The sequence below is a fragment of the Phyllopteryx taeniolatus genome, chromosome 20 (genome assembly GCF_024500385.1).
Source record: "Phyllopteryx taeniolatus isolate TA_2022b chromosome 20, UOR_Ptae_1.2, whole genome shotgun sequence".
Taxonomy (NCBI): Eukaryota; Metazoa; Chordata; class Actinopteri; order Syngnathiformes; family Syngnathidae; genus Phyllopteryx; species Phyllopteryx taeniolatus.
The window spans coordinates 9,760,808-9,878,091 of record NC_084521.1 but is presented as its reverse complement, the minus strand read 5'-3'; the positions used below and the strand labels follow the sequence as shown (position 1 = coordinate 9,878,091).

At 39.7% G+C, this 117,284-nt stretch overlaps 8 protein-coding genes across 27 annotated transcripts; 2 read left to right on the top strand and 6 right to left on the bottom strand.

Annotated features, from left to right (window-relative positions):
- Positions 1-1,336: 1,336 nt before the first annotated feature.
- On the bottom strand, positions 1,337-19,701 carry wdr37 (WD repeat domain 37). 3 transcript variants are annotated; one of them, XM_061757451.1, is made up of 14 exons: positions 19,612-19,701; positions 15,336-15,611; positions 13,425-13,521; positions 13,127-13,222; positions 11,974-12,038; positions 8,411-8,549; positions 8,217-8,288; positions 7,595-7,639; positions 7,385-7,461; positions 7,006-7,240; positions 6,534-6,675; positions 3,768-3,902; positions 2,843-2,957; positions 1,337-2,770 (listed from the first exon to the last, which is right to left on the bottom strand). In XM_061757451.1, exons 2-14 carry the CDS (start codon positions 15,486-15,488, stop codon positions 2,639-2,641), a joined length of 1,503 nt encoding a protein of 500 aa, XP_061613435.1. In that variant the 5' UTR covers positions 15,489-15,611; positions 19,612-19,701; the 3' UTR covers positions 1,337-2,638. The 3 variants fall into 3 exon arrangements, with proteins under 3 accessions (XP_061613435.1, XP_061613436.1, XP_061613434.1); XM_061757452.1 differs by lacking the exon at positions 19,612-19,701 and adding an exon at positions 19,051-19,329 and having other exon boundaries at positions 7,391-7,461; XM_061757450.1 differs by lacking the exon at positions 19,612-19,701 and adding an exon at positions 19,051-19,328.
- On the top strand, positions 19,395-23,261 carry idi1 (isopentenyl-diphosphate delta isomerase 1). 2 transcript variants are annotated; one of them, XM_061757453.1, is made up of 7 exons: positions 19,396-19,551; positions 20,524-20,692; positions 21,299-21,471; positions 21,561-21,653; positions 21,740-21,870; positions 21,948-22,052; positions 22,630-23,261. In XM_061757453.1, exons 2-7 carry the CDS (start codon positions 20,538-20,540, stop codon positions 22,840-22,842), a joined length of 870 nt encoding a protein of 289 aa, XP_061613437.1. In that variant the 5' UTR covers positions 19,396-19,551; positions 20,524-20,537; the 3' UTR covers positions 22,843-23,261. The 2 variants fall into 2 exon arrangements, with proteins under 2 accessions (XP_061613438.1, XP_061613437.1); XM_061757454.1 differs by lacking the exon at positions 21,948-22,052 and having other exon boundaries at positions 19,395-19,551.
- Positions 23,262-23,456: 195 nt separating this feature from the next.
- Positions 23,457-34,001, bottom strand: LOC133469886 (copine-3-like). 2 transcript variants are annotated; one of them, XM_061757449.1, is made up of 17 exons: positions 33,620-34,001; positions 32,974-33,118; positions 31,579-31,758; positions 30,946-31,020; positions 30,780-30,851; positions 30,614-30,694; positions 29,743-29,832; positions 28,868-28,966; positions 28,289-28,375; positions 28,137-28,196; positions 27,906-28,039; positions 27,687-27,741; positions 27,572-27,623; positions 27,353-27,486; positions 26,526-26,762; positions 25,420-25,532; positions 24,221-24,360 (listed from the first exon to the last, which is right to left on the bottom strand). In XM_061757449.1, exons 2-16 carry the CDS (start codon positions 33,103-33,105, stop codon positions 25,422-25,424), a joined length of 1,599 nt encoding a protein of 532 aa, XP_061613433.1. In that variant the 5' UTR covers positions 33,106-33,118; positions 33,620-34,001; the 3' UTR covers positions 24,221-24,360; positions 25,420-25,421. The 2 variants fall into 2 exon arrangements, with proteins under 2 accessions (XP_061613432.1, XP_061613433.1); XM_061757448.1 differs by lacking the exon at positions 25,420-25,532 and having other exon boundaries at positions 23,457-24,360.
- Positions 34,002-34,137: 136 nt separating this feature from the next.
- On the bottom strand, positions 34,138-44,309 carry LOC133469885 (copine-3-like). 2 transcript variants are annotated; one of them, XM_061757445.1, is made up of 16 exons: positions 44,188-44,309; positions 42,563-42,748; positions 41,645-41,827; positions 41,440-41,514; positions 41,287-41,358; positions 40,939-41,019; positions 40,745-40,834; positions 39,070-39,168; positions 38,537-38,623; positions 37,808-37,867; positions 37,577-37,710; positions 37,175-37,229; positions 37,014-37,065; positions 35,974-36,107; positions 35,609-35,845; positions 34,138-35,512 (listed from the first exon to the last, which is right to left on the bottom strand). In XM_061757445.1, the coding sequence occupies exons 2-16, from the start codon at positions 42,719-42,721 to the stop codon at positions 35,387-35,389; spliced, it is 1,644 nt and encodes a 547-aa protein (XP_061613429.1). In that variant the 5' UTR covers positions 42,722-42,748; positions 44,188-44,309; the 3' UTR covers positions 34,138-35,386. The 2 variants fall into 2 exon arrangements, with proteins under 2 accessions (XP_061613429.1, XP_061613428.1); XM_061757444.1 differs by lacking the exon at positions 44,188-44,309 and adding an exon at positions 43,910-44,030.
- Positions 44,310-45,224: 915 nt separating this feature from the next.
- Positions 45,225-54,848, bottom strand: LOC133470568 (copine-3-like). 2 transcript variants are annotated; one of them, XM_061759063.1, is made up of 16 exons: positions 54,727-54,848; positions 53,380-53,552; positions 52,485-52,664; positions 52,329-52,403; positions 51,609-51,680; positions 51,458-51,535; positions 51,280-51,369; positions 49,518-49,616; positions 49,316-49,399; positions 49,145-49,204; positions 47,998-48,131; positions 47,437-47,491; positions 46,918-46,969; positions 46,706-46,839; positions 45,806-46,039; positions 45,225-45,491 (listed from the first exon to the last, which is right to left on the bottom strand). In XM_061759063.1, exons 2-16 carry the CDS (start codon positions 53,533-53,535, stop codon positions 45,384-45,386), a joined length of 1,611 nt encoding a protein of 536 aa, XP_061615047.1. In that variant the 5' UTR covers positions 53,536-53,552; positions 54,727-54,848; the 3' UTR covers positions 45,225-45,383. The 2 variants fall into 2 exon arrangements, with proteins under 2 accessions (XP_061615047.1, XP_061615048.1); XM_061759064.1 differs by having other exon boundaries at positions 54,638-54,774.
- A 2,822-nt stretch (positions 54,849-57,670) lies between these two features.
- Positions 57,671-66,049, bottom strand: LOC133470567 (uncharacterized). 3 transcript variants are annotated; one of them, XM_061759060.1, is made up of 8 exons: positions 64,999-65,520; positions 64,600-64,659; positions 63,683-63,747; positions 63,520-63,594; positions 61,868-62,021; positions 59,955-60,062; positions 59,794-59,842; positions 57,672-59,109 (listed from the first exon to the last, which is right to left on the bottom strand). In XM_061759060.1, the coding sequence occupies exons 1-8, from the start codon at positions 65,164-65,166 to the stop codon at positions 58,052-58,054; spliced, it is 1,737 nt and encodes a 578-aa protein (XP_061615044.1). In that variant the 5' UTR covers positions 65,167-65,520; the 3' UTR covers positions 57,672-58,051. The 3 variants fall into 3 exon arrangements, with proteins under 3 accessions (XP_061615045.1, XP_061615044.1, XP_061615046.1); XM_061759062.1 differs by lacking the exon at positions 64,999-65,520 and adding an exon at positions 65,999-66,049 and having other exon boundaries at positions 57,674-59,109; XM_061759061.1 differs by lacking the exon at positions 63,520-63,594 and having other exon boundaries at positions 57,671-59,109.
- Positions 66,050-77,091: 11,042 nt separating this feature from the next.
- rmdn1 (regulator of microtubule dynamics 1) lies at positions 77,092-85,614 on the top strand. Of its 3 annotated transcripts, none has more exons than XM_061759066.1 (10): positions 77,092-77,282; positions 80,620-80,725; positions 80,832-80,916; positions 81,363-81,522; positions 81,688-81,777; positions 81,849-81,904; positions 84,861-84,948; positions 85,038-85,068; positions 85,231-85,364; positions 85,445-85,614. In XM_061759066.1, the coding sequence occupies exons 1-10, from the start codon at positions 77,238-77,240 to the stop codon at positions 85,484-85,486; spliced, it is 837 nt and encodes a 278-aa protein (XP_061615050.1). In that variant the 5' UTR covers positions 77,092-77,237; the 3' UTR covers positions 85,487-85,614. The 3 variants fall into 3 exon arrangements, with proteins under 3 accessions (XP_061615050.1, XP_061615051.1, XP_061615049.1); XM_061759065.1 differs by lacking the exon at positions 77,092-77,282 and adding an exon at positions 78,899-79,094; XM_061759067.1 differs by lacking the exon at positions 80,832-80,916 and having other exon boundaries at positions 77,096-77,282.
- On the bottom strand, positions 85,615-116,420 carry LOC133470565 (NEDD4-like E3 ubiquitin-protein ligase WWP1). Of its 10 annotated transcripts, none has more exons than XM_061759055.1 (25): positions 116,315-116,420; positions 106,360-106,412; positions 103,516-103,625; positions 101,769-101,907; positions 101,358-101,482; positions 101,040-101,192; positions 99,679-99,745; positions 98,560-98,741; positions 97,770-98,187; positions 97,594-97,689; positions 96,305-96,479; positions 95,639-95,693; positions 95,272-95,356; positions 94,734-94,862; positions 94,377-94,449; positions 94,221-94,292; positions 94,001-94,089; positions 93,702-93,861; positions 91,882-92,015; positions 91,592-91,732; positions 91,382-91,502; positions 90,504-90,608; positions 90,017-90,113; positions 89,828-89,900; positions 85,615-87,547 (listed from the first exon to the last, which is right to left on the bottom strand). In XM_061759055.1, exons 3-25 carry the CDS (start codon positions 103,583-103,585, stop codon positions 87,448-87,450), a joined length of 2,859 nt encoding a protein of 952 aa, XP_061615039.1. In that variant the 5' UTR covers positions 103,586-103,625; positions 106,360-106,412; positions 116,315-116,420; the 3' UTR covers positions 85,615-87,447. The 10 variants fall into 10 exon arrangements, with proteins under 10 accessions (XP_061615039.1, XP_061615033.1, XP_061615040.1 ...); XM_061759049.1 differs by having other exon boundaries at positions 103,516-103,607; XM_061759056.1 differs by having other exon boundaries at positions 97,770-98,136; positions 103,516-103,607.
- Between the last annotated feature and the right edge of the window lie 864 nt (positions 116,421-117,284).

Sequence of the window (117,284 nt, the reverse complement as noted above, 5' to 3'; positions counted from 1 at the left end):
GACCTCTGGATTGAATGATAAGGAATTTTAAAGATGTGAATAAAATGGATTCAGTTAAAAGAGATGACAAAGACCTGAAACTTTTTTATTGGAAAATGTCGAATAGCACGTACCAGCCACAATAAATTATGCAGCGAAGAACACATAATGAAGTTGGAGGTGAATATGACCTGCAACAATGAAGCGAAGCCAATCCGCTTTTTTAGCCCTGCAATCGGGCACACCATAATTTAATGTATCAGTCCAAAATCACATTTCCTCCAAGTTGGAATTCATACGCAAGCCGAAGACCGGACCTGTCTTTTTTTTTCCGTTAGATTAAATTGACATTGATACCATTGGCCGTGGGATTGAGTTCCTGTGTGAAACAGGAATACAAATGCTATCTGCACTGTGCAGCAGACCACAATTAGTTCTTTAACAGGCATTTGGAATGTACACTCTGGTAGCTTTCACTAATGTAATGGGAATACGTTTATGACACCTTTTGTGCATGGGTCTCAAACTTATTTTCACAGTGGGCCACATCGTCGTTTATAATTGTGAAACGGTAGCAACAAATGTATAAATCACTCGGGGTGTAATAGTTTGCCCCCCACCAAAAAATAAAAATAAAAATCAGTTCACTATATGTATCTTGGTGTTATGTTCAAGGTTCGGTACAGTAATGGTAATGTAATGTAACTAAATGCTAAACAAATATTGCACTAGTCTGTTTACAGACTAGTGTGTGGCTAAAGCATGAGGCAGTTATACCTCTTGACTCTTACCTAATATGTTCTGAGTGGCAATCCTACTATTCCATCATTTTCCATATTTGCTCCTATATTTGGTTATTATCATTTTAGGATGGATGACTAGTTTTAACAGAAGTCAAGGAAAAATGTTTGCAAAGGCCCCACATAAAAAACCGTGGCGGGCCGCATCTGGCCCGCAGGCCATGCGTTGGACACCAATGCAGTGTATTATATGTGTGTGCGTGTATATATTATATATATATAAAATATATATATATATATATATATATATAAATATATATATATATATATATATTATATATATATATATATATATATATATATATATATATATATATATTTATTTTTATAATATATATATATATATATATATATATGTGTGTTTATTTGTATTTTTATTTTATTTGTATAAGTGTCACTGATGATAGCTGCACAACAAAACATAAATCGGTTGAACGATTAATATTAAGCATCTAGAGATGGGGGGGGGGGGGGGGCGGGGCGGCTTCCTTTGGGTTTGTCACAGTATTCAGATGAAGATAGTTCTACTTACAAAGGTGCAAGAGGTCACGCAAGGGTGGTTGAAAGCAAATTGTAAACTTCACATTGACATGTAGTGAAACAGGACCAGTAACCAACAAGTTGAGTCTGTAACATTACAGTGAAGAAAGATATTTGAGTTGGCAACAAGCTGGTGATGATACAGTATATTTCACTCCGGAATTACAGGACAATTATTTGAACACAGCAACTCCTGAACCAACAACACCATGTATAATTAAATGAAAAATTATTCTCATGAGTGAGTGGAAAGATGCACTGCCTTGACACATTACTGGTTCAATTACAACACTTTGCATCATTTTACAAAGGCAGAATAAAGAAAATCTTGAGAAGAAATAGTCCCTCTGTAAACATGGAACAAGGCAACTTAAGTTTGAACTGTTGACATTAGTGTCAGGAAAAAGCACTGTGGACAATCATTTTTGGAACCGTGTGGTTGTTAATTTAAAACTTTAAGGAAGCAAAGAGCTCTGATTTACTGTATCATGAGGCACTACTCCACCTAGACTAGAAGGATAAAAATGATCATAATATCTTCTTTAAGGTCCTTCCAAACAAAAGGCATGTAAAACAGTAACTTGCAATAATCTGATGGAGGTCACTTAAGACTACAACACAATACATACACTTCTATATATCACACTATACAAATTGTTTCCAAAATGTAATAGAAACGGCTGGATTTCTCTTCATGCAACCATTCAGCAGTAACTTAACAGCAGTGATGTGAATACACAATAAACATACACTACTCACAAAAAGTTAGGGATATGGGGCTTTGGGGTGAAATTTCATGATCAACCTAAAATGCACTATAACCTTTACAGGTGTGCTTAATTTGTCCTTACCCAAAACTTTAAAGGCACGTCCAACTGGTCAATGTTTCAGTATTTTTTTTTTTTTGCACAACAGGGTGTTTTCAAACACGGAGCTAAACGGCAAAATTGAATGAGGTTGAGTTGAGTTCACCTGAACAGGTTATAGCACAACATAGGTTCATCCTGAAATTTCACCCCAATTTTGTTTTTCTCCAATGTTATTATAATGGGTGTCAATTATCCACAAATCTTCCCCCGTGAATAGCGGGGGTCCACTGTACCCCTACATTTTTGTGTGCCGTGTAAGTGATATCAACAGAGAAAAAGTGCACAATCAGTCCGTGCAAATGGAGCCGACAGGTCAAAACACAGATGTGCCTCCAGCTGCATCCTCATACCTTTAAGACCACTTACTACAAGAGATGGCTTACTTTATTTCTAAGCACGTGTGAGACGGCAGACTACGTGGAGGGATTTGTGTTAGCGTCTCATCAGACTTCATTTCTCCTGCAGCAAGGCAGGGATGTTGATGTTCCAGCCGATGGCTTGCCGGTCGAAGCCGCAGGTGAACAGGTTGCATGTTTGGTTCTCCTCGTTCCACGCCGTGCAACACACCATGCGCCTGTGGCCCTGCATTGACACACATTTGTTGTTTTTATTCTAATGATGCTCACTGATCTAAAGTGTTCTTTCCTTCCTTACCATTCTGTTGCTGCGAGGCAGTCGGGCCAACCTCACTCCGCTCATGTCAAACAGTCGCACTTGTCGATTGTCGTGCGGCAGAGCAATGATCCTCTGGTTGGCAGAGACGCTTATCCTGCAAAATTGTAGTTAACGCTTGGTGAGTGTTCCTTTTTATATATGGGAGCAGAGATACAACTTGTCTGACCAAGCCCTTTTGCACAGAGCAAAATTTTCCCAGTAACTGAGCCCCCCCCCCCCCTCCCCAAGAAAGGTTTGCAATTGCCTGCAGAGGCCACCGGTTGGTGCTAAAGCCTTACTTATGTCTAAATCAAACTCCTCAACTCACTGCATCATACTTTCTTGACACCAACATGCTGCTAAAGCAAGTGTTTGTTGCTTTGACCAAAGTACAAAAACAACAAATGCGATTTGTTCAGAAAATAACAGATGGGTTTAAAAATAAATCAATCAATCAAATTCCGCAAATGAGCAAATTCACAAAAGGCAAATTGAAAAAAACTGGACCTGTATTTCACATCCCCTCAAAAGGTAATTCACAAACTGGTAATGTTTTATGACGAATGTTACAATTAAATTGTACTTCAAGCAATTATTGCATCTTAACATTATTTACCATTTTAAAAATGGAAAGGTGCTTGAAAAACTTTTTCTTCAGCTGTTCTGGTGTTAAACTTCAAGTTGTTTTAGTTCAGCTTTCTATTTTTTTGTACAGATTTGCATTTAGTTAATCCTCCTGTTTACACAGCTTGTCAAGTATGCAAGCAGCGGTCATTTGGATTTACTTCCAAACATCCGAATGGATTATTAATGTGAGCGAATAATAACGTGGCTACAATTCTTAGGGGAAACATTGTTTGGAAAAGCTGCAACAACGAACACCTAGAACAACAAACACTTTGGACTCTAGCCTGAATTCACCGACCTGTTGACAGCAGAGTCCATGCGGATGGTTGCTATTGGTGACCTCATGTTCTTCAGATCCCACACCTTAACTGTGCGATCATCACTCCCTGACACCACGTTGTCACCCACCGTAAACACTGCTGATGTCACTGTGCTACAGAAGAAAAATAATAATAATAATAATAACACAGACACACACACATACATACAAGGAGACAAAAAGACAAACTGCTGTTACATGATTCATTTCGTGTTTTTCAAAACTCAATATTTAAGCGCATCACCATTTTGAAAAGCAATGTACTTTGGCAGAAAGTTTTAGGACTTTTTTTTTTTTTTTTATACTCGTGCACATGAAATATGACATGGATCAGGGTCAACACCAGAACCAAAGAAGGTATTGAGTGATAAAGCGAGCCTTGATTCATCTTATTTTTTCAAGGGGGACATTTCATGGAAAATAGCCTTTTTAAATGTTTGTTCTCATATACACGTAGTTTGTTCTCTGGAGTGCCTGCCCACCCATCAAATGTGAAATTATACAACCAAGTAATTCTTATGTTATCTGCCTTTTTCTGACAGCTTTCATCATACCATGACGACCGCGGTTGGCATTTAAATAGCAGCAGGATATGACATATTTTTGGCATTCAGCATTTTGAGTATGTGCCATACCAAACTACTAAAATGGCAGTGCAATGGTGCGAACACATGGTTCATCACCAAAAGAACATATATGCTTATAATTTTAGATTCCTTGAAAGATTTAGATTAGTGCTGTTTCACGCATGTGATCACACACACACACGCACACACACACACACACACACAAGCACAAACACACACACACAGCTAATTTTTGCTGCATGTTTAATTCAAACTGATGTGAAATTTAGGGCTAATTAGCAGGGACTAAAGTCCTATAAGTGAGGCAGATGCTCACAGGAATGGCTGTATCTTAGTAGGCGCCCTATGACTTTGCGGTGTCTAAACCAACTGGGAACAGGTGAGGTGGGGAGGGAGAAAGTTGTAGGAGGTTTGCTTGGTGGGGGGAGTGAGGGGAGCGTTGTCAGACAAGGTAATTTATTAAAAGGTTGATTAAGGTTAAAGCGTTTTTAGAGAGGGTGTGTGAGGAGGGGGGGAATTGTTCAGTGCTACTTAATGGCTTCTTTGCTGTGTCACTGACAGCTAAGGTCACGAATAATTTTTGATAGGATACTAGGGAGAAGACAAAAGGAAGGGAACACGTGTTGGAGAGCTTGTGAAAACTAAAATGCAAATGTGATGTATGTACAGGAATGTGCAACATTTGTTCAAATATAGTTAAATGTTGACACATAATTTTAATTGACTTCATTAGCTATTCTCTTGCTTTTTTTATTCATTACATCCTTACTTTATGGTCATGATTTTGAGGTTGAGGAATCAAAGCTTGAGCAGGTAGCAACATTAAGCCACTATTTATGGAAGTACACAGCAATGATGAAAAAGCTAACAGACAACACACACACACTTTAATAAGCATTTCAATCATCAGCATGATGTATCCTAAAGCTGTTGGTATCACAAGAGACAAATGTGACACGACATTGCATTTGTGGCGCAAGTCCACCGACTCCTCTCTTTGCTGCTGGCTGTTTTGTTAGCTGACACGCAGTTGTCATTAGGTTGCAATTATGGCCGGGCGGTGGGACGCAGGGTGCACGCTGCACTTTTAGCTGCTGTGGATTGTTGTCAGTAAGCATTAGCGCTAATTGCCAGAGAGGACAGAAGAAATGTGAGCCAGTGTTCCCTAAAGCAGGGAACATTCTCACATTTCTCAGTGTGCCACATTGAAGAAATGGCAGCTTTCTTTTTGTCACAGCAAACTGCTCACTAATTAGTTACATAGTTAAGTTGGTATTGATAAGAAGATTGATGGAAGTAAGGTAATGGACCTGTCTTCTACACAAAGGCGCTCAGTCGTAAGACCACATAACCATGCGCGTCAAAATTAAAACTGACAACGGACAACACGAGAAACTATGTAATAATAGATTGTGACATAATCACTAATGATTATAAAATGGAAACATAATTGTGTGGAATCAGATTAAACAGAATGTTTGTCTATTGCTGTGACTTAGCTGAAGATCAGATCACATTTTATGACCGATTTATTCAGAAAGCAACGCCATTACAAAGGATTCACACACTTTTTCTTACAACTGTAAATTGCTGCTCTGGTCAGTCGTGCTTAATTCAGTGATTTTTGTCCAAGTTTGAGGAATCACTACAATTGTTTAAAAGTCAAGCAACTTTGCAAAGAATACAGCATCTTCAAGTCAGTCTATTAACATTTAAAGGGACTGAGATAAGGAGTGATGTTAAAGACATTATTTTTTTTTTTGCTACCAATGATCAAATGTCCCCAAAGACATCTACAGAGGCACACGCCTTTGAAAGAGCAACAGCTTGCTGCAGAGCTAAAATGAGTGACAGCAATTGAGTGCTCACATTGGAAAAAGTACACAGAGGGGGGGATTAATGGGGAGGCAGACAGATAAATACTGTACTACAAGACACAGCGAGATGCTGCGAGACGCTGAGCGGTGTGGGGTGGAGGGGGCGCGGGGGGTGAACTTAGTAATGAATGAGATGCAAGTGGAGGATTTGGCTTAGCAAATTTGTGTGTGAGGGAGTCCAGACGCCAGGGAGAGAACAGAGCACCACTTTGTGGCCCATCGAAATACTGCAGAGAGTAGTTTTGCAAGAACAAATTTGACTGTGTGGGTGTGAGACTGACTCTGTGTGTCCCTGGAAGACATTGACGGAGTGGATGGATGGATCTCTGAAGTCCCACAATCTGAAGGTGGTGTCCCTGGATGAGGTGACCACCAACCGCTGGGTGGGGTGGGTGCAACAGTGGGTCAACTCCTGGTCGTGGCCTGCACACAGAGAGAACTCTGCCTTTACCTGAGATTATGGGTATCATTAAATAACACTAAGGGTACATACATAATCTATACATTTCGGTTACCCTAATATTACAAAGGCTCCTTAGTATGATGCAGTGCAGTTCTATACCACCACAAAGTAAGACGACACAAATAAACTTCATGTTAGCACCTTTGCAACTGTCATTTAAACAAAGCATATATTTTGAAACAGCTCATGTATTGGTTATCATTAGATTCGTAGCTGTACATAATGAAGTACCCAGAAAAGGTAGGAAATGCTTATATAACATTCAAACCCAGTGTTATTTGTTCACTTACCGGTGAGAGTGTGCACAAGTTCAGATGTCTCCACCTCATAAAGGTTGGCGGCACGGTCCCAAGAAGCTGTCACCACTTGTCGGCCGCCCACAAGCCAATCAGCTGAGATAACGACACCCTGGTGACTTTTCAGGGTGGCCGTAGCAACCCGGACAGTGGGCACCTCGCAAGGGCCTTCACCGTCCACCTCGCCTTCTTCTCTGTCTGAAGAATCCTGGTCATCGTCACACGGCGCCTGAAATTGCACAAAATATTCAGTCACTGTACAGAGTCGCCTGCAGTTGTAAAGATGGCAAAGTCAATCAGGAATGTCAAACTATTTCCAGCGCATTCCAGCGCTATTCAACTCCTTCAAATTGAGCGGAATAAAGTGACTCACACTGACATCTGGTGGTGGCTGGGGGGCCGGTAGTTGCACCATGTAGCGCCAGATGTGAGCCGTCTGGTCCCCGGAGGCTGGGGGTGACACAAGGACACGTGAACAAACACACAGCTCGAGATTAAATGCTCGATAGGAGAGAATCGGGAAAGCACACTCAAAAAGCGATGAGGCAAAATAACATATTGACGCAAATATTCAAGTTCTTACCTGTGAGGGCCATCTGCTCTGTGGGGTGGAACTTGATAGAGTTGACTGTGGGAGAGATCAATACAAATGATTCATAGAAACAAAAATACTTTTTAAATACTTCCAAAGAAAGAATGTCGGTGTGAATTAATGATTTTAAACAATGATCCTTTATTTGGAGGCCAAAAATTGTGCTCAAAAGTATTGTTACTTTGGAATAATATGAATCGAGCAAAAAGGGGTCCTCAAAAAATGACGCGAGTAAAAGTAAATACTAAAACTAAAACACTGAGTATCTGGTGAGCAACTCAATGTAATGAAGTAAAAGTAGATTTTCTTCTCAACAGCACTCAAGTAAAAGTAAAAATTATGTTGCGTTAAAGTACTCTATTCAAAAGTTTCTTGAGTAAATGTAACAGAGTAAATGGCTGGCGTTCCTACCCCTTTGTCCCCTGCAAAGTCGCCATTTTCTTTGGAACCTACAAATGGTGTTTTGCCGCCATCTTGTGGCATCTATAGGCAATTGTAAACCTTCCTGGTGGCGGTGTCAACCCTCACAAGATTTTTACTATTCGTGGGAGGGCTCAGTCTCTATCCTCTCCGCGAATAGTGGGGCAACACTGTAAATAGAAGCTCTGATTACCTGATCCTGCATGGCCGCCATACTTTAGCAGACATTTACCAGTCTCTATACTCCAAAGCAGGGCTGAGTGGTCTGTGAAGAAAGCAGGTATCAGCAGTTGTGAACAATTTTTGTCAAATCAAGCCCAATGATGAGACACAAGGGGGAGATAAGAACAAGTGGTTTGGTGGGCTGCACATTGCAAAGTGATGTACCTGCTGATGCGGTCCCCAGGACCACTGGCTGAGTTCTGGTTACACTGAGGTCCCAAATTCCGTCTCGGTGGCCAACATACTCCTTCTGCAGATGGCATAGAGCTCTGGACCCTGTAGTGACTTTGAAGCTGGACACAATCTAAATGAGAACAATTGAATTAATAGATGTTAAAGAGAAAATAAACTGGGCTAGAACTGGTGCTGAATATTTTCTAGGTCAGTTTAATATGCAAAAACAAAACAAGAAAAAAAATAACATGATGCAATTATGATCAACGCAAGGGCCACGCTGGCCCTGTTTGATCTCTGCCCTTTATCATAAAGTTGAAACAGTGATTTAAAGCAAGCATATTTGACTCATTTCAGATCTCCATCGCTGGTTCTGAGCATTTATTAAAAACAATTCATTTGTTTTAAATGACGATAGCAACTGTTGGTTACCAGTTATAACGTGCTATTTTGGATTTAAAGAAATTCTAACGCCATTTGTTTGTAAAAGAATGTTACCAGTATTCCAGGGTTGTTTATTATATTTGTCAGTGAAGCTAAGTAGCCGAAAGATCTTAAGCTTGCTTTGTTTTTTAATACAAGCCTCTAGCAGTGTTGTTGCATTTTCTATTATATCATGAGCCTATTTCTGCGCAAGTGACGACTCTGCATTAGGAGTCGGCAGGGAAACTGAGCCACAATAGATAGTGCTGTTTTTCTTTCTTTCCGTATATCAAATTTAATACAGAGAGCAGACATTTAATTGCTAAATCTTATCATCCTTTTAGTATTGTTTTATCAGTAACGTTTTTGGTACGTGTCATGAGGCATCAATAATGGGATGCTGACGACTCTACCATACAATACACGGTGTAACTACATTGCTGCGTCTCTTCTATTTCGTGGGCCCATCAATTTGAATCATATAAAAACACAACAGCAAAAGACACATGTCTTGTCACGGGTCACGAGAGGTTTACCTCAACCCTCCAACAAGCAAGTGTGCCACACATACTGCTACAAGACGACGACTGAACGGAGCAAAGAGCATCCATCTTTGGAAGTGATTAGATGCTGCAGCAAAGCATCTGGTTCACTTGTGTCCGACTGCGTTAATGTATGCTCTCATTCTGTCAGGTGTGGTTAGGATCACAATGGAACCTTATTTCTCTCCAGCGATTAGAACACTATCAGTGGCGAGCGATGGGACAAACAGCCCATTTCATTCAAGGTCAACTCCCTTCCATACTGAAGCCACGGTTCAGATATGCTTTAGTCAGCTTGCAATCGTAACAACTACTGTGTTAAACCCGAAATCTTAGCAAGAATATTTGTCAATTACACTTAAAAAAAATGGCAGGGGAGTATTTTTTTTCCTTATCACAATGACAAATTTCTCTACTCATTTCAAGTAAAAGTTGGCCTCAAATAAGTACAAATAGTCGAAAAACAAGTGACGTTTTGGGTGATGAGTCCTATTTTAAGTGTGATGAGTCTTATTTTAAGTGTAATCAGATTAGTGTTGACTAGAAACATGACAAATGCTGTTGGTAAGATTTAGGATTTTTGCAGTGTTTATAGAGCAGCAACAAAGCTGATCTTTCACATATTTTTAAAAAGAGACAGAATGCAGTAATACGTTCTATAGTACAGGGATATTTTTCTCTTTACAACAATATTACCCTTTCCAAATGTTGGGCTCCGACTGAATAAGGTATTGAATAGTCAGACTGTCGATCTTGTGACATTGTAAAGAAAATTTAAGTATTCACACTCTCCATTGCCAGCTGAAAGGAAAGATTATGAAGCAGCTATATCTGTCAAGAGGTTAATGTAGGAGTCTTCCCTTGATCCCCTGTGTTCTCTTTTCTCATTTCAGTGGTGGGTTATGTTCCACTCAGTCTTTGTCTAGCTCAGGCAAGCTCAACATAGTTTCTCTACTTTGAGAAAGTCAACATCTTACAGATCGTGGAGTGGGAAATAAAAGCATGGGTAGAATAAGGTCACGTTGTGCATTTTAGGATGACGTTTTACTAGAAGAGTATAATCGTAATGGCCTACTTCAATAATAGTGAAGCAGAGTAAGTGATGCATGGGAAAGTCAAATAAAATGTAAGAAACTGTCGCCATACTTCCTAAAACAGGTGGCCTCTGCTCTAAAGGATACCGAGCCTGAATTCATCTCCAACTAAATCACCCTCATATTCATATTACCCCACACAAAAAATAAAAGAAAATAGACAGTGGCACTAGGTGCTTGTGATATATGTTTGCTATGACTGAAACTACGCATCTTTAGGGAAACACACACCACCTGCAGAGCCAACAAGGCATCTGTACAGCTTTGTGTGGTGGAGTTTAAAGAAAAAGTGCTGGTATCGCAGTAATGTATTCATGTTCAGATTTTTAGGTACGGAATGGTATGGAGACAGACCAGATGGGATGAGTTCCCACAAGGAACAAATTAATTTAGGGAAAGGACGTGAAACTCACGCTTTGGCAACACACTGCTCTGTAAACAAATACAGCGCACCTCAGCCTCTGTCTTGTGGACATCGTGGCTCGCGATATGCTTTTGGCAGTACATAAAACTCGCTAACACATTTGAAACGACATCAACCAAATATGAATAGCAATGCAGCAGGAACAAATAAACTCGGGCAAATTCCAGCAGAATTTTAACAGCCTCTCCCGGGCTCTTCAGATCAAGCCAAAGCAAAACAATAATGCATTTTTAATGTTTTTATTGCATAATAATACACACTGATCAAACTGTTACTGTTGCACTTTGCCTACATCGTTTATTCCCTAAAAGACTAACTATTGATATTGATTCCATTTTAAGATGTTAGATTATTACTCATATTATTATTATTAACATGTTTATTTTATTTAATTGCGCAGTTTCCAATATTTTGATATTTTTTGAGAATCAGTCATTTATTGGAGCATTTACTGCTAGCAGTTTGCAGTTTTTTTGTTTTGTTTTGTTTCATTTTACCATGTTTTGCATTTTGTTCCCTTAATGCACCAAACCGCAACCTTAAAGGTACATACCAAACTGTCATTTTTCACCCTAATAGATTCCTGGTGCTTGCTACAGTTGAGTAAAATTGTTCCCAGCCACTACATGAGGAAATGTTGCTAAAAATAAGTTGGGAGACGAGATGCAGAGTCAAGGTCAGACTGCAGTTTAAAAAGAGAATCAGAGCATGTGATTAACAGTATACACGGAACATTAGCCATGATTCTCCTTCTCATAACTCTCAAGTGGCCACACTGAAATTGCTTGGGCCACCTATTTTGCCACTGAACGTGTACAATTGTTATATATAGCAGAGAAATTACAAAGGAAGAAGTCAAGGGAGGTGTGACTATCTAAAAGCAGTCAACTCTGTAAATGAATTACACTTAAATACATGACAGCACATTACCTTAGACAATAGGACAAGGTGAGCCTTCTTGTCCTCACTTAGAAACAAAGCCCCATTTGATAGTGACATCATTTTCCAAATATTTACACAGGTACCACATTTATCAACTGTATAAAAAAGGCAAACATAAGAGTCCAATACCTTACTAGTAGAGGCTTTGTAAGTCGTCTTCAGCTTCTGTGACAGTTGGCTGGTGCTGTGGCTGGCTGTGGGACAAAGATAAAGTGAACATTACAAATGGAAACAAACTCACAGCTGTTTGAAAAAGGTAGTTGGTTTCAGTGCTGCAGTAGTGACCCAGATACAGGTCAAGTCACCATTGCAAACGTTTACTTTGTGGTAGCAGTAAGTAGTTGTCAATGACCTTTGAACACTTTTGCGCTGAATTTATGTATCTTACGCACATGGCACCTGAGATCATGAGTTAAGTCAGTGTGTACCGTTTATCAGCATATTTATGGCGCACCCCTGACCAGTGGTCATAAAATGTATGATGCAAATACATATTTTGTTGATATTAGTGGACGATGAGGCGCCGGTATTAAATTTGCCTCATATGAAGGCACCAGCCAACAAGTAGGAAGTCTCGAAACAGAACCTGAACATTATGAAGTGAACAGTGAAAAGTGATGAAGTTGGAAAAACAAAAATGTCGGAATACCATTTATGGACGTTTATGTTTACTGTGACAGTTTACCAGAGGGATGGGCTCAGTTTCACATTTGCACACAGAGACACACTGGTCTGTAGTGGAAATGATTGGTTGACATGCATGTCCAAATATCACATACAATCACTGCCTATTAAAAATTAACATTACACAATGTTTATTATTATGATTGAAGTTTGCAATTGTGTAGAAATGCACTGCACCAGACTTTTCTCACACTTCGTTTACCTCGTGTAGCTACTTGGGGGGGTCAACATAGCTTAATTAATGGCACAGCTCTTGTACTGAATGTCATTCATTTGTGCAGTTGGACCAACTGAAATGTCTGCTGAGTGTAGATAATTCAGTGTTGTTACAGGAACCATAAGGGTTCCTGAATTCTCTACTTGTGCGGTATCTTTGTTGTTTTGTTACTCTTACCTAGTTTGCAGAGTCGCTCGTGACGCGTTTCAAATCTACTGTTCTCACAATAGAACCTTCTGATCGAATTACTGGCAAATGTGTTTTCTGAACCTAAACCTGGCATTTCAAAATCTTTCAGTGAAGCCACATAATCTGCATTAGGGAGACCAGACGAGCATAACAATAACAATACTCCAACAAATCCCACAGGAAATACTAGACCTTTTGTTTTCAGGGCTCCCTTGGAGGAATCTCCTCCCTCAAGATTCTGTCCGTCGCCAGTCAGACGTTCATTCAGGGAATCAATTTCCCGTCGTACTGTAATGTTAGCACAGAGACAAGGCTTTAATAGACAAACATTGTCTACATTCTGCTTTAGTCAATCAATACCTAAAGATCAACAAAGTACTTGTATGCTCCCAAAACATAGGTTGAGAAAAAAGTTTTTGAATTATTGATGTTGTCTTGGTAAACATTTTTAAAAGCACTTTTCATGGTCTGGACAAAACGAGGTACTCACGTTCAAGGTTTTCGATGTAGAGATTTTCAAACTCTCGTTCAATCTGGCCAAATAGGTCGAGAAGATTGTTACGTAGAGTGGGGGGCATCTTGGAGTCCTACAACGATACACAAAATTGTTGTATTTTAATCTTAAACCGATGGAATATTTTTAACACTCACCTTGCTCAACCGCATAAATTACAACAGTAGCTAGTTGACGGCGTCAATCAAAACTGAGCATTATTATTTTGTAAAAAAAAAAAAATGTATACAGTTGATATACTTGATCTCAGTAGACAGCCCTTGCAGATATACTGTACCTAATGTTATGGCAGGTGAGTGTATAACCTCTAAACAAGTAACTCAATACAGAGAAAATAGCCAGTTAACCTACCTCCATCGTAAGTGCTAGGAAGTACCCAGTTACTAGGTCATCACCAAGTCTACACGCGCCCAACACGCAAAGAGAAGTAAAAGCTAGCATGACAGCAAAGGTCTGCATTTGACAGCTCCATTTGAGCTGAGCCTTATTTCCTTTCCGTGACCAACTGTTAAGAGGACCAGGAAAGCAAACAGGCAACTGTCACTCTTTCTTCTGGCACAACTTCAAAAGCAACAGTTTATCACAATGACGTTAGTCTCCTGACCTTTATGTCAGCACCACACGCTGCTGAAAAAAAAAAGATCAATTAGGAAACAACAAGCAGCTATTGTGTATACAAAACTGCTTAGTTGTGCCTCTAAAACCTCCAGCATATTCAGGCTAATGATGGGAAAGTGCATTCTGCATATTTGTTGTCAGTGTTAAAGCTAAGTAGATAGATGAGGTGAGAAGCGGAGTAGGTGCTGGACATTAATTGGCCCAGCAGGTCGAGAGAAGACTAATCAAACGTGGACAAGCGGCCTATATTAAAACTCGATGAGACGACGGGTCGGTGCGAGTTGCGGGCTCTTGTTTGGGTGGCTGATTAAGCCAACCAGAATTAAGTGACGGCTAAAGAACTTGCAACACTGGTCACATCAATTGATAAGAATTACATTATTTAGTTTGAACACTTTGAAGATTAAATATGTTCGGCGATAATGCTGCAAGAATGTTTTGCAAATGTTTATAAGGCTGATATCTTCTTGTTCTCCAGTAACCTACTTGAGGCGGAATAAACAGCAAATATACTGGTTGAAGCGCAATAGTGCATTCCATTTGTCTCAAATAATCCCACACGAGCAACAGAAGTCTTAAAATTGTTCGATTAATAGTCCCATGTTCAATACCAAAAACCATTATAAAAGCTTGTCACTAAACCAAACAACACTGTAGTAGACACATGAGAACACACATGAAAAAAGATTTCACACAACCTTTCCTCACCTACAGATGATGGAAAAACGTCGACACGAGTGGGCGCTAACATTAACAACCAGGATCTACGTGATCAAACACAGAAGGTGTTCTCATCTCAATGAGTAAATACCTAGCCATCTAACATTTATGATCTTCCCTTTCTAGAAACAATAAATGAAGGTTAGGTTCTACTCAAGTAACCATTGGAGATGAATTACTAACCTGAATCGTGGTCTAAAACTGCTTCGGTTTTGAAAAGAAAAACTTCAGGTCATTAGGACTTTAAAGGGTTAAACTCTAGAGGACAACTGTTATGTTAAATGTGAATAGGGTCATTTAACATTCTGGAACAACATGGAAATAGCAGATTTGCAAGAGCAGTAAAAAAATAAGAGCAATGCTGCTCAACCGGGCGGTTATTGTACTTTCTTGACAGGCAAAACGCACATAATGACCAAATGACATGTAGCAGTGCAAGATGTGAATTTCTGGTCAATGTTATAGCACAGACTCCTGTGTATGTTGAGAAAAAGCATTCATGGCTTGAAAAGCTACATGTTTACATGGAGCGCTAGGTATCCCTCTTACCTGTCCCTCCAGCATGTCTCCTCTGTGGATGCCAGGTGGCCTCTCCTCCGTACTGTTCGTGCGCCGAATAGACAGGCTGTGAGCCTTGCGCTTTTGTTTGGGGTGACGAGCAGCTGAGGCAGAGCTGCCGCTGCTCCCACCCTCAACGGGCATCCCGCCTACTTTGCTGGACGGCCCTGCCCACTGCTTACTTCCTACCTGAAGAGCGGACAAATGAAACCTGACAGGGCTGGATGCTTGATGGGTGGGGGGCGCTGGTCAGTTCGCACCATCTGCCTGTGGGTCAAAAGGACGTTCAGGTTCACATCAATTGCAGGGATATGAACTGACAAAGACAAATTAATCAAAATATAACTAAATATGAATTGTGAATATTTTTGTACTATATATTATATATTGTAGCTCTTTTCATATTAGGTCGCCCCGAAAGTCACATACACTTTATTTTTTCTATTTCATTTCAGGTATCATTCAGACAGATGTGAGGCTGTTTACATTCGCAGTTTTTGTAAGCATATCATTCATTCCCGCACCCATGGCTCGCCAACTGACATTGGAGCCGTGTTGCAAAATAAAAAAAATACAAAATTGGCTGTCCTCAACTGCAGAGAAGCTTTATGGCCATCACCCTGCTCCGACGCGTAGTACAATTTCCACTATCCAAGTTTATCAAAACAGGATCTGTTCGTGATAAACCACGCAGGAGAAGGCCTGCTACTACCACGGCTGAGCAAAACTTGGAACTCTTAGAGGAGGCATTCGTGCAAAGTCTATCCAGAGGGATGCACTGACACTGGGCATGAGCAAAAGCTCGATTTAGAAGATGCTTCAGAAAGCAATAAAGCTTTCCCCATAGCAACTTCAGGTTGTTCAAAGGCTTAAAGCTCGGTGAAGTTGTCAATGCGGCGGGGTTGTGGGGGGTGCACCTGTGTTTGGTGATGTGTGTGTGTGAGGCGCACAGTAATGAAGACTTGGTAATGAAGTGCTGCCTCCACATGGGAAAACAGAAGCCATGCTATCTTTGAAAGGGCTTGCATCACAGTTTGCAATTCCTTTTTTAGAGTCTGTGCGCTAAGTGCATCCACGCCTAGTTTCGTCTCTAATCATCACTGTAACTAAATCCGTAGCACGCCATTGTTCCATCATTATATGGGACAGGGGTGAGGGCTGGCTCACTTCCATGCATTGCAAAATGGGCTAACTTCAGCGAGGTAAAAAAATAAGGTGTGTAACGTGCACTTTTATTCTCGAGCCTTGTGGCATTTTGACAAAACACATCACAGACCTATTGTTAAAACACCTGGAAATGGGAACCATTTTAAACTGGGGAAAATTTAACAATATGTCTCCTTTAATTTAAAAAAATTAAAAAGTGTCACTTAAGGAGCCTGTGATGGAAACTAAGGCATATTGGCAACAATATGTTTAATATTGTGGTTCTAGCGTCTTATGTAGCTATCATTAAATAACAATTACCTCCAAGTTTCTATAACAACCACGTAAATGTTGTTAAAGTATTGTAATACCTCTCTGACAGTGACAATCAAAAATGAGCAAAAACATTGTTATATTACACACGTTTTTTTCTTCCACGTAGAACCATGTTAGAAATAAAATACAGTAGGCAGTCGTGTAGTGAAGTAACAAACTAAAAATACTTTGTTACTTACAGTTCAGGAGATTTATTTTTTTAGTTAACTGTCCTAGAGAATTTATTTTTCTGACAAGTTATTAATTTTACTATCTACATTTGAAAACAGATATCTGTATTTTTTTTACTCCTTACTTTGTCCAAATAAGTTTGTTACTTATTTTCAACCTCCATGGATGATGACAGGATGTAATAAGATAACGAGACAGATAACTGCAGTTGAGCTTTTGAGTGATTGAGATATTGGGGTTGGGGTCTTATACTGTAAGGCGGGTAAAAAATAGGGACAGTAGCGACAAGGAGGACAGCAAGAAATTTGGAAAAGCTACAAAAATTATTCATGGCAAATGCACAGTGTCTTGTGCCAGGCTAAAAAAAAAAAAAAAACAGGCTTCTAAAAAAAATCTAAGTTGAATCTCATAAAAACAAATACATGTAAAGTGTGTTTTTTTTTTTTTTTTAATCGATAGTGAATTTAGCTTTTTGTTGTTGCTGTTATTCAGTTTGCGTTAGCAAAGCGATGGGAACACGTTAGAATAAAGTCGAGCCAATGTTAAGTATGTAAATTAATAAAAGAGGGAATCTATTTTGTGTGCAAAGAAGTTTTGTTTTTATTGTGCCGAGTTATCAAAACAGATACTGTATATAACTGACAGTAAAAATAATTCTACTATTGTACTTAAGTCAAAGCCTGTACTTTTTTACTTTTACTTATATACAGGAGTTGAATCAGTACTACTACTACTTAAAAGGTATGAGTACTTCTGCCACTTCTAACAACAGGGACATCCAAAGATTGCAAGACAAGAACAAAATGTTTGAAGGGAGTCAAGGGACATACTGTAAAAGAAAATTAACAAGTTACTAACAGGTGTGTCACTACAGGTAAACAAGCAAGAAGCAATTTAGGAACTAATATGTTTCACATGCATACAGGAAGTTTTATAAATGTAACAAAATCTAAATTTTTTAACTTTGTAAAGGCAGATAGCTGGATTTGGAGTTTATTAGATTACTGTTTTTTTTACACAAAGTACCATTTATCCATCCATTTTCTGTACCGCTTATCCGCAATAGGGTCGCGGGCGTGCTGGAGCCTATCCCAGCTGACTGCAGGCAAGAGGCTGGCTCCACCCTGAACTGGTTGCACATCTAAACAAAAAACCATTCGCACTCAATTTAGAGTTCTCTCAATTAACCTACCATGCATGTTTTTGGAACGTGAGAGGAAACCAAAGTACCGAAACCCACGCAAGTACGGGGAGTGCAAACTCCACACAGGCGAGGCCAGATTTGAATCCCGGTCCTCAGAACTGTGAGGCAGGTGTGCAAACCAGTCATCCACCTACACAAAGTACCACCTAACAAAATACTTAGCTCTCCAAGTACCATCATAGTAACCAACACTTAAAAAGTAGCAGAATAGGCCTGACTAGCCTTATAAATAATAATTTTTAAAAAAGGCGGATGTTTTACTCCTAAAAACTGTATTTAATATGACCATAAGCCGCTATAACATTAAACAGTTTGAACATTATTACTTCACTTAAATATATAAAAATCCTAACGTGTACTTCAATAATGATTAAATTACAATGCAATGTGCATAAAGGTTACATAAAAAAAATTTTACCAAAATAAATGTTTAAAGAAATAAATACTTCCTAAAGATTCTTTTAAATGAATTGGATTGGTTAATTAAATGCAACTGAACTGTACTTAGGCAGTGAGTATTTGGCGCATCACTAGAGGGAACAGTACCACACTTTGAGACCCACTGCATTAGTAATACTCTTGACATTTTACAAAATGACATCCATTTATAAGAATACTAGACAAACAGTATTTAATGTGAGTGGTCGAAAAGAACAACATGTTCAGAAGCGCCATACGCCTACGTCGACAGTGATAAGGTCAATATAATAACAACAATACCTCGCTATAATAACACAAACACCTCATCCAAAAGTAATTTATCACATTGACAAATCAATGAAACAATCGACAGATATGAAAGTTTTGACGTTTTGTTAGCCGAATACACCGCAAAGGACAAAGACTCACCGCTGTCCCGGTCCACCTAAAACAGCGCACACACACTTTTTAATGTCATTGGCTGCATTTCACAAGCTCGCTGGTTCTCATCGTCACTGCGGCGTTTAACGTCATTCAGTACACACTCATCCCGTATGATATTCCGTACATTATCCAAGTACCAAAAAAAACACGTGCTAACCACTGATGTGGCAGTGGTTGTAAGATCCAATGCAAACGGTCAGAAAATTCTTTCCATTTTTTTTTTGACACATCACGTACTTGCGACTGTGCAAAAATACTTCCGTGTTACGCATTTTGTGTTTGGTACTACGCCCACCAATGAGCTGTCACGCTGCTATTTCAGCGGCCAATAGAAAAGCCGTGACGTCGCACGCAAGTCGCGTGGACTTGTAGTCGAGCGATTCATGTACAGTATTGCGCTGCGCTCTAAATGTCGTCGTAAGCGAAGGCGAAAGTCAGAATAACAAACGCAGCGGATTCACTGTCCAACACAACAGATAGGACAAAGTAAGTCTTTTTTTTTTCATTTTTCTTGAACGTTCTATGTAGCGCAGACAATCAACATACTTGAGTTGTCAGCTGCGTGGGTGGAGCGGGCCACGCATGTGCTGTGGTCCGATGGCGTGTGTGACGAACAGTGTTGATGGTAAAACCAGAACAGAGGATCCGGGAACGGAATAACATCTCGCTCATGTCTGCGAGACTTTGAAAATGAAACAACACTTAACCAGAGGTGTCGACAATTTCACACTCTGAAATTTTTGAAACACAAATTCAACTCTTTTTTTAAGTAAAATTAAAAAGGACAGACTTGTTTAACACTGTGAACTGACTACCAAAAATATACTAAATTAGCTGGTGACAACAACAAAACAAAACACACCTTAACTGTATGTGTTTTTTTTTTTTTTTTTTTCAGATTACACAAGGATTTTTTTTAACAACAGAAGATGGTGGTTATTAGGTTGGGACAAGACACAATGCATTCCCCATTAATCATTCTTGGACGCGACAATATTAAACAATTGTCATAAATATGGTCATGGATGGGGAATATCTCGTTTCTCCCAATCTGGGGGTCACCATTGTTCCACTTTATAAATTCTCAAGAAAGTGTCGTTGTTTCAAGAAGTTTTTTGTTTGTTTGTTTGTTTGTTTTTTGCCACTCCCAGTTGAAGTTCACTGTTACAAAAGATAATTAAACGCTGTATATATAAACAAAATGTTCAGCTAAAGCAGATCATTTCCTCTGATAGCCCAATGTTAAATTATAATGTAATACGCGTAGACGGGGTAACGGGAATTAGCATATGTGTTTTGGTAATTGTAACCCATCAAACAAACTGGTACTTTAACGCGAACGATGAACCGCGATATAGTGGGGCGACACTGTAAATGGAATGTTATAATCCGGGTTACAGAACTCCAGTCCATGTTTTCATCGCAGCCGACGTTCAAGTGTATATAATTGGTTTGCAGCTTTCGGTCACACGATGGTGCGGGCGTTGTGGGCGGTGCTACGGGCGGTGACCTCACAAGGAGCAGCCGCGTGGAAAACAAACATACCTGCTGGCGCGGGAGGCTGTAATCTATCTTGGAGCGGAGCGTCTCCCCAACCGGTCGTTACGCGCTTCCGAGCTCTATCCAGGTAAGTTTTTTTGGGCCCTCAAGCCTCTTTTATGTTGCTATAAGTCAGAACAAATCTGCGTTATCTGAGCCTGTACTCCAACCATGAGCTTTGCTACATTCCTATTATGAACGTACACATGTCGCCTTGTATTCGACGTAACTACATAAAACTAGCGTACTTGCTAACATTGTGGGAGCATTAAAGTGGGAAGTTCACTAGTTTATACAGGTTATTTGCCGCCTATGTCAAATTGTTTTTTTTAAATAAAAACAAAGATATAGCATAGGGGATAACAGTACATTTGTTGTTTATTTGAAATGTAAAGCGAACCCCCGTTTATCACCGGGGATATGTTCAATACCTACAAGCCATAGTTGGAAATGCGCGATATACAGGGATATCAGAACGATTTTTAAAAAACAAAAATAATATTTTTTAAAAATAAAACTACGTCATTTAGTGTTACCCCTCCCGCATGCTTTAAACACATCCATCCCTATTAAAACATCCCTTTGAGGAAACAAAAATACTTGCTGGCACAGTTGTCCAAGTAGGAGGCAAACATGCCTTTTTCAAGGTGTTTAGGTTTGTGTAAAGTACAGTAAGTGACTCCGTTTTGTGCAGTGACGTGCGGCTCCAGCAGTGTTCGGCCAGAATGCCCGAGATAACCACAGACCACCTGGATGAGAAGCAGGTGCAGTTGCTGGCAGAGATGTGCATCCTCATCGACGAGAACGACCAACGGATCGGCGCCGACACAAAGAAAAACTGCCACCTAAACGCCAACATCGATAAAGGTGAATTGTTCCCCACCTTTACACCCGTCTTGCAACTTGGATATACTTCTCACCATTTAGTTGGTATCTGACTAACTTTCTACGGCCAGGTTTATTACACAGAGCGTTTAGCGTCTTCATTTTTAACAGTGAAGAGAAGCTGCTCTTACAACAGCGGTCCGATGCCAAAATCACTTTTCCGGGTAAGTAGCACATTTTTAAATAGTGTGACTCTGCACACAAGATTTGTTTCTGTGGTTCGTAGCGTACTATACGGTGTGTTTTGCAGGCTGTTTCACAAACACATGCTGCAGTCACCCTTTACACACGGACGGTGAGCTGGAGGAGAAAGACGCTATCGGAGTAAGGAGAGCTGCTCAGAGGAGACTCAACGCTGAACTGGGTATCCCCGTAGAACAGGTAAAGTGTGGGAGACGAGAGAGAAAAGATTAAGGTGTATATCTGATCCCCCCCTTCACTCTCCTGTTGGTGGGAAGGTAACTCCAGATGAAATGGCATATCTAACAAGAATCCATTACAAAGCCCAGTCTGATGGTGTTTGGGGAGAACATGAGATTGACTACATCCTCTTCGTGCAGAAGGTAGTAGCACTGAAATATGAAGTCCTGTTAGGTTCTCAAACAAAGTACTCAGTGATTTGACCAAAAACTGGACTGGTTGGTGAAATAATGCTGGTAGAAAAATGTATTTGCAACTAATCGCTATTACACAAATGTACAGCGTTCCCTCGCTATATTGCGGTTTACTTATTGCAGATTCAGTGCATTGCGGATTAATTTTTTTTAATGTTCAGATTGCGCATAATTCGATATTAGGTGATTTTGAATGTATGCTGTAATTTGCTTGTGGTAAAATAAACACTTCCTCGCCCAAAACATTGGAAAAAAAAATAAAACACATTACAAGGAATAAAATAGTGACATAACAATGTACAGTACTTCTTTGCATAACTGAATGTTAGAGTTTAAGAGTATGTTAGATGTTAATAGGAGTGTGGGGAAGATTAATAAAGCTTAAAAAAATGTGGTCGCTACTTTGCAGATTTCACCTAATGCGGGGTGGTCCGAAACCTAACGCCTGCAATAAATAAGGGATTACTGTATAGCTATCAGAACTCTGTTCGTAATCATTGACAATATATATTTTTTGTCTCTGAAGGATGTGGAGTTGAGCCCAGACGACAATGAAATCAAAAGCTACTGTTATGTTAGCAAAGAAGAACTACGGCAAATGCTGGAGAAGGCCAAGCGTAAGGAACTGGCGATCACTCCCTGGTTTCAGCTAATCGCAGAGACCTTCCTCTTCAAATGGTGGGACAATTTGCAGAACCTTAAACAGTTCATGGATCACACGAACATCCACCGCATGTAATCACTAACTACAATCGAGTTGTATCTCCCTGCCATTTAAGACTTTTGTTTTGGTCTTGACTGAACCAGCCAGCGGCATTTCTTTAGAGCGCATGTGTTACCACGCAAGGTTCACAGGAAGTTCATAGCTCAAAGATGCTTTGTATGCACAGTGGACGAGAGGTGATTGCATAGAAATTGGAAGGTTGATTAGTCGTTTAACAAGGTAATGAACTCTAAAAAGCTTCACAATGTATTAACGTACAAAGTTGTGGATAACAATCATGAGAATAGCCTATTTTTCTATCGTAAATAAAATCATGGAGATGCTTGATCAAATGTAATTACTGTATTGTCGCCAAGTACTGAACTAGTTACTTTGGACTGCATGCAAGTTTCTCTGTACACTTTCACATTAAAGCGATGTGGCTTCTTGCAAGAGAGATTCGTTTGGGTATTTTTGTTCTCCACATGCTTGTGTGGGTTTTCTCCGGGTTCCTTCCACAATCCAAAAATATGCTTCTTAGGTTAACTGAAGACTCATGAGGATAAGCAGTTTAGAAAATGGATGGACAGATAGAACCTTAATATTTTACCTGTATGCACACACAGATGACCATGAAACACAAAAAGGTGTAGAATTGTCTTATTTTATTTAAACATCTCTACTGTATATTAATACTGATGCCAATTATTTATGTTAGTAGTGTGGCGATAATTATCTAATAAGTTGTTCTAATCGGTGGTGCTTTTCTGTTCTGCAAAAAGTAAACAGCAGGCACAAAAAGAATCCAAAATAAACTGACATTTTTACATCTTAAATTGCTTTGAAAAATATATCATACTATATGGCATGTGCAGGGTTTTGGCATTTCAGTGAAAAAAAATGACTTTGTAAAAGCAAAGCAATGGCTTACCTTTATGCAATGCAATAATCCTTGTGCAAAAATCTGAGTCCACGAACTTGCTTCTACAAACGGCAGGATAATCAATCACTACTAACTCAGTATTACACGTTAAACACATGACTGACTTGTAAAACTTAATGTTGATAAAAAGAACCTCTACTACAGATTAAACAAACAGCAGCAGTTGCAATGAGCCTATATAGACTTGAAGGGAACACGGTAAATTGACTTATTTATACACGAATAGTTGTGTCTGCCCACTCATCAAGTGTGAAACTGGTCAAAAGTCAATCTTTAGTAAGCTGCCTGAAAATGTGTCTGTAATGGATCTCTGAAAATTACAGGGGGAAAAAAAGCATAATTCTTTGCTTTGTAAAGAGTGTGACTGGTCAATAATTTGGAGTGCTTGCTCTTTCTGTGTGGTCACATCTTGTGTTTAAATCACAGGGTCAATTCGGGTAGAAAGATGGTATTGTGTGATCCAGTTGATTTTTGCAGCAACATCAGATGGCTTCTGCAGGCTTTGCAACAGGATTGGTGTTGGGTGGACTCCGCTTCATGGTATTGCAAAACTCCACAAGCTGACCTGGAACTTCAGCCAACACACTCTTTGCCAATGCTTCTTTTGGAGCCTGTGGTAATGAGAGGACAGATTTGCCATGAAGGAAAACACCAAAAGATTGAATAATTACAAAATGAAGGAGATGACAGGATAGGAACTGATGTGGACAAAGACAGAAAAAACTAATTGATCTGACTTTTAACCTCAACACTAAAAAGCAGTAGTGCACATTTAACATGAATCAGAATGTTACAAATAAGTGCGTCTAATTTACTGTGTTGAACATATGCATGACACCACGCAGACAATTTTCACACACATGCAGCAAAGAGATGTCTGAGAAACTTGGCAGTTCAACGATGTTACACCCCAGTGGTTTCACTCGAGGGCACTTCAGCAGTGCTCAGAAAAGAGACTATATCTTGGTGGGGATTTGCGTGTGTGTGTGTGTTGGCAAAGGGATTCAACCCTTTGGTACTCAAACCAAGTGCTTAAGGACTCGGCTACTTCCTGGTGTATTAAAGTAGAATCTTCCTTTAATTGTGGTCTACCACAATAACAATCTTTTTTTTTTTCCACACAGACCAAATGAAACTTATGATGAGTGTAAAAAGGTAAATGAAGAGGCTGTGGAAAGCAGTTTGAGCACCTACTCAAAAGCCTTGCTATCCAGCTTCGGGTCCATGTACTAGTACACTCTTTGTCCTCACTAGTCCGATAATTCAGCACACTATCAGAATGAGTAGTGATGTTTTTTTTTTCCTATTACTTGGGCCACTTCTGGCCTACGAGTATGCAATTAAACCTTACTTGTAAGCTACTGTTATGCAGCAGTAACTACTAGTAACACCAAAATGCTCAAATTCTACCTCACTTTTTGTCCTTCTAGTATGCCAAGGTGTCCTAGTAGTATACAGAAATGTCATACTGTTTTAATGCTTCATTCTACAAGTGCTCTGAATTGTCTTACTAGTGAGGACAATAAGCGTCTTAAGATGAATATCAAGGATATCGACTAAATGCTCAAATGGCTTTCAATAAGATGCATGCTATGGGTCACTTGAGCAATGAGTTATTTAGTAAGGCAGAAAACAACATGGGAGGGCTTAAGACCAAATATGTGGGGTACCCCTATGTAGAACTGGGTTCGTGGGGAGGCTTCAGTTTGAATAACCCAAAGAAGGTTGCCACTTGTTGAGGTAACTCTGCCAGTACGCTTTGTGAAAGAGCCTGGCTGGGTGCCTGCAGAGACATAAGGCACACAGATGGGCGACGTTGAAAGGGCTTTTCCAGTGTGTCATGGAAAAGCTGGAAATGCATACAGTTTTAAAGGGGACACATTATGGAAAATTGACTTCTTACTGTTTGTATAAAAATAGATGGGTGTGCCTGCACACCTATCGAGTATGAAATTAAATAACCTTTAGATATCTGCCTATTTTAAGCGAGCCGTTCTGCATTTCTCCCCCAGTGGACACAGAACTGGACGATCGCAAACAAATTACATTCGGCACCTAACCCTCTCATATATACCAATTCACTGCAACAGAAAAAACCTATCCCTGGCCTTATTGGGAAACATTTTGAAGCGCCACCCATGTTATTTTATTGAACCACAAACAAAATGGCCTGATTGTCAAGGGAAATGCGGCTTGTCCTTGGCACTGGTAGCTAAATTTCTCCATCCATGGATAATACAAAGAGGGCAAAGGGCAAGAAGAAAAGGAGAGTCTAAATAGAGCCCAACATTTTCATGACGAGGGGGCATTTTTCCATCTTGTCACCAGGCAAGATAATGATCACACATCCTTTGCAAATTTCTCCAGGATGCATCTGAAGATATTCTAGCCCCATTGCAATAATTCTTGACCTTTCGGGTATTTTGAGGAAAGCCCGCACAGACATGCTAGTAGGACACTTGGGAACTGTTAAACAGTGGGAAATAATGGATTATATGTCTCTTTTAAAGCAGTGAATTAGTAAATTAACAGCTTGAGCCGGAAAAAAAAATCTAATGAAAGTAACCAATATGTGATTGGCTGGCAACCAGTTCAGGGTGTACCCCGCCTCCCGCCCGATGATAGCTGGGATAGGCTCCAGCATGCCCACGACCCTAGTGAGGAGAAGCGGCTCGGAAAATGGATGGATGGAAGTAACCAATAAAAGGAAAACGTAACCACTCACAAACTGAGTTCATTCAGTATGATGCAGTATTGAAAAGGTGTTTTGACTTACATTCTGAAACTGCCTAAATGGAACGAATTGGACAATGTCTCGCATTGCAGGCTCGCCAGTCAGAGAGCGAAGACACCCGTCGTCTCCGTCCAGGAACTCCATAGCCGTGAAGTCTGCTCCGCCCACTCCCACGATGATGATGGACATGGGCAGACGTGAGGCGTTGACGATGGCATTCCGTGTGTGATCCATGTCAGTGATCACGCCATCGGTGATGATGAGCAGCACAAAGTATTGCTTCAGGGAGGACAAAAGGCAACAGTTATTATGAAAAGCTGTTTCAGCATTTATTCAATATCCTTGATATCCGGCTTAAGGTCCATGTACTAGTTCACTCTTTGTCCTCCCTAGTAAGACAATTCAGTGCACTAGTAAAATGTGTGTCTTTTTAATGTTTTTGTTTTTTTTAATGACTGCAATCCAGCACTGTATGACATTTATGCACACTGGTAGGACAACAACTATGTCTAAGGACAAAGACTCAGCTCATGGACCTTAAACTGGATATCCTGTGGCACTCAAGAGCAAAAAAATTAATAATAATAGTCATAATTGTGGCCTCAAATATGGTGATATTTTGCCCCTCCTGTAGCTAAATAAGATAATCAACATTTTAGCCAAATAAGATAATCAACATTCTAGAAAGGCGTCAGTATGAAGCAGTTCAATTCAACACCATTACAAACTAGAAAAAAAACAACTACATATACAGTATTACAAAAAGTATTAATTGAATGTTTGAAGGGGGCAGAAGAACATTGTGTTTTGACATAATAAAGAAATCACCTTATTGTATGTATAAGAAAAGAAGGGAGACAGGCACTCACAGATGCAGTGTTCTGCTGCAGGGCTTGCTTTGCAAAGCACGCGACATGGTTGATGATTGGTGAGAAGTTTGTTGGACCGTAAAGTTTGACTTGGGGAAGGCAAACCCTGTAGGCCTCCACTATCCCTTCAACACCTTCACACCAAAAACACAATGACAGCGAAAGGATCAACTCATAACCGAACCAAGTCCTGGAATGTCAAAAAGTCTTTTAGCATACCTGCGCAGATTGGATTTGTGGGATTGAAATTGAGTGGAAACTCATGAGAAACCTGTTAAAGAAATGTCATCAGAAAACTAACGTTTACATAGCTCACTCAGAAAAATAGTCATACCTGCCATGTTGGGGGGATCTGGGCACCAAAGCCAAAGGCAGGAAACATCTTGTCACTACAGAGGAGAGACAAACACCAAGACATGTTAATGATGCCACTTGTGTCAAAGATAAATTGTTTCCATATATTCCAAATGGGCCATGGGTAGGAGGAAGGAATCTACATTCTAAGTCTAACAGCTTATCTCATACATCATTGTGTTTTACGTATCACACATACCTGTCATAGTCCTGAATGACGTTGCCCACTGACCAAATAGCAGAGAGGTACTCGTTCACGCCCTGTGGACTGATGTAATGCAGAGACTGAGGAGACCTTGGATCCCCATTGGAACCAGTGAAGTCTATTGCCACCTGTCAGGTTATTAAAGGAATAAGTTGGGCTGTGGAAATAAGTAGTTGAAAATACAGAGGACATATAGTTTTTGTTTGGGTGGGGGGGGAGACTCACAGTAAAGTTGAGTTGACAACCCCCCATAACATAATCCAGGAATGTGTACTCTTTGACCACCTTCAAGGTTACATGAAAATCTGTGTTACAACGATTAATTAACAAATAATTAGCACAGAAAAACTCACAAAATCACAGCAGTGTATATATACCTGACAATGCTTCACGCTCACAACACCAGAGTTCTTGTAGCCTTTCTTCTTTTGTTTCTTTTTACTGTTGATGCATTCAAATTCCGCCTGAGGAGAAAACCAACAGTTATCATTTCACACCACACACTTGAGGAGAAATAATGACATTAGCAGTAGCCCCATTGATAATAGTTTAATTGCTATTGTTTAGCATTATGTACCACAATTATCGCTACACTGGTACTGCTTTTGCGATGGCCATTGACGTCTTATTACAACCCCTACACTGTCTCTCTCTCTCTTAATGTAATTTAATTGGTTCAGAGAAGATGGTGGCCCCACACTCATTCTTGTTTCTACAACGTTAACGTTGGCATGTGTTTATTTTTGTCATTACTAGTAGTTGTATATCCTCAAATGGCTGAAGAGGTAATAGAAATAATACCTGCCAGTGGAAATGCATCAATAGCAAGTAGAGTTGAGATTGATTTTACGGTTTTGTTCCACTATGATTAAAAATGAAGTGCGTTTACTTTAATTGAGCTGTTAGGCTATTTAAACGAGGGCAAGACATATGCATACTGTACTCAGTGCTCATACCGGAGAAGTGCGTGATGCCTCCTGAAGACGCTTCATTGTGGTCTCAAAAGTCCCGATAAGATCATGCGAGCCATCATTGTCATAATCAAAGCAGTCAACCTGGAGAAAAGAGAGAAAAAAAAAAACAATGACATGGCAGACTAGACAAATGTCAACAATTCACAAAGGCTAACAAGTGCAGCAGCACTTTTAAGGATTGCTCCACCCAAAATGCCTAAAAACACAATTGTGTAAATTCCTGCAGTTTTCATTATAATTAGACTCTATAATAGCTAATGATAATAATGGTACAAAAGTATATTTTAGACATTTGAGTGAAACAGTACTTTAAAGGTGCTTAAGCACAAAAGGACACGCACGCATGAGTGACAGCAATACACATGTATTGTTGAAGTTGATATCAAATACACACACACACACACACTCAAAGGTATCAGACAAATCTATGTGTTGGATGAAAGAAATTTAAGAGGACAAAAGTGTATTTTCTATCTAATCTAGTCACACTTCACCCATACACAGTAAGTCATGTTAAGATGACCAAAAACAAACATGACGCTCTGGATAACTCACTTGTCCTGTATGCTTGGAAACAGCTTCCTTCCTTACATGCTCGCTTAGAAGTTAAAAGAATATGTGTGTCATCAGGCCTGCACTAAATACACTAACCAGGTCATCAAGTCTGCCGTGTGACAGATAGGGCCAGCAAAATGTGGAAACAATTTCATGTCTATTCATGGGAAGTTTGTGATTGTACGATGACACCATAAACTGTAACTAAACCAATCCAGAAGATTAACATTCAACTGAGGAGTTCAATAATTTTTTGGTTTTGTTTTTTTGTTGTTGAAAAAATAGCAAATACAAGTAGGTACTTTTATAGGTTTCTCGATGTCTCCTCCACAAAGAGATTGCAGGGGAATTCGGAAGGGTCTCCATGTAGGATTCAAGTTGTTCTTCACCACCTAAGGACAGAACAAATAAAAATTATCATTGCATCATTGCAGCCTACAAGATCAAATATGTACAGTATATTCTCCCAATTTGTATAGAATTTCACCTGGACAATTTTTAAATCTCAACCTTGTCCATTTAGTTTAATGAAATAATTCATTTGAAAGGTTTCGATGATTGCGAGATCCATCAATCCATCCATTTTCTTTACCGCTTGTCCTCGCTAGGGTCGTGGGCTGCTGGAGCCTATCCCAGCTATCTTCGGGCGGGAGGCGGGGTACACCCTGAACCGGTCGCCAGCCAATCGCAGGGCACATAGAAATAAACAACCATTCGCACTCACATTCACACCGACGGGCAATTTTAGAGTCCTCAATCAACCTACAGCGCATGTTTTTGGGATGTGGGAGGAAACCAGAGTGCCTGGAGAAAACCCACCCAGGCACAGGGAGAACATGCAAACACCACACAGGAGGGGCCGGGATTCGAACCCCGGTCCTCAGAACTGTGAGGCAGATGCGCTAACCAGTCGTCCATCATGCCTGATTGTGAGATGTCAGGCTGATTTACCAGCTATGAAACTAATTACACAAATAGCCGAGCCATCACGGCCTTTATTTTTTTTCCTTTTTGTGAGGTCCTTTTGATTAAACAAAGGAAGTTTAAATAAATGTCTTCTTTTTACAGTATATGCATGTTGCTGGAAAAAGAGGAATTGAGTATTGGATTCATTAATGGCATTGATTGCACTACCATCAAAAGACCACAACTATGCGCTTGTAGTTGCTCTACCTCTGTCCTGTGAGCCAGTTGCCATCCAGTTTCTGTCTGCTTGTAGAATTCTAGATATGGGTCAGACTTCCCAAAGAAATCCTGTAAATTAAGTAAAAGATGCAATTTAAAATGATACAATCTAAAATGAGAAAATCTGCATATTAATCTCAGCTCTCCCAAATACCTTGTTATCCAGTTTCCTTGCCTCCACCTCAAAATTTGCCACCCTGTTATCTTTAATTTCTTCAGCACTGATCTACAGGAGGATGTACAAGGAATTGAGCAACAGTGTGGAGCAAATTCAGTCTACAATGAAGCAACACTCATGACACGCTCTCTCTATTACTCACCGTAATGGTCCCTTTTCCTGCAGGTGACTTGTTCTTCAAAACCAGCGGCCTGGTCAGTTTTCTACTGGAGACAACCTGGATGTAATTTAAAGAGAAGTTAACAAACATTAGGGAAGAATTACGAAAATAAGGTCGTTCTGCCAGACTAAAGCAAACAGTCATTTTGTGTATGCAGAGAGAAGCATTCACACTAGAAACAACACTGTAATAATTCATTACATCCCCTTTGAGAAGTAAGCTGCTTTGCAACCATATTTCAGAGAACACAAGAACAGTTTAGCTGGAGATATATGTATTTGCCCATATCACCCACCACTATTTGGTTTACATAAAAAATATTGCTATGAAACATTTCCCCAACAGAAAGAGTAAAATGTTGTAGTTGGTTTTTTTTTTGCAAAAACACTACACTTAAGAAAGCAGCTTGATCCTGGAACGCATATACAAATGTAATTATATTTTAAATATAAATATTTTCTATGGTGAAAAAAAATAAATTCAAACCTACTGGTGATGGATGTGTGACATCAGTAATAACCATGATCATTAACATTTACGAATATATTACTAGAGAAAGAGGATATTCTTAAACTGCATGCACTGAGCAGAAGGCCTGTGTCGCGAAAACCTTACCTGGCCCAAGGTACACTCCAGTTCTCCTAAGAAGTCATCATCGCTCAGATCAATGGTCTTATTGTCAATATCATAAATCCCAAATTTCAATTTCTGCACCATCTCAAAGTAGTAGTCGATGACAAACTTTTTGGCAAACTTTGGGCAGAGGCAATTCTGGACTTTTTCTGTGCGTTCCACCTGTTGAGAAAGTTAAATTGGTATTACGGGCTGATTATATATATATTTTTTGTTTGTTTGTGTTTGCATTTTCACTCAGTTAATTAGTTTTTAACATCTGATGGTGTAAACTGAAAGAAAAAAAAAGTCCTGTTACACAGACAGGAATTTTTATTTATTTATTTTTTTAAAAAGGAAATACATTCTGATTACTGATTAGCAAATCCGGTATTTCCATCTTAATGTTAATGATTACTAGTTTTCTGAAATGCTCAGTTGCAAAAAGAACATTAATAAACTGTGCTCGGCGGAGGACTGGTTAGCACATCTGCCTCACAGTTCTGAGGAACGGGGTTCGAATCCCGGCCCCGCCTGTGTGGAGTTTGCATGTTTTCCCCGTGCCTGCGTGGGTTTTTTACGGGTACTCCGGTTTCCTCCCACATCCCAAAAACATGCCGGGTAGGTTAATTGAAGACTCTTAAATTGCCCATAGGTGTGAATGTGATTCTGAATAGTTGTTTGTTTATGTGTGCCCTTTGAGTGGCTGGCGACCAGTTTAGGGTGTACCCTGCCTCTCGCCCGAAGATAGCTGGGATAGGGCACGCCTGCGACCCTAGTGAGGATAAGCGGAACGGAAGATGAATGAATGAATGAATGAATGAATGAATAAACAGTGCTCAACATAATTTAGTACACCCCCTTTGTCAAGTAAACTGCTTTGTAACCATTTCTCAGTGAACACAAGAACAGTTTAGCTTTGCTATCCTGTACATACTTTCATTGGTGTAAACTCATTTTGCAACATTATGTTGTGAGAAAAAAAAAATTATAAAAAAAATTGTGCACATTGACCTCTCATTTGCAATCAATGGCGTGTATTCTGTATTTTAGTATCCTAAAGAAAAACTGGTTCTCAAGAACATTTTCTAAATGCAGATAGTCCTCGGTTAACTAGTTCCATTCCTATCTATCCATCTTTCAGGGTGTACTCATTTGTGGTTACCATCGTAAATCCCACTTTAACACCTTTATACTTTGCATCTCATCTGCATAGAAGAATAAATGTACACCCAGTCAAATACACATTCCAACTGCCCTTCCTTTTTTGTTTCTTAACATGTGTTGATCCACCTAACTGGTCTAGACTGAGCTTGTTCGGTACACAGATCAAAACTAAACCTCTCAAAATAACTACCTTCACAATTAATTGAATAAATGCAGATTCTTTCTACTAACCTCATACCACTGGGAATTCGAGGTGCTCATTAACAGCATGCACAGAGGGTCTGATTTGGATCCAATGTCTTTGTCCAAAAGATTATCACAGGAAACTGTTAACTCCACTTTTGTCACACACTGTGCTGCCATCTCTGTTAGCAGGCTGGGATCAAAGGGCAGAGAAAAGGGGCCATAACATTTAAAATCGAGCAGCGTAATAAATGCAACACAAAATTACCTATAAGTGTACTCACGTTGACAATGTATATGTACAATTATGTATGTAAGCTATGTGTAATAAACGGATAACACAGACTACTTCAATAACGGTGTTTTTTCAAGGTACTGTACTAGTGAAGAAAAATGTCTGGTGGGCGTTCTGACACTTGAGCGAGAAGTATGTTTATTTGGCGGAAATTCGACTGAGTGGAGTTGAGTGACTCTCGACACTGTAGTCTTCGAATTACATAAAATACCTAAAAAGACACACAATTCGGCCTTAGTGTGCTAAACATATTATTGAACACTGTGAATACTTATGGCAAATGGAACACTACGGCCGCGTCGTTTCGCTAACGATCAGAAGCGACCAGGATGTTAAAACTAAGCTAGCCATTTTAGACGCTAACCAATTACTTTGAATAGGAGTTAACATTCGTCTTACCGTTAGAACAGTGAAACACGTCGCTCAACTCCACTCCAAGTATAATTGGATTTTTTTGTTAGGCGTGGCTAAAAACCGCTTGAAGCTTCTCGGCCGTCGCCCCAGTGTCAACGACCACATCTGCGGCGCATACACACTTTGCCACTGGCAGTGACTCCCGACGTCGAAGTTACGCCCACTAACAATATGACCACGCCTCTGGTGTAAATTAAAATAATAATATGACCACGCCTCTGGTGTACATTAAAATAATAATGTGCATTGTGTTTTTGGGTCAGACTGAAAAAGGCGTGTAAAATATTGTGGAATACATGAAAGTCGCTAGAGGGCGCTACAGGGCGTAATTCAAAATGCTGGTGTACGGTGGTGGTCCTCCCCTTTTTGTAAACCTGGCTGGGACCGGCATTTCCCCATTTATGTTGCTGCACCAGTTGAGAATCCTTGGTGTAGAGTATGTCGACTGACAACCATACTGTCAGTCCCGATAGGCGACAGACAAAATGTAGTGAGGGGCATCATTTGGGTTAATGACACTTTTTATATACTCAGGATACAGGGGGATGTCAGTTGCCAAGTTTGACAGCTCACATTACATGGAAAAATACAAAATTACAAATGATTTATAAATTAACAAATGAATAGAATGTGTTAAATTTTCTTTCTTAACATTCACAAAGAACTCTTACCTTCAGAAGCAGTGGTGTATAAGAAATGCCAACTCTGCAATGTAAAATTACTTCAGTACATTATGGTGCATAAACAATTCTTACAATAAGACTAGAAATAAAGTCAGAATACTGGCTTGTCCCTGCTGGCATTATACATAACATGACAATGTTTAGTGATCCTGCACTTTTGCTGTATAAACAGCATGTCCACATCAGTTGTTGCGAGAGGCAGGGGCAGCAAATCATTCGAAATCACATGGATCTTTTATGGGATTATTGAAATGAAGTACACTTGTATCAGAACTAAAAAATATGTATAGTTGGAATCATCAATTCAGACTAAATTGCTTTCTGTTTGTATCTAAACAGAAACAGAGAGATGATTTGAATAAAACCAACTGTGGTATTAGCGCAAACTGCAGTGTTGTAGTTTTTAGTCATATCCCCAAACATGAAACATCCAGTAACTTGTCTCATGCAAACAGTAGTGAGGTAACCTGGATTTGCAAGAATACCAACCCAACATGTCATATTTGTCTGGGGGAGAGGAAAAAAAGCTATTGTGCTTAGTTATCCAAGCAGAAACACAAAGTTGATAAGACATTTTGTTGCCTTTGATTTATGTGATGAATGATTACATCTATGAAATGGTGTTATCATCATCCTAATAAGTGTTATGTTACTTCTTTAATTGTTGCATATTTAGAATTTGTTACCAGATTAGTTTCGTTATTAGTTATAAAGACTAGGCCATCCATTCTTTTTGAAATATGTCTGTTTGCATTAAAGACCATATTTCCAGTGGATATTTTCAACATGAAAACATGGGGGGGTTCTAATTGATTCTGTATGGAGTGGAAACAGGCAGCTGATAGAGTAGAAGACAATTGCTGACATAATGACCCATACTTTACAAAATATAGGAGGTAGATATTTTGAAGTGGGTAGGCACATGGCTACTACGATATTTTGTTTATCAAGAAAATATCACTCAATTGACACTTAATATCAAAGACAGGATATTTGTTTTGTTAAATACAAGACATAGTGGTTTAACAGAGCAGGGAACCTCATTAGTGGTATAATTCTGCGCCAATAGTTATGTTCGATTACAATTCGAAGGACTGGGGTCACTGGGGGGCTTCAGGTCAAATAAATTGAAGAATGAGGCCACTTGGTCAGGTAACTCAGCCAGTACGCTTTGGGCAAGGGCAGCAGCGCCTGCCTGAAATGAAAAGTAGAACATTCACATATTTGGCAATGTAAAAAGACAGCGAGAACAAAATATGGTGAAGTATTATTGAAGTTATGTAGAACTTACATTTTTGAACTGTCTGAATGGAACAAACTGGACAATATCTCTCATGGCAGTTTCGCCTGCAGCTGAGCGCAAAAGTCCGTCATCTCCATCCAAGAACTCCATGGCGCTGAAGTCTGCCCTGCCCACTCCCACGATAATGATGGACATGGGCAGACGCGAGGCTTTGACGATGGCATCGCGAGTCTGATCCATGTCCGTGATCACGCCGTCAGTGATGATGAGCAGCACAACGTATTGCTGTGAATCATTTCCATAACGGAATGAGTAAAATGTGATTAAAGATTAAAGACAGAGCAAACGCCATGTTGTCTTTCTCAACTGCTTTATGCTAAAATTAAGACCGATTAAATTGATTTGACACTCACAGAGGCAGTTTGCTGCTGTAAAGCCTGGCTGCCAAAACGAGCAACGTGGTTGATGACTGGAGAGAAGTTTGTAGGGCCGTAGAGCTTCACCTGCGGCAAACACTGCTGGTAGGCTTGGACAACACCTTCAATACCTTAAAACACAGAACAGTACATCACAAGTTTGTAGGCCCTAGACTCTACATGAAAGATCACGTTGACGTACCACCGGTTTGCCAACACCATGGTTTGAACGTGTACACACCTGTTTGTATGGGCCTTATTCTTGTGCCCGGTTCTATGCAATATTCTTAAAATACAGGTAACAGTTGTGCTATTTCTCATGATAGTAAAACATCAGATCCCTTTTGATGTACAGTAATAGGAAGCCAACATTGCATTAGATTGTGGTTTGCACACACGTTTCCTCATGTACATCAAGTGTGACAAAATACACAATGTATGTTTGCGCAGGCGTTTTTTTTTTTTTTTTGTATTTTCCAGGTGGGCAACGTTAGCACGACTGCCTCACAGTTCCGAGGACCGGGGTTCAAATCCCGGCCGTCTGTATGGAGTTTGCATGTTCTCCCCGTGCCTGCGTGGGTTTTCTCCGGGTACTCCAGTTTCCTCCCACATCCCAAATACATGCGTGGTAGGTTGATTGAAGACTCTAAATTGGCCGTAGGGGTGAATGTGAGTGCGAAGGTTGTTTGTTTATATGTGCCCTGCGATTGACTGGCGACCAGTTCAGGGTGTACCCGCCTCTTGCCCGAAGTTAGCTGGGACAGGCTGCAGCACGCCCACGACCCTAGTGAGGATAAGAGGTACAGAAAAGGGATGGATGGATTTTCCAGATGGCAGGAATCCAAGAATAAAATAAGACTCCATCAGTCATGCCTGTACTGGTTGTCAAAGGTGTTACGATTCGTACCTGATACAATGTGCCCAACTAATGTTTCTTCTTTCTTGTATGTTTAACAGTCTTGTATTCAAGGCATTGATGATTGTTACGATATTTTCTGTGTTGATGTGTTAATCTATTAGCTTTAGATTTTCATTACCTTCACAAAATGGATTTGAAGGGTTGAAGTTGACGGCAAACTCATGGCTGACCTGGAAAAAAAAAAAAACGACAACAACTGAACAACAATTAATCTGATTCAATCCAATAGAAATGACTCAAATGAGTGTGATGTCTGCTAAAAGCAAGAACCAAAATCACCTGCCATGTAGGAGGGATCTGAGCGCCGAACCCCAAAACAGGGAACATCTTATCGCTTCACAAAAAAAAAAAAATAATAAAATCAAAGGATTAGTTTAGTGATTTACAAAAGATTATAAATGGTTACACAACTAAGATCCCCCATGTCTCAAAATCCAATGAAGTCATCCATAACTGACTTCGGTCAAAAAGCAGACGACAACCTGGACTGTGGTCGCCAGGCAATCAGAGGGAACATATAGAAACAGAAAACCAATTTACACTCCCATTCACACCGTGACTGAGTGGGATTTGAACCAATGCTTCATGCACAGAATTCTACATTAATAACTGTTTTATTCCAAAAGTTGTTCTTCCCAGTGTGTACGTACATTACAAGGACTCTTAGACATCCTCCTTTACCTGTCATAGTCTTGGATGATATTACCCACTGCCGTGATAGCCGAAAGGTAGTCATTATAGCCGTAAGGGTGGATGTAATGGAGGGACTGTGGAGACTTGGGATCCCCATTGGACCCTGTGAAGTCAATGGCGATCTGGCATAAATAGATAGATAGAGGAGATTATAAATATATTACTGGAGATGAATTATGTGTTGAAAAAAATAAAAATAAATTGCAAATCTTTACTCACCGTGAAGTTTATCTGACAGCCACCAAATATGTAATCAAGGAAAGTATACTCCTTCACAATCTGCAAAGAATATTTGTGACAGAAAATAATGAGTTGTGCATCAAAAATTTACAAATACACTACATGCTTGTTCATCAATTATATGAAAATTGGTCCAAACAGAAACTATTTTAATATTTTTTATTTCCTTGGAGAAAAAGTTTAAAAAGGTGGTGTGTAAATAATTTAAATAGCCAGCTAACAGTGTTTCCCAACCTTTATAGTCAAGGCACATATTTCACAATGGAAAAATCCCACAGCAAACCACCAAACAAAAATATCACAAAATGTATATATGATGAAAAAATGATGACCTCTTCTAAAAGTACAAATTTCTTTACGGTTTAGTAAGTCCGTAGTGTGAATGAAATGTGGCTACACAGGTTCCTTATATGCTATGCCTTCTGTCATCTCGTGGAATTTGTCACTTCTGCTGCCGTCGACAGATGAACAAAGATACTTTATTTGTAGTCAGTCATAATTTTCAGATCAGTTAAGTACAATTGGGTAATTTCACGCAGCACACCGAATGATCTCTCACGACACACTATTCTGTACTTTGGTTGGGAACCACTGCTCTAACAGATAAAAAAAAAAAAAAATATATATATATATATATATATATATATATAGCAAATTAAGGAGATAATTATTACACGTAGGTCAGAAAGAACAAACAACATTGAGTACCTTGCATTGCTTAATGACTATAATACCAGAGTTTTTGTAGCCTTTCTTGTTCTGCTTCTTCTTCCTGTCGATGCATTCAAACTCACCCTGAGGACGGAAAATAAATACAAATGTCCAGTTCAAATCCACTTCTAATTTATTTAACACAAAACTGGGTCCTATATCTGTCTAAATTGTCTATATCATGGGTGTACAAATTTTATTTTCTTCTCCAAGGGGCACACATACAGCAAAAGCAGAGGATGCAGCGGCCAATTGGACATTCTTCTAATTTATTTATTAACATGTTCAAACCAGTCAAAACGTTAAAACCAGTCAATCAGTTCAGGTAAAGATATGCTCAGCAATTCTAAAAAAAAAATTTGAAATATGATTTATTAAAATATATGTATTTTTTAATATACCACAGGCTGATAAAGATGGGCGCCAGGCCGCAAATGTCCCCCTGGTTTTAATTTAGACACCCAGGGGCAAACATTCAGGTAAACTACCGGTAATAAGCTAATCATGTAGCAAGTGAGGGAAAAACTTACCGCATATGTTTGCAAAGCCTGCTGTATTTGGCTAAGTGTAGTCTGCAAGGATCCAATGAAGCTATGTGAGCCACTGCTGCTATAGTGGTAACAATCAACCTGGAAAGAGAGTGTGACAATCAGGAAGAGGTCAGTAAAAGACATCAATTTCCACTAGGTCAAAAAAGATTATTATTATTTTTTTTTTTTTAAAGACAGTAGTCAGCATATTACCAATTGAAACAGGTGAGACAAAAAGATTATGACATGCTCTGATCTGTTATAACACAACTAACTCCTAAAATGCTCAAAATTAGCACACAGTAGCCAGATATCCTCTGTATCACCAGAGTTGAAAACATTGGAAAGAGTGGCATGAAGAGTTTCAAGAAACCCTATGCCAGTCATAGAACACACAAATAGTCAACAAAGCAATTTAAAATGAAAACATCTACATTGAGGTTAACTATATTTATAAAAAGAAAAAAAAATAATAATAATACACTAACCCCTGGAAATGGGATGGAATGCCAATGTCCTTAACTACTATTTTGAACGTCGCCTTTAAATCAAAGAACAAATGTGCATAGTTATAAATGCAAGATCGTTCTCAAAACTCGATCCAGATACAAAATACCATATTTGCTAGTGGATATTACTCAACTTCAGACAAGACCAGGGACCTCATTTGTCAAAGAGCGCATAGAGCAGGTTCAAAGTTCGTTCATAGACAAAATTAAGTGTGTCTGTTAAATAAAAAATAAAAAATCTGTAAATATAAAACATGTGGGCACCCGAACCAAGAATATGTCACGACGTGGCACACTCAGTTACTGCTGTAATTACTGTTTTTCATTGTTTTGTATTTATGGATGAGAAGTATTTTTCATACAATATTTTTAGTGTAATTATGACTTTACTGCATTAGCATAGGTTACAGATTACAGCGCTTTCTGACTGTCCCCCTGTACACCACCTAATGAATAACATTGTGTAATAATCAATTTGAGCTCATTTTTATCTCATCACACGAATTTCCTTTGGAAATTTGGAAACAAGCCTGCTTTTCCCCAACATTGTTATTTTAAAACCCAAAATCCTGAGAGCAAAGCAATACCAAGGACACAAGATTGTTGGTCCGGTTCTTTTAGTAGATACTGCAATATATTTTCTTTCAAGATATTTTCTTTAGACAAAGATGTATATGTGATGATTTATGCATATCATACAACAGACAATGGATCCTTCACACAAGACCACACATGAAAGGGTACAGCAAAACTCACTTGCCATGTTGGCTGGAAATAACCTCTTCCTGCCAAGTGTGCTTTAACAGGGTTAGAGAGCGACAGCAAACATAAAACACAAACATAAACTGAAGCTATAGTATTTCTTTTTTATAGTCAAAATTACCAAACCCGAAGAAATGTATCGGGAGCAATTGTCAAATATATATTTACATTTTTTGGGGCCAGTGAATTAGTTTTAAAAGTATTCATAAAACCTGAGGTCAAATACATTTGGTTTACTTGGTATAGTATCTATTTGGATACCTTCTCTGTGTCAAAAATAAAAAACGACTTTACCTACAACAGAAACATACATTATTAATATATCGCTGATGGTGGTAATCAACAATATGCAATTTTATCAATATATAATACATTATAAATATATAATATATAATTATCAATACCTTTATAGATTTCTCCACATCACCGCCACAGAGTGCCTGAATTGGGATTTGGAAAGGTCTCCATGCAGGGTTCAGATTGTATTTTACCACCTGCAAAACCACAAAAAGTAACATCCATCAGTCAAACACTCAAAAAAATCAATGTTCCAAAAACAACACACTCCAACTGCCAATGTCTTTGCCCAATTCTGTACCTCTGTCCTGTGAGCTAACAGCCATCCTGTTTCCGTCTCTTTGTAGAATTCCAAGAACGGGTCCGACTTGCTAAAAAAACTCTGAAACAAAAACATGAAAGGCTTGTTAAACCTCGCAGTTCTGGAAGTTTTAAATCATGATGCACAATTTGCTACACAAATGTTACAAATGATAAACATGGACATTTTGGGTAAGCCTTTTTGCTCAAATGTTTTGAATCCTTGGTAAAAACCCAAACTTATTATACACTCGTCCTTGGGTGCAACATCAATTTAAGGATGCTATACATATTCATATGTAAACATTTGTGAATATTCCTTCAATATCCCTTCAACAAACATTAATACCTTCTTGTCCAGTTGTCTAGCTGCAACTTCAAGTCGCACCACCCTGTTGTCTGTTCTTTCTTCTGCACGTATCTATCAAATATGAAAAGAGCATCGTGTTGACTGAAATTATCTTCAAAATATAACACGAGCTCTCAGAATCTGAATAATCACAGTAATGGTTCCAGCTCCTGCAGGCCTCTTGTCCTTCATGACAAGTGTTTTTTTTAGATTCCTCGAAGACACAACCTGGACAGGAAAAAAACACTCACTACATAAACTCCTAAAAAGTACTGCAGCACTATAGTTTTTTTTTTTTTTTTAATGTATTGCCATAATAGACAGAAAAAGGACTTGTAAAGCAGAAAGCGTTATATACCTGTCCCAATGTACATTCCAGTTCTCCCAAGAAGTCAGCGTTTAGCAGACTGCTGCTGACATTGTCGTCAATGTCGTACACTTCAAACCTCAACTTCTGGACCGTCTCAAAGTGGTAGTCAATGACAAATGTCTTGGAAAAATTGGGATTGAGGCAGTTCATGATTTTCTCTGTGCGACCAACCTACAACAAAAACAGATCTCAAACCTCTTTTTGTATTGTATATAGTTTGAAGCATATCATATACGTTATCAAATCGATAAGAACACAAAGAAGAATGACCTCCTTTCAGATAAGTTCCTAAACAGATACCAAACTGGGAACATTCAGGAGTAAAAACAATAGAGGAATAAATATTAATATATGTTGATTTGAGTCAAAAGAGGGAAGTCAAGTTGTGTTTTTACTTACTTCCATTCCAACTGCAATTTTATGAATAGACAACAAAATGATACATGATTAATGATAGAACTTCATAATTGTTATCAGATTTTATCAATCCATCGTGGCCATGTGTTGCTAGGCAGAGTGCAATCATCCCCACCTCAATATCAAACGACAATTTAGAGTCTTCAGTTAATCTAACATGCATGTTTTTCAAATATGCAAGGAAGTCAGAGCCTGGATTCAAAGCCCCAACCTCAAAACTGTGAGGAGGACCACTCCCCCAAAGTGCTGCTCAGTACACTCAGGGCTCGAAGTTTATCGAGTCCCGATTGCTACTACTTCGAGCCCTGACACTGTTCAAATTAAATCAATTTGACAGTGTATGAGCGTGTATCGAAGTTATGGTAAAAGCAGCTGATTGGATAGAGCAAAACCGCAGGTATGCAAAAATTAAAAATAAAATAAATAAATAAAAAGTTCAGTGAGGGGAAATGGTACAATAACCAGAAAAGAACGAATTCGTGCACTGACCTCCACCCAGGTGGTTCCAGATGTGCTCATGTACATCACACACTGCGGGTCAGACTTTGAAAAGTAGTCCATGTCCATCAGATTCTCACAGGAGACACTCAGGGCCACCCTGGTCACACAGTCAGTCACCCCAGAACGGGGGGTTCCATCTCCCGCCATCCCAGCAAAAAATCACCTACGCAAGACCTGTCAGATATAAACAATGATCAGAACAGCACACTAAAATAATGGAAGACCTTCAACTCTTGAGTGTGAGCTGTTAAGCGGAGGCCTGATGATTGACATCAGCAAAGATGAAAGCGTAAAGTAACATTCAAGCTCGAAGGTGGCTCAAGTTAGTGAGCCTGCGTGTTGAGTGCTTGGGCGTCAGCTGTAGCCGATAGACGCTCCTGAATGTGCATTCTGTTGCCGCTCGTGGTAATAAAGTGACCTAAGTACATCAGCGACTGTGTTGTCATTGTATTTATTTATTTATTTTATTTTTTATGTGCAATTCAAGACTCAGGCTTTTGTTTTTGAACCGTTGAACATATTCCAAGGGCATTAGTATGTTGCAGGTATGTGCTGAGTGATGTAGCATGGGGAGGGGGGGCAGTTTTAGTTGTCGTATCATCTTATTACAATTAGGCCTTATGCCTACTTCATTATTGTATATAAATGTAATACAAATGTGTTTATTTTACTTTTGTGTACGTGGGGGGGGGATACCTTGCCTCTCACCTGGCTACACTGAGATCTCAGTGCCTAAGTTAAGACCTTAAAACTGGTCTAAGCTGTTAAATGTGGTCACATTAAATGTTTTTGTGTGGCCAACTGTATATGCTACTCACGAAATGGCGTTCCATGTCTCCACGCCATAGTAGTAGCAAAGGCAATGCGTGGGATCGTTAAAATAGCAAACGTTATTGTTATTTGTTATGATATTATGTGAATTGAGTCACCGTCTAATTGCCCAAAGCGGTCCCAATGCAAGAAGTCTATTCGATAAAAGCTGAATGCTGTAAAATAAACAACGATGGGTTCTGTAAACGGGCTCCTCCAAAGTTCAACTTCAATTATGTGTATCTGTGTCATACTTTATTGGTAGCAGTATTTAACTCGGGTCCAGTTTAGTTTCAGCACCTTTTGTAACGGAATACGATGCTAGGCAGCCTGACGGAAGAAACAAAAATACAATCAAATAAAATACTGATCAGTTAAGTTCCGCTAATTTGAACACATTCTCGACAGCCACGGTTACGCCGTACACACCGGTAGCAATACGGTACGGTAATACCCAGAGTAGTATTGTTGCAGCGAAAAATATAATTTATCGAACATTCATGTTGTTTTTTGCCTTTAACTCACCGTCGCAGCGCCGCAGCGGAGGGAAGTCTAATATGTCTCGTGGGCGGTGCCCCGTACGCTCGTTTTTACACACAGGGTCACCCGTTTTACTCCACACGAGCAGAATCACTCTCGAATCCACGAGGATTTTATTTTATTTTTTAACGCGAGTACGTAAAAAGTCTATTGAGCTAAAACACAACAGTAACTGTTACTCATCTTTTACTATGAAAGGTGGGAGTAGGTCAAATATGTGCAAATAAGTCACAAGTCTCACATACGTCGCCTTGAAGTCTTACCTTCAGGTTTCAAGCAAGTCCCTGTTACTGTGGGAAGAAATCAAGCAGGTCATTATGGGTTAAGCAAATGAAAAGTCATGCAGCTCTGTTGCAACATAAGTTCGCACATTAGCCACTTTGCGCTCAGTAGCTATTGCTGTACTTGACTCATTGTAATGTCTATTATTACATCCCTGTTCAAATGTCAGGTTTGTGTGACATTAAAAATGAGACCAAGATCATTCCTTTCAAAAACGTTTTCCACCATTAACTTCATTTATAAGCTGTCCAACTTCAAAAAGGAGAAATTTTTTGAATAGATAAAGAACAAATTGATATAATGGGGTTGCACCACTGTGCACACACTCTCATAACTGGGTTTGTGGCTGTGTTCAGAATGAACCATTCAAACTCATGTTAAATCACAGTCAGCACATGAGTTAAAGGGCCTCTGATCAACCCCAAATAAATCTCAGATGTTCTAGTAGGCTTGTCCTGACCATAATAAAATCTCCCAAACACATGCACAAAAAATGTAATCGTCAGATTAAACCAAGCTTGAACTTTTTGACTATAATTCCAAAAGGTATGTTTGGCACAAACAACAGTGCTCATCACAAAAAGAACACCATGACAACAGTGAAGCATTTTAAAGGAAGGAAGGAATTATAAACACTCTGAAATCTTCAGGCTTGTGCCACTAAGCAAAAAATAAAAAATAAAAATTTGCAATTGATGTCCCACCATTGTGGGAGTATTTCGTAGTGTGATATGCCATAGAAAACATTTATTCTGAAATGAAACTCAAGGTTTTCGAACAAATCTGGTGGGGTTTAGTTGTTTATGTTGAGGACTGTATTTTATCTTGATATAATAACAAAAAGCACATTTTTATGTTAGGGTTTTATTTATTTTAATATTGTGATGGTGAAAGTGACTTTTCTTTGTTTTATCGACAACATTATGTCACATAAATATAAATACATTTGGTTAATAATTTAACTTACCTCTACTTCACATGCAACAACACAGCACTAATGTCTAATGAAAAACATATCTCCAGTGAGAAGTTTGTTTTTATTAAAAACAAATGAATTCTTTGAAACAACAAAGTAGCGACAATAGGCTAAAATGGACACAAGGTTGATGGAGATGCAGATGAATAATTTTATACTAGGCATTTGGGCTCATTTTCGGCCAGCATTCTCAGATCACCTTTACTGGCCGTATACATTCGGAGGTTTCAACTTGTAAGAATTAAAGAAGGATGGCACTTGCTCAGGCAGCTCTGCCAGGACACTGTGTGTAAGCCCCACACTGTTTCCCTGCAATGACAAATTACAAAAATAATAGCAACATTGAATGATTATTTAGACCATCAATGGATATGGGTGTCAGTTGGGTTACACTGAACAAACTCAAGCCTCAATTGCAGTGGACCCTCAAAGGTCAATCACAATCCCTTAGGGGACGCTACTTGGAAACAATTTACCTTAAGAAATAATAATCTGTTCCTGGGAACAACTGTTAAATAAACACATTTACATAACTACAACATGTATTAACTGGACAGACGATGTTTTAACAATTTAACATTCATGTATGATGATGCTGGAGTGTTATGCGGGTTGCTACTTACATGGAAATGTCTGAAAGGCACAAATTGGACTATGTCCCGTGCAGCGGCTTCACCGCTGGGCGAAAGCAGCGGTTTGTCATCACTGTCCAGGAACTCCATTTCGCTGAAGTCTGCGCCACCAACACCCACTATGATGATTGACATAGGCAGGCGAGAGGCCTCGACGATAGCCGTGCGTGTCAAGTCCATGTCTGTGATCACGCCATCTGTGATGATGAGCAGCACAAAGTATTGCTGCAAGCAGAGAGTGGAAAACAAAAACATTTCAGACTACCAGTGATAGAACATTGTTAAACACTGCTAACATGAATGTTGGTCCTGCTCAGGGGAAAGCATGCATATCCAAAATATATCAATGTTCTTTGTTTCCACGTAAAAGAAAATAAATAGAGAGAGAGATCTAATGTTTCAGTGATTGTGTGGTGCAAGGTTGTACAAAACCTTTTTTATCAGTTTGCCCAAAAAGTTGCAACAAAAAGTTAAAATGTTGAAAGATAGCACACTTTATTTGAAACGATAAATAAAAAATTTATTTTTATAAGTTTCAATTTGAATGAGACGAGATATCAGGTTTTTTTTCTATTTTTGAAAAGTTGAACGTTTCAAGACATCTCACACTAATACTAATTGTTTTTCTCTGACTAATAGCACCAAATTGAGATTTACAGTTTTGCAACTTAGCATATGTTGACCTATAGCATATTGAATTGTTTTCAGCATATTTCGTACAGTTACCACAAGATGACGTGGTCCCCCTGGGAAATCCATCAGGGAGATCCGTGGTGATCCCACTTAGAAACAATGTATAGTAATGGGAGTGTGAACAGTTGTCTGTCTCTATATATGCCTTAGTTTTCAATTGACTGTTTGAACACTTTCTTATAAAGGAACTATACTTACTGCAGCTTTATTCTGGTAGAGACCTTGTCTGGCGAAGCAGGCTACATGGTTGATAATTGGGGAGAAGTTGGTTGGACCCCAGAGCTTCAGTTGGGGCAGACACTGCTGATAGGCACACACCACACCTTCAATGCCTGCAATCAAATGCACTCACCACTAGGAACAGCACCAAGGTAGATTAATATTTTTTAAAAGCAACGGGTTTTTCTTACCATCACAGAATGGATTTGATGGATTAAAGTTGATAGGGAAATCATGGGAAACCTGTGTGCATAAAACAATTAGCTAAATAAGTTTGTTACAGCACATCTAGGTTAAAAACACAAACTATTCATATGGAGAACCAACATCAAATTTTCACTCTCATGGCTTACAGACATAACCAAAACTGCACCCATAACCATGAATACCTCTCAGGTTCTCACTAGGCTGTCCACTCAGATGCTAAAACAACAACCAAAACTCCCAAATACATCTATGAGAACAATTTAGCTTACCATGTAATGCAAGATGAATTTTGGAATTCCAACATTGTATTTAAAACCCCAATCATTTACCTGATTGTAATGTATTATTGTTTTGGCTCATAACATCTCACAATACGAGTGAAATGTTAATATACTCAAATTTGGGATGCATGAAATGGATCTCTCATGTAAATACACATTTTGTTTTTACAGATATTTTAGCCTGGATATATCACCGTGTCTTCCTGGATAATTTTTCAATACCTTCCAAGCTGGTGGAATCTGGGCTCCAAACCCAAAAACTGGAAACTTCTTGTTACTAAAGAGATATGGATACAAAAAGAATAAATGAAGATAAACAACAATATTCATTCAACAGGGAAAATAACAGAATAAAGAATGTGTGAGCTCTTCCGGGTGTTTACACTCACTTGGCTCTGTTTCTACATTGCCAAAGGTATTGGCGGTGGTGCTGCTTTTGTGTTACACTACCTTTGCTGCATCAGTTTTCATGTTTGAAATTAAACATTGTATAATGAGAAGATTTTATTACTTTCTTTATCATTACCCAAATACCAAAAACCTTCGGAAGGGTCAACGTTATAATTATTGACATCTTGTATAAATTGGGAATAATTTTCCAACAAATGTCTTTAAAATGTAGATCATGCTCATTGGCATTTTTTCCATTCTATATAAAACAAGCAATTTTTTAAAATGCTGAAGCAGCAAAGGTAATGAAACAATATTTTAGTCACTACTAAAACTACAAGAGTAAGGCTTCACTGGTGTTGGAAATATACAATAGAGCAGAGTTCAGTGTACCTGTCATAGTCCTGGATGACACTGCCCACTGCCCAGATTGCTGACAGGTATTCATTATAGCCCTCAGGGTTGATATAGTGGAGGGAATTGGGTGATTTGGGATCGCCATTAGAACCAGTGAAGTCAATGGCAATCTGGACCAAGTACCCAAAACAAGAAGGTTCAAGACATTCAGTGAGAGAGTTGTAAATATATTTAACATAATATCTTTCACATTTTGCTGCCAAGGACACTATAAGTCTTGGGAAACACATCTTTATCAATTAAAATAATTGATCAGTTACCCCTGAATTGTAACTTTTGTGTTCCATAATGACTGTGCCCCAGTGCACAATGCAAGGTCCATAAATGCATGGTTGGAAGACTTTGTTCTGGAAAATTTTGACTTACTGAACCCTGAACTCAAGCATAACAAACATCTTTGGGATGAACGACAACAAGGCAACAGATAGTGAGCCAGTCCCCCCCATCTACATTGTTATACAGTAGCTGCAAGGGGGCCTACTTCAATTAAAATGAATTCAAATTTTTACACTATTGTCTGCAGCCAGGTCAAATGAGAATCTTATCTCAAGTATCTTACCTGGATAAATAAAGTTAAATAAATTAAAAAGTATATCCATCCATCCATTTTCTGAGCTGCTTCTCCTCACTCGGGTCGCGGGCGTGCTGGAGCCTATCCCAGCTATCATCGGGAAGGAGGCGGGGTACACCTTGAACGGTTTGCCAGCCAATCGCAGGGCACATAAAAAAAAAAAAAAAACACCATTCGCACTCACATTCACACCTACGGGCAATTTAGAGTTGTCAATTAACCTACCACGCATGTTTTTGGGATGTGGGAGGAAACCAGAGTGCCCGGAGAAAACCCACGCAGGCATGGGGAGAACATGCAAACTCCACACAGGCGGGGCCGGCTTTTGAACCCCGGTCCTCAGAACTGTGAGGCAGACGCTCTAACCAGTCGGTCACCGTGCCACCTAAAAAAAAGTATATGTACTATATATTCTTAAATTTTCAGTTCCTGGAGGTTTAAAGCACAGGTGTCCAATACTTCTGACCATAAAATGTACCTTTTTAAATTAGGTAATGGAATAGAAATTCTTATTGGTGAAAATGTACATTTTTTGTTAATTGTGGAGCTCACAGTGAAGTTAAGTTGGCAGCCTCCCATGATGTAATCCAGGAAGGTGTATTCCTTCTCGACCTGGAGGGAGTTAACATAAGTGCATAAATCTTATTATTGTATTATAATGCAGTTGAATTCAGTAAGAACATGAAGTATGCTGCACTTGTCAAAGGTTAGCACATCACATACCTGACAGCTCTTAATATAAATGACCCCAGAGTTTTTATAGTCTTTCTTCTTCAGCTTTTTTGGGTTAATGCACCCAAACTCAACCTGTTGTGAGGACACGAGTCATATGTATGAAATACAGACTACAATGGAGAAAGGAAAAAAAAAAAAAACAGCAGTCTAGAACAGCATAACAACGTGAAGGAAGGTAAACAGTTCTTACAGGTGAGACGTGTGTTGCAGTTTGCATCTCGGCAAGGGTGGTTTTAAAACTTCCAATGAGACGGTGAGAGCCATTGACATGATGGTCATAACAGTCAACCTGAGCACAAAAACACATTTCTTGAAGCAAAGACCAGTCAGAAAATGTCAAAAGGTTTTGAATTAAAATATAACAGTATGTGTCATGAAACTACTTTTTTTTTTTCATGACATGAAAGCTGACGTTTAATATATTTATGCCAAAAAGCACTTTTTAAATACCATAAAAAAACAAATACATCCCTGAAAGTCACGGAAAAATACAGTAAATAATCAGTTCAACCAGTTAACTGTTCAGAAACATTTTGAACCTTCTTAAGTGAATGATAACCACCATTAATAAATATACTGCAAAAAATATCTATAGAACACATGGCAGATCCAGGTCTCAATAAATTAAATATTCCAGTTGAATCCTTATTGATTGTGGAGTGTATACGGGGTCCTCGGTTTATGAAGAATTTCAGTTCTGTGGTGGTGATGTAACTGACATTTGTATATGTCACAAAATTACTAATGAAGTAGCAAAATCATAGTCACAGTTTAGAAAAGAGATATGAAAAACTCTTCTAGGCCATAAATATACAATAATCCAAAGAAAAACAAAGTATGTCGATAAATGAATGTGTCATATTGTGCAGCATGAAGTAACTACCACTGACCTGAACTGAAAATGATGACAAAACTTGTGTTTGGGGTGGCACCGCCAGAAATTCTCAAAAATGTTTAGCAGTTTTTTATACAATTGCCTTAATAATAAAAATCAAGTGGCGTTCTGAATGATCTGAGGGCTGACTTGGAGCCAGTCACAGGAAGGAGTCATTCCATACCACCAATGACAAAACTACTTTCAACTGTGCATTTCTGTGGATGTGAGTCATTTCAGTGCACTATGACAATAGGTGCTGGCCCCTCCCAGAGCAGTTTTCCAAGTGTGCTATCACAAGTTTTAAATGCAATGCTACGCAGGATGGGCACAAATATCCAATTGCCACCCACTTGGGACAAATTAATTCAAACGAAACATGGCTTTGATGTAGTTGCTGGCTTCCCCAAAATTATCCAAGCTATTATTTAATTTTCTGTAACTCAGCGATATGTTCGTTTGCCTCTACCACTAACACTTGCAATTCCATCGCTTCAAACCTAATTTTGCACCTCAGGTCCTCTCACAAATCTTCCATGACGAAAACCATCAAAGCTCCCTAGAGCGCAAATCCCTCTTTTACACGACATTCCCCACAACTTTTACGCTTGTTGTTAACAGCGTGCGCGAGTGAACGGGAAGTTTAGTGCCCGCTAGCTTAGTAAATCAGTCCCTAAGTGTTCAACTGGTCAAACAGCAGTCAAAAGTCAAACACAAACATTGTAAATGCAATACAAAAACAAAAGGTTGAGGGAAGGAAAAATTAAAAAAGGCAGACCTTAATGTGATGACGCCATGAATTGTGCAAACACACGCACATCTCTTATCCAGCCGGGCTCCAAGTACCCTCTTGTATTAAGTGTGGGAGAGTTGTAAGATGAAGAGAAAATGCAATCACCAGATGACTTATTAGTATCATTAGTAGGTTGCAGTAGCGTGACATTTCAAACAAGCGGAAGCATAAAATTCATACATCACAGCATTCTTCTGGGGTGGTGGATGTAAAAAAAAAAGGGGGCATGTTAATAGGCTTGCAACTAAAACACACATCAAATTTAAATAGAATGAAACATTTAACCTTTATAGTTCTCTCAACATCTCCTCCACAGAGAGATCGCAAAAAGATGCGGAAGGGTCTCCATGTAGGGTTGAGGTTGTTGTGTATAACCTATGTCAAAACGAATCCAAAGACCATATGATATTTCAAAGGAATAAAAAAATGTGTTAGTGCGGTGGGTGGCCTGGGACATGAGTACCTCCGTCCTGTGAGCCAGCTGCCATCCAGTGTCTGTCTGCTTGTAGAACTCCAGAAAAGGGTCGGACCACCAAAAAAACTGAGAAACCAGATCATACAAAAGCCTCGATGCCAGCTTATGCCAAATATATTTTTAAGATGATTCTTGGTACCTTTTTGTCGAGCCTGCGGGCAGACACCTCAAAATTTGCTACCCTGGTGTCTGATATTTCCTCAGCACTTATCTAGAAAAAGAAAAATTGCGAATTAACCAAGTTTTTTTTTAATGCAGTTGTAATGTCCTTGCGAAACTAATGTGTATATAATTGACATAATATCCTTAATATGTCTCTGACTTCCTATTCCACTCAAGAGGCACTACACTACAAGCCCGCTTGTAGTTGGCTGTTCAAATGACATAGTGGGCGTAGCCAGCATATGCTCAATTTTTTAGTGGCTTATGGGACAAAAATGAAAAATGTTTGCCCTTCCAATTTCCCTTTGTTGTTCTTTTTCAAATTCTGCCTACCAACAAAATGTAGGTTGATTGTGAATAGGGAAAGGGGTGGGAATAGAGCACACAATCCAGCTGTGTTAACCAGTAACTAAAAAGAGGGCGAATGGACAAAACTTCAGTATCAATTAATCATTACATTTTAATAATTATGTTTAATGGGATGCGTGTATGACTCTGAACCTACCATAGCTGAAGTCATACCATTGCTCTTTATGCTGCAAACTAGTCAAGAATTAATCAACAGCTCCTCCACTCGTGACAGGGTGACAGCCAACTTGCGCACCACATTTTTAATCCAATGCCCTGGTGTATTATCTGATACAACAGTAAGAAATCCAGTGAACTCATCACTGTTAGGTACACCATAAACACTTACTGTAATTGTACCACGACCTGCAAGTCTTCCATTCGTCAACATTAAAGGTCGAGTCATCTGCTTGTTGGAAACAATCTGGACACAAGAAGAGCAGCAACGAGTAAAGGTCAAAGGTTGGAGGAATTGCATTATTGTCGTTAAATTTAAAAGGCTCACCTGGCCTAGAGTGCATTCAAGCTCCCCGAGAAAATCATCATCTTCCAGGTCATATGTGTTGTTGTCTATGTCATAGACGCAAAACTTGACCCTCTGCACAGTCTCGAAATAATAGTCGATGACAAACTTCTTTGCAAACTTTGGATTCAAGCAGTTTAGGATCATCTCTGTGCGCCCTAACTGATTTACCAACATAAGCAAACATGTTAGACAATGGCTGTCTGATGTGTAAAAAGGAATTGCACACATATACAGTACTCACAAAAAGGTTGGGAATATTCACTATAACCTTTACAAGTAGAATTCATTTGACATTCTATAAACGTTTAAATGTACGTCTAACTGTTTAACATTTCAGTGTTTTTTGAACAACTTTCTGTCCTCTAACAAGGACCTGAACAGCAAAATTCACAACAGGTGTTATTCCATGAATCAACCATTAAATTGAAATTCGAATTGGTATTCAAACGGGCCTCTTTGTTATGCTGCTCACATTTTGACATGAGACCAAGACAACATAAAGCAATTGATCAACAGCGCAAGATGTTCTAAGAGTGAAATGACCGCTGACTTTAGAGTGTCATAGAGTGACATCAGCAGGTTGCAATTCAGATACAGAGGAAGAGTGACAGAAAGCCATGGAAGTGGACATCCATGAAAATTTGTATGGATTAAACACCTGCGGTGAATGTTGTGTTGTGTTATGAACAGCAAGTTGTGCAAAAATTACTGAAACGAACACTTGGACAATTAAAGGTTTAGAGGTCAAATGACATTCACCTGTAAAGGTTATAGTGCGTTTAGGTTCATCCTCAAACTTCACCCAAAAGTCCAATATCCCTAACTTTTTGTAAGTATTGTGGTAGTAATAGTTTTGTGTAGGTACACTTCAAACCTCGTGCCACTGTGAGCCAGAGGCGTTGATATAGAGCGCGCACAGAGGGTCGGACTTCGAGAAGACGTCCATGTCCATGAGGTTCTCGCAGGAGATGGTCAGCTCCACCCTGCTGGGCCAATAGGAGGTCCCAGTCGGGACGCCACCGGAAGCCATGGCAGCTGGTTGATAAACTCAGGAATGCAACACACAAAGTAAGCCATAGAGAGTGACATTTGGAACTACTTATACTGTATTTTTCTTTATACGAGGGGTCCTCGGTTCACAACGAAGTTTCCGTTTCTACGGCTGAATTTGAGTCGGAAAACAGTCCAACAATGGTCTATTATTAATCTAGGCTAATGCAGTAGTGAAGTAAAAATTACAGTAAAAACATTGTAAGCAAAACACTTCTTGGCCATGAATCTAAAACAATCAAATGAGAAACAGTAAGTAGTGGTAACTTATTGTGACATCTTGTGCCGCGTGGCGACATATTCTTAAGCCGCTGTGCAAACTAGTTCATTGTGTACTATTTGTAAACTTCCTAAACCGAGACCGCCTAGATTTCCTGCTTCTTGTCATTTCAGACCTGTAAGATTTCAAAGATATGGAAACCTGTCTGAGCATTTATTCAGTACCCTTTATATCCAGTTTAAGTTTATCCATGTGCTTGTATATACGCTCTTTGTCCTCACTAATAAGACAATTCAGCACACTAGTAGTACAACAGTGTCTTACTAGTAATGTTTTTCCACTACTCCCTTCCAGTGCTGTATGACACTAGTAGAACAATATGTCACTAGTGAGGTAAAAACTGTGGACTACCACATCTGTGCCCTACTAGTAACACAAGTGAAGCACTAGATTTTAACTAGTAACCTTTTATAATGTCACTACTAGTACGCAGTTGTCAACTAGTTCAGTTTTGCCATACAGGAACATGAAAAGGTGTCATACGAGTGAAGACAAAGCGTGTACTAGTACTAATTGAATAAAAGCTTCAACAGCTTTCTCTGAAGCTGAAGGTCCATGAACTAGAACGCAGACGGCGCACTAGTAGAATGACTGTCTCACTTGTAACGTTTTTTTCCACTACTCCCTTACACTACTGTATGAAATGTCTGCATACTAGTAGGACAACTATGCCACAGACTTAAGTATACATTCGGAGTTAAATTAGTCCAGTATCATTATTGCCAACATATATGTCAACTTTAGGGTTAACGTTAAATGGCACTTCGACGAAGACTGCTGAGTAGGTGTGGCCATGTCTCACCAAACCTGTCAAGCCCGCAGTCCCTCGAGTCAGGACATCAACAAATTAGTATCAAGAAGTTCATCGCTTATTTACTGATCTAAAATTACCTGTCGGCTTGTTCAGAAAACTAGTGCCGTCTTAATGCTAACGCTGGGCTCTATCTGACAAGCAACGAGTGGGCGGGACCGTCACTCGGCGCTGTGCATTTAAGATGTTTATTCTCCCATTAAACGTGTAATAATTATGTCAATTAGTGTTGGTGTAGTGTGTATTACTCTCAAGTTTTGTTTGCCAGTGCCACAGTGACAGAACCCACTGAAAATATTCAGTTTGAACTAAGTAACGTCATGACGGAACCAATGGGACTATGTTTCATATCGGTTGGATTTCGGAAGCGCACCACTTCCCCTTGGTGAGTTCACTGACAACACTGATTACGTTAACAACAGTAGTAATTAGGTAAGAAAGAAAGTAGGTACATTTGATTTATATAGCACGTTTCACAAAGGACTCACAAAATGCTTCACATAGTTAAAATACAGTCATACATATATAATAATAATAATTTAACAAGACAATAAAATGACACCAAATCCACCAAGTATGGAGGATCCTAAACACTGAGGGCACTGTGGCCATTAGAATTTTGTACTGAAATCATACATTGAACAAGGGTCAGTAAAGGACAAAAGAACACTAGTGATGTGGCTGAACCTATGGGATCTAGACTATGTAGTCTAGTTAAGATGTGAAGAGGCAAAGGCAGGAATCATCAAATTCTTGTTCAATGAGATCACATGGACCTAAGTTTAGAAATATTTTTGAGGTGGGAAAAATCAGGAATGGGTTTGTTTTAATTTGTTCATCAGATAGGCTGGCCTGATCAAATATGACCCCAAGGCTTTTCTTCCAAGTGGGGCACACATTTTTAGAAAGTGATCCTGAGCAAGTGCCAACTTTAATAGTCAAGATGTCAGGGCAACAATTAAAACGTCTGTTTTCGCCGCATTCAACTGAAGTGAGTTGTGACCCATCCAATCATTAACTGCAGTCAAGCAATCATTTAGTGAACTTCTCATCTGTACTCTCAGGACTAAAAAAAAAATCTGGAAGTCATCTGTCCACAAATGGTATCAGATACCTTTACATTTCCTGATGAGAAAGTCCGTTGCGCACAAAGCGACAGGGCTGAAACGGTTTGAACTGTCGTGCAGTCTGCCGACCGTCTGTCACTGGTTCTTCTGGTATTCCAACTTTATTTTGCCTGTGAAAAGGATCGCAACACTGTAGATGCAATAGTCAATCGTCACTGGTTCTTCTGGTATTCAAAATGTATTTTGCCTCTGAACAGCATTGCAACACTGCAGATGTAATATCAAAAATGCACATGAGCTTTCACAAAAACAAAAGTTTCTGGAAATTCAGAGATTCAAGCAGCACCAGCAAACTGTACCAATAGGGGTGTCCAACTCATTTTTGTGGCAGACCACACTGTACTGTAGTTTCGGTTCCCCTCAGAGGGTTGTTATGCAACCATGTAAATGTTTTATCGCCATAGTATTAGCTTCATAGTATTAAACATACACAACAAATTGATAGAAAACTCATTCTGAAATCAGATGTCAAGAATAGTTTGTTCAACTATAGTTCAAGTTACTGGAAAGAGGGTTTTAATTACAAACAAATGCTTAAAATATGTCAACCCAATTTTTTTTTTAACCTAAGACAATTTGAAATTTTGGTAGGGATTTTAGCACAAATTTCTATTCTCCATTTCTATAGGCAAATTTCTGGATTCTAATATTTACGGAAGGATTTTCCCAAATCATGTGTCGGGAACAGAATAGTATAATTGGGTCACTATGTTGGTTGCAATTGCGATACTATTTTATACAGTATATAGGGTCATTGTTGTAGCTATACATTAACATATCCTGGGTAAGTTTGGGGGTTTTGGTCCTGGGTGGAGTATGATTTGGAACTAAAAGCTTAAGAAACCCTGATCTATGTCTGTTTAAGGAAGGTGTGGACAGTTGCAATAATACAGGTGTAGCACAGGTCATTACACAGAATTTCAATTTGATGCTCAGTTAATCGCCTAACCCTGACATATGGGAAATTACCAAAATAATGACATCATGATACAAGAGCGTGAAATAGTTGTGGGCGGCCTGTCAGTTCAGTCATCGAGAAGGAGCAAAGAGTGGGCTGACTATGTAGTCTGAGAATTAGAATTTGACTAGGTTTATTCCACCCGTTCATCCCTCGTTACATGGCAGCATAAATGAGTGTACAGTATATATATATATATAGTATACCAACACAAATATATACAGAAAATAGATCAACTATACATACTCCAAAATGGTAAAACACACATTTAAATTAATTCTACCCATTCATCAATCACAGCACAAATGAGTATATACATAGTACACCAAGACAAATATATTGTATACATAAAATTGATTAACTATACAGAAAGTCTGTTATGACAGGAAGCTTCAAGGAAACAAGTTTTGATTGTGGTTGTGGTGCCACAATAGAAGGGGTGGAAATACAGCAGATTCTCATCACTATTTTCCACATTAAGCATATGTTAATTTGATACAAAAATACATATTTATGTCATTATATTTATATTACCATAAAACTGCATCACCATGTGTACATTTAAAATGGTCATGCAGATTTATGCTTCAGAACGTGTATATGTGAGGAACATATAAATCTACATATTTCAGTTAAAAGCTTGATTTAGACATGTAAATCAATCTTTCCACGAAAAATGGCCTTTTGTTAGCGCAATACATGTCATTAAGTGTCTTAAAAAAAATTAAAAAAAAGTAAAAACTGTTGTTTTGAGGTCTGAACTGCGTTGCTGTGCCGTTTTGCACTCTGAAGCAAAATATGCCGAGTGGCGAGTACCGGAGCAGCTAATTGTTAAAAGCACTAAGTTATAAAACATGTTTAATTGGTCATTTAGATGCGCTGTAAAGACTGTACAACCACACGATACTTCGCAATATTTATATCTCCCCCCCCCCCCACCCCCTGGCCCCAGGATTCATTGGTTGAAACATGCATAAGCTGAGAAGCTATAAGTCATGCTTTTTTTTTTCTAAAAAGAAAAATCAAGCACTAGACAATTTAATCTATTCTAATATTGAAATAGTAGTACCCACTTTGGGGTAACAGACAGGCTGCATAGTCTGCTTGTTATTGAAGAAAAATCATATTTCTAAAATGACATTCCAGAAAGAGTACCAGTATGCAGAACAATCGTTTGTGCTTAACCTGTGGTGTGTGAATTCAGATATCGGAAGAGGTTTAACTTGGAAAAGAGTTCCTTTAGGTCCCAGCACAAAAGAAAACCTAACATAACTGGAGATTCTCAGACAGAGGATCCTCCAGCAGGAGAACACCAATATACTAGAACTGTAGCTCATCACCAAAACTGAGACACTGGAGGAGGTCTCCATCTCTTGACTGTGTTGCAACTGATATGTTCTCAACATGTGGCAGTGGCACAGAGAGCTTTTCCTTACTCAGAGACTGAATGGACACTGATTTCTGACTCTGACTTCTGGTGGAAGTCCCAAAATCCCCTGATGGTACTGGGATCTCTGTGTCTTGACTTAGTAGTTTGGAGGAATTTATTGTATGATTATGCACAGTGAGAGGATTGAACACTTGTGTTATTTTCTGACTCTGTAGGGTAGGCGGCATTTGGGTCTTTTCCTTCACGCTGAGTGTAGTGGAGGAGGGTGTCTCAAGATCTCCCTGTGGTACTTGATTCGGCACCTCTTGTTTTACAGTCCCTGCCACCAATGTCGGGCAGTGTGCAATGAAGCCTGGTTGCATCTCTCCCTTAAGATGCCCTCTCTCAGCAATGGAAGATGGTGTCTCAAGGTGCTCCAGTGCTAATTGGATCGGTTTATTCAGAGCCTTAGAGGGGCCTGCTGTTACTGTGTGACCCTGCACAGCCAGGTCCAAATGAGTCTCTACCTTTAGATTCCCTGTCAGCGCAGGACCTTCAAACAACTTGATGATTAGCTGCTGTGATTCCCCTAAACTCATAGGCTTGGTGTACTCCTCAGCCTCTGTATGTAACGGGAGCCCTTGAGGCTCAAAATGCTCCAGTAACAATTGGAACCCATCTTCAACACTCTGAAGCTCAATCTGAGAAGCAGGCGAAAGAAGCATACAATCTAGGAGATTCAGTGTGTGGTCATTCTCAAGCGTTTCTCCCTGAATCTGTGCATCTGGAGTAATTGAAAGTTCATTTTTGACACACTGCATCTGCATGAATTTCTTTTCCTCAATTAGTGCTTCCACAGACTCTTCTGACTCGAGTGCAGAAGGAGGCTGGGAGTTGTAATGCATTGTTTCTGAAGAAGAGTCCAATTCTTCATATACCATTATGTCTTTCTGTACTGTAGAAAGGCACATACTATTGGTGTGAGGACCTTCAGTATCTGGTGTATCTTCTGCAAAGAAAACAAGCGAAAAACAATGTTTTTTACCTATTCAAACTGGCAGCAACACTGACTAAAACAAGAATGGCTATAGTCAGTAGTGTGCAGACCTTCAACAATCTTAAATAAAGCAAAATGATAATTCCTGCCCCAACTTAGCAGTTTGTAAAATACTATATGCAAGAGAAAGCAGGAGTATTTAAGATGCTCACATTTGACATAACAATCATCGGTTAGCTTCAGTTATCTTTCGCGAATGACTGGACTTAGTAGCTGGAGAGACAGTAGATTCAACTAAATTGTCTGAGGCGCATACATTTCTTAAAGGACATACTGCATGGGTGAAGGAATCACACAACAACAATAGGATAGCCAACCAGTCACCCACCAAGTCTCAAATATGAAAAACTGGACAATACAGGACAGGAGCTACAACCAAACCCCATCCCACAGAGACAGGGCATTACAATCTAAATATTGAAGGATCCCTTGAGGAGGTCATTTACAACCTAATGTGGATTTATTAGCAACAAAGTTGGGTAGGCATGCAAGTTATTACCTAAGCAGCTCAGAAAAGCATGAACAAAAACAACAGAGGTACAAAGCAACAAAATCTATCAAAATTCTGCCCAACTCAATGGTGTTTCAACTATGTGGTGGGCATATTTGTTTTGATTTGATTTGACGGTGACATACTTGAAACACTGGCGTGAACTTTACTTTTCCGCCGCTTCCTGCGTTTCCCCTACAAAAAAAAATAAGAAAATCCTATTGTGCTCTCATTTGATAGCCAACAATCAAAGTAAAAATTGTATTCACTTAATTATGTGAGCTGCAGACGATCAAGTTAAACTCACATAGTTTTCACAGGTGGACCAGCGAGGATACAGCTGAGCATGTCGTCGTTTCTGAGCATCAGCTTCTTCGTAATATTTGTCCCTGTCTGCCTGCGGTAGCAACTTCCACTGTGAAAACACACAAGCACATACGGTGTTACCAAACTTGAAATACAAACAAATTCAGTGACGTGTTGTAAAAGGAGTAAATGATAAGTAAAAGTAGTTCAAGAGAATGTTCTTTTATTCCTCAATGCAGCCTGGTGGAACAAGTGAGTTCATGAAATACAAACTGCAATTTTCCTGTTAAAAGATATTTTCTAGGTGTCTTCGCTTTGGCTTAAATCAATAATGAACCCTTTGAAAGTTCCTTTTGAATAATGTCATTTGACTGAAATCCCCCCCCCCAAAAAAGTCTTAGACAGCATTTTTACAAAGAAAGGGCGATGCAGAAAAAAAACTGTCCCCAATGTTTGCAATGTTAAAGTTGGATTATTTTAACTGTCTCTTGACAAACTGCTGCAAGAGTCTCAGTACTGACTTCCGCTGGTCTAGTTTGCTGCTGCTCAAGTGCTGACTAGAACTAGGAGAGTATCAAATTTCTCCTGTATTAGCTTCTTTCCATTGTCTCCCTGTAAAAAAATATGCAATGTAATTGAATTTAATCTTTTCTCTCAGCACGTAATACTTATGCTCTTTCACGTTAGCACCCTACAAGACTGGTTGCAGAGTTTATGCTTACTTGGAGTTCCTAGAATCTTTAAAGTATAATCCTTCAGATTATACTTTAATCAGCTCCTGTCCTTTGGAACCCTCTTGTAGTTTCTGTCCAGGATCCAGAACATCTGCTCTAGATTCAAGATGAAGATGAAAAGTTGAGCCTGAGTCAGGCTTGCTCTGAATCATTCATTCATTCATTCATCTTCCGTACCGCTTATCCTCACTAGAGTCGCGGGTGCTCTGAATCAGCCATCCATCCATCAATTTTCTGAGCCGCTTCTCCTCACTAGGGTCGCGGGCGTGCTGGAGCCTATCCCAGCTATCATCGGGCAGGAGGCGGGGTACACCCTGAACTGGTTGCCAGCCAATCGCAGGGCACATACAAACAAACAACATTCGCACTCACATTCACACCTACGGGCAATTTAGAGTCCCCAATTAATGCATGTTTTTGGGATGTGGGAGGTAACCGGAGTGCCCGGAGAAAACCCACACAGGCACGGGGAGAACATGCAAACTCCACACAGGCGGGACCGGGGATTGAACCCCGCTCCTCAGAACTGTGAGGCTGACGCTCTAACCAGTCGCCCACCGTGCCGCCTGCTCTGAATCAGCCTCCAGTTATTTTACCAGTCTTGACCACTGGCGCAGAGGGGATCGCCTGCTGTTTATATATCCTATCATTTTAAGGGGGTATGTTTCCATTGGAGACAACACTTCCAACTGTGTAACTTTTATTCTGGGCATATTGCTTTTGTGTGGGGTATCAGTAGCTCAGTGTGGCAGGACGTGGCTTTGGGATTGGTGTTGTTGGACGTCTACTGCCAAAAATTAGTAAATTTTGACTGGTTGCTCGAGAGACGGCAGTTTGCTTCTTGAGCATGTCCATCCGGTGGCATTTGTGTGTACTTCTGGCGTAGCTGTGTGTTGTCCCAGCCTATAAATCTCCCTTATGCTGTTTCTTTCTCAACCCAACAGCTCAAGGCAAATGGACACCCCCATACTAAATCTCATTCCACACAATTTCTGGTAAATGGGAGTTTTTCCTTGCGAGTGTCAAGTGCTCACTCATGCCATTTGTTGAGTCTCCTTAAAGATATAAAGAGTCCAGTCCTAAACATGCCTCTGAAATGCCTTGAGTGTAACTGTTGGCGTAATGTAAATTACGTTGACTGCACTGTTTCCTGAGCTTCCTCCTATGGTACATAACCTACCATTTTTCCAAGGGCCACATGAACAGATGCACTGTCTCTCTTTTCCAATTGCATGGTGACCACTTCTCTGTACTTATTTGCGAACAACATAAAGGCATTTGGTGGCTTCTTTATGTATGGCCGCTCCCGCACGTGTTCAGTCTTCCTCGTATTACTGAAATTAAAGGCACAAAAGGCATCTTTTAGGGAACCATTTCAGTTTATGGTATCTTTAAGAAAATCTAAGTTTTAAGAGGAGAAAGAAATTGTGGCATCAATCTGAACTTTGTGTGTGTGTGTGTGTGTGTGTATATATATATATATATATATATATGTATATATATATATATATATATATATACATACATATATACACTATATAAAAGTCTGCACAACCCTACACAACCTTTTGTGATAAAAAATGAGACCAAGATTAATAATTTCAAATACAACTGATTTTGTAAAGTAAGTAAAAATAACTAAGTTAATGTGGTTGCGGTTAGTGTGGAAACATCTTATAACTGTGGATGTGTGTTTTAGAATTTACCAATCACATTCAAGTTCGTGAGAGTCAGCACACACCTGTTACCATTTAAAGTGCCTCTGATTAACCGCAAATAGGGTTGAGATGTTCAAGTCAGTTTTTCCATTTTTGTAGTCACATCATACAGCACAAACCATGGTCTCCAGAGAACTTCCATGGCATCAGAGGGGTCTCGTTGTTCAAAGGTATTAGTCAGGAAAAGGTTACAAAATAATTCTCAAGGCATTAAATATATCATGGAAAACAGTGAAGCCAGTCATTGACAGGTGGAGTACATATGTCACAACAGTGACATTACCAAGAACTGGATGTCCCTCCAAAATTGATGAAAAGACGAGAGGAAAACTGGTCAGAGAGGCTTCCAAGAGGCAGACAGCGACATTGAAGGAACTGCAGAAATTTCGGGCAAGCACTGGCTGTTTAGTACATGTGACAACAATCTCACTCAGTGCTAGGGAGTAGGGTGGCAAGATGGAAGCCTTATCTTACAAAGATAAAAATCCAACCAAGCCAGGTTACATGTCACATAAACACTTGAAATCTAAGCAAAGCTTGCGCAAAAATGTGTCAGATGAAACCAAGGTTGAACTTTTTGTTCATAGTTCCAAAAAGTACAGTCAGTATACTAGGCGCAAACAACACTGCTCATCACCAAAAGAACGACATACCTACAGTGAAGCATGGTGATGGCAGCATCATGCTTTGCAGATGTTTTTCTTCAGCTGGACCTGGGGCCTTAGTCAAGGTGGAGAGAATTATGAAGAGTTACAAATATCAGTCAGTGTTAGCACAAAACCTTCTGCTAGAAAGCAAAATAGAAATGTCGGGAAAGGCCTTGAGAAGGTCTGAACCTTAAAAGGTGTTAATCAGAGGTACTGTACAGGGTGGCAGGTGTGTGCTGTCAATTCTGAGCACAGCCATCACCCCAGCTATAAGATGGTGTGCACATTTGTGCAACCACATTGTCTACGTTGTTTCTTAGGGGGGGGGGGGGGGTGTTGTACAGGTCAAATTAATTGCAGGATTTCGGGGAAATGATTGTCAAAAAACATGGCATTTGAAATGTAGTGTGTATACTTTTTATATCCACTGTTTGCTATATCTATAGAATCTGTTGCAAATGTCTTACATTGTTGTGAAGAGGTTTTGGGGAGGCGCTGCAGACATCATAGGATGTACCTGCTCAAACAAAATTTCTCCATTCCTATACATAGATTTGAAATGGAAAGTTTGTGTGATGACGTGAACAGAATATGATTATTTCACCAGTAGTTTATAAGGGTTTAACTCACATAAATCCAACAGGTACCATCTGAGGGGCCCCAGGTGTCATCATCATCCCTGATGGCGCCCTCATCTGAAACACACAGAGGCTTAAACGCTGGCATTTGCAACATGATGATTCATTTAACTTTTTATTTATAAACATGCATTGCAAAATCTAAAGGAATGAAAAATCTACAATACACGGTAAATATTAGGTGTCACAATCGGTCATCAAATTAATCAACAACTGTACTTTGCTAATCGATTGTTTGGAGCCACTGACTTAAAATTATCCAAATCCTCTGATTTCAGCCTCTCAGTAGGAAACATTCTGTTTTCTGTAGTCCTTCAAGAAATCAGAATGATTATCTTTTGTGTTTAATCAAAATAAGACGTTGGCAAACATCTGATTTTATTTTTGAAAACAATGATCAACATTTTCCCCCGTTTTCTCATGTTATGGATCAAACCAGTAACTGAGTCATAATCAATGCATCGAAAAAAAATAAGTCAGTTTACTCTATTATGGAAATATTTATATATTGGTGCATGAGTACATCATCACTGCCTCTCATCTGATATTGCATCATTATTTGGTTTTGTTTAATAATTAAACAATACCAAATAACTATAATTGGTTAATAGAGTAATTGGCAAAAAATGATTCTGCAATAACTTTCATGCAAAATACATTTTTATCCGATTATTCAATAAATCGATGAAATGATCAATTGAATAATTTCATCTAAAAATATTCGACAGTGACAGTCCCAGTAAATGGTGAGTCTGACAAATACTGAAACATCATGTACTGCCTGTCTGAAATGGCATAGGAAGAAGTTAAAATTGATTTATATCCTTCCCCTTCACCATTAACTAAGATAATTACTCATCAAGAAGTGCAATCCGAAATACATATACAAAGGTAACTGCAGAATCCTACCATTTGTTGAGGATGTGGGCCGAGGACGTTTTGCACAGGCCATTGATGCGACAGTTGTTGCTGTTCAAAGGCAGGGGAAAATTAACAAGTGCAAAATTCTGAGTTCTACGTTAGTGAGCATACCTTATCTGAAAAGGTAAACATACGTGTCTTTCCAAAACTATTGGGTCTGACATAAAAAGCTTGCAAAACCATAAAAAGTGAAAAAGCAGAGAACTAGGATGCTTCTTGCACAGAGCCACAGATTCCCCCACCCCCGATTACAATACCAAGGGGCAAAGGGGTTTTGGTGCCATGTACATTTAATTTCATGATGATTAAATTATTAGATTTTGAAAGACATTGAACTGACATACGGGAAATCAGTGATCTTTTCCCACCAATTTGGTACTCACTTACCTGACTATGATTATGAAAGCTATTGAGGTGTACCGGTGGTCTGATTTGCTGTTGTACATTGTACATGTTGGGGCCCGTCATCATTGCAGCTGGCTGTGAAAAACGAGATCCCACAGGGAAAGTGGGTAGCATAGGCCTAGGATGGCATTCTGGCCTGATCGGATGCATTTTGATTCAAATCCAGTAGCAACTACAGATCTTGATCCGAGATTGTCATTTATCAATTAGATAAAATATTGTTTGGGTCATGCAAGTAGTAACTCTACTAAGAACGATCATTTTTGGAATTCTGTTTAGTACAAATAAGTAGCTATTAGTTTCAATGAAACAGTTGGTATAGAAATGGATGGGTGGATTATGTAACATCATTTCTGACACCAGTGATGAATCCCTGTCAACATGATGTACCAGTGACATTTCAAGGACAACACAAACAACTTAGAGCGATTACATATGTCAAAGCATTTAAAAAAGACATGGTGTGCTAAACCAATAATTTTTAATTCTTTACAGGTTGCCCCTCTGGAACTCACGGTCAATGCTGACACACAAACAGGCACCCCAGCAATGCTCCTCAAATACTATCATCTCAAACCGCCTTTACCACATTAAAACCTGATCTCAACTTGATCAAACTCAACTCCCCCCGTCCCTAGGACATCTTCACCGTCGAACATGCAGTCATCCCCACCCACCTCGATCCCTTGGCCTCATTATGTTCACCACGCTCACCGAAACATCTTTCTTTTCCATCCTCAAAAATAATGACCGCTTCAACACATCCCGCACCACTGCTTTACCACATATGCATGCCTTCATTCTCTTTGGACTCCCGTCTACAACTCATGGCCCTATAACACAAAACACAGCTGCCTTCACCCACTCCAGAGAGACCACATCACCTCAGAAAACTGCACTGGCCCCCCCATCCTGCACCATATTAAATATAAACTCCTGCTCTACACCTAAAAAGCAATACAATACCCTCCCCTGCTCCTACCTCACTAACGTGCTCCGCCGTCACGCCTCCAACCTAAGCCTCCGATCCTCTGACATACCTCACCCCATCATCAGAGGGATGGAGGCACATCCTCCTGACACAACCCACCACCCCCACCCCCACCCCACAGGAAATCAGAAAGTCACTCCTTACATTTAAATCCAAACTTGTAGACTCCCCTCTTCAAAACTGCAATTTGTCATACAAAACCTATTTAATTATCCATCCATTTTCTTCCAGCTGACTTTAGGAAAGATGTGCGGTACACCCTGGACTGGTCACCAGTCAATCGCAGTGCACACCACACACAAAGATGAAAAAACATTCACACCTACAGTATAAATTTAGAGAATGGGTGTATAGAACTCATTGTAGTTCAGGGGCCAGATAGCCCAATTGCATAATTATTGTTGTGTTAATGAAAAGCAATGCAAGTACAGTATGTAATAATTATTTTATTAACTTTTTTTTTTTTTTTGCAATACAAGAACCACAGATTTCTCAAGAAAAAAGTGTAATTTACTTGTTTTTCACATACATGTGTGCATGATGACTGATAACAGTGATTGCATAGGTATTTTGACTTTTAATGAATCGTTTTTTTCCCACAGAGGATAAGGCATGCATCAGCTGCGAAGTTGCTATGTTGCTACGTCAGCTGTGTGGCTGCTACGTAAGCAAGTCGTCAAGTACAAGTTGTTGTTACGGTCACAGGGTAGCTGTCGTCAACAACTCATGCGTAGCTTCTGCGTAGGCAGTCAGATGCGACGGAGTGTCCGTTACCGCGTGAACTGTCGTCAGCCGTCGAATTACAGCAGCCGTCAGTTGTGACGTTGCTTGTTGCTACGGAATTGTCGTCTGATGCGAAGTTGTTCCTGTTGCAACGAATAAGTGTCGAATTGCAGCGGGCATCAAGTAACTGCGTACTTGATTACGTTGAGAGCCGTCAAACGCGAGCTTGTTTATGTCGCTACGTACGTGTGAATATCGAGACAACTTGTCCCAAAAGAGTTCTTTGCGCTCACTCCTCCCCCGCCCCAGCACACCGAAACACCAAAAGTGGCAACTAATCCACAAGCTGGTAATCTACAAACAGTTTGGGACGTCATCGTGACAACTCGAAAACATCTTACTTCAACTACCAACGGCAGTCAAATAAGGATTGTTGCATATGATGAACTGGAACTAAATATATATATTTTTTCAATACACTTTGCACCAGTGACGGGACACAGGAAATGACACAGATCCAGTAAGCAACATTTTCCATAACTTCAAAAGATGAACAATAAAACATCAACTGTGAACACCAAATTTCAGTTGTCAGTTCTAACAGCAGAAGCCTGTGTCAACCTCCAGATTACATCAAATATTATAGCACCCCGCTTCACACGTCCATTCAACATTGCAATATCAGAAACTTGGATGAATAATGAAATACTTAATGCAGATATTTCAAACTCAAGGCCCCGGGGGGCCAAACAACTAATTTGCATCAACTTCCATGATTCTTTCTAAATCTGTACCACCATTTCACATCCTATGTAATAAATAATGGCACTGAGATATAGCATTTTGTTTTGTTTATTAACCAAATCATTTTTTACAGTAACGAACAATATTTGAGCAAACTATTGATTTCTGATTTTAAAGCTAGTTATCCACCAATTTGTTGTGTGTATATAATACTATGATGAGACAATGAAACATTTATATGGCTTCACAGTCATGACGGCCCTCTTGAGGGAACAATCTAGCACGCAACAAAAATGAGTTTTGACACCCCGGCTTTATGGTATGTTACTCAAATGTTCAAAATACCTTTATATCCAAATAGACTATCATCGGATAGAGGAGCGTTACACGAATAAAATGAACGCTAAATTGTAACAATCGGATAAAGATTAAGGATTTTATGCCGCTTTTTATGGCAAATATTGGACAAGGTTTTCTTGCCCAGAAGTCAATATACATAAATCCGAGGAAACTTCTGACCGAAACATTGACCGTGGTAGAAAAAATGCCCGGATGTTTCTTATCAGTGGCGACGAAAACATCCGCTTGAGTCACCTTCATTTTCGGTTCAAAGTGAGAGCGGTTGCATCGCTGGAAATACCTCCAACTTCACAGAAAACAATAATAATAGTGAATCATAGGCAGCGTTTCTATCGTGAACAACTAACGAACGTGTGTTTTTCGACGCCGATATTGAGGAATATTTCCACCTTTTGTCAGAACCACAGAAAATGTCAAGCAAATTGAAAAAAAAATAAATAAAAAAAAAACGAGGTTGGTAAAGGGATTTCCCAACAATGTCATCTGAAAAGAAAAAGTATTACCTTACGCGAAACAATGGCAGAACACGATTTAGGTGGACCTCCGCTAAATTCACGTACTCGAACCCGTTTTCCTGGATTTAGTAATTGACCTTCTTTGAAATGGATGGATATAGATTGCTTTGAGTAGAAAACAATAAAATCGACATTGTTTGGCTTTGTAGAGAATTATTTAAATTTTAAGGTAGTAGGGAAAATGTAAGAATATGTTGCAATAGAAATTTGTATGGGAAAAAAACCCAAACGTGTATATAAGTGGACAGAACACAGGGTTCTAATCTAGTCATGGTCATCTGCGGTGATTATACAAAATAACAAGAAGAATTGAGTTAAGATTCTTTGAATTAAATGTTGGGCAAAACGTAACGAAAAAATATGGCTCAGGTGTTTCTTACACAGTAAGTTGATTGTGACGCTAAAAGCTTGGGACTTCGAGTTTGGCATCCGCTAGGGGTCAGTATTGGGACACAAATTGTTCATTCATAGTTGTCTCAAATAACTTGAAATGTTATTTGAAGATGTCAAATATTCTTGAAAATGTGCAGCAAATTTTGGGAGATAATTTCCTCAGAACTCAGCAAAATAAAATCATGGTTTGATAAAAAAAATAAGCTATCAACAAATTTAGGTAATGGTATTGAGAAATTTTAAATCAAGCAACCAAGTAAAAGTACAAATAGAGGGTTTACATCATCATAAAAGAGAAGGTGGTTAGAATTTAAGTGGGAATTTTCAATTTAAAGACAAAAGTACTCACAGCAGAGTTTCACACTTCTTTACATTTTTACTGTGAAAATGGTGCATATTAATTATTGCTTTTATTATTATTTATTGTGATAGGTATGATGTTTTATTATTGCTATTTGTTTTATGAATAGGTCATTCAAAATATATTGTTAAATGTATATTGTTTCATCAATTGTTTATTTTGTACCAGGTTGTACAACAGAAACTAGGGGCTGAGAAAATACCGCAGAAATGGAGGTAAAATGTCCTGGTGCCCATTTTTAAGAACAAGGGTGATGTGCAGAGTTGTGGGAACTATAGAGGAATAAAGTTGGGCCACACGATTAAGTTATGGGAAATAATAGTGCAGGCTATACCCTGCACTATTATTTCTGAGTCTATAATGTCCCTATTATTCCCTATATATTATAGATAACTACACATTGGGTTAATGTGACAAAGTATTGCATATTGGTATAGAATATTACTTTATGTGTAGATAGTAGTATATCATGTTTTTTTAAAAATTTTAATATATACGTAATATGCAATTGATATTGGGGATAGGAACAAATACATTTATATCGTAATTTCTACTCCTTTTTGAACATGTAAATGTAAATGATGATGTAAGGCTAATTCATTACTCATGTTTGTGTTATTATTCCTAAGAGACTGTTTCTTTTTTACTGTTTTCAATTTTTTTTTAAATTCCATGTTTCTGTATTATACATTTGGAAGTATTAGTATTTTTTTAAGGATTTCTTTTTGTACATTGTTGAATTTTAAAAAAATACCCAGAACATAATTCATAGGTATGTGTAACTGAAAAATATGGTATTACACTTAAAGTTAAATCAACTTATGAAGATTTTATTTCTTTTATTTTCACTCCGCTTTGTGTGTATTTATCCAGGCTTGGGAACGAGCTGTGGCTGGACGATGGCTAGGTGTTGAGACACTATGAAAGGCACCACAACACAACCAGTTCCACAATATGTTCTTCAACTTAAATTCGGGCATTCAACCCAGGAAAAGAGGTCTGATTGTGTGTTCTTTGAGACTTTTCGACAGGATAAATGTGAAATGTTCAAAGAGCCTGCCTTGCATGTTGAGAGTTGAGTTTCCAGGTGATCCACCCAGCCAGGAATACGGTTTAGCTCAAAACATGAATTGCTTTCAATTGCTGACTTCATAGTTTCTCTTACCAAGAGTTGCAGAAAAAGTGCAGGAATCAAGCTTGCTTTTTCACTCCTGAGGAAGGGCAAATAATTAATACAGAAGTGACTTCCAAATGTTCCGCATGGTAAGGGTTTTTATAATCTGGTGATGAATACAGCCAAGCTTTTAGGCAGGGAACTGCGATGAACACAGTAAGGTCCTCAGTACTTCAGTGTCAAAGATATTTCCTCGTTGAGCGGTCTGAAGAAAAGGGCTCATCTGACGTGTGTCATTGCTGTCTCATTAGTATATCCAATTTTGAAAGGGGCGCTGATAGTTCAACTGGTGGTGTTCAGTGGCTGAGTTAAGATCCTCAGCAACAGAACCGAACAGCTGGGATGGTCTCGGTCTTGACAACGCACATGCTTGCTTGTCTTTGTGATATGATCAAAAAAGAAGGTGCTGTGAGTGAAACATTGAGCACTGAAAGGCTTTAGATACTCGGAATGACGGTTGGTTAACAGGATCGCCACAAGGGTCATGCCAAGTGAGTTTCTGCTCACATGACATTGAATAAAACATGCTCCATTCCACTGTAATGCATCACCTGACTTCTCTACACTTCTGATTCACTGATGACCATTCCAAGGTTTAGTCAGCCTTCTGCCCAGTGTCAGCTGGAATAGACTCCAGCTCCCAGTGACCCTGTATAGGACAGAAAATGGATGGATCTAGAAGTCTTATCAGAGAAGTTCTATCTCCAAAAAGGAGACATTTCACTAGACAGTGAGACATTACCTGTGACAAAACATCCACAAAAACCTCTCTTGCTGGTACATGATGTGACAAATAGAAGATGCTCGCACCAAGGAAATCCACTACCTTGCAGCTCCTGTAAGGCGACAAGATTGTCTTTAATAGAGCCAATACATTTGGAGAAGCAATATTCTGAAAAACACAACATTAGGAAATAATTAATTTTTTTAAATCATTTGGTATAGATGTGACCAGTCCAGTGTGTACCCCACCTTACCCAATGTCAGCTCACCCCACGACCCTAATGAGGACTCGCTGTGCTATAAAAAGATGGATGGGTGGGATGCCATTTGTTACACCCATACAAGCAAACGCAAAAATTATCACATTTCTTTCTTGGCCCTCTGTAGAACTTTACTGCATCATACCAAGAGGTTTTTGAACCACATGAGAGGCTACACGAGAAGATAACCTGATGGTAGAGTAATAATAATCCATCCATTTTCTTTCCCGCTTCTCACTAGGGTTGTGGGCTGCTGGAGCTATCTTTGGGCGGGAGGCGGGGTACACTCTGAACCGGTCGCCAGCCAATCGCAGGGCACATAGAAACAAACAACCACTTGCACTCACATTCACAGCTACGGGCAATTTAATCTGCAATCAACCTACCGCATGTTTTTGGGATGAGGGAAGAAACCGGAGTGCCCGGAGACAACCCACCAAGCCACGGGGAGAACATGCAAACTCCACACAGGCGGGGCCGGGATTTGAACCCTGGTTCCCAGAACTGTGAGGCAGATGTGCTAACCAGTCCTTCACTGTGCCGGCAGAGTAATAATAATTAGATAATGTTGTTTAAGTCATTGTGCAATTTAATAGTTTAAGTGCATACAGTCATAGACTAATAGTATATTTTAATAAGCACAGAATAAAGGAAAGCAAAATTTGGAAAAATAATGTGCCTCACTTTTTTCTCATCTTCTAGAAGGATAAAAAGGTGGTTGCATGCATGTTGAAACACAATTTCAGAGAATGAATAGTACTATTCATAATGTCTGATGAAAAGACAAGAAAATCATACCGTAAAGAGCACATTAATCCAGTCAGCAGAATGTTGAGCAGACAGCCTGTTTTTATTTTGCTGTGGTAACGGCTGACAGTGATCTGTCGTATGTGCATTAAGCCTTTGAATTAACACCACAGTACACAAAAGACGTGCGGGATGGCTTAGCATCCTTTGTGACTGAACTGTGTTCATCTCACAGTGCCGTTTCTGCTTAGTTCTGAAAATTAATCCTTACTCTGGTAATAGTTTAAAAAATGTAATTAAATGTTAGGAGTTTCACTACAAGAGTGGATATTGGTAAATGGAGTGCACGATGCCCAAAGCACTTTACAGAGGCTCATATTCACATACACCAATGAGCGGTTTCTGCCAGGCAAGCAATTTAGGGTTCAGTGTCTTGCCCAAGCACACTTCAACAACAGAACCAAGATTCAAACCGCTAACCCTTTGGTCACTGGACACCCCGCTCTACGTACTGATCCAAAGCACAATTGTTATGCAATTTCATAAAATCTGTATTTTTCATGTATAATACAACAATATGTCTTCAATTCTTTAACATGGATGTCTTTGGATTGTGTGAGGAAGGCAGAGTATTTGGAAACTCCCCCGTAAGCACAGAGCATGCAAACTCCACACAGTAAGGCCGCAGCTGAGTTTCAAACCCTTAACCTCAGAATTTAGAAGTAGGCATGCTAACCACTAAGGCACATGCTTCCCAAGGTCCTATTCCTGTTAATTCCCATAGAAAGCGTGCACACTTGTGCAACTGCATTCATCTTGAATTCATTGTCAAGGTTAAGTATTGTATAATCTGTCAAAGTTGAATATTTTAAAATTTACCAGTACTCCTCATTTTTATGTTACTGGTACTTTCTAGATTTGCACCAGTAGTGACATGCAAAGTAGTTATTTTTTTATGTTCACAGCATGGTGAGAATACAAAATGCAATGGCAACAATGATATACCCAAACAAGGGCTAAACAGAAAAACTAGGCCATTAAAGAGTACAGTGTACGTTCTTTATTAGATCACGTGAGTTTATAAAGCGTTACAGCACATGCTGTTCTTTATGTTGTAAAGGAGTGATGCTATTCTTTGAAAGTACTTTACGTTGTAAAAGAATGATGCTATTCTTTGAAAAGTGGGGACACGGTGTACTGGTAATGTGATTATTTGAAAGTGGGTACGTGGTGTACTGGTAATAATGTGATTCTTTGAAAAGTGGGTACATGGGGTTCAGGTAGTGATGTGATTGAAAAGTAGGTACATGTTGTACCTGTGCATTGATTTAAAAAAAAAAAAAAAGTCTTGAAATCTAATGGGCAATTATATATAAAAAGAATGGCTAACGAACATCTGGTTGTGGTGCAGACTCTCAGTTATTAGAGCAGCAGCCACAACAGGAGGGTGACAGATCATTCCTTTGTCTTTGCCCTTTGTATTGGTATTCTGTCCCACTCCCATTTTTGTTAGATGTTTGTGCTTTTTTTCCCTCACAGGAAGTTGTGGCGTTTTCCTTTAAAAATTACTAGGTAAAGCAGTAGCGGCACGGTGGGCGACTGGTTAGAGCGTCTGCCTCACAGTTCTGAGGACCGGGGTTCAATCCCCGGCCCCACCTGTGTGGAGTTTGCATGTTCTCCCCGTGCCTGCGTGGGTTTTCTCCAGGCACTTGGGTTTTCTCCCACATCCCAAAAACATGCATGCTAGGTTAATTGACAACTCTAAATTGCCCGTAGGTGTGAATGTGAGTGTGAATGGTTATTTGTTTGCATGTGCCCTGCGATTGGCTGGCAACCAGTTCAGGGTGTACCCCGCCTCCTGCCCGATGATAGCTGGGATAGGCTCCGGCACGCCTGCGACCCCAGTGAGGAGAAGTGGCTCAGAAAATGGATGGATGGAAGTACAGCAGTAACTGAGCGTACCCCGTATTCTTACGCCACTGCGCAAACTTAGTTTGTTACCTCAAAATGTCAAACTCGTAAGCCAATATACAGCCACTGGCCACAACATTTACCTTTCCGTCTAATAATGACAGCTGTATCAAAATTGTTAGCATCGCGGCATAATTTCCTCAGTCATTTTTAACTTACTGTCACAATATAAAAAAAACCACCAATGTGCTTGCTAAAATGATATTTATGTCTTTGTATAGATTCTTTGTCATCCAGATCGTGGTAATCACCAACGGTTAAATTGAGGCAATCGGTCTTTTCTTGACTTGAGTTATTTATTTGTTTTTGTTTTTCCAAAAAACGTTAAACAAGGACCCATAATGCTAGGCTAACAAAATATATGTTTGACACTCTCTGAGCTGTATTCGGTCTAGCTAACAAAACGTCTTTATGCTAAGATGACTTGCCTTCAGCACATGCAGAGTGGAAGGGCCGCATTCTTGCTGGGACTCCCGACACTCTCGTGTCTGACGTATGGAGCTTATCGCATGCTGCAGAACACGCCGGTGGTCCTCGCTTTAGAATTCAATATGGAATGAATACAGTTAGAGTTAAATGGAATCTGAATCAGCATGAAGGAGATACTGAGCTGAGGTTTGACATGTATTGGTGTTCTGTGAAGAGGAGGTTCTTGAGCAGGCCGACTACCTTTACAGCTGTGCAGACACACAAACACTCTACCAGCTCCTAGTGCAGTACAAAGACAAGTGAGGAACCACATTTTAAATCTTGCTCGTTTGCGCCTCACTGTCCGTAACCCTCAGGGCTCCTTGCTGGCCATTTGTGTCCACCTCGCTATCAACCATTTTACCTGTGTTAACGCAAATGTAATGAAACTTCCGAAGGGTGGAAAATGTAATTTCCAATCTCAGCTCTTATACTCTTTACATCACGTTGTATCTTTTGGCTTTATCGTGGCCACTTTTGGACAATTAAAACCCATGAAAACAAAATTTAGTAATTGCACATAAACATAATGTCGGTTAGAATAATTACGTGTTGACCAATTAGCAGGCGACCCTAATGGTTGCTCGTCTACCATTGGCTCCTATGTACAGTATCCCCCAAAACCTGTTTGTACACGTTTTTGTGTCCAGTGATAATGCAGAGTTCTTGTTGCGGCTGGCCAGAGTGTACCGTGATGTGTCCATACTGCCCAACACCGAGGAGGGACGGAAGAAGCAGCTCGTGTATGAGGCCTTCGAATATGCAAAGAAGTCCTTGGAGAAAGATGAAAAGTGTTTCGCGGCAAAGCAATTTAGGGTTCAGTGTCTTGACGAAGGACAGACAGAACCAAGATTCAAACTGCTAACCCTTTGTTCACTGGATACCCCGTTCTACCTACTGATCCAAAGCACAATTGTTATGCAATTTCATAAAATCAATGTATTTTTCATGTATAATACAACAAGTCTTCAATTCTTTAACATGCATGTTTATGGATTGTGTGAGGAAGCCAGAGTATTTGGAAACTCCCCCGCAAGCACACAGCATGCAAACTCCACACAGTAAGGCCGGAGCTGAGTTTCAAACCCTTAACCTTAGAATTGAGAAGTAGGCATGCTAACCACTAGGGCACATGCTTCCCAAGGTCCTATTCCTGTTAATTCCCATAGAAACCGTGCACACTTGTGCAACTGCATTCATCTTGAACTCATTGTCAAGGTTAAGTATTTATAATCTGTCAAGGTTGAATATTTTGAAACTTACCAGTACTCTTCTTATATGTTACTGGTACTTTCTAGATTTCCACCAGTAGTGACATGCAAAGTAGTTATTTTTTTATGTTCAGAGCATGGTGAGAATACACAATGCAATGGCAACAATGATATACCTAAACAAGGGCCCAAACAGAAAAACTAGGCCATTAAAGAGTACAGTGTACGTTCTTTATTAGATCACGTGAGTTTATTAAGCGTTACAGCACATGCTGTACTTTATGTTGTAAAAGAGTGATGCTATTCTTTGAAAGTACTTTACGTTGTAAAAGAATGATGCTATTCTTTGAAAAGTGGGGACACGGTGTACTGGTAATGTGATTCTTTGAAAAGTGGGTATGTGGTGTACTGGTAATAATGTGATTCTTTGAAAAGTGGGTACATGGGGTTCAGGTACTGATGCGATTGAAAAGTAGGTACATGTTGTACCGGTGCATTGATTTATAAAAAAAAAAAAAAAAAAAAAAAAAAAAAAAAAAAAAAAAGTCTTGAATAAATATTTAATGGGCAATTATATATAAAAAGAATGGCTAACGAACATCTGTTTATGGTACAGACTCCCAGTTATTAGAGCAGCAGCCACAACAGGAGGGTGACAGATCATTCCTTTGTCTTTGCCCTTTGTATTGGTATTCTCTCCCACTCCCATTTTTGGAATCTGCTCTGAGTTAGATGTTTGCGCTTTTTGTTTCTCACAGGAAGTTGTGGCGTTTTCCTTTAGTAAATTTTTTAAAACTATTCTCCCTACTTATTAGTAGCGCTTTGTCATTAGTCTTTTGTTGGTACATTGTAAATTACAATTGTTTTCCTACTTGTCAGTAGGGAGCTTTGTTTATTAGTTTTTGTACTATTTCCGCCTTACAGTGTGTGGCCGAGTTTCAGTCCGGGGCCACGGCCACCCCTGGTCACCACGTAGCTGCGCATAGCCCCTTCCGCACACAAAAACGCAAACGCACACACACACTGCTCTACCTCACTGCTGCACTTTTACTAAAACCACTGGAGATATTAATAACAATTATGAACACTTTGAACTTGGCAAGAAAAGCATATACTGTATGACATACAGAGTTGGGTAGTAACGTGCTACAGTTACTCCGTTACATTTATTCTCGTAACATTTTTGGATAAATTGTACATGTCAGAGTAGTTTGAATGCACCGTACTTTATACTTTTACGTGAGGATTTATGTTAAGAATCGATACTTTAATCCGTTACTTTGACTTCTGCATAGGGTGCCATTGCGCCAATCCAAGAAGTGTCAATTTGACTTCAAATCACTTCAATTCACCAATCAGACGGCACTTTGTGTGCAGTCATGTGACTACATGACTGCACACAAAGCCTTTGCAGGCCAATCAAAATGACTCATTTTGGAGGGGGAAAACTGCCGGGGAAGTGATGACTGCACACAAAGGCTTTGCAGGCCAATCAAAATGACTCATTTTGGAGGGGAAAAACTGCCGTGGAAGTGTTTACAGACTGAAAAACAACAGCTATTAGTCTTGCGTCTTCCCAAATGTGGATATGTCAGTGCTCTTCTCACTTGAGAGAACACCTTGCGGTAAGTTGCAGATGTTTCTATTGTTGTTTTGGCAGTGCATCTGGCAACAGCCCTATTTTATGGTCAAATCACTGTAAAACATGCTTATTAGGGATACGTGCCATGATGTGATATCGCTCTCTCATGCACGCACACATACACACTATCAATAAGTCTGTTCGGCAAACAGCTTCAGTCATTAAGAGAATAAAGAAAACAATATTTCTCTCGGGCCCAATGCATGTGTTGGTTTCTGGGCACTTAAAAATTTAAATATTTATTTTATTTTATTTTTTTAAATCAGAAGTTAACAGTTACTCTTTACTTCAGTAGTTTTTGCCTCAAATATTTGTCGGACTATTTTTTTCACTTGAGTCATATTCTAAATTAATAGTACTCTTACTTGAGTACAATATTTCGCTACTCTACCCACCTCTGTAAAGAATAGAAAGCCAGAACTTTCAGTTGGTTAATTTCAGCATCAAAGCATACTGCCTATATAATTTTAGCAAATCAGTCAATAACTTGACTGTGATTCACCTTTGAAAGTTCCTAATATACTATGCTCTGTTTAAAGATAGAACTTAACAGAGAAACATAAAATCCTGCTTTTGATTTGAAGGTTGTTGCTGCTGCTGTTGTCCCAAAAACTTACAACACACCTTGCGGGAGAAAAGCGCATCCCATATTTGGTTTGCATGTTATAATCTGTTCACCAAAATCAAGTAACATTTTGAGTCATCAAATTACGGACGGGCGGTGAGCCATGCCCGTTGGATGCCCCCCTCCAGGTGGATACATTATTTTTATTTTATTAGTTAAATTGTGTGTGTATGCGTGTGCACATGTATGTATCTGTGTGGATGAGGGCTGGGAGGGGATTGATTTGACCTTTGTAAAGCACATTGAGATGCATATCGCTGTATGAAAAGTGCTCTATAATGAAGTTTGACAACTTTTTTTGGTACAGCAATCAGAACTTCTATTACCAGCTAATTATTTATATACAAGTACTGTGCACTTATGAGTACTTGTCACCTCGGATAGCCCTTTATAGCATTTTGGAACCCACATTTAAAGTACGTTAGTAGTAGTTTCTTATCATAAACATACCTACAGTACAGTAGGAAGGCTCTCCTTGGTTCAAGTCATGTACGACCGAGTGGGCTTCTTCATTAATAACGCGTTAAAGTACGAAAGGTTGCTGGGGATCGAAAAGTCTTTCGTATGTTTCTCATCGACTACTTTAAATAGAGGGACATAATTTTACGAGACACATTCAAGAACGCTGCAACGTTTTCTGACCAAGTGTGCGTTATTATAGCCCTTAAAATGTTTTAGTTATGTACAAGACATTCTTGTGAAATTTTTTTAAACGGCCAATGATCGATGTATGTAAATGATCGATCTATTTTAATTTCGTGAAGGCAAACATACAGTCGAGCAAAGTATGACTGTTTTTTGAAGAACTCGTACAACATTGTAAGTAAGCCGTATTATTTCCTTCAAAATGATAAATATGTCAAATAATTCTTGGGAAATTTAAGAAAATACTATAAATGACATGAAATATGTCTCTTACGCCAATCGATTTTGCAACGTATCTATTGTGTGTTCTTGAACGCTCCGAAAGCCAGCCTGTGTTGGTAAATATCTGACAGGTGAGTACCTTTCTCACTCCCGGTTTGGACGTTCGACGTGATGGGTGGCCTCTTTTGGACGCGCTATATCAACAGGACCTCCACGTTTGCAACTTTGACTAAAGGCATCCGAATCAGAACTGCTAATCGGGTTTATTGGTCAACCTCAACAAGAGTCGCCAGTGTTCTCACAGTAAATACCGTTTGCCTTGCTTGCTGCTCGTTTATTTGTTACGTTACTCATCGGCACACCTGCACAATGGAATGAAATCAATAACGCTCAGCTTATGATTTTATTTATGTTGTCGGAAGTTTCGAGATGTTACTAATAGTTGGCCTCATAAAGTGTGCTTTGAGTGTATATGTGGGTAAAAGGGTCATCGTTGAATTGGAGGACAATTAAGGCACTAGAGTTTGTAAAACAGCCCACTTACTTATATTTATTATATTTTCAGGAATAGCACGTAGTAAGGTAAAATCATTTTATTCATCTATCAAGTGTACACTTCATTGATGGATGGATTGATTGTATTATATATTTTGCTGTTTGGCACAACCCTGTTACAGATACTCAGGCATTTTAAATCATATATTTCAAAAATATTGCTGACTAATTCCTTCAAAATTAAATTTACAAAAAGTTACATTTATTTTTTATTTTAATACTAATTTAATTTTAGTATTACTAATAACAGTTAACGGGGTTGAAATTCAATGCTGTATTTTGTTAGCTGATATGCTAATTGGTCAAGAACAAACTTAGCTATATAATATAACAGAAAAACAAATGTGAATATGTAATTTTTCTTTTTCTGTTTTTTTGGGGGGGCGGGGGCGGTTGACAGGCTCCATTACGGCTGAAAGCATTGAAAAAAATCTTTGAAGTAGAAGAGAGGACTTACTTTAGGTCTACCTGTTGTCAGAGCAACTAGCTTGATGTCATTTTTATGTAGCTGTCATGTAGCTCACTTTTTCTCTCTCTTGAACGCAAGAACGTTTTAGTAACAGGGTTGGGTGGTGTTTTTAAAAAAAAAAGAAGAAAAAAAAAAAGCCATGAAGGGGGTCGGGGTCCTTGGTTTAAGACGGAATTCTGTCTATGAGGACGACGTAACAAATTATTATGTACGTCGGAACGTGCCTTTGTTTATCGCCAACCTACGCTAACATAGTAATGTTGTAAGTACAGTAAATATTTGTATGAAAAACACTTCTAGGCCATAAATATTAAAAACTATCAAATAAAAATTACTAAGTACAGCAGTATCTGAGCGTACCCCGTATTCTTACGCCACTGCGCAAACTTAGTTTGTTACCTCAAAATGTCAAACTCGTAAGCCAATATACAGCCACTGGCCACAACATTCACCTTTACATCTAATAATGACAGCTGTATCAAAATTGTTAGCATCACGGCATAATTGCCTCAGTTATTTTTAACTTACTGTCACAATATCAATAAAAAAAAACAATGTGCTTGCTAAAATTATATTTGTATAGATTCTTCGTCATCCAGGTCGTGGTAATCACCAACGGTTAAATTGAGGCAATCGGTCTTTTCTTGACTGTTGAATTTGAGTTATTTTTTTCCCCCAAAAAACGTTAAACAAGGACCCATAATGCTAGGCTAACAAAATATATGTTTGACACTCTCTGAGATGTATTAGGTATAGGTAACAAAACATCTTTATGCTAAGATGACTTGCCTTCATCACATGCAGAGTGGAAGGGCCGCATTCTTGCTGGGACTCCCGACACTCTCGTGTCTGACGTATGGAGCTTATCGCATGCTGCAGAACACGCCGGTGGTCCTCGCTTTAGAAAAAGGTAGTTCACAATTCAATGTGGAATGAATACAGTTAAAGTTAAATGGAATCTGAATCAGCATGGAGATACTGACCTGAGGTTTGACATGTATTGGTGTTCTGTGAAGAGGAGGTTCTTGAGCAGGCCGACTACCTTTACAGCTGTGCAGAGACACAGAAACTCTACCAGCTCCTAGTGCAGTACAAAGACAGGTGATGAACCACATTTTAAATCTTGCTTGTTTGCGCCTCACTGTCCGTGACCCTCAGGGCTCTTTGCTGGCCATTTGTGTCCACCTCGCTACCTTTTATTCAACCATTTTACCTGCGTTAACGCAAATGTAATGAAACTTCCCAAGGGTGGAAAATGTAATTTCCAATCTCAGCTCTTATACCGTCTACATCACACTGTGTCTTTTGGCTTTATCGTGGCCACTTTTGGACAATTAAAACCCATGAAAACAAAATTTGTAATTGGACATAATATAATTGAGTAATTACACATATACATAATGTTGGTTAGAATAATTGCGTGTTGACCAATTAGAAGGCGACCCCCTAATGGTTGCTCGTCTACTATTGCCTCCTATGTACAGTATCCCCAAAACCTGTTTGTACCTCAACGTTTTGTGTGCGTGTGTGTGTGTGTGTGTGTCCAGTGATAATGCAGAGTTCTTGTGGCGGCTGGCCAGAGTGTCCCGTGATGTGTCCGTACTGCCCGACACCGAGGAGGGACGGAAGAAGCAGCTCGTGTATGAGGCCTTCGAATATGCAAAGAAGTCCTTGGAGAAAGATGAAAAGTGTTTCGCGGCACACAAAGTAAGACATGGTCATGCTTGTCATGCATCTTTTTGCTTCATTCAGTCACCTATAGCAGGATGATGGAAAAACTACACAACCAATTTACTAGCATGGATTTGGATAACCTGCAAGATAGGTCTTTTAATTGTTTAAGATCCAAGATTTTGTTTTTTTATCCTACAGTGGTACGCAATATGTCTCAGTGATGTGGGGGAGTACGAGGGAGTCAAGGTGAAAATTGGAAATTCTTTTGTAATCCGGAAACATCTGGAGGTGAGCGATAGCACATTGTCCAACTGTCACTATATTATAGCATTAATGTAATATTGTGAATGTTGTTTTAGAGAGCCATTGAGCTCAATCCTAAAGATGGAACATCTTTACACATTTTGGGTTACTGGTGAGTCAGAAGATTTTCCTCGTACTGTAACAAACCATAAAGACGAGCACATATTGTGGACAGTGATTTTAGTTTTGAATACATATTCAAATTATTATATTGCTTCACTTGGGACTGTTCTAGTATGGGGTGCCGTTTGTAAAGCTGCTCACGCCCAAAATAACAGCAACATTTTGTCACATATAGTATCAAAAGGTGTTTAAAAAAACTGGTGTGAATTTTCGAGAGTCACTTTTCTGCACATTTAGAACAATATTTACTACTTTGTAGTTAAGTCCAAATATTAAATGTTAGCCCTAAATCTCAAAACTCATCCATCCATCCATTTTCTGAACTGCTTATCCCTCACGAGGGTCACGCGCCTGCTGGAGCCTATCCCAGTTGACTCAGGGTGAGAGGCGCCATGCACCCTGGACTGGTCGCCAGCCAATCGCAGGGCACAGTGAGTACAGAAAGCTTTCAGACCCCCTTAAATGTTTCGCTCTTTGTTCTATGGCAGCCATTTGTTAAAATAATTTAAGAATTTTTTTTGTACTCAATGTACACGCAGCACCCCATATTGATAGAAAAAAACTGAATTGTTGAAATTTTCGCTGATTTATTAAAAAAGAAAAACTGAAATATCACACAGCCATAAGTATTCAGACCCTTTGCTTAGTATTTAGTAGAAGCACCCTTTTGAGCTAATACAGCCATGAGTCTTTTTGGGAATGATGCAACAAGTTTTTCACACTTTGACTTGGGGATCATCTGCCATTCCTCCTTGCAGACTCTTTGCTGTGACAGTCATATATTTAACTTGGGTGCTGTCCATTTCTTCTGATCATCCTTGAGATGGTTCTACACCTTCATTGGAGTCCAGCTGTGGCTGTGTTTGATTATACTGATTGGACTTGATTAGGAAAGCCACACACCTGTCTATATAAGACCTTACAGCTCACAGTGCCTGTCAGAGCAAATGAGAATCATGAGGTCAAAGGAACTGCCTAAAGAGCTCAGAGACAGAATTGTGGCAAGGCACAGATCTGGCCAAGGTTACAAAAAAAAAAAAATTCTGCTGCACTTAAGGTTCCTAAGAGCACAGTCGCCTCCATAATCCTTAAATGGAGGACATTTCGGACGATCAGAACCCCTTCCTAGAGCTGGCCGTCCGGCCAAACTGAGCAATAGGGGAAGAAGAGCCTTGGTGAGAGAGGTAAAGAACAACCCAGAGATCACTGTAGCTGAGCTCCAGAGATGCAGTCGGGAGATGGGCGAAAGTTCTAGAAAGTGAACCATCACTGCAGCACTCCACCAGTCGGGGCTTTATGGCAGAGTGGCCCGACGGAAGCCTCTCCTCAGTGCAAGACACATGAAAGTCAGCATGGAGTTAGCTAAAAAACACCTGGAGGACTCCAAGATGGTGAGAAATTAAATTCTCTGGTCTGATGAGACCAAGATAGAAATTGTTGGCGGAGGAAACTCATTTCGGCCGCTTGTATCCGGGATCTTGTTCTTTCGGTCATGACCCACAATCTTTTTGCAGATGATGTGGATCTGTTGGCTTAATCAGGCCGTGATCTCCAACTCTCACTGGAGCGGTATGCAGCAGAGTGTGAAGCAGCTGGGATGAGAATCAGCATCTCTAAATCTGAGACCATGGTCCTTAGTCGGAAAAGGGTGGAGTGCCCTCTCCAGGTCGGGGATGACATCCTGCCCCAAGTGAAGGAGTTCAAGTATCTTGGGGTCTTGTTCACGAGTGAGGGAAGAATGGAACAGGACATCGACAGCCGGATCGGTGCAGCGTCTGCAGTGATGCGGACTTTGTATCTGTCCGTTGTGGTGAAGAAGGAGCTAAGCCGAAATGCGAAGCTCTCGATTTACCGGTCAATCTGCGTTCCTACCCTCACCTATCGTCACGATCCCCAAATCCAAGTGTGAAAAACTTGTTGCATCATTCCCAAAAAGACTCATGGCTGTATTAGCTCAAAAGGGTGCTTCTACTCAATACTTATGGCTGTGTGATATTTCAGTTTTTCTTTTTTAATAAATCTGCAAAAATTTCAAAAAAAAATTTCCCTGTCAATATCAGGTTCTGTGTGTACATGTGGAAAAAAATTAACTTAAACGATTTTAGCAAATGGCTGCAATATAAAACAGTGAAAAATTTAAGGAGGTCTGAATACTTTCCGTACCCACTGTAAATTGTATATCTTAACTGGAATTTTAAATATAAATCTTAAAACGAAATGTTGAATATATATATGTACATGTTAAATCATTATCTAAATATAAATCTTAAATTTAAATAAAACTAAATGTTAAATATATACATTTAAAATGTATAGCAAAATAGAAATATTAAATATAAATGTTAAATGCTAAATCTAAATGTTTCAGGTCGAACAAAATATTTAGCTAATATGTAAATCTACACTGCCAAGAAACAAAAGTACCAAAATAAAAGCTGTGGGTTTGTAGCATCCAATAACTAGATAAACAATAAAACAAATGAAAAAAAAAATCTTATACAGGGAAATGGACCCTTGGAAATATATTATCTCTACCTGAAATAACAAACCAGTTATGGAAACTTTATTTGACGAGTACTTAATTTTTTTCTTAACTATATTTAGTTTCGATACAATGCTCACAAAGATGTTATATTTAGTGATAATTGTCTCGTTTCAAGTATTTTTAGTATAGTATCACTCATGTTTTATTGTCTTTTGCTCCTATAGATTTTTTATTTTTTACAAATATTTGCAGTATTTTTTTCTCTTTTTTCAATGTTCGATTTACTAAAAGGAATTTGGAACCATATTTTCTTGGCAGAAACATTTTTGTAAGTCAGTTGTTGGTCACATTTGTAGATGCCAAGTACAGTCCTATGTATACAATCTATATAGTATGTAAGATGTCCAATAACTGTGAATCCATTTTTTTAAACTTGAACTTCTCTGTTCTCTCTCTTTAGGTGCTTTACTTTTTCTGAGCTGCCGTGGTATCAACGCAAGGTGGCGGCGGTTATCTTTGCGTCACCTCCCACGTCCACATATGAGGAGGTCAGGGTTGTTCTCTCGCAGCGTCATATTTCCTTCAGTTCCCATTTTGCCAAAGAAAGTCTAGTTTAAAATGTGTCTCCCCCCCAAAGGCTTTGCAATTCTTCCTGCGAGCTGAACGAGGTACAACCACCTTCTTTTCTGCTGTAATTTTGAAAACAAAAAATGTATACTGCACTATGCTGGTCAAGCTTTAAAAGGGTCACAATGGAAAGCAGTTTGAGCAGCACTAGTACAGGCCGCTGCTGCAAATTGCTGCCCGTTATTGTCGTTTTCTTTTCCAAGTTGATCCAAACTTCTACAGTAAAAACCTCCTCATGCTGGGGAAGACCTACATGGCCATGAAGGACGAGCTGAAAGCACTGCTGTGGCTAAACAAAGCTAAAGATTACCCCCCGCGCACACTCGAAGATAAAGAGGTACTAAACAATCTGGAGTTACTGTGTTACACATGAGGAAGACGCTTTGTGCTCATGTGCTCGTGTTCCGTTGTGTTCAGGTCCATAAAGAAGCCGTTGACCTGTTAAAGAAGTTCAGCTGAACCTGGCACCTTTTGTGAAATTTCTTTGTTAACACAGTGTTATGATTGGCCTTGGACAGAGAAATCACTCATCTCCTTGGGGCACCATCCTCGCAACTTGAAAATAAAAGCACGATCATGGCACGGAAGGGAGTCATTCACGTATTTATTTGTATCTCATAAATCCATCTCCATTTCAAATGGTTGAAAGCTGATTTAAAAATGAATCCTCTATACACCGGTAAAGGGCTGTTCTGTACAATGTAGTAGGTGTTTACAGTGTGTTATCTACACGCGATACGTTACAGTCGGGATGCCTTTCAGACGGCCTACGCTGCACATCCTGACTTGAAGGCCGCCTGAGACGCTCCCGCTCTATTTCGGATATGAAACAAAAGGCATCACAGATTTCCAAACATTGGAACGGCGGCTCTGTAATTTATTATACTATTTAAGTATGCTATCTGTCATTATCTTTGTACAATGAGTATTCACAAACAGTTTCGGATTCGCTTTGATTACAGGTTTGCAATCGTAAAAGGAAGCACAGTTTTCAACGTCGGCTCCTTTTGCTACAATGCGATACGTTTCCTCCGCTAGACTTGGGGGGCGGGGGTGACAAAAAAATACAACCTTAAAAGAATCTTGATTCAACATAAATGTCAGTCTCCTGTGTTCAACATCTGAACGGTGGAATTCTAGGAAGCGAAGGGGCTGCTGGGTGACGCTGCAAAGTTTGTATGTCACTATCAACGCATTAACTTCACATCCACCCACCTACTTTCGGTAACCCACTTTTCTTTGCAGTCAAAACATGATACTTCTGAAATGTGATTATACTAGTTACATTTCATCTGCAGAGGGCTGTGCTGCATGCATGTACAAACTATATAAAGTTTTGACCAGAAATGTTACTTTTTTGTGTGCAGTTTTTTTTAGTGGACTAAATAATGAAAAGCACATTGTTGCTGTAACCTCTAAGGCTATATACTTGTATTTACTCATAGAAAAAGGTTGGGACATTCCTGTTTTGAACAGTTGATTACTTAGTGGGTCATCCTGGCTCACTGCAGCCAAGGTGGGGCGGAACATGTCACCGTGGACCTGGTTGCATGCACGCACGCACGCGCACATACACTAATACTTTCAATAAGGGACTAGAAAGTGAGGGGTTCTCATGGGTACTTTCTACTGCATTCAACATTCTGCTAGGAGAGGATGAGTCCAGGCTTGTGTGATTGCAGTTGGACACGAGCCACTCAAGCAAAAAATTAAAAAAATAAAATAATAAAATATCCCTGTAAAATATTTTGTTAGCAAACTGAAATAAAGCATCCTGTACAATTCAGACTGACATCTAATGGCACCCAAGCACAGAATTCCACAGGAAGATCGTAGTTGAATTATTTGCTGTCTGCTTGTTATAGTTTCAAGGGCGCAACCACATTACTTTTAATGTATCCTGCCAACATGATTTCAGTTTGTTCACTGAATTGTACAGGCCTTTTAATTATCACTTTCAAAAGCGTACAAACATTTTACAGGACATGTTAGCATTTTCTATCCATCGCTTATTGGGGGAAGGACAGGTGGTCGGTTTAAGGGATTTCAGGCACCAGGCTTCAAACTACTACTACTTCAAAGCTCTATAGAACTAGAGCTTCAAAAGAAGATTGCGTTACACAATAAAATCCGATCCAAAAAGTCTTTTCGTAAAAGCCGTCAAGAGTAGGGCAAGTTCATCTTGAAATTATCCTTAAAACAGAAAACAACGGTAGGGCAGCTTGCATATATCTTAATGGGTGTTCCATATATTAAAAGTCTGATAAGATAGGACTGCGGCAAGAATGATGCTGCAAATTAAGATTTGGTTAAAAATGATAAAATAGCTTATATACATTGGTGGTTATCTTGTACAATTATTTGATTGATTTCAGTCAAACAGTGATGGTGAAGGAGGAAAACACCAGAGGAGCGCTCCATTATTCTTGTCCGAATCCTTCCGTTTCCTCGATGGCGAAGAGGAGTTTCTCTTTGAGCTGCTCGAAGCTTTTGTAAGGGGGCAAGTCCAGACGGTTGAAGCTGTACACACACCAGAGGGGACCCGAGGTTTAGTAGAAATACAAGGACCAGTGGAATCATGTCCAAAAAGTTTTATTTACAACAAATGTGTCCTTGTTCATCTATGTATGTATAATGACAGGCAGAAGAATGATATACCTTTCCACTAGATTTCTGCAACAATGGAACTCAGTTGTAAAACTAGGACCCCCTGTATTTACTAGACTTTACACCGATTTGATCGGGCTGATCGGTATCGGCCGATATTTAGCATTTTATGCTGATTGGCTTTAATGTCATAATTCGCCAAGCCGATCCTCCGCAAGACATTTACTCCGTGTCGCCGCGTGTACAGTATATTTTAATCCAAAAGCTAGTTTATTTTTAGTCGCGCATCTTTTGACGTAGTACTGTAAATATCTGACGGCCAAAGAAGTTATTTTATTTTAAAAAAAACGTCGGTGTGGGACAGACAACACGTAATGCCCGGATCAGACTACAAGACAAATTTGCTCTTTCACACTACTGCAATAAAATCTTGTATTCCGCATCCCGTTTTTTACGATCAGCTTTATCTTGTCAACTCAAATACACTCGTTACCGTGGCGATGACAAGAGTGGAGCGAGCCGGCTCGACTGTATTATCAAAGGACAAAATGGGGGAAAAACGTGTGTTGGTGGTCACCGGTGCTCAGAAGAGGATGTTTGTTAAGCCTTGCTTGAGGTATGTTCATGTACTTTGAATACGTTACGGCTCACAAACAGGCAATAAAATTTTATGTAGCCTAGCAAGCTAGCGGTACCACGAACGGTTGGACGTAAACATGCCGCCTTTCTGTCGAATCATGCTCTAAAGTTTCAGTGTGGGTGAAGTAATTTAATTAAAAATAAAGTAATTACAGTAAGTTATCACCCATTATTTCTGTCATGTAATGTCGGTTTGACCTGACTGATTAGAATACACGATCTGACTAGAGCAGTGATTTCCAACCTTTATGGAGGCAAGGAACACATTTTAAAATTTTACAATCTCACGGCACACCAGCAAACAAAAATGTCACAAGAAGTGGATACATTAATTACTGTATTTACTTCCTGCCATCAAATAGAAGACCATTTATCATTTGTTCTGTCTGTCACTATGCCTCACTGGCATATATAGAGGAACAAAGATACAATATTTATTGTAAATATATTTTTTTGAGCAATTAAGTACACAAGTATATACAGTAAATGAACAGGTCATTTAAATAGACATTCCTCCATCTTGTGATCGGATCCGTGATCTTTTTTTTTTTTTTTTTTTTAAACTCGCTGATCGGTCCCAAAAATCCTGATCGTGTAAAGCCTAGTATTTACATTACTGTGGGAGGGACCGAGGCCTGCCAGGAGTAGCGAAAATCTGTGTAATTAATGACACTCCGAAATAGGGTTATACATTCCTACAACTGCCACAAGATGGTGGTAAACCACTACTTGCGTGACTAAATAAAGCTCCTCCCCTCACAACAAAATGATTAGTGTTCCGGTTCTCCCGGAATCTTTCAAATTAAAAAAATTTGGTTCCCAGTTTTTATGCCTAGAAGAAGTGGTAAAAACCAACGAGGAAGCAGCAAAAACCAACAAAGAAGAAGTACGTGCACGAAGACGTGCTTGTGCCCAACAGCGGCGAACAAAAGTGTGTCTTACCTTTGTTAAAATTAATTTTAACAATGCTATATTTAACTTTTAGCTGAAACAATAATGAATGAACATTAAGTCAGTTGGGTTATTTCCACACACATTGCCTTTTAGTTCATAGGTGTGATAGTGACACTGTTTATAAAGAACCCTGAGTCAAATGTCCATTTTAGTCTATGCTGCGGGCTGCTAAGAAAATGGAGGTTCATAATTTGGACAACCTTTATTTAAACCAGGCAAACGTTTTTGACCCAGCCTCCTAAAAGATTTGGAATAGAGAATCGTTTGGAACCAGAATCAAAATAAGGAACCGGAATCGCTCAAATTCAAACGATGCCCAAGCCTGACCAAGATTCCGCCAAAGCTACAGGTTATTAGACAGGGCTATGGCCTTAGCATAAAACAGCAAATATTTGAGTTTTTCAGCAAATAACAGAGGATAGGTCCTCCCCGGCCCAAAAAACAAAATAAACAAAAAAAAAATCAGCAAATAAGTGATGCCAATTATCCAATCTACACGGGAACACTGTATTATACATGATTTGTTTTCAAATCCAAGGAACCACTTGTGAGGTTCCAATGGATCCTCAAAAACAAAGAATGCCAAAGCGGTTCACTCACCATGTGTGGCTCCTGGGAAGCCACGTTTCCTTCCCAACCTTCTCAATGCAGAACTTTTGAGGTCCGTTACTTCCTACAGTGAAAAACAAAGAGTACAAGGGGGGGAAAATGTGTAATTACAGAATAAGATGTTTGAAGTCTTTGTGAAGAATCATCTTTTATTAATCATCTTTGTGTGGCCCAGCTGACCCATGAGCTCAGCGAAGCCGCCAAGAGGAAGCCTGCAGGTTCCAGTGACGAACTGCATGAGGCGCAGACGCACTTCGTTGTCCACTTCTTTCACGAGCTGCAAGAGAGGAAAGAGAGGCGGACAAACAGCCATCATTTCAGTCACAAGGGCTGTAAAAAATTTCGATTTGGAAGCTTTTCATGGGAATGAACAGGAATTTATGGTGTTTAATCGGAATGAACCAGGAATTTACAAAATGTATGTTTGACTCTTAATATGGATTTCCTGCTTATACGGTGGTATTTTGAAAAAAAATTAAATAAAAAGAAAATAAGGTAATATAATGCCCTCACGTGGGCAAGGAGCGCTATCCATTTTGAGTGAATGTCTGCTCATGACAAAACTAAATATTTTTATGATTGGATATGATACCCTTCTATTAAATTACCCTCAAATTCTGGTTAATTCCAATGGATTACATGGGAGCACTTCTATATGCGACAGTACCTGCCAGAACCAAATGATTTGTTTACTGTTCCTGGTATAGTGACGATACACTGTGTTCCTCTGCCAGTCCTGTAAGTCCACTTCTTGCATGCCACACAGCATCACCTGGATCACACATACGCAATACAGAAATTATGTTTTTCCACACACGGGCAAAGGTACACCCTGAACTGGTTGCCAGCCAATCGCAGGGCACATAGAAACAAACAAACATTCGCACTCACATTCACACCTACGGGCAATTTAGAGTCTTCAATCAACCTACCACGCATGTTTTTGGGATGTGGGAGGAAACCCCCTCAGGCACAGGGAAATAATGCAAACTCCACACAGGCGGGCCGGGATTTGAACCCCGGTCCTCAGAACTGTGAAGCAGATGTGCTAACCAGTCATCAACCGTGCCGCCGGTAGTTGAGGTAAAAGGTTATAATTGTTTGTAATATTATCAAGACTAGGAACAGGAATAATAATTAAATGACGATGTGTCCAAGTCAAGTGTCATTGTGTTCACACTGCTCACTTGCAATTGGGCAACATTTTGGTACGCACCAATGTTTCGATAGTATTAATGCTTGACCAACCCACTCTATCAGAGCAATTTAGTTTGTTTTAACTAGTGGGTATCTCCAGCCACATCTCAATTTGATTACATTTGATTAATGATAACGAATGAAACTTTTAACATTTGCCCAAAAATGTTTCTCAGCCATGCAAAAAGCTATGAGGAAACATAAACATGTGCCTCGCAGTATTCATTTCTAACAAATAAACATCTAACTAAAATTCAAATGTTATGTTGCGTAACACCAGAGAAATTTGCGGGGAATAAATGTGGGCAAACATGTCTTGCCACAATCAGCAAAAGTAATGCAGCCTACCTCCAGCTCCTTTTCATCGAAATACTGGAGCCACTGAAGTGGAACCACTTCATTAAAACCATCAAGGAAAGCTTTGGTTTGACCTTCAACTCCACGGGAGAACCTCCACTCTGCCATTAAACTGCAAGTCACATGGCACATTTAAACATGTCGTGTGCCAAGTGATATCGGAGGGCACATTTCTGCTAAAAAATATACAAGTTCCAGAACCTGATGTACTCCTCCTTGTTCTCCTCAGTGACAAGGACGTTGGTGCCATCTGGTTTGAGGTCATGGGATGTGATTTTGCCCAAGATCTCCATGTCCACTGAGAAATACATCTCCAGACCACACTCCTCAATATTGTTGTCCCTAAGAAGAAACAGTTTTATTTTAAAACAAGCAAACAAAAAAAGACTACCGTAACATATGTACTGTAGAATAATAGCCCAGTCTCCAACCCCCACCACTATCTCTGTTACAGTGGCAACAAATAATATTGATGCAGACAAAATATTCACCTGATCCATATAAGTGAGTTATAGAACTCTGGGTCGATGGACTCCAAATCTTTGAGGATGAGCTTCTTATTAAGCATGCGTTTGTAGAAAGGCAGGGAGAAGCCTGTGTCGATAAACTTTCCATGGAAAAGTGCCTAAGGGCAGAGGGAAATAAAATAGATTTAACAGAAGTATAGAATAGAGCCTGTATTAGTCCCGCCTCTTGGTTTAACTGAACATTGAGTATGAATGGTTGTTTGTCTGTAAATCCCCAGCAATTAACAACAAGGTATACCATGCCTATTATTCATCTTCGTTGTTCTGACAATCGCTATATTGCGGTTCATTTATTGTGGATTCAGCACATCGCAGATTTTTTTTTTTCAGGTTTGCTTGAGGATACAAAGAACATGACAAAGTCACTGTTTAAAACAAGCCAGAGTTTTATGAAATACATTCAAAAATACCAACCTTAGCCTGACGAATAGATGATGCACACACTCGTAACAATATCGACAGTAACAAATGCAATTAAAGACCAACGTTTAGATTGATTTTCTACAACTACAGTACCAGATTAGAAACATCACCACATTGAATTCTGGGTTCCCATAATGCTTTTAGAGGATTACATTGGCAGGACCGTCAGTGTGAGGAAAGGTGTGAATGCTTAGCTCAGGAAATCACCTGTTCACACCATATCCGCATTAGTTGTTGTTGACGCCATTCAAGCAAAGCACAAATGCATGTGCTTGTGTAGTGTGCTTGGAAGTTGACCTCAAGTGGACAAATAAAATATCTACGCCTCTCTAAACTATCACATTTTGGCAGTGAATTTATTGCATTGATTGAAATGTGTAAATTTAGATTATCATCCTTCCATCCATCCATTTTCTGTACCGCTTATCCTCACAAGGGTCCTGGACGTGCTGGAGCTTATCCCAGCTATCTTTGGGCGAGAGACGGGGAACACCCTGAAGTGGTCGCCAGCCAAACGCAGGGCACATATCATATAATAAATAATTGGTCGTTACTTGGAAGATTTCATTTATTGTGGGGGTTGGCTAGAAGATTACCCCCGATATAAGCGAGGGTTTTACCTTGAAACAGCATTATTTTGATGGTACCCTGGCTTGTTTGTAGCACAACTAATTTCTACAATCTTGTCTACCAGACTCAACAGTTCTTTTTTGTGTTGGCACTGGCTGTACTGTTCTGTGTTGAGGTGGGTAAGGACAGGCCCACCAACAGACTGCAAAAATGACTGAGCCACAATCCCAATGGCAACAACAATATTCTCTTTATTCCAAGCCAGTAAAAAAAATACAGGTATATATTTTTAAAGCTGCTAGATGATGGTGCTGTGAAAATACTTCAAAATACATAAATTCACTATATTTATTGGTTATAAGAGCTTTTACCATTACACGTAACCAAACGAGTTCTGCATGGAAATTGATGTGACTATATCCTCTCAATATCAAGTTATATTTTAAACTCTGGCTGCCAAAAATAATATGATTTTTGATTGCTGATAAACTATCAATATCATCCGGTGTTTTTATTTAGGTTTTTAATTTCAAGCAGAATATTTTGAGTTTGAAGTTTGTCAACGTCAAGTGGACTATTTCAAATTTACCAGGAGTCTCAAAAACAGCATATGGTACTTTCATAACCTATTGCTGCAAAATATGTTGGCTTTGGAAGAAAAACAGCATGTACTATTTGCAGTACGGTAAAATATATTAGAAAAAAACCTAAAAAACCTATATCAAAATACCTGTCAATTGTCCATTTTAAGCCATTATTATTGCAGTGAGAGAGGGGTTTTGTGAGCATACCATTGCAATAAATCTGCCTATGAAGCAGAAATATGAGAGGTGATCTGGGTTGATAGCCGAAGCTGGGTTGATCTGCAGGCAGTAGTTGCTTTTGCCAGCGTACTCAAACAGACAGTACATGGGATTTAGCACCTCATGCGACAACAAGAAGAACCACTCCCTGAAGAGAAAGGGGATAAAGAAAAGGATGAGACTGGAGTAAAAAGTTGGGGAACACTTCATTGTTGATCACTAAAAAGCAAAGGAGACAAGTTTTAGTAACGCAGCTTTGAATTCTAATATTCATTTTCATGTATTACCGAGCTAAGCCTCCATAATCAAGACCCTCCTCGCCTCTGAAGATGACGTACAACCTCCGCCTCAAGTCGTAAGGTTTCAGGGCCATAATCTAAAACACGAACAATAAAAATAAAAACACACCATAAACAAGAAGCATTGGTTAAATGCTATGTATGTTATGAATGTGTGTGCGTTTGTAGCACAGACAACACTGAAGCAGTAGTACAACAATCCATTTACCTGCTGGAATGAGTCTTCAAACAACGTTTGCCTGGAGACGGTGATCTTCACGTGGCTAGGGAGAGCATTCGACTGGGTACAAACAAAAAAAGGAAATGAACTTGCAATGTAGCTTTAAAAAGGCAGGTTGAAAAATAAAGCGTCAAAGACACAAACCTGGCACAAGTAGCGAAAATGAGCAAGTTTCCACCGGAAGCTACGCTCATATGCAATCTGTGGACCTTTGGTGCTGAAAAGTTGAGCAGTAGATTTTACTTTTACATTAATGGAACAGGTTCTTCTCTCATGTGTTGTAACATAAATAGATGTGCCAGTGTTTCTGGGCTTTTTCCTAAAAATTGAGTCGGGTCCCTTCCCATCTAGAGTCACTAAAAATTAATCAGTTCAAATCAATTAATGGCATATCGAATTATATTAGCTACAAATAAGGTCTTGCTTATCAATAAACTTTATTAAACATTTGGATTTTAGACAACATTTACAATACATTAAGCATTTTTTGAAAATTCTTACACAGAGGACTTTCCAGTGCGGGGGTCGCTAAATGTCGTCGTTCTGGTGTTATGATCTACAAAGTATCGAACACTTTCCCTTGTGTAACGGATCTCCCAACCCTCAGGTAGAGGGTCCTCATTCTGTAGCCTGAAACACATCAACAAATTGTTTTTATAATACATCATTGTGAGTTAACGGTAATAAATCTTTTGTGATAGAACGAGGCTTGAAATCATTCTCTGATGAGTGACGCATGACAATAGGAATGTTAGGATCTGTTGAATAGCTTCAACTGCTGTATTTTGTTGTGATTCAAGATTACCTGAAAATCATATAATAATTTGCCAATTGTTTGTATATTGATGCTCAGACTTTTTCATAAAATTTCAGCTGTTCAGTGATCGCACACTCTAAATTGAATAGTCATTATAGGGCATCATGGACTTTTAAATGGGGGAATTTCACATATTCAAACCAGACCGGTGTGCTGACATGACGTAAAATATGCTGGAAAAATATGTCCTATATATTGTCTGGCCATTTCGTCTGAGCTCACCCTTGGGTTCGGGGGTCTTCCCACTGTGTTGTCTTAGTATTGTGGTTGACAAAGTATACTCTGTCATTGGAGTCCACACGCCTCTCTGGAGATGTTAAAAAAACAAAACAAAGCAAAAAGCCAATAGTATCTTTAAAAACAAGGGATATGCATACTGATTATCAACAGTGCAGACTCAAATGACAAATTTGACTGTCTCCTGTGATCTGCGAACAATAGGAATAACAGAGTGAAGATTTCGACGGCAACAAATCACTGATGACAGATTCAGAATATGCGCTGTAAAACTATTACAAACTACATCAGTAAACATCAATAAAACAACATGCATTTTATCCAGCCACCGAATGAAAAAATGTGAACTCACCCCAACCAGGAGGTAGCGGGCCAAGTGGATCGTTCTCGGCAGACATCATGGATGCCTGAAAATGAGAAATGTAGACACATCCATCTGTAAACATTTAATTTGGTGAAATAATATTCCAAAAATATAGCACATAAAAAAAAAAACATTGAAAAAGAAACTCAATTTTATTGTGTTAACTGTGTGTGTTAAGAAAGCCATTGTACTGTGTACTGTTAAGAAAGCCATTGTGTCTGACAACTTCTCAATACTTCCCTGCTCTGACTGTCTTTTGATTAGTTTTGTAAGCTAATCATTGTCAGGGAAGATGAAATCACTACAGTAATTAAAGACTTAGAAATATAAACCTTGCAAAGCTAACAGAAAAACAACCAAAAGTTTGGCTTTTGATAAATAAGACGGTAACTAGACACAGACTGATCTATGTAAGACAAGATAGAAGCAGTGTGAAAACAGTACTTTTGTATTTATCCATCATTAGTTTTAGTACAAACCTGGACTACAAGAAATTAATAACATACACTATTGAAAAATTAATTTACAAAGAGAGGAACTGAAGATGTTTTTTTTTTGCATTAATACGATTTCTTTATTATTGGCACGTGTAATTCCACTGGTGGTGGAACAATAGTAGGTTTTATGCAAGAAATTGGGTGATAATAGTCTTACAGAGTAGAGGTATCTCTGGTTAAACTGGTGCATAGCTCCCTGCAGCTGGCTGCGCTGACTCTGCCACTGCTCAAAATTCCGGACTGACTCCATTGTGGGACGCTGCCATGTGGTGGTGCGGGTGTTATGGTCCACGTAATAGATCCTTCCCCGGTCATCAACACGGCGCTCCCACCTAATAGAGACAAAAGACAAAGGTAACAGTTTTTCAGTCCTCCATTTTTATGCCTCGATCAGACAACAGGATTTTAGCCCCGATATTGGCCCGATTAGCTATCAAAGGCTATTTGCCAGATCAGGCCCGACATATTTTGTTGTGAACGACAAATCTTCTTGTAGTGTGCCATAATCCACGACCAACGAGTTGGCCCAATGATAGCCCTACAACGCCAAAATGAAAAGTCTAGCATGCTTCATTTTTTTTTATATCTTCCACGTAGTGTGACATATCAATGACAACTCTCCGACAGCGCATCACGACGTCGAACAATAGGATTGTGTATTGTGACCGGCGCTTCGCCTTCGGTGCTCGCCATTGTCAACATACTTGGGTGCCATTGTCAACATTTAATCACACGCACGAACCGATGTTAACTTAAGCTTTAGAGCATGACTGGACAGAACGCCGGCTCGTTTACATAACAAACGTTAGTGCTAGCACTAGCTTGCTCGGCTACATAACATTATGTTACCTGCTTGCGAGCCGTATTGTATTAAAAGTATGTGAACATACCGCATGCTCTTCTTGAATAGACAGGCCACTCCCGAGCACCGGTGACGAGACCATTTTTCTTGTAGTCTGATCCAGCCATTACGTGTTGTCTGTCTGAGGCACCGCAAAAAAGTCCCACACCGCCGAATGTTTTTTCACTGACAAAATTGAAATAAAACTTTATTGGCCGTCAGATAGTTACAGTACTACATCACAAGACACGTGACAAGGCTAAAAATAAACTAGCTTTTGAATCAGTACACGACCGCGACATGGAGTAAATGTCTTTTGTGGAGATCGGACCGGCGAATGAGATTAAAGCCGATCTGCATAAAATGCTAATTATCGGCCTATACCAATCAAGCTGATCAGATCGGTGGAAAGTCTAGTAATTAGATTATGGGCTTCTACAAGTTTTTTTTGTTTGTTTGTTTTTTTTAATATGAATGGGAGGCCGGTTATAGCCGCATGAATGGGAATTTGCTGCAATTAAATGGCAAATTATATTTCACTGTATGATGGGTGTGATGTCTTAAGAGGGCTGAGGATGGAGAACAAGAAAGAAATTCAAGCTCACCCTGGTGGCAGTGGCTGTGGTCTTTCCCAGGTAGTAGTTCTGGTGTTGTGGTCTACATAATATGTTCTCCCATGCGGGTCTTTTCGCTGCTCCCACCTGTGAGACACAATAATGTAATTAATGACAAAGAATTGGATTTTGAATCCTAGTTGAAAATTTAGTATTTTTGTTTTTACCCAGGCGGAAGAGGGTCTGGGGCTCCAGCTGCACGGACCTGCTGTCTGGGTTTGGCCCCATCCGTAGTTACTGTTGCAGCGCTACTACTGCTCCCACTGTCAGCTGACAAATTTGTTTCTCCCAATGCTGGGGAGGAGGACACTGATGATGAGGACGTTGCGATGGCTGTGGCACCCTGTGCTGCGGAAGTGCGCATGGAGGAGGCAGCAGTAGTAGCGGCATCAGCGGCAACAGCACCATCACTCTGCTTAGCAGCAGAAGACAAGACTGGAGCCTGTGAAGTGCCATTTGGTGCTGTGTCGGAATCTGGCAGAAGGGCATCTAGAGTACAGTCCTCGAGGTTTTCTGCTTGAGGCAACACATCACCTGTTGTATCAGATGATGACTCGGCGACAGTATCACAGGTCTCCCCATTGACTGCAGCCCAGTATCAATAAATATTGTAAATACACACAGAGAAAGCACTTCATAAATTGCATCCAAAATGCTTGATTGATTAAACCAATTTCCTGATAACAGTGGAAGTTTGTTTGTTTAGAGTAGTACAGTGTTCCCCCACTATTCTCGGGACTCTAGGGACATGGGCCCTGTCGTGAATAGCGGAAATCTATGAGTCACTGGCGCTCAAGTTAAATATGCATAAATTTCAACACATCAACATGCATTCATTTGTTACACCAGAGACACCAGTGAATTCAGTAACACAAAATAGTGCCACATATGGATATAATACTCAACGCGCTTAGGTTGTTTACATACTGTAAAGTGCAAAGTAACGCTTATACTCACGAGTCCTACTCTCTGCACCACTATCTGAGGGTTGGTTGCTTGGGGTAGAGTTGGGCGTGACATCGCCATTGATGACGTGACTTAGGGCCGGGCTACAGGAACTGGAAGGCACCTGACTATTCACTCCATTAGAGGCTGAAATGGAACCTGACCGCAGGCCCAGGTCTGTTCCGTTAGCTGTGCTACAGGTGGACGTAAAAAGACTATCAAGTGAGGGCACTTTTAAATACCTCGTTACATGTTCAAGAACCTTCTGTAATACAAGTAATGAAAATCCATTGATAGCAAAAGTCTAAAAGAGCTACATAATGCATTTAATATACAATTTCATTGTTTTTTTCAGTGTTAGAGAAAATAATAAATAGCATTGGGATGGTCGGATGAGGTCATGGGCAAGATGACAAGGCTCTTTCATTAGCTTGCAACATTCTGTGACTGCTGGGAATGAGCTCACAGCAAGACACCACCAAACGACTTGTTTTGCACAGCACTGGCTGTAAGCACACTGCCAATGACATTCATTAGACCACAGAGCCTGATCACATCCACATGATATAGCTCGGTTTCGTTAAAACCTCTCTTATTTTTGCTACACTGTTTATATGTGCCCTGCGATTGGCTGGCGACTAGTTCAGGATCCCCCCCGCCTCTTGCCCAAAGATAGCTGGGATAGGCTCCAGCGCGCCCGCGACCCTAGTGAGGATAAGTGGTATGGAAAATGAATGGATGCATTTATTCCATTTAGTTAGTTTAGCAATGTTGCATCAGAATACAGAACAATTGTGTCAAAAGTAAAATTTGTGTGTATTTTGAGCATTAGTTAAAAAGAAAAAAAAAAGTAATTTTTACATAAAACTTGACCGACAATCATTTTCGGAACATTGGGTGGTAACATCCTAATAATATAATATCGTTTTTCTTGTTGTTTTCACATGATCATGATGTTGGTATCCTTTTTTAAAATGTATTATATTCTATTAGGTCTGTCAAAGCACTTTGTAAACATGTCTTTAAAGGTGCTATATAAATAAAGTTATTATTATTATAGTTATGATGTGTTTTATTACATGTTTGGAGTTGGAATGTATAATCCTAAACAGTTTACAGAAAATATTTTACCTGTTGGCAGCCCTTGAGGAAGAGGATTCTCCATTTTCATGGATGGCGTCACCATTCTCCTGGACTTCTAAAGAAGTGTGGAGGATGTTAAAAATGACTCGAGAGTAAATTTCTGGGTGAAGTGTGCATGTGTTGACTCCTGAAAAGAGTAATGAGGGTGCTGGCATAGGATCAGTTTTATAAAAACTAGAAAAAAAAACAACATTAAAATGTGAGCAAAGGCTTATCTTGTTGGAAAGGATGCTTTCCCCACTGGCTCTGCCAAGAGACACTGGATGTTTGTCAAAACAGGGGTATGTACCGTAATTTCTTGTGAATAATGCGCACCCATGTATAATACGCACCACCCCCAAAGCTGCCCTCAAAATGATGGAAAACCCTTGTACCCATGCATAATGCATTTTTACAATGCATGATTTTGCTTTTACCCATATAATCAAAACATGAATTATCATCTGTATTTTGTTAGTTTTTTTAAAAGAATAATCCTGAAGTTAAGCACTTTATTTGAACACGTAATACTTTAAATTTACAGCCCTACTTTTATTTACTAAATTGGAAAACACAGTTCTGCGCATATGTTTGATTACCCCAGCAGAATTTGTAAGATGGGTACAATTCTTTAAAGAAAACATGAAGGACCAGGTGAACCACATTTAATTTTTTTTAATAGCATTCAAATGAAACAGTCAAGCATTTCAGAAAAGCATTATCATTAAACAAAACATAACCACAAAGAAATTAATGATGGTTGTTGTTCAGTGATCAGTCATAAAAAAAAAAGATTTCACAAATTCTGCCAGTGTATGTAAACTTATGAGCACAACTGTAAATATATGCAGTCATACGTACCCTTGTCATATTGGAAAGAAAGTGTAGGCTACACCTTTTTTATAACCGCGAGGTGGCGGTGGCATATTAGAATGAAAGTGTACACCTTTCTCATAACCTCTAGGTGGCGATGGCATTTTGGAATGAACGTGTACAGCTTTTCTATACCCACTAGATGGCGGCATACATTTATAAAATGTGAAAGTTTTTTCCATTTGCCCCTATAACTATGTATAATGCGCACTATTGACAATTCTTTGAGGGAAAAAATTGCGCATTATAAACGAGAAATTATGGTAATTCAGTCATTATCAGCCGACAAGGGATGTGACAGGCTAAATGTTTATAGGCTACAGTATATTCAAATTTAAAGTTTTTTTTTTTTTTTTTGCTTACCCTTTCCGAAATTGTTTCTATTGACTATCTCAGTTGGATTTGTCAAACAATTCGTGAAACAATCCACCTTGCGCATCGGGTTACATTTCACAAATGACTCATAAAACTAGAACAGGAAAAAATGCTGAGCTTACTTGTGCCATTTGCTGCATTTCCATTGGTTAGTGGTGGCAGTTCCTGCTGGTCACTGACATTAAGTCCATCTAGGTAGACTGTCAGCTCCCCTGCAGGCATCAGAACCCCCTTGTGCTCCACACTCAGTTTCAGCACCTCCTTCACATTCTCCACTGTAGAGCCAACAAAATGAATGGGTTAAAAACAAAGCAAAATGGCAGGTGCCTGCATTGTATTAAAAAAAAAAAAAAAAAACATTAGTCCTGTAGTGACCTTCCCGCAATGGTATTTGCTTTCCGAAAAAAGGTGTTTATTGTACTGTTTTGTTTAAATCATACATTTGCTTTCATGCTGCTCCAAGGTTTCTATCAGGTCCAGCGAAGCTTTGCCCAGCAGAGCATCTGCTTTCAAGGTGTTGTGACTCCATACTTTGAAGTCTACCTGGCTGCGCGGTGTTACATTCCTGATGGTTCAGAAACACATCAGTAGTGCAGTTACACTTAAGCAGAGAACATTTTCCCTCTTAATGACGGAGTTATACAAGCAAAATGCAAAGACTCGAATAAGAGTATGAGAGAGCACAGATGGTAAGTGTCTGCAGCTCAAATCAGAAGCTTTGTCATCGAGTGACATACTGTGTGACAAGACAATGGAAAGAAAACATTGCATATAGGTTACAAAATTAACTATCCAATGACCACCACGTGTACCATTAGTCACATAGAGAAGAAAAACCTGTTGTCTCGTACAGAGTAAGCCTTTCATCCCATTTCGGACTAGATGAGCTGTGGGACTTCGCTGTGCGACGTGACTCCCCCTCTGCTGTCACCTCCACATAAATGGCAACTCCAAATAAGCTTTTCTTCCTTTTGATTTTGGCACAGGAAACTATTTGAGGACAAATGGAGGACACTGAGGTTAGCAATTACACAATGCATTGTACAAGTGTTAGGCATTACATATACTATCAGCTAGAGTTCACACCGATTTGATCGGTTTGATCAGTATCGGCCGATCATTAGCATTATAATGATCAAGATCGGCTTTCATGTCATAATTCGCAGATCCGATCAATGACGTCATCGATCGGCTCCACAAAAGAAATGTCCGGGTTGCTGTCGCGTATGAATCCAAAAGCTAGTTTATTTTTAACCTTGTCACGTGTCTTGTGGCGTAGTACTGTAACTATCTGACGGCCAATAAAACATTTTTCGAGCTTGTCGGTGAAAAAACACGTAGTCTCTGTGGGACTATTTTGCTGCACTATTTGCATATCTGTTGTTGTTGACAAATACTGGCCACTCATGCCAGAGTAGCATCTGCACCACTTGCACACTGACTGAGGAGTATCTGCAACATTTGCAGAATCGACATTGTCCCAGATTATCGCACTACTAGTTACTTTAAACTGCATATATTCCTTGAAGTCTCGGCGCCCTTTGCATAATGGTCATTGCATCGGACTATTGCTATATTATTCATTCAAACCGCTCTAATTGCTCGAGGACTATGCATCTTTTTGCACATTTGTCCCTTTTTTAAATATGTACCGGAATTACCAGATTACTAGCAACCTTTTATTGCTCAGTGTTTTTCTCAATGTCTTTATTTCTCAAAAGTATTCTCTGTCAATTGACTGTCTGTTGTCGTACGAGAGTGGCTCCAACTACCGGAGATAAATTCCTTGTGTGTTTTTTGGACATACTTGGCAAAATAAAGATGATTCTGATTTGTATAACGTCACGTCTCCCAAGTCATTCACCACAATAAAACTGACGTGTTTTCCACAGCAATGTACTGTAGTTAAAAGATAAATTACCCTGCTTCTTGTATTTCTTCATCTACTGTGAATCTTTCTTTGAATTCCGGCAGTCAGGATTCCCCGTCTTACCATGTTGCCTCTCAACAGGTCAGTCTTGGTACTACATCAGCTATCTCGTTTGGAGGAGGAGACTCCTGATTCAATTGTCAATAGAGATATCATTTTGTGTGTGGGATGTACTTACATTTCCATTGTTCATAAACTACATATAGTGTGGGTGACTCAGTTTATTAACAAATCAGGTTCTGCAGGGCAAGCAGATGAAACTGCCTTCACAGGTTATTGGAAGCAGAGGGGTCTCTTTCTTGATGTGATTTTTAAAAAAGCTTTCACAACATATTTGTGATGCCTTCCTGAACAATAAGCAACTGTGGTTTGGGCAACTAACACTTCAACAGGTTATTTGAACTTTACTGTACAAATGTATTTGGATTCATTAAGTTATTTGAAGACTGATATACTGTATAATGTATTTGGATTCATGTTCAGCGTTGTGGTATGTTGTTTAGTGTTCGACTTTGGAGAAATCCAACACTCCAAAAACCTCGTCAGCAGCGATGGAATGCATATGACAATTTGTACTCTCAGGTTGTGATATAGTTAGACAGCTATATATGTTATTCCCACAAGCTGTGATAACAAATGGGTGTACTCAGTACAAAATCTGGACTCACCAACTGCATGGAGCTGTGATGTTTCTCTGTAGTTATGGCCCAACTCTGCTCTGAGCGAGGCTGTGGCCATGTCCTACACCACGGTGGGAAACCTCAAACCAACACACAGGCTTAGCACATATCACATGCGCAATTACATCAATACACTGTAAGTCTATGAATTAGCATTTTCATTATATATATTCACTTAAACCCTTTTCTTCACTTTGCCAACTTTTTTCTATACTTAACATAGATTACATAATCCAAACTGGCATGTTTATTTACATTAAAATTCAGACTAAATAAGGCTATGTGCTTGGTGGCAGAAGAACAGAGTACCGCACCACAAATAAGTTTTTTTCTCGTTTTTATGGCCAAGTTTTATCAATCTTTCAACTCTTAAGCAAATACAAATACCATAGCAGCACATGTTGAGATCTGAAGTACTCTAAAAGTAAATTATTGTATTATTATATTTGCTTATTAAACACCACGGCACCACCACAACTTAATTTTCAACCTAGGGGAAACACTGCTTATAAACAAAACATAAAAGGTTTTCTGCATACACAAAATACATGTACTTAAACAGTGGAAACTCTAAAGTCAAACATACGTAAACTGTCACATCATATTAAATGCATAGTAATAAAATGATAAAAACCCTAATTGTTATAAAAGTATAAAAATGTATCTCGTATACTTTAACTAAATCAAAATAATATCTCCTTGGTTTTGAAATAGACAAAATACATGTCAGCACATAAAAATGTGCCGTTTGTTGGCAAGCTGCTCTGTTCATTTTAATGGTAGTCATCAATTAAAAAATATATCTGCTTAATCAAATTAATGTGTGCATAGACTTGCTATTTCCTTAACTGTTTTGCCGATACTGTACTGAGCAGCCAGACACGTTCGTACAGTGGGGCAAAAAAGTATGTAGTCAGCCACCAATTGTGGAAGGTCTCCCACTTAAAGGTCAGAGGACAAAGATTTTAAAAAATTCTTGATAACTCGAGAACCCCCTTTATAAACCACATCTGCTATTTCGAAGTGATTATATTGCAGATATACAGCAGTTAAATCGATAAATATGATGCAGAAAGCGGCTTCTGCTTTTTGCATCCAGCGCCTTCCGGTCTTCGGCTCTATCCGGCGCTGTGACGTCACACGAGTCAAACAGCCTGTTCATTCGGCGTTGTGTGCTATTGCTCCATGCTGTTGTTCCGTCCTTGTATATTTGTTGTCGTATGATTTAACGATGTCACGATGGTTTATTGTGTGGCATCTGGTCGTACAAATGGTTCAGGCAGCGGCAAGAGTTTTTTTGGGGGCTTTCCAAGTGAAAAAGGAATAAGTGACCAGTGGATAGGGAAAGTCAATCGACAGGGGAAGAAACGTTGTCAGCTATGGGTGCAAGCATTCCAAACTGTGCCGATCACTTCGAACCGCTGTGTTTTGAGAAAGACTTAGCAGAAAGGATTGGATACAGAGGCAGAGGCTGAAACCAGGTGCGGTGTCAACTATTTTTCCTACAGCCATCGGGACCTCAACCGCCAGCAAGAGAACCAAATCTCGCAGCCGCCACGGTGCCGCGGCACAGACAAGAGGTGAGGACTTCTTTGTATATACCTACGACTCTTATTATGGTTACTATGCACTGGGGAGTAGGAAAAAAAGACCCACGCAGTACTTTTCAGTACTGTCGTCTGTCTACCTTTGCCTATATGACAAGCCAACAGACACAGCAAAGACTTTGTGTGCAACGTGTTATAACGCTACTCGAGCGAGGGGCACACAATATATAGGAATAGTGCATACTATGTAAAAGCTTGTGCTGTGTCACTGAAATATATATGAATATATAATACGTATAGTCGTGCTCAAAAATATTGGCACCCCTGGGGTGCAAATATTTCAAGCCATGACTGTATAAAAAGACATGCCGTCACATCGAGCAAGTGGCCGCTCTCTTTTTCTGTTGTACAGCTGCTACTTGGCTGCTCGTCAACTTCACTGTTCCGACCTCCTGATCGGCTCAAACGTACGGTTTGACGATGCCAAGTTCAGTTGGGTGCTCCTGGAAATCCTCCTCCTCCTCACATTCCAACACATTGCTCGCCATAGCGTAGAGTGTAGCGCGCTGTGTTTGTCAATTGCAACGTCACTTCTGGTAGCCCTTATGGTGGATAGAGTAACCACACCCCGGTGTCTTGAGCTTCGGGTATGTTCGGGGAGGACTCAATATGAGTCATAAAAACCTAATTTTTTTAGCTGAACTGTGGTTGAAAATTTGCTAGAAGTTACGTACATAACAAACAATGCAAATATGAATTTTAACTGACCCCATAACATCTTTGTCATCTGACCTTTAAAAAGATGAGAGGCCTGTAATTTTCATCATAAGTATACTTCACCTGTGAGAGACAAAATGAGGGGAAAAAAATCCAGAAAATTACATTGTCTGATTAGTACTTTTGTATAGTGGCTCCCGGAAAAAGAAAGAAGGGAAAAAAAGTACAGGGGAAGGGGAAAACTTGGGGGACTTAAGCCTAGATCCACACAGAACTTAAGTCTCCCATGACAGTTTTGCTTGATGACTGTTCAACCAAAGGTTTTTGACTGTTTGAAGGTTCCACTGTTGAAATTATTAGGGGATGTGAATCTCCATCATTGGGGCCAATGCAATAAATATAGATACACAGTCAATGATACATTATTTTGTGTAATGACTGAAATTGTATGGGTGGAAGAATTTTACAAATCAGGCCATCGCATAGTAGACTTTTTGTTTCTTTTTCCTTATTCCTTAACTATAAATCTCTAACGTATACTGTTTGGATACATTGCTACTATACTTACAGTTAGCATGTGTTACTCGATACTCCAGTTTAGCCCACGCCGTGTCCCATGGTCTAAAAGACAAAGGAGGAAAAAAAGACACTTTAAATTGGGTCTTTTAAAGAGAAATCGGGGCATGCTTTAATGCAGATTGCAGCTCGTAATTTAGAATGAATTCTGATTCACTAACATACACACGGTGGTGTGAAGAAAACTTTGTGATGAATCTGACAGTGATTTTGTGTAAACACTCAACATTTCTACACATTTATTAGTGAATGAGGCCCAATTATTCCATTGTCAAACAACAAAATTAATCTTTTTTTTTTTTTTTTTGTAATCTGCATCAAAATGCTATTTCTCTGTATGTTCCAAATAGCCACAAAGTTGGAGAATTAGATAGGCAGTCCAACACAGATGCATACAGGAGCAGCTGTAGACACAGAAGGATTCTACTTAGACTACTTAATAAGGAACAGCGATACTCATTCACTGGTATTTTGGGCATCTGCAAACAATACCTATACACCACCACATAAATCAAATAATTAGAGGAGGAGAACTTGGTGTATCCAGAAATCCTTCAAACTGCTTCACTTTTTCCACATTACAGACTCCAAAATGGATTAAATAATTTTTTTTTTCCTTCAAAACACCCCATATTAACATTGTGAAAGGGATCATCCCTGACATGTTTCTACACCTTAAAATTGACTCCAGATGTGATAAATTCAGTTGATTGAACATGATTTGGGAAAGCACACAACTTTCTCTATAGGGGTTCCACAGGTGTCAGAGCACAGTCCAAGCATGAAATGAATCAAAGAAATTGTCTGTAGACCTCAGAGACAGTGTTGTCTCGAGGTACAGACCTGGGGAAGGCTACAGAAAAATGTCTGCTGCTTTGAAGCAGCCAATGAACACAGTGGTCTCCACCATCATCCGTAAATGGAAGATTACGGAACCACTGGGACTCCTAAAGCTGGCCACCCCTCTGAACTCAGCAATCGGTAGAGAAGGGCCTTTGTCAGGGAGGTGACCAAGAACCCAGTGGTCCCCCTGTTAGAGCTCCAGCTTTCTCTGGGAAAAGAGAAGAACTTCCAAGTCAAAGTGATGAGTCAAAGATTGAAATCTTTGGCAAGAAAGCCGGATGTCATGCTTGGAGGAAACCCGGCACCACTCATCACCTGACCCCACAATGATCCATGGTGGTGGCACCATCATGCTGTGGAGATGTTTTTCAGCAACAGGAACTGGAGAGTAGTCAAGAATGAGGTAAAGATGAATGCAGCAATGTACAGCGACATCCTGGATGGAAAAACTACTCCAGAGCACACTTAAACTCAGACTAGGGCCACAGTTCATCTTGCAGCAGGACAATGACCTGAGGCACACAGCCAAGCTACAGAGATGAATGGCTTCAGGACAACTCTGTGCATGCCCTTGAGTGACTTAGCCACAACCCTGACTTTAATCTGATTGACCGTCTCTTGAGAGAGTTGAAAATGGCTATGCACTGACGCTCCCCACCATCAACCTAATGGGAGTTTAAGAATCATCATATAATTTATATATACACTTTTAGAAAGTTTTTCATATTGTCATTATAGAAAGTTTTTCATATTGTCATTATTGGGTGACTGGCGTATAGTTTTGGTGGGGGGGCAGGGGGGATTATATTATTCCGCTTTGGAATATGGCTGTAACTAAAACTAAATGCTGAACAAGTGCTGTGAATACTTTCTGGATGCACTGTACGAAGATATGAACCAAAGGTGAGCTAGTGCGAATACTTGTGGGGTTTTTTTCTGCATGCTTAAGAATTTAGGCTTGAAAGGACAATAAGCCTTGGAACAACAATAAGCCTATCAGTTACGCGTACATAAAGTCGATACATCATCAAAAACCTAGTTTCAGCAGTTGTCAAATGATGGTTACATAAACAGAGAGCCGATTAGAAAGCAGTATACATTTGCATATGTTGCGTTAGTGCTTTTTGTTCTTCTTTAGACACAGACTAGTTGAGAATGAATCCACAAGAACTCTTATGTGTGCAGGCTAGTACAAGGACTCCATGTTGCTTCTATTTCTTCAAGACAATTATTCAGCAATGCAACGTGACGTGGCTGCCATCTTGGAGGAATTTTCTAAAAATATATATTTTTTTAAAGATTAAATGAGTACATCAAATGCCTCTAAAATCCTCCATAACAAATAAATTCACCCCCAACTGAAGGAGAAAAAAATTTTAATTAAAAAAAATAAAAATCACACCTCTGACTTCTGCGTTAACCACCCACGAACAGGATGTGAGACACATCTTCAAACACCAAAGATTAACAAAGCGGCAGGCCCAGACCATGTGTCCCCATCCTGCCTCAAAGTCTGCGCGAACCAGCTTGCTCCAGTTTTCACACAGATCTTCAATAGAGCTCTGGAACTGTGTGAAGTACCATCGTGTTTCAAACGCTCCACCATCATTCCAGTCCCAAAGAAACATACAATCTTGGGTCTAAATGACTACAGGCCTGTCGCCTTGACATCTGTGGTCATGAAGTCCTTTGAACGTCTCGTGCTGGACCACCAAAAGAGCGTCACAGGTCCCCTACTGGACCCCCTACAGTTTGCCTACCGAGCGAACAGGTCTGCGGATGATGCAGTCAACATGGGACTGCACTTTATCCTAGAACACCTCGATAGTGCAGGGAGCTACGTGAGGATCCTGTTCGTGGACATCAGCTCAGCGTTCAACACCATCATCCCTGAACTCCTTTCCTCCAAGCTTCTCCAACTCAGCGTCTCGCCTGCCATCTGCAAGTGGATTTACAGCTTTCTGACAGGCAGGACACAGCAGGTGAAGCTGGAGGAGACCACATCATCCACACGCAACATTAGCACTGCGGCACCCCAAGGTTGTGTCCTCTCTCCGCTGCTCTTCTCTCTCTCTACATGAACGACTGCACATCAACGCACCCGCCTGTCAAACTCCTGAAGTTTGCAGATGACACCACTCATCGGCCTCATCAAAGACGGTGACGAGTCTGCATATCGACAGTAGGTGGAGCGGCTGGAGCTGTGGTGCGGCCAACACAACCTGGAGCTGAACCCGCTCAAGACTGGAGAGATGATCGTGGACTTCAGGAGGCATCCTTTGCCACAGCTGCCCCTCACGCTGTCCAGCTGCCTTGTGTCAACTGTCGAGACCTTCAAGTTCCTGGGAATTACAGTCTCTCAGGACCTGAAGTGGGCAATCAACATCAACTCCGTCCTCAAAAAGGCCCAGCAGAGGATGTACTTCCTGCGGCTTCTGAGAAAGCACGGCCTACCACAGGAGCTGCTGAGGCAGTTTTACACAGCGGTCATCGAATCAGTCCTGTGTTCTTCCATCACAGTCTGGTTTGGTGCTGCTACAAAAAAGCACAAACTCAGACTGCAACGGACAATCAAAACTGCTGAAATTTTTTTTTAAATAAATTGTACCAGGATTACCAGATAACTAGCAACCCTTTATTGCTCAGTGACTGTTTTTCTCAATGTCTTTATGTCTCAAAAGTGTTCTCTGTCAATTGACTGTCTGTTGTCGTACTAGAGCGGCTCCAACTTCCGGGGACAAATTCCGTGTGTGTTTTTTTAACATACTTGTCAAATAAAGATGATTCTGATTTATGCTATTTAAGTGCCGTTATTAAGGAGAGTAATACCATTTGAAACAGGACGGTAATTTTGACGTGTCCATTTTGAGAACCCCTTGGAATTCTGGCTCATATGCACTTATTGGGCGGCATGGTGGACGACTGGTTAGAGCGTCTGCCTCACAGTTCTGAGGACCGGGGTTCAATCCCCGGCCCCGCCTGTGTGGAGTTTGCATGTTCTCCCCGGGCCTGCGTGGGTTTTCTCCGGGCACTCCGGTTTCCTCCCACATCCCATAAACATGCATGGTAGGTTAATTGATGACTCTAAATTGCCCTTAGGTGTGAATGCGAGTGCGAATGGTTGTTTGTTTGTACGTGCCCTGCGATTGGCTGGCAACCAGTTCTGGGTGTAGCCTGCCTCCTGCCCGATGATAGCTGGGATAGGCTCCAGCACACCCGCGACCCTAGTGAGGAGAAGCGGCTCGGAAAATGGATGGATGGATGATATTTTTAAATGAAACTTGTCAGCCAATTGGAGAAAGGGTTTCCAGAGTACCAGACAAAAAAGGGTCGAAAAAGTAAAAAAAAGTAGATATGGTGAGAAATAATCAAGTTATACTGTTTTATTCTAATTTTAAAGCGTTTTTGGACCAGATTTTCTAATATCACATAAAACGAAGCCGTTCTTTTTCCCCACACCAAAAACTAAATTTCTCCAAAACCCATCATCTGATTTTCAAAATTCTTGATTAACTCAGGTTGAAGTGGCTATTACAACCAGACTCAAAATTTACACAAAATTTAGACTTGTCATTTTTGGGATATCTTTTGGGATATCAGCAAGCACCCTTTGCCTGTTATCAGGGGAGAGTAAGAACAGGCGCAGAGGATTACTTTAAAAAGTGTGTTTTTATAAGTTTAAAAGCAAACAGTACTTCCAACTTTTAAACTGACATTTGGGGTCATTTTGGACCCCCCTGTAAATCCAGAATACAGGAAATCTTATTGAATCACTATCAAAGCATTTAATATTGAATCTAATCGGATCATAACAGAAAGAACCAAAATCGAATTAATTCTTAACAATACCCCGCCAAAGTATACAGTGTGTGGGAGTAGTACATTTTTTTTTTTTTTTTTTTTTTACATATGGTCTCTCTTAATCCCAGATTTTCACCCATTGTAGATGGGTCTGTAATGTATCCTCCACGATAAACAAGTGTTCACTGTGGAGTAAATGCCAAACACATTCCTCAAACTCCAGTAAAATTGACAATTAAGCTCGACCTTAATGAAGATAAATTCTACCTTTTACACAATTGAGCAACTGAATCAGTAATTATTCTTCCATTTGCAGCACAATGATAGTGATGATACTAATGTCTGCTCTCCATAATTAGCCTCCCCATACTGACAAGAAGCTGCAAAGGCACCGCTCTCATATGTGAACACTTGAAATACCGAACTAAAATGCAATGATGGGAAGTAACAAATACTTAATTACTGTAATTAAATAGATTTTTCAGGTATCTGTACTTTAATATTTGTTTTTAAGACAACTTTGTACTTTTACTCCCTATAGTTGAAAACATATCTGTACTTTTTACTCCTGACTTTGTAAAAACAGGCTTGTTACATTTTTCAACCTCCTTGGATGACGACAAGACTTAAAAAATACAAAGGCATTTTCACACTGCATTTGGCAAAGCGAATGGCACCCTCGAATTTCCCATGTGCTGAGAGGGCGGCAGCGCAGTTTCTCGTGTCGCGGCAATGCAGAGGGCGGCTGATGCTCCGCGGCACGACCTCAAATAGAAAAATGTATTCGAGAGCGGCGTCACGATGATGTCAGAAAGCTCCTCCAATAGGAGAGGGGTTGGCGGAATGATTTCCATGTACTTTTGATGCAGGAGAAAATACACACCGTTACGTAAATAAAAAGGCACAGCTTCGGACGGACGGAGCTTTCTTTTATAAAAAAGAGGGGCACATCTTGCCAAAGTTGCCAAGGTGCAGTCTACTTCTCCAGCGTGAAAACTTTCCTGTTTAGTCCCTGGTAAACTGCTATGTCAGCACTTCCCAATTTGGGGACGCTGTGGTTGTTGCCGCTGTGTCACGCGGTTCACACTGAGAAAGTGCGGTGTGAATAGGCCTTAATAGCGAGAGGTAAAGTCAAAGGCAGTTGAGAGCTTGACTGAGTGAGATTTTGGGATGGGCAATTAATCGCTAAAATTGTTTAATCACATTTCTGAGTCAGGCCTTTTTTCCTCTTTAAATTGAGGGGGAAAAAAACCTTTTCCATAAGCTCAGGGGACACCGACATAGTGACCCCTGTAGAAAGCTGGTGCAAGCTGCAAAATTTATTAAAGATTTAATGTACTATTACCAGATCAACATTGTACGTAACTACTGTTCTATCTGGATAAATAAAGGTTACAAATTACCTAAATTATGTTTTGCACAGGCGGCCGACTGGTTAGAGCGTCTGCATCATAGTTCTGAGGACTGGGGTTCAATCCCCGTCCCCACCCGTGTGTTTTCTCCGGGCACTCTGGTTTCCTCCCACATTCCAAAAAACATACATGGTAGGGTAATTGATGACTCTAAATTGCCCGTAGGTGTGAATCTGAGTGCGAATGGTTGTTTCTTTGTATGTGCCCTGTGATTGGCTGGCAATAAGTTCAGGGTGTACCCTGCCTCCTGGCCGATGATAGCTGGGATAGGCTCCAGCACGCCCGCGACCCTAGTGAGGAGAAGCGGCTCAGAAAATGGATGGATGGATGTTTTGCACACACCTTACACACTTCAAGCTGGAAGCTAATCATGGTTGTATAGGAGCAGCTGCTTCCTGGTGCAATAAATTGTATTTTACATATCACTGGCGTCGGGCAAAATCCTCATCCCTCCAAAACTACCACTTTTCAGGTAACAACAAAAAAAACAGCATGTATGTTGAGCCATTGACATCAAAGACACCAAGCCATTTTCAACACTTGAAAACATATGGAATTGACCAAATCTGGACATAGGAGGTTTCGGCCAGACGCCAGTGATATGATCTGATTAGTCGACTAATCGCAAAAATAATAGGAGACTATTCGACTATCAAAATAATCGTTTGTGCCAGCCCTAGTTAAGTGTGTATAAATCATTGTGAAGCACCATCTGTGTTTTATCTGCAGAAAGTAGAGATGGACCGATGTTTTTTTTTTAGGTTTGTTACGAGATAAGGACCATTAATAGGGTTGGGCATAGCTTGAATTAGAGCGATTCCAGTTACGATTCTGGTTCCTTAGTTCGATTGCGGTTCCAAACAATTCTCGATTCTGATTCTTTTAGGGGGCTGGGTCAAAAAAGTTGGCGTAGTTCAAATAAAGGGTGTCCAAATTATGAACATCCATTTTCTTAGCAGCCCGCAGCATAGACTAAAATGAACATTTGACTCGAGGTTCTTTATAACCAGTATCAATATCAAACCTATGAACTAAAAGGCAATGTGTGTGGAACTAACCCAATTGATTTAATATTCATTAATTAATGTTTAAGCTAAAAGTTAAATATTTTAGTCAATATTATGTTTAATATAATCAATATAAATTGTTAAAATAGTTATTTTAACTGTTTTAACTATTTTATTTTTTTGTTTCACTCACCCAGTTGACAGAGTTGACTTCACTGACAGCATTGTTAAATGCTATATAGCTGCCCCTGTATGATGGAACCAAATGCTATAAAACGCTGATTCCTTTCCCTACTTACCGATGAGGCACAAGGTTAGTGTTTTTGATACTGTGAGACAACGTTTATGTGAATTTTGTCCCAATCCATTGTGATGTAAAGTTGCTGCGGTGAAGTTTTAGCCCAATGTTAAGCTTTTTTTTTTTTGTCATCGCCGCTTATGTTGGTTTGAAGTGCAAGCAACAGTTTACCTTGTTAGCTGTCTCAATGTTGGTATATATGTATTTTATTGTTCCATTCACCCAGTTGACTGAGAGTTGACTTCACTGAAGCTCCACGCGGTGTAGGCTGAGGCTTGGAGCGTGTCAGACACGAGACACTGTGAAAACCTCCTTTGCACAAAATAATCTTATTCCAAGTGTTGCACTGAGGCGACTGGTCATTCATTTTAACAAAGTTAAGACACACTTTTGTTCGCCGTTGGGAATAAACACGTCATCGTGCGCATTCTTCTTCGTTGGTTTACGCCGCTTCTTTGTTGTTTTTCGCCACTTCTTTACAGCTAGAGGACTAGGCATCGAAACTGGGAACTGAATTTTTTAAAATTTGAATGGTTCCGGGGAGAACCGGAACGTTAGTGCCCGTTCCAATCAGTTCTTGATTCTCGATGCCCAGCCCTAATTATTAGTGGTCAAGGATATTATCAACCGATAACCGATAATTGGAGACGGTATTCATTGGCTGTAAAAGGGAAGCCATTTCAAAATTTAGAATAATACAAAATGGTTTATTAAAGAGCTTTTCAGATTAGTAACAGGTTAGTTTTTTATCATAAACAATAGATATCCATCCATCCATTTTCTGAGCCGCTTCTCCTCACTAGGGTCGCAGGCGTGCTGGAGCCTATCCCAGCTGTCATCGGGCAGGAGGCGGGGTACACCCTGAACTGGTTGCCAGCCAATCGCAGGGCACATAGAAACAAACAACCAATCGCACTCACAGTCATGCCTACGGGCAATTTAGAGTCACCAATTAATCCATGTTTTTGGGATGTGGGAGGAAACCGGAGTGCCCGGAGAAAACCCACACAGACACAGGGAGAACATGCAAACTCCACACAGGCGTGGCCGGGGATTGAACCCGGGTCTTCAGAACTGTGAGGCTGACGCTCTAACCAGTCGCCCACCGTGCCGCCCAACAATAGATATATTTGTTTTAAAATTCTAACAAAAATTGCAGGGAGCGCTTTCACCTTAGTTAAAAGCAAAAAGTGCAAGGAGTTCCCAGGGTCAGCAGCATCTAGCACAAAACTAACTGAAAATTTAAATAACATTTACCCAGTTTTAGATTGATCGCTTATCAGCTGTTGCAGAAAGAAAATTTTATTTAAAAAAGGCAGAAGCCGATATGCGACAAAATGCCAAATATTGGCAACGACCTGGCCAGTAATCAGTCTATCCCTAGTGGAAAGTCTTGACAGAACGTGAGAAACATGAGGGACTCCATCTGAACGTGACTGTCTGGGTAGGGAACATACTGGCATCCATGGTAAACCACAGGCCAAACCTTTAGTGTGCTTTTAAGCATTATTCGGAAGGGGGGGGGGGGGAAACAGTTAACAGCAGCAACATAGAGGAAAGTTAACGAGGTAAACATTCAGCAAACTAATGCAACAGAAGTTATCAAAATGGGTATTACATATAATTGGCAGAAAATATTAATTTAAACATTTGTATTTAAGTACATTACAGTGTATTTTTTTTTCTAAAGGAGTTGAATATACACTTCTAGTAGTCTTTTAAGTATCTGTACTTTTTTTTAAGTACAGTGTGTCACCTCTGCTATAATTTCACTTATCACTGCCATACAATAAAATTAAAAATACGTTGCCATCACCTCACCACTGTTTAAGTGTTCCAATATTAACAAAATTGCTACTAATCAAACAGCATGCCTACTCTGTGTTAATTTGTAGTGTCATTCGCCCAGCTACCAAAAGGCAGATTTAATTATCAACCTTTCGTATCATTTCGTCCTGCTCAGCCCTGTATATATAATCACAACGTTGGTCTTTATAAGTCTACAACACCTTGGTGACATATCTAAACAATGACATGAACACCACTTGCTATCTTTGGACACTCAGCCCACTTTATAGTATTAGCTCAAGGTGTTTAACAGATTTATCAGCTCCTTTTACACAAGACATCGTGTGGATTCACTGCCAATCTAAACCAATGATTGAACTACGCCTATCACCTTTATATGTGTTTGGTTACGTTTGCTAGGTTTGCGAACGACATGATAATGTCCGGCACCCAAACGCTAAAGTCACCTAGCTAGCTTGCTAACTGTCAATAGTTCGCTACATAGCTAGCTAACACGAATACAACTTAATTCTGCTTCTATATGTTCGATTACGCTGCTAAAGGGGTTCTATTTGTGTCCACTGTTACAATATAAGTACACGTACGTCTTACTTGCAGTTTAGCTCACACGGCTTACATTGTCAGCTAGTCGACTTGATAGCAAACTTTAGCAGCGTTTGCTAATCGTACGCCATCGTTGAGACTCAACTGTTTTGTAAATGTGTGAAGAAAATGGACATTGTACGAACGTCATACAGTCATGACGATTCCAGCGGAGGCGGGCGCATTTGTCAATACCTCGTCCGTTTGCCTCTCAGTCCCCAACTGCGGTCAAGCCAGCCTCCACTCGTAAAGTAGCAGTCAAGCCAGCCGCCCCTAATTTTGTTCATACTAGGCATTACGGTAACAAATCGCCAACGAGCGGCGAAAGCCACCTTCAAACTAAAAGCCACCCAATAATACAGACGTCAATGCTCTTCGGCGATACCAATGGGATTATGTTGGGGTGGCTTTAGCTCAGTAGGTAGAACAGGTTCGAATCCCTGCTACGACTGTCCGCATTTCGAAGTGTCCTTGGGCAAGACACTGAACCCTAATTTGCTCCCAGTGGGCCTGGCAGCGCCTCGCATGGCAGCAGTCGCCCATTGGTTTATGAATGTGTGTGTGAATGTGAGGCTTTGTAAAGTGCTTTGGGCACTGTGATGGTGAAGATAAAGCGCTATATAAGTGCAGTCCATTACCATTTATTTTCCCTAAGATATCAAACAAAGTACATTTTTAATGTATCTCAAGATTCAAATTAAGTTTGCTGGTTGGATTCCTTAACCGAAGAGCACTGACGGCCGTATTATTGGGAAGCTTTTATTTTGAAGGTGGCTTTCGCCGCGAGTTACCGTAATGGCTATTATAAACAAAATTAAGGGCGGCTGGCTTGACTGCTACTTTACGAGTGGAGGCTGGTTTGACCGCAGTCTTTCCACACGGGCTGACGCCGACGTCAGTGGCTTCCGTCCGTCCTGTTAAGGGTAGAGCCCTCCAGTCTTGTACAGTTCTTTCGCCATCCCGGTTCACAAACCACTAAGCAGAAGGAGAATAAAACAGTAGAGCAGCGACGGGTGCGCCACCTCCAAAACAAAATCGCTGCGTAATAACGTGACAGATGTAGCACTCGAAACCAGCACCTTCACAATACGTTCATGGACGACATTGCATAAACTCATGTACTTTTCCCGTGCTCGTTACAAGTAAACTGTGCGTGTGTGTTAGA

What these genes read in the sequence shown, in the direction of transcription:
- rmdn1 (XM_061759065.1), top strand. Translation starts at nt 78,963, where the DNA reads ATGGGTGGCCTCTTTTGGACGCGCTATATCAACAGGACCTCCACGTTT. An exon ending in GGTCCTCGCTTTAGAAAAAG is followed by an intron (nt 80,726 to 80,831) that starts GTAGTTCACAAT and finishes TGTTCTGTGAAG; the next exon opens with AGGAGGTTCTTGAGCAGGCC. An exon ending in CTAGTGCAGTACAAAGACAG is followed by an intron (nt 80,917 to 81,362) that starts GTGATGAACCAC and finishes GTGTGTGTCCAG; the next exon opens with TGATAATGCAGAGTTCTTGT.
- LOC133470567 (XM_061759060.1), bottom strand. Translation starts at nt 65,166, where the DNA reads ATGCATCCGATCAGGCCAGAATGCCATCCTAGGCCTATGCTACCCACT. An exon ending in GCCCACATCCTCAACAAATG is followed by an intron (nt 63,748 to 64,599) that starts GTAGGATTCTGC and finishes TGTGTGTTTCAG; the next exon opens with ATGAGGGCGCCATCAGGGAT. An exon ending in CAAAACCTCTTCACAACAAT is followed by an intron (nt 62,022 to 63,519) that starts GTAAGACATTTG and finishes CTTTAATTTCAG; the next exon opens with TAATACGAGGAAGACTGAAC.
- LOC133470568 (XM_061759063.1), bottom strand. Translation starts at nt 53,535, where the DNA reads ATGGCTTCCGGTGGCGTCCCGACTGGGACCTCCTATTGGCCCAGCAGG. An exon ending in CTGGCTCACAGTGGCACGAG is followed by an intron (nt 52,665 to 53,379) that starts GTTTGAAGTGTA and finishes TTGGTAAATCAG; the next exon opens with TTAGGGCGCACAGAGATGAT. An exon ending in ATCAAATCCATTCTGTGATG is followed by an intron (nt 46,840 to 46,917) that starts GTAAGAAAAACC and finishes ATTTGATTGCAG; the next exon opens with GCATTGAAGGTGTGGTGTGT.
- LOC133469885 (XM_061757445.1), bottom strand. Translation starts at nt 42,721, where the DNA reads ATGGCGGGAGATGGAACCCCCCGTTCTGGGGTGACTGACTGTGTGACC. An exon ending in CTGGAACCACCTGGGTGGAG is followed by an intron (nt 41,828 to 42,562) that starts GTCAGTGCACGA and finishes TTTTTGTTGTAG; the next exon opens with GTTGGTCGCACAGAGAAAAT. An exon ending in TACAGCAGCAAACTGCCTCT is followed by an intron (nt 35,846 to 35,973) that starts GTGAGTGTCAAA and finishes AATGATTCACAG; the next exon opens with CAATACGTTGTGCTGCTCAT.
- LOC133469886 (XM_061757448.1), bottom strand. Translation starts at nt 33,105, where the DNA reads ATGGCAGCACAGTGTGTGACAAAAGTGGAGTTAACAGTTTCCTGTGAT. An exon ending in CAGGAAAAGGGACCATTACG is followed by an intron (nt 30,852 to 30,945) that starts GTGAGTAATAGA and finishes ATCCTCCTGTAG; the next exon opens with ATCAGTGCTGAAGAAATTAA. An exon ending in AGATCCCCCCAACATGGCAG is followed by an intron (nt 27,624 to 27,686) that starts GTATGACTATTT and finishes TTTCTTTAACAG; the next exon opens with GTTTCTCATGAGTTTCCACT.
- wdr37 (XM_061757451.1), bottom strand. Translation starts at nt 15,488, where the DNA reads ATGCCCGTTGAGGGTGGGAGCAGCGGCAGCTCTGCCTCAGCTGCTCGT. An exon ending in GAGACATGCTGGAGGGACAG is followed by an intron (nt 13,522 to 15,335) that starts GTAAGAGGGATA and finishes GTATCGTTGTAG; the next exon opens with GACTCCAAGATGCCCCCCAC. An exon ending in ACTTGTGCACACTCTCACCG is followed by an intron (nt 6,676 to 7,005) that starts GTAAGTGAACAA and finishes CTCTGTGTGCAG; the next exon opens with GCCACGACCAGGAGTTGACC.
- idi1 (XM_061757453.1), top strand. Translation starts at nt 20,538, where the DNA reads ATGGTGCGGGCGTTGTGGGCGGTGCTACGGGCGGTGACCTCACAAGGA. An exon ending in TGCCAAAATCACTTTTCCGG is followed by an intron (nt 21,654 to 21,739) that starts GTAAGTAGCACA and finishes TGTGTTTTGCAG; the next exon opens with GCTGTTTCACAAACACATGC. An exon ending in ACATCCTCTTCGTGCAGAAG is followed by an intron (nt 22,053 to 22,629) that starts GTAGTAGCACTG and finishes TTGTCTCTGAAG; the next exon opens with GATGTGGAGTTGAGCCCAGA.
- LOC133470565 (XM_061759055.1), bottom strand. Translation starts at nt 103,585, where the DNA reads ATGGCCACAGCCTCGCTCAGAGCAGAGTTGGGCCATAACTACAGAGAA. An exon ending in ATCACAGCTCCATGCAGTTG is followed by an intron (nt 101,908 to 103,515) that starts GTGAGTCCAGAT and finishes GTCCTCAAATAG; the next exon opens with TTTCCTGTGCCAAAATCAAA. An exon ending in TGGTGCAGAGAGTAGGACTC is followed by an intron (nt 98,188 to 98,559) that starts GTGAGTATAAGC and finishes ACTGGGCTGCAG; the next exon opens with TCAATGGGGAGACCTGTGAT.